At 42.7% G+C, this 127745-nt stretch overlaps 6 protein-coding genes and 1 long non-coding RNA gene across 11 annotated transcripts; 6 read left to right on the top strand and 1 right to left on the bottom strand.

Annotated features, from left to right (window-relative positions):
- The first annotated feature begins 3703 nt into the window (after positions 1 to 3703).
- Positions 3704 to 9067, top strand: LOC140646987 (carboxymethylenebutenolidase homolog). The gene is made up of 5 exons (XM_072851351.1): positions 3704 to 3909; positions 4548 to 4655; positions 6595 to 6737; positions 7145 to 7236; positions 8888 to 9067. Exons 1-5 carry the CDS (start codon positions 3704 to 3706, stop codon positions 9065 to 9067), a joined length of 729 nt encoding a protein of 242 aa, XP_072707452.1.
- Positions 9068 to 16831: 7764 nt separating this feature from the next.
- On the top strand, positions 16832 to 25657 carry LOC140646986 (carboxymethylenebutenolidase homolog). Its single transcript, XM_072851350.1, is given in 5 exon segments — positions 16832 to 17046; positions 19763 to 19870; positions 23545 to 23687; positions 24717 to 24808; positions 25478 to 25657. Coding segments are annotated over 5 exon segments (738 nt in total).
- A 5898-nt stretch (positions 25658 to 31555) lies between these two features.
- LOC140646985 (carboxymethylenebutenolidase homolog) lies at positions 31556 to 36385 on the top strand. The gene is made up of 5 exons (XM_072851349.1): positions 31556 to 31770; positions 32570 to 32677; positions 33484 to 33626; positions 35104 to 35195; positions 36206 to 36385. Exons 1-5 carry the CDS (start codon positions 31556 to 31558, stop codon positions 36383 to 36385), a joined length of 738 nt encoding a protein of 245 aa, XP_072707450.1.
- Positions 36386 to 56293: 19908 nt separating this feature from the next.
- LOC140647229 (serine/threonine-protein kinase SBK2-like) lies at positions 56294 to 65897 on the top strand. Its single transcript, XM_072851593.1, is given in 5 exon segments — positions 56294 to 56497; positions 56499 to 56592; positions 63876 to 64100; positions 64866 to 65068; positions 65328 to 65897. Coding segments are annotated over 5 exon segments (1296 nt in total).
- Positions 65898 to 87196: 21299 nt separating this feature from the next.
- CCT5 (chaperonin containing TCP1 subunit 5) lies at positions 87197 to 95927 on the bottom strand. The gene is made up of 11 exons (XM_072853079.1): positions 95751 to 95927; positions 94841 to 94901; positions 94581 to 94745; positions 93879 to 94077; positions 92906 to 93098; positions 91813 to 91962; positions 91365 to 91484; positions 90771 to 90956; positions 89041 to 89178; positions 88468 to 88648; positions 87197 to 87477 (listed from the first exon to the last, which is right to left on the bottom strand). The coding sequence occupies exons 1-11, from the start codon at positions 95853 to 95855 to the stop codon at positions 87350 to 87352; spliced, it is 1626 nt and encodes a 541-aa protein (XP_072709180.1). The 5' UTR covers positions 95856 to 95927; the 3' UTR covers positions 87197 to 87349.
- Positions 95928 to 96072: 145 nt separating this feature from the next.
- On the top strand, positions 96073 to 118103 carry ATPSCKMT (ATP synthase c subunit lysine N-methyltransferase). Of its 5 annotated transcripts, XR_012041009.1 has the most exons (6): positions 96073 to 96231; positions 96785 to 97068; positions 99340 to 99477; positions 100611 to 100661; positions 105497 to 105838; positions 117822 to 118103. XR_012041009.1 is itself a non-coding variant. In XM_072853083.1 (5 exons), the coding sequence occupies exons 2-5, from the start codon at positions 96790 to 96792 to the stop codon at positions 105692 to 105694; spliced, it is 666 nt and encodes a 221-aa protein (XP_072709184.1). In that variant the 5' UTR covers positions 96073 to 96195; positions 96785 to 96789; the 3' UTR covers positions 105695 to 106549. The 5 variants fall into 5 exon arrangements, 4 of the variants coding, with proteins under 4 accessions (XP_072709184.1, XP_072709181.1, XP_072709185.1 ...); XM_072853083.1 differs by lacking the exon at positions 117822 to 118103 and having other exon boundaries at positions 96073 to 96195; positions 105497 to 106549; XM_072853080.1 differs by lacking the exon at positions 117822 to 118103 and having other exon boundaries at positions 105497 to 106549.
- A 1579-nt stretch (positions 118104 to 119682) lies between these two features.
- LOC140647896 (uncharacterized) lies at positions 119683 to 126900 on the top strand. Its single transcript, XR_012041010.1, has 4 exons — positions 119683 to 119881; positions 120456 to 120671; positions 121912 to 124045; positions 126578 to 126900. It is a non-coding gene; the product is annotated as an uncharacterized lncRNA (long non-coding RNA).
- Positions 126901 to 127745: the final 845 nt, after the last annotated feature.

The raw sequence follows: 127745 nt of genomic DNA, 5'->3' as shown, positions 1-127745 counted from the left end.
CTCCTGTGCTAAGCCTCTCCTCCTCACCTCCCAATCCCAAAGTCTGCAGAAGAGTTTAAGAGCACCTGGAAACCGGATGGCCAGCAGTGGGAGCAAAACTGTCAGCAGAACTGGTTTTCTTCTTCTTGTGTTTAGAGAAATCTAGCTCGTATCTCTCTGAGCAGAAGCAGTGAGCTGGGCTAAAACAGGATCCTGTACTCCAGGTATGTGATGGCAAACTGGTCCTAAAGACTGAGTTGGCAGCAGAGAAAGGCTAGCTACTTTTAACTGTTTTGAAAGGGAGGAATCTGAAATTGCTAAGCAATTAGATATAGCTCTTTGAAAAGGCACAAAACATTTAGCAAAAAGCACTCCTTTAAAGAGAGTGGTTTATTTGTTATTCTGATTTTCAGTTATTTTGGTTTCAGTAAAAAAATGCACAAAGACAAGTATTAGGGAGCGGATAAGGTGAAAATAAAGGTGTCAACTTTGGGACAGACTGGATTTCATTGTGAGTGCTTGCTGCAAGCTGTGGCACAGCAATAGTTCTGAGGACACTGGTAGCCATTTGATGTCCATCAGTAGCAAGATCACATTAAAGGACCATAATAATTTATTTTGCCCTTATGGTAATGAATTCCCATTCTTTTCCTTGTTTGGTCCATTGGAGCACTTACCATTCAAATAAATTACTGCTGGAGTTTAAAATGTTATCACTGGACCCAGGAAAATGGCAGAGATGTCACATCTTGGCATCACTAGTCCAAGGTCCTGCCAAACAGCACAGCACTTTGAGATCATGTGCTCATACTCACTTTCTGAGAAGTGGGGATTATCCTTAGGACTATCTTTGCCCCTGTTTTACCTGATTGGTTTTTTTAAAGATTTTTAGTCCCACTTCCCAAGTAGGGATTTGGGTTTTCCTTTTGAAAACTAAGACTCAGCAGGATTTAACCATGTGATTTGTTGCTCCCTAAAAATGTAATAGTTTGGGTCTGTCCTACCACTCAAGGGAGCTCACCTTTGCCTTGTGGTAATAGTAAATAACTCTCCTCAGTTTTTATGTTACTTGCACGAAAGCTGGATGGTATCGAGACACCCAATGAAGAGCAGAACCACTGGTGAGAAGGAGAAGCTACAAGAAGGCCTTCTCTTAATAAGCAGGAGGATGACAGCGGACTCATGGATATCACTCTTTTTTCTCTGTTAGCAGCAGTTAGTTTTTTTCTCTGTTCCTGGCTTTGTGCCAGGCCCCGCATCTCCTCTGCGCTGGAGCTCAGCGATGAGGAGTGGGGTGTAAAGGCGAGATGCTGCCTGCTTGGAACCGTACCACAGGGAAAGCAGGAAAAGGAAAAGTGTAATGGATGAGATTGGTGTGAAGAGGGAATGAGGTGAGACAGGACAGGTAGGAAATATCCTGGCTTGTTGCTTCGCTACACCGTGTGGCGTGGAACAAATTGGGCGGGAGCAAATAAAGCTTCTGACTGAACAGGATTCCATCAAAGACTTCTAAGCGGTTCAGGTGTGGCTGACTATTTACTAATTTTCTCCGCAGCCTGGTGCCTGGAGGAGAGCCAGCTGGCTAGGCATCAATTAAGAGAGGCCAAAGAAATGATTTCTGGGAAGCAACCAACAGATAGCCAGTAGGCTGTTTCACAACTAGTGCAAAGCTTAATGCCTCCTAAACATTACTTCCTTGAAGGGAACACCATAGGTTGTGCCCTTCTGAAGAAAAGACCTTAGTGGGGGCTGACTGTGGCTGCCATCTCAGAAGCCAGTGGTGTTAGCTGTCTTTGGGAGTGCCTGTGAATTCTCCAGGCGGTCTCTTGCACTTCAACAAGCTCATTCATCTTAGGTTAAACAAAAGAGGTAGGAAGTACTTTTGCACAAACAGACATCTCTCAAGCACGTTCAGGCCTATTATGGGGGGCTTAAACTGGGAGATACTCTCCCATGCATGTTACAACTTCCACTTTCATACAATGCCAAAACAACGGAGGTTTTAGTCCTGAAGATCAGGCTACTTTATGCTTCCTAGCACCAGCCCTGACATTCAGATGTTGAGAAAGGTGGGAGAACAATTAACAAATGCAATCAGCTCTCAGTTGTCAGTGCAGGGGATTACTCATGATATGAGATCATCTACCTCATGGCTATTTCTGAAGCAGCTTGATTCTAGCAGTAAAGCCACATTTGCCTAGTTCCTGTACCTCTACACCACACTCTTATCAGCCAGGGGTTTCGGTTGTAATCAAGCATATTTGCTCAAACTCGGTGCTGGCCCTCCCAGATCTGGTGACAGCAGCCCCAGGGTTGGGACAGGATGAGGAAGAACAGTGTCTCTGCACTATGCATTGGGAAGGCTGATTATCTTGGGTATAAGGCAATCTAAATGTGTATAAAATTTGGATGCTGTTATTGAGACTGTGTTAGTCATGCAAGCTGGGTAGTGTTGTGTAAGGCATAAGCAAGCGGTGAGTCTCTGCGGCATTGACTCTCTGTTCTTCAGTCCGCCTGCACCATGGTTCCAAATGTGTCCATATTGCCTAGGCAAAATTTGCCATTACTCAATGAAACCTAGCTCTCCGCTGCTGTGGTTAATGGAGAGCTGAGGATGGTATACATTTTTACCAGAATTTGTCACACTTTCATGAAGACTAGATAGTTTTCTGAAGTACATGTTACAATGCAAACAGAAATAATAGGCTGATGTAGAAATGATGAAGCGGAGACAGTCATAATGTATATGCGGGTGTGTGTAATGCATTCCCAAGGACAGTTTCAAAGTCAGTACATGGCTAGGAAATGCTGTTATTAACACTGCCCCTGCAGACTTAATTGGATTCCTTGTATAGATGCATTATAACACTACTTTTAATTACAGGATCACATTCTACTTTTTGCACAGAGTCTGTTCCAAGCTCCTGACACAGAGAGTCAGAACAACTTTTGACTTTAATCTCTCTAGCACAGCTACTGGCTCATTGTCTGTAATTGCTGTTTTTGGAGAAGGGACAAAACCAAACACTCTCACATATTTTGAATGAGATTTGCATATCTGCTTCTTTTCTTGCAATCCCTTTCAAGGGCATATGGGCCCAAGGCATTGGAATCAAATTTACAAATCCGTACTGCAGTCCTTCATCAACTGCACCTGATACATTGGTTCCCAGAACAGCTGTGATGCTGCTATGGAAAGCACAGATTAGCTAGCAGGCGCCAGCACTGAGAGAAGCACTGAACACTGTACTTTTCTGTAGTAGTTGAGTGCTGTGGTCCTTGCCCATCACATAATTCAGAGAAAACAGCATGGGATTCCCCATGAAGACATGCATGATGGTCCCATGCCTGAGGGGAGAGTGACATCTGAAGCCGTAATGCTTCACGCCAGTGCTGACAGAGTGGCATGGGAGCAGAACAAATGTGACATGAAAGTCGGGACCTACATGTGCAGGTTGTTTGTAATTTTGTAACTTTGCTGTTGGTATTTCTCTTCATTCTCATCTTAATAACACATAATGGACTAAGAGCCATTCTGCACTGGAACATTGCTTTTGCTTTTTTCTACTTTCTCCTTTCAGACAAGGATGTCAATGTTATTTACAGAAGTTACTGAACTACTCTCTGCAGATCATATTTGCCTTTACTTGCCCTTAATAATTTGTGTTAACAAATTATTTTTACTTTCTTGCTCTCTTTTTTTTTTCTTTTTTTAGGTTTCCAAATGGCTGATCCTTTTCTATATGATACTGGAGAAAGATCTCAATATGGGTGCCTTGGACATGAAGTACAAATTGAGCACATCAAGGCATATGTTTGTAGACCATCTTTTTTCACAGACAAAGCTGTGATTGTGATTCATGATATATTTGGATGGTTTTTCCCAGACATTAGATACATAGTCGATTTGATTGCAGGTCATGGATACATGTAAGCAACTGTCTTTCCTCTCTTCCTCTTAAATGCACTGATAGATCACCAGGCCCAAAGCTAAGCATGGCATATGATGTTTCCCATACACATAGGTCAACCATACAATTTCAGTCTGAGTGAATAAAAACGCAAAGGGACAAAATGTTCCCATGAGGCCACCAAAGCTACTAAAATTGACCCATCAAAAATGGCTACCTGAGCACAAAGCCACAAGGAGAGTTATGAAGTGCCAAGTGTTTGTGCTTATGTGTCAGTGTGGGTGACTAAAAGATAAACGTTGGTATCTAAGTTGTATAAGCTTTTCAGAACCAAACCTTTTGAACAGTTGCTTTAGCTTTCACTAGCAAAGAGATATATATGTGTTTATATAGAATCAGGGGGGTTGCTTAATCCCTTTACTTTTTTATTAAGTATGTCTAAGGAAATAACGAGAGTTTATTTGTGGGTTTTTTTCCATAGAAAGACATATACTTTTAGCTCTGCTGATTGGCAGAACAGGACCAGTAGAATATGATTCAGATAGTAACCATGTAGATGTGTACTCTGGAGTAGAAAATACATTAGGAGACATTTAGACATCCAAAGATTCTCCCCACCTGGATGTGAAAGTTGACTTGATTCCATGTCTCACACAGAACCATCTGCCCAGACTTCTTCAAGGGGACAGACCCCTGGAAAACTACTGATCACTGGGCTGACTTTGCTGACTGGATGAAAGATCATGATCCTATGAAAGTAGACAAGTAAGATACATATTTGTACTTGAACTTTAAAGAGCATCCAGCAAACGAGGGGAATTTGTGTGAAGTGTTAAAAGTGGCTCCTCACAGCAGGGCAAGCTGGCTGCAGGCACACAATTGCTTATTCTGGGCAGTTCTGTGGTTCTGGGCACTGTCTTGGCTGGGATTCGGAAAGGATCATCTGCTCCGTCCATCACTCTGCTCATTGTCCCCATCTTGTTTTCCTGGGCCCTTTTCTAACTATGTTATACTGGCCACACAGGCTCATAGCCAGTGTTTCACAGGCTATGAAGTACCCAGCACTCACCCACAAGTGCTGATTCTGCCTCCAGTTCCTCAAGATAAGGAGGAAAACTCTTCCACAACTACTCATGTTATCTGCCAGTTGTCACTTGCCCATCTTGCTTTCTGCCTTGTACATAATGATAGGTGTAGATGATATTCTCCTGAGCAGCACTAGATCAAAATTTGCACGACTGCCCAAAACCTAAGATACATCTGATGAACTATACTGTTTTTCTCAATGTGAAACAGAGGGCCCACTATGTGTAGAGTCTAGCAGTGCCTGTAACGTTTCCCTGAATTATGGGAGGCATTACTGTTTCTTCAGCATCTATCACCACAGCCTAAAACTTAAGATGATAGTGAGGCAGTGTCATCCTATTACTCAGCTATCATCTTGTAAGCCACAAGCATTCTTCTGACCCTTTCAAGAGGTCGCAGCGGTCACAGCCTAACTTCAACATCTCTCAGCAAAGCTTTTGACCATACAGTTGCAGAAGCTGTGACTGAATTTTTTGAAAAGACAAATGACTAACACCTGTAAAAAATCCTACTCCAAAGACTGAGCAGGTATGTGGGCACTGTCTTAAACAATTAAGACCTCAAGGATATGCCTGTGCTGTCTTTTGAGGGTTCACTTGTAGCTGCCCTCAAGGTCAGATCCGTTGCTCTTTCAGAGCACAAGGAATCCAACATACTCGTGACTTACTTAGTACCCTTCCAAACAAACTGAATCTGAGAGAGCCCATCCATTCACAGTGCACTCCCTGGCTACAGGCCTAGGACACGATCTCCTCCTTGTCACTCTCATACTGTTTTTTTTGGTCAGCCTAACCAAATCTGTGATGACTATACTAATATACCTATTATTTGAAAATATAGTTATTAGTATATGCAGTCTGCATTTAAAATTAATTTAAAACTCTGTAGATAATGAAAAAGATGTTAGCAATTAAAAGTTAGTAATTAAAGTTAGCCATTAAAAAAATAAGTTAGCGATTAAGAAAGTCTAAGAAGTTAGCAATTAAAAAAAAATTACCTGCTCTGGTCTACATTAAAACCAATTTTCATATTTTTTGCACTGTACCTCATGAAACACCTGTTTGTTTTAAACATTATAGTTACTGACAAATTAATTTTGAGTAACTGCTACTTTAGTATAGTATTATTGCATGTGGGCTTGGTAGGATATTTTAATATTAACTCATGCAATAAGAATGACATACTCAGGATAAATCTTTATATAAATAGGTAGACTCTGTAGAGATAACACAGTGAAGCTTATCTGTTCCTACAATCCATAATGCAAGGTGTTGTTCTAATTGCAGATATGTCTTGTCTTTAGTTGTCCTGTCCTAGACAAAGTGATTCAATTAAAAATTTGCTTCTTTTGAAAACAAAGGAGCAGGTCACAATTCAGGTAAGTATTTTAGTACCTACACCTGTACTTCCCTAAACTAGGACCAGAGGTGTTAGCTCCCATTTAAGAATAGAAGCCACTGCTCTGGGCCAAAATGTGTTTTTTAAGTATTCTCTGTTTTAAATGATTGAGGGGTGCAGACACAGAAAAAGTCATGTATCTCTTTTAATTTACTTCTTAAATTGTCAAGTATTGATTCTGCAATACATTCCTTAGTTTACTTTTGTTTATATGTCTTAGGGAAGCTGATGTTGTCTTGAAGTATCTAAAGGAACAATGCGGTGCAAAGAAGATTGGTATCGTTGGGTTTTCCTGGGGTGGAATGGCAGTACATCACTTGATGCTGAAAAATCCTCAATTAACTGCTGGGGTGTCCCTCTATGGTAGTGTAGAACACATGAAAATTTACATGGGCTCACATGACTATGCATAGTTTGTAAGTCTAGTTATTGCTTTGTAACAATTTCTGTAAATACTCAAAGGTGAGTTGCAGATTTTAATTATAGTTATTTCAGCAATATGCTGTATTGGTATAAAAATTTAAGAATGCTGTAAAGCAGAAAAAAATTGCTTCCTTTTGCACAGTAATTTTCTAATCTTTTTTTCAGTACTTGGAGAGTGGGGAAATATATTTTCCAAATGTTTTTTTCTCCATCCAAATAGAAACTGTCCTGATCTAAAAAAATGTACATAATGAGTAAACCTAAATAGAAATTTTGTCTTTTAATTTGCCATTTATCTTGCAAGAACATTAACCTCACTAACAGACTGTTTCTCAAAAACATTATAGGAATAATTAGGGACTCTGAAGAAAGATACAATTTACTAAATCCCACGTTTTTCATTTTTGGTGAGAAAGACCACACTATTTCTTATGATCAGGTAAGCTGTTGTACTGGAAATGCTTTTTCTTTTCCCATAGTTCTTTTTATCCCCCACAGAAATCCTAGCTTGTTAGAAACCATTTTCAGATACAAAAAATTAGACAGGCTGGATTGTTCTGATATTTCAACTTCCCCCATATCTTGCTTAGGTTATTCAAAGCTTCTTTTTTGAGGTGAGAAATGCAGTAAAGACCAGTCATTGGTCTCTGAGTGCCTGGACAAGCAGTGAAACTGGGCAGGGAGACCCAACTGGTACGAGCCTAACGTCTCAAAAACTTGGGTACTACTGCTATGGCTGAGAGAACAGGTAATTAAACCATTGAGTTTGGACTTCGAATGGAAAAAAAAAATAATTCAGCCTAGTAACTGAACTTTCTGATGATGTGGACCAATGACTAATTGCTTTTGGTACAAGAAGACAAAATGAACTGTATTAGAAGACTGGGTAAATTTTAACTTAGATGATGACATCTTGTTGACTCTGTTTTGACTCCTGGCTGCCATCTATATTCTGATATATCCCCTACTGTAAGTGTATCTGAGAAGTTGGATAAATATATGGGTAGGAAACTGGTGCCCTCTTCTGTGCATAACGTCTTTCTCTTCAGTGATGAGGATAACGTACCGCCCCTAGCATAGTTTGTTGTGTAGGAGTAGGGTCTAACTGGGGAACTGGCAGTGTGCTCTGGGAATGCAGAAGCCCATCAGTATTTACTTCTAACTGTGTTATTCAGCATATTAATCTGTACCTCAAATATGTGTCTCCTCTGCACAGGAAAACAAATCCTTCACTCCCTGTCTTTCTCCCAGGGGCACAATTTTCATAAATGCATTTTTTCCATCATGTGTTACACATTGAAACCATACCTTTTTCTCCTGAAGCTTTCTCTCTGAGGTACCTGTGCAGATTGTGTAAGAAAAATTCCTGCGTTTAAAAAACAATAAATCCTCAAATACATTGTTTTGTGCACTGAGCAATAAAGGGCTCTGTGGAAAAAAAAATGTGAACGTGAAATAAATTACGGTACTGTCTCTAATCTGCACAATGGGTAGAATTAAGCTTGCAAGGGCAAAATAAGTGTTCATTCTCCTAGTTTCTGACTTTTTAATGGAAATGAGCACAAAAATGTGTCTACACATGTATACATGTACATAATCATATGATTAGTACTCTGTGTGTAAGCATGTGTGTAGTTATCATCAAAAGATTGTGCAGGAGCAGTGTCTTTTTGTTATACACTAAACTAAAAAACCCCCTGTGTTTTCTTAAACTCTGTTACTAAGCCTTTCAAAATATTTTGGACTGAGAGTCACTGAAGTTTAGAGAATACGTTCGCTCAAGATCAGAGCTTAAAATTAGGTTACAAGCCATATTAAGTCTCTGAATAGAAGTACACCTGTTCCTTTATGGCAATGAGATTTACCAAACCATCTCTGCAGTAACTGTTGAGGTTCTCAGACTCACCCATACTTTTAAAAAACACTTCAGTCTTACATTCCAAAGAGGGGTTTTCTCATCTGTTGAGCAACAGAACCTGCTTCAAGTGTGACAGTTGAGAAAAGACAAAGATGTAGCAATATGAGAAACAGCAAGTTTGACAAACTAAAAAAAAAGCCACAATATAATAGAAGAATGCTTTCTTTTACAGATCACCTTACTGGAGGAGAAGTTGAAACAGTATTGTAAAGTTGCATATAAAATTAAAGTTTATCCTGGACAAGTGCATGGGTTTGCACAGCTGAAGCCAGAAGATATGAAACCTGATGATAAACCTTATATTGAAGAAGCTAGAAAGGATATGATTGATTGGATCAAAATGTTTATTTGACAAAAGCATAAAGTAACACTGGGCTTCAAGATCAGTATTTGGTTTAATTAAATTTTAGAGAAGAAAACAGTCAAGGGAAAACTATCTGGTTTTGAAAATTGTCACGCACAAAAATAGGAACAATTTATAGTTCTTAATTGTTTTTTTACAAGATTTAAACAAGATTGTGAAATCAAAGGACTAAAGGATGATTAGGCATTAAAAGTTGATTGAATTTATCTTGCTTTGTACTTGTTTAATTATTCTGCATTATGACATCAATGGTAATGATATTGTTTATCCATGTGTCTATGCTAGTGAGCATGACTTCATCCTGACTTTACCTGAGTCGTTTCAGGATTTATTTTGGTTTGATGGTTGGTGGTCATTGGTGTTAACACAGAAATACCCTGGTTTTGCATACAGGCATTTTTTGTTATTAACCACAAAGCATTTGCCTCCAGTATATTGCTGTACTAAGCAGAATTTCCCATGCATGAAACAAACATTTGGCTGTGTTAAGGAGTTAGGAAGGAATGATGTTGTTAGGTGGCAACCTCCGGGTATTCCCTTGGCAATGTTAAGAAGGGTACTTCTAGTATCCCTTCATCAACATCAAGGAAAAATGTAACTAGTCCCTCCTGGCTGTGGAAGTAACCCAGGAAGGCATGAACACTGTGGAAACTGGGTTTATTGTCCTGGTCCAAACTGTGGTGATCAAGCACAGGGGTGACAAATGTACCCCCACTCAAGCCTGATTATATTGTTTGCTTTATGTTATATCCCTTGTTCCTCTCTCAAGTTCTTCCCCTTTATCACCCTTATCTCCCCACAAGTACACAACATATAAAGAACAATAAACATCCCTGTTCACTCTTACTGCACTGGCTCCAGTTTTGCTGACCTGCTGACCTTTTTTTTTTTTTTTAATTTCAATGCCTTGATAATGACTTGGCAACCTGTGTTTACTCCGAGACCCTCTAAGGGACCCATGCCCCTTTTTCTTTTCTACAACATCTGTCAGTTTCTCACCCTGTTGCCTTGTTAATGTAGCCATAAATCAAGGCTAGCTATCTGCATGGATATTACTTTCCCTTGGATATCAGGAATGTTTGGCAGTTTCACACATTGCTATCCTATCAGTGTAACTATATGATCATGGTATGCCGGCTGTCTGCATACCTCAACAGAGTATGTTAAACAATGCTGCTGTGAGGAGATAAGTTACCAAGTTAGAGGCATTGTACAAACTGCATGTTGCTCAGCTCTCTGGTCTACCAGTCAGTATCTGTGTGGCCAGTCAGCATGTGTGTCTTTGCCTTTTGAGCAGCCATATCGATGGAGGTACAGCTATAGACATGGTGATGGAGGATGTTCAATAGTTAGAGAGAACGAAACTTGAAATGGAAAGTATAAGCATTGTGTTATAGCCAAGAGAGATGTCCTGTTGTGAGTACATGGGTATCTCCAGTGGCTGACGTTCTTGCTGGGGTGCTGCGCATCCGCACAGCTGGCAACAGCGGCCCTGTGCTCTGCAACCAAGCATCCTGCTCCATGCACCAACCTGCTGAAATAAGGTTCCTCCGACACCGAGACAGAAGGATAAAAGAAAAATGTGTGGGGGTTTTTTTGTAAGTACCTCCCTGGACGTGCTTTGCGAGTCTAGACCAGGTTTCAGGGGGTCCTGGGGGGACCTCCAGAAGTACCACCAATCCCCACACACACCTTTTCCACCCGCAGGCCTCGCCTCTCCCCCAGGAGACCAGGGCAGCCTCCCCCAGCGCCCGCCCGCCCCGGCGCTCCCTGCCGGCAGCCATTACCTCACGAAGGGCCGGGAGTGAAGAGCCGGCCTCCTGGAGCCACCAGTAACTCACCCCGCCGGGACCTCTCCAGCCGCTCCGCCCGGGAGGGTCCGCCGTGTCCCGGGAGCGTGAGGCCGCTTTCCGCTCAGAGCAGGAGAGGCGCCTGCGGGCGGGCACGTGCTGCTGCCGGGAGCCCTCGTTGGCGCGGATCCCCGCGGCCGGCGCCGCCCGTTGCACGCTTGGCGCCGGGCGGGCGGCACGCCGCGGGCGCGACCGGTAACGGCTGCGCCCTCAGGGGTGGGGGAGCTGGCGGCGGCATCGCCCTGAGCTTCCTGCGGAGGGGCGCGGCTGGGGCTCCTCTTGACGAGAAAGGCGCTGGAAAGCGGGAGCAGGGCCTGCAGCTGCAGGCCGGGGAGCGAGGCGAGGCGAGGCGAGGCGAGGCCAGGCCGGGGACTCAGGGCGGCCGGGCTGGGGGGCTGAGGGGACCCCGGGCTGCTGCTGCCGCCGCCTTCGCCCACCGTGGGGCGCGGGGGCGGTGGAGGGGGCCCTGACAGGAGGGCGCAGGAGAAGGCGAGGAGGCAGCAGGCGTCAGGGGAAGCGCTGAGCTCTGAGGAGGGGAGAAAGTTTCATAACCAAGCTCCGGAGCAACCTGCCCTGAGAAGTGGTGGGATCTCCCTCTTTGGAGAGTTTGAAAACCCCTCATGGTGAAGCCTTGAGTGGCGTGGTCTGCTTAGAAGCTGTCCTGGTCCACGGCGGGAGATTGGACGAGGTGGCTTCCAGGGGTGCCTTCAACCCCAAACCTCCTCTGACCCCCAAAATCTCTGTGCCGACCTAGTGCTTTCTGCATTATAACCTGAGTCTATGCTAGCCCATGTCCCCAAATGGCTGTACCAGGTCACTAGTTGTATCTTGTGTGGCCAAACGTCCAGGTCCTGATCCTGCAGCATTCCCACATACCCCAAGGAGAGCTCCAGGCCCTTGGCACCACTCCTGTCCCTGTGTGCCTTCATGACCTCAGAAAAATCCTCCAAACATTGTGAGTTTGTGAAGGCAGCGCCATACGTAATGTCATTTTTGTAGGAGACAAGGGGCAAGCATGAAGAATCTTCTGCTAATCAGGAAAACATAAATTTGGGGGAGCTGGGAAGGCAGTGTTTGCTGTAGCTTGTCCTGAACTGAAAAATGCCAGTTCTGTTGGTGGTGTTAAAAACCTGTTTGAAGTGGGCTAGAAACATGCATTGCATGTGCAACAGCTTTCTCCTGTTTGTTTTCCTAAATACTACACAGCTTCTTAAAAATAAGCATTCAGTGGGGAGCCTCCTTAGATGAAGCTAACGAGCCGGGTGTTGTAGCTGTGAGATAGCACATGTGGGACGCAGCTGCAGGTTGTGTAAACAACTTTTAGAGAAGAGGTGTGAAAGCCTGCCTCTACTCTTCTCCAAATGTGCTCAGCCCTGGGTCATCAGGGGTGGCACAGGGTGTCTCCAGCCATGCTTGGGTATCCAGGCTCTACTGCCATTCACAGCACGTGGCCACAGGTGCCATGGCTTCTGGGGCCCCTGCTAAATTGTTCCCAGGCTTGGCTGGTTGACCTTGGTGGTGGCGGATGCCCTGACCTCATGCCGGTTCATTGCCCTCTGCCCTCATCCCTCCTCCTCCTCAGTGCCCGGGTAAGGGGTTTGCAGGCAGGGCATAAACTTTCCTCCAGGTCTTTAAAAGCCATATTGAGGCAGGATTCCTCACACCTGCGGAAAGGGGAGGATGGTTTGCCTCGGGAGAAAGAAAGGAGGTGTTTTCTGCGCATAATCCCTAGCTGCTCATCCCAGACATAACTCTAGTTTAGGTGAGATCTGATGCAGATCGCTATCATAGCTAGCTTTTCAGTACTGCATTAAAAGCACTGTGTTTAACAGCTTCACAGCCATCCTCACTCCAGGAAATGTCCACAAGATGGGGCCCCTCTCCTTGATTGTCATGAAGAAGGCTTTTAGGGGGTTTGGCTCTAATTAAAATAATCAACACTCTGAATGGTGCCTGTCAAATCTTGCGGTAATGGTGCACTACTGTTGGAGGAAACCTGGCTTCCTAGTAAGTGGGAAGCTGTAGCAAGCAAAGCTGCTGTGTGTTGGCTCTGCGTGCAGCAAGGCAGCGTAGCCTGCTGGATTATCATAAAAGGTGGAATGTCGCCTCCACCGTAAGACTTTGGAGTTATTCAGAGGGAGCCCTGGTTGTGATACAAGATTGTCACACCCTGCATTTTGTTTTGCACTACTCAACGTTTATTGGTTTATCTCCTGGCAGGAGATTGCCATGTGCATGTACAGATTGCCTTGGGATATCATTAAAACTTGATAAGCCAATGAGTTGGAAGAAGCATGATTTGAATTGTACCCTGAGGGTATTCTGTTTATGCTTGCTCGTCATGAGTAAGATCTTTTTCCTCATACAAACACATATATAGAGGTATACTGAGCTGCTTAAGGGAATTTTAACCATGACAAACAGTATTAGTTCCAAAATGCTGAGTTAATCTCCTTGCAGTTCTCTGTTATTTAAACTTGATTGGCTAAATCGTACAAAATCACATTAAAATGGCTCAGCAAACTAAAACTCAATTGAGAGGGGAGGCACCTTAAGCAACCCAAATATATATCACTGAAGAAGTGGCATTCAAAGAATAGCAACTAGTAAATCTGAACTTCTGCCATCCAAGCACCACCAGCGCTCATTAAAGGTAGGAGAAGCCTCTGTTACAGTATAGACTCTTGTGGAGACCATTTTTTTCCAGTTTTGTGTCTGGCACTATCATTTGAGGTTCAGAGCTCGCTGGATGAAAAGAGAGGGAGTTGCCACCTTGATGACATGCCATAGATGAAGCAGGAAAAGGGCTGATGAGGTGTTTCTGAGCAATGGGAAGAATGAATAGAGGGATGAAGGACAGGGCACAGAAGTGTTTCAAACTGGAGCTGTTTTGAGTCTTGTTACCTATTTCTGTGTTAATGCTGTAGCCCCAGGCTCACCACTGTGGGTGGGAGAAGAGCACAGATGCTGTTGTGCTATGGCCGCAATATTAGAAGTTCACAGATTGGACTCTGTGCATAGACTGGGTCTTAACCAAAATTGTTTTACTATTTGGTTTTATTTTATAGAGGGGGCTTATGTGATAGCCTAAATCTTGCAACTGGGAAGGGTAGATCAAGGCAATGGAAATGCCAGATCTGGGCTGTAAATATGTCATGTGTGGGCTTGATAAAATGTGACAAAGTGTCTAAAACTGTGAGACTGTAAAGTATAGCAAATAATTTTTTGAAAAAAAAGCAAGGCGTGCAGCATTTTAAAGCCCTGATGAAATTCACACTTCATAAAGCTTTTAAAGAAAAGTCAAAAGAGGTGGGAATGCAGCTGATTTCTTAGACCGAGATCAAACCTGAGCAGTTGATATGTTAAAAGTCTTCATGTGTCTCAGCCACAGACAAGTTTGAACTGCATTTCATTTGAAGTTTCACAAATGCAAAGAGCTGATCTAAACTGCAAATACAATCAGATTCCTAAACTAACAACCTTCTGCTCATTAAATTTGTGGTGATTGAATTACATATAGGCGAAAGTTAGAATTCAATTAATAAGCAACTTTTCAAATCCTGGGTTCCTGCAATTTTTATTTAAATGTATTTTAGCTGTACCAGATAAATTCTACAGGGTGCAGGGAGGAAAAAAATGTTTTGTTCATGATCTGCTCAACATCTATATTAATCCCTTCTGTGAACTATTCTTATGTACTGTTGAAAATCTGCATCCATGTCAGTTTAATTAGTATTTTTTACCAAGCATTTACTCTGTTCAAAGAAAGGTTATTCTGTGAATTTTGGCATGTTTGTAGGGATAGCCTCAGCCGTACAAGATGATTTACCCCTTGCTGTGAATAATCCGTAAACATTCTTCGAGTAATTACATTTTTAAAAAACTTATTGATGTAGCATGTTGTTTTTGTTTATTAAACCTTGGCAATACTGTTATTTCTGTTTAAACACAGCTTGTGTTTTAACATGTATTTTTAAACATATTTATTTTAAAATAAGTCTTACTTAAATAGAGATCAATTTTTGTCAACTTACTGCTCAGATGAACAGCTCATGAAGGAAAACAGTTGGCAAGCACGATGGTAGGAGAATTGTTCTAAGTCTGGTCAGTTATACAGGGTGTATTTGAAGTCTCGTGCCTTTGCTTTGCCTGAGATTTGGAAAAGGTACTTCTGCCTCATTGTAATGCTGGCAAAGCTGCAGTCAGCCTAACTGGCAAGTTAAACTCCAGCTGCATCTTTTGGAGATTATGTGGTGATTGATTGCAGAAGGTCAGGAGACAAGCTTTGTTCAAAAAAGGCACTGTTGAGAGATGTCCTTAAAGGGGGCCAGTTCTTGGTGCTGGGAACCTCTCCATGTATCACCCCAAAGCGCATTGCCCTGTGAAAACAGCATAACTGGTGTAAAGAGGCAGGATTTGGAGTATTTTTTGTTGTTCACTGTTTTCTTGTTTTGGTTTTGTCGTGGTATTACATTTGTCGTGGTATTAAAACCTGTCCTGGTTTTAATACCATTTACCATGTTACACATGTTTGTGGCAGAGATATTGAAGAGGGGAGGGAGTATTGGAAGTGTATTAAAGGTCTTATTTGACATCTGTTGAAATAGTTAGAAAATCTAGAGGGGGATAAATGGTTAAGGTATATTCCTAACAAAAAATGGTTAAGTATTGAAGAGTGCTTTTGATTTTTATTGCCAGCATGCTACATTTCACTTTAGTAAAGGGGACCAGCCAGACCAAGGAATATCTTTCTAGTACATGCATTTACACGGAAAGAGAGACTAGCTCTTTTTAATAAGCAAACAGTGTCATTTTGATCGGTTAAGAGTGGCGGCAGAGCTAGGTTAAACAGCTTCTCAAATTAGGGTAGAAAAAAGGCTCTGTGTATGACCACCTACTGCTTGGTGGAGAGGGAAGAGTAGGGGGCATCAAAAGTTAGTTGGGTTTAGAAAGATGCTACAGTGGCCTATCGCCGATTCAAAGGAACAGGAAATTGACTTTGAGGGATCATTCTGAGAAGACCTCTTAGGTCATCAGCTCTTTGGAAATCTTTCTTCACTTGAGGAGAAATGGAGTAGTTTCCAGTTTGTCCTTTAAAATGTATACCTCTAGAGAAGTTACGTATCTGTGATGTGTGAGGGTGTAAGCACAACACTGGTGTATGTCTCTGTATTCCTCTGACCACTCTCAGTTCAGATTACATAGTGTGTAACTCAGAGAAAACCCTCTGCTGATTTACCTTCTTTGAGTTGATTTATTAGAACTTTTGGAGATGCCAGTTAATGATGGGTTCCCTGGGAAAGGGCTGTACGCATCAGGGGATGCAAGGGACCAGCAAAGTGCATGTAGGCAGCAGCAGCAGCAGCCTTGGATTCCCCATGGAGGAAGGGAAAGAGGACATGCACAATGAAAACTTGAAGGGAAAAAGTAGTCAGAAAAGCAGCATGCTGACAGTGGGGTCTCACAGAAGTAACAGCAAGAGGTTACCAGGTGCCAGCCTGTGAGGAGGAGCTGTAAGACCACAAGAGGAATCGTTATAAAGCACAGTGTGTGGGACCATCACATGGAAATGTAGTTATCACATGCTGGATTGCTCCAGGCACAAAGCTGGGAATGGTGGACTGACATAAGCCCTTCTTGTGGCCTTACCGCATTCCTGGGTTATGCTGACTGACCTGGAATTCACGAATATTTATGGCAACCAGAGTGGGCTGGTGTCAAGAGCCTGTTTACAATAAACACCTGGAGCTTTCACTTCTAACCTTGCAGTATCAAGTGGGTATTACTAGGTGTCTGGAGGGGACTGCAGGGACTGCATGAAGATTATGACCCATAATCACAGTTGTTACTACGAATAAATTAGATTACTGTTTATCCTTTTTGCTTTCCTGCAAATTCCTAGATGGCTAATAAATCAAGGCCCTGCCCATGTGGTATCGGAGACAGGTTTGACTATGGAGGCCGTGGGCAGGACGTACAAGTTCAGCACATCAAGGCGTATGTTTGCAAACCACCTGCCAGCACAGACAAAGCTGTGATTGTGATTCATGATATATTTGGATGGCAACTCCCAAACACCAGATACATGGCTGATATGCTTGCGGCTAATGGATACATGTAAGAAATCTTTTCTTCTCCAAGAAATCCCACTCTTTATGATTTCTAGTCTTATGTTAGAACTGTTATTCCCATACATGAGAGTAAACTATTACCAGAGCAGTTTGAGTGATATACTTCCATAATACAAAAACACAAAGGAACATTGCTGTGCGATGTTTCAGAGTACAGCATGCTTCCTTCATACTTTGCTGTTTACAGAAGTGACTGCACACATAGAATGCGTAGAATATTGAAAACATGATGCAGTAAAAAGTGATGCTGATAATTTTCCCAGCAATGTGAGATGGCTTTAAAAAAGTGTGTTCTGAAACAGAAGTGTGTATTCTGTTTTTTCTAAAAACAGAATTTTTAAAAACAGTCTTTTTAAAATAAACAGTCATTCAAGCTAAATTATATGATGGGATTTTAAAGAATTATCAGAAGTATGAATGAATGTTGTATTTTGAATATGATATTGAATATGTGCATATGAATGATTCATATGCACATATGGGGTATTAAATACAATCCCCTTCCCCCCTGCAAATCTTTCACACTCATTTTAGGTGCCTTACAGCAGTTAAATTCCAAAATGCAGCAACATCTTGCAATAACTGGATATGCTGCAAGGTAACACATTTGCAGTATACTTTACAAACATTCATACAGGGTTGGGACTGGCCTGCAGTTCCAAACAGCAAACCTCCACCTAATTCTGTAGTGGTCTAGTTTTGAGAGATGCTGCCTTTAATGCTCTCAGCCTATGGAGCATGAAGGGAAGTCGGATGTCAGCAGACAGTTGCCACGTGGCTGAGATCTGTCTGTGGAGCTGAAAGAAGTGCTATGTCTCTGTGAGATAAAGATACTCCCTTTGTGAGGATTAGGGTTTTCTGATACATTGGAACAATGAATTGGTCTATAGTCTGCTCCTTGCTACTGTCTTTCCTGAGGCCTTGACATCCCCTATTCTGCTCCATGGTTGGAAGTATGTTTGTCTTGTGACCAAATGCAATCATTCTCAACATGAGACTGGATGTACACCTTTCACCTGTGCAGGATACTGGCAAATTGCTAGTATGATAGTGTGCTTTCTTATTACAGTAAGACCACTCAGTCAAAAGTACCCAGTGTCTGATGAATTGGTATTTCTCAACACTACCTTACTTCCTGTAATTTTTCCCTGTGATTCATGCCATGTCATACTTCTTTTTGTAATACCTTCTTTCCCTCCCCCTGTACTGCTAATACCGCAGTGGTCAAGGGAAGAAGGCTGGGATTTCCATTGCTCTAGGCAGGAGGAGAGCTGAAAATTTTCAGGCAGCAGCATCTGAACGAAGAGAGGCCATGTGTGTCTTCCCTGATTGCTTCAGGATGCCGCTGAACTGGTGCACCAATGTTTATTGAGAGGAAAATAGCTGGATTTTTTCCTAGTGCAGTATGGGATGAGGAGCTATGAGAGCTGTATTTCAGAGACCACATTAAGACTGATGGCTGGTAGTGTCTTATCAGGCTAGTTTGAGTAGGGAAGAACCTGTTTTTCTACGTGGCCTTGGGAAGGTTCACTTTCAAAGCAATACATAGCCTTTCTGACAGGTACTTATCCAAAGGCTGTGCAATTTTGCCCATACCTTTCCAAACACAAGTATGCTGTGGATGTCAGTTTTTTTCACAGAAATAATCAAATACAGTTAAAAAAGAAAAAAAGCTTGCAACATACTTTGGTCTGCTTTAGGCCAAACTGATCTAGTCATTTCACCATGATCATTGAGATATGTACTGTGTGTCTGAGGAGGGAGAGAGCCAAAGGCATTTAGTAAGTGAAAGATGATAGCAGTTTCCCAGGGATCCCATTGCTTCCCTGTAGGCTGGGCTTGGTGGAACACACAGCAGCATCTGGCAGTGACCTAGTGATGGCAGCTTCCAGAGTCCCTGATTGTTTTCTTCTGCATGAGGAGACTGCATTATCCACTAGTGATTGCACCATCACAACTCTGCTGCTGGTCACACAACACATTTCAGCCGAGGTCATCCTGAGCCAGGGTTTGGGTACCCCCGTGATGCAGGAACTCCTTAGTACTGAGAAGACTCTTACTGTAGTTCCCTTTTTCCAGTCAACAAATTATGTCTGCAGTAAAACACTCCTCCCTTTCTTCCCACATGTTTTCCCTTCACTTGTTCTTTGCTGACCTCAGTCCAGCAGGTGTTTATTTTTTTTTCCTAGCCCATAAGTAAGCCTCATGATGTGCTCTGTGGTAAATAACTATTTTATGTAATTGTCTTTGTTTAAATGGAACCCATTAATGATGGATTTATGTTAAATGGTATTATGTTGTATGCAAAATCTAAAATTGTTGTAATCAGGACCTAGTTTGATCACCTTTTACAAGGTAGTCTATTGTTTTACTGTGTATAGTTTCAAAGTATGTACTCAAAACAGGTAAATACTAGGGATAAAAATATTCATATTTTCCAGATTTGTATCACAAATTGTGTTATGCGGTTTAGTCAGTGAAAAAAGCCTATATAGATACCTAGAAATGTTTTCTAAAGCTCATAAGCATTTCTGTAGAATAGTTAACAGTGATATTTAAAAACATTACTTTCTCAGGAAAAAGAAATCAAAACAAAATTATGCCTGCATAGAAACTTTCCATGCTATGAAGGATCAAAAAAAATCTCAGTGTTTGATTAATTCATTCAATTTTGATTTTTTTGTGTGTGTCTGTGTGTGCAGAGCCATCTGTCCAGACTTTTTTGCAGGAAGAGAAGCTTGGAAGCCTTCTGATGACTGGTCCAAGTTTGATGATTGGCTGAAAACTTGAGATGCCAGGAAGATAAACAAGTAAGATGTCAGGGAGCTGGATATCACATTGCCTGCTGCTGTCAGATACTGCTTTTCTTTTACCCCCTTTTTTCCTTCTTTGAAATGGGATGCAGCTAATCTACCAGTGAAAGTGGCCTTTTTTAATGACTCCTTAGAAGTGGATGGAATCTGTGACCTTTTATTTTGCCTTGAACACAGTTCAAGGACAGCTCTCTCAGTAGTGGCTTAGTGAAGAGTTTTGTCATCTGATGTTGATATCATAGACTGCTAATTGCTTCCTCTGCCTCAAAAAGCATGGTTTAAAAATTACTGGTGACATGAGCAGTGAGAAAGCATAATTCTCATCTTGAGTCTCACTGAGTGTAACAGACTGATACTTTAAGATGTTGTATGGAAAGAAGAAAAGAGTTTTTGATTGCACCATTGTACTTGCCCAGCATGGTCTAACTGGCCCCAGGTAGCTGATGGCTGGATCATCTGTTGTCAGGGTGCAGTGAGGGCTGATGGCTCCCTGGGGGACAGGGTGTTGGGAAGTAAGAGGATTACTAGCTGGCCGTGCCAGGGCCCCATCCCACAGTACTCCAGAAAGATGGGCAGGGCAGGCACCAGGATGGCAGCCAAGGTCAGCTGAGGCAGGTCTGAGGTCAAGCTGGGAATGAGGAAGTTGGGGTCAGGGACAGGTCCAGAGACATTAACCAGTATCAGATACAGTCCAGTGTTCACCAGGCAGGTCTGTAGTGATGTGGCAGGACTGAGGCCAAGCTGGGAAGTCAGTCTGTGGGTCCATGATCTGGACAGGGCTCTGGATCAGCAGGGCCCATGGCGAGGCACAGGCATGGCTGTGAGAAGAGCGGGAGCTGTAGCTCGAGCAAGGCTGAGTGGCAGAGCCTCAGCTTAAAAGCAACTCCCATGGAGACGGGGGTTGTCAGCCCTTGGTGAGGCTGCCCCACAGCGCTGTCTGGGACCCTCTCCCCATGGTCACTAGAGGGAATGGAGCAGCCCTCACCTGCACTATCTCTAGGTTGACCCTGGGTCCTGCCAGCAAACCCCTGGGGGAGGGAGGAGTGGATGTGTTCAGGGACCTGAACACAGATTTGGCATGCAGTCTCTTCTTTTCACTGTGAAGAATTTTTAAGACTGAGTTTGCTGTCATTTGAACTCATGGTGTGTTGGCTGCCTTGAAAAAAAGTGCTAACTTTGGACAATGTGAGGCAAGAGTCCTCTGCTAGCACCTTCGTTATATTGCACAGCTACGTAGCAGTGGGATAATAGAGCTGTTTGCTGCTACAACCTTAGAGTCAAACTCTTGGCTTAGCAAAGACCAAGGGAAAGGTACAAGCCTGCACTTACATGCAGACTATAAGCTCTTGTAGTTAGTGGGATCAAGGACATCTTCATTAGCTCCTAAAGATGTTATCCTGGCACCACTGCTGAAGAAACTCTGTTGGTTCCAGTTCTGTCCAGCTGTTGGTGGAACTGCATCCCTTTTCCTGCATTTTAGGATAGTTGACTGATAGCTGAGTTGACTTAAGCAGTGTTGGCGTTTTCTTGATTGCTCAGATTTCCTGCATGCACATCAGCCCAGTTATATCAGAATGTCCCTTGGGTTCCTTAACTCATAATTTACTTCTAGTAATGGAGTCTGTAATACCTGTTTTAGATTTGTCTTGCAGATTTTGAAACAGACTTTACTGGCGTCTTCCTGAACTATAGCAGTGTTTGCAGCACCTCTTGTTTTGCTCTTTCCTGAGAGAATCTAACAGGTAGCTTAAGGGCTTCTTCTCTGCCTCAAAGACAGACCATGTGGTCCAAATTATCGTGTCTCCTCACAGCAGAAACACAAAACCTCTGGAGAGAAATAGGAGTGATTTCTTCAGCATGCTGATAACACCTTGGGATTCTTTTGTTATTTCATGTGTCCTAGGCAGAGTGATAGAAAACTCTGTGACTAGAAGGGACACTGACAGACAGTTTCCCAAATTTGACTCAAAACCAAACAAGATTAAACATTTGAAGGGGGAAGGAAGAATGACAGCTGGAACAGCTGAAGTAATAGGCAAATACCAACTGCTGCTCTTCATTGAAAGAGTTTTGCTACTGTTTGTAGACCAGGTATGTTCTTGGGCTGTTGAACTCAGGCTGCTACAAGATGCCAAGGTCCTTTGCCAAGCAAAGGTGTTTTCTTCTCTGTAACTTGGACTAGAATCTTCTGGCCTCTAAATTCTGATGTAGAGGTAGTGCCCTGCAGCCTTTTGGCTGTTTGTATGATAAATGACCCTCATGTCCTCGGTAAAGAAGTGTGCGTAGAGACCATTGAGAAACAGAAGCTAATGCTTCACACATGAAGCAGTCCTTGAGGAACAAAGCTCAGGCAGTGATCTGTGACCTGTCGTGCCTTCCATTTAGCTTTGAATTTAAGCTGTTAGTTAATTGTAACTTGTTAATGTTAGCAAGTAAAGTCTCCTGTTGTTTTAGTCCTGCCCCCAAGGAGATCATGTCTTCCCCTCCCATGTGCAACACTGCCCAAGCATTTATCAGTAAAGACCTGTCAGTAGCAGAGGTGCTCTGTTGCCGTAATAGCACAGAAGGAAGCTGTTGGCAAGACAATACTGAGAAGGGGTCAGACTAATTAGAGACCAAACTAATTAACTTCCTGGGAGAGCAAATATCTTTCTTGGAATGTTGGGAGTAGCTACGTTGAAGGTTGCTGGGCTTAGGTATTTGGTTAGAAGGTTATGGGAGACATAACTGAATCATTTCCAGAAGGCTCCTGTCTCAGAGGGGTCAGTTGTCGGGAAACCTTTCAGTTCGGAATCTGTCCCCTCTCTGCTGCAATGGGAAGGAAGGTTTGGGCTCTGCCTGGCATTTCTTACAGGCAATTCACACGTTTCAAGTGTCAGCTCCAGTGAAGAAAGAATTTTTTGGCACTTAATTTGCTTCTGTGTGTGTTTGTGTGTTGGCAAATGACGTGGTATTTGTAAGGCTGATGTATCGATGGTGTATATAGCTTGCGTGCTCCGGGGCAAGGAACTGGGGCTGAAAATAGTCTTGAAGTGATATAAAAGACTTAACTGCTACCTCTCTCCCACCAATACTTTCTCTTTACTGCCTCTGCATGGTGACACCTACTTCAGGGGTAAATGGGTGTTTTCAGAATACAGCATCTGGGAAAGGCGTATTTCAAGCTACACTGTAAATTCTGAAAACATCTACCATGTTTGTTACATTGACTTTCCTGCAGCAAATATCTCAGGTGTTAACTTACAGTTATTGTCAGCATTTTGACTGTCTGATGAATAGTATTCTCTAGAGAGATTTTTATTACTTTTTCTATCTACATTTACAAAGCAAAAATTCATCCAGCCTCTCAGAGAATTTTAAGCTTTTTAAACTCTTAGGTAGTGTTTAATCAATCATCTACTTTCCATCACTTTAGGTTTCCTTTGATGTATGTTATTCATGTTGCGTTTTTATTTAATTCCATTCAGTTCTTTTTTTTTCTCTTTCTGATGATTTCAGATTAGCAACCCCTAATATTTGTCTAAAATAATGATTTCTTTAAAGTATATGAAAGAAAATATAGTAGCAGCATGATATGGGGACACTTACATGCATCTCTACATTTTCTTTTCATATTTTCAAATACCGGGTTTACTATGGGTGCTTAATTTGCATTTGCTTATATGTTCCAGAGAAGCTGATGCAGTCCTAAAATATCTAAAGGAACAGTGTGGTGCAAAGAAATTAGGGGTCGTTAGTTTTTGCTGGGGTGGTATTGCTGTACATCACCTGATGATGACATACCCGGAATTGAAGGCTGGTCTATCTCTCTGTGGTAGGTAAATACAAGGATGTAACACAAGCAGGTACACATGCATATGTATATTGTGTAGCTGAAGTACTTGATCTAGCATTATTTCTTTAAATCAGGCCATCAGCTGATGAAGAGAGATATTTTGCACGGGGAATGGTTCAAAGCTGCGCCAGGGGAGATTTAAACCGGACATTAGGAAGCATTTCTTTATGGAGAGGGTGGTCAAACACTGGAACAGGCTTCCTAGAGAGGTGGTTGATGCCTCAAGCCTGTCAGTGTTTAAGAGGCATTTGGACAATGCCCTTAACAGCATGCTTTAACTTGGTCAGTCCTGAATTGGCCAGGCAGTTGGACTAGATGATCGTTGTAGGTCCCTTACAACTGAAATAGTCTATTCTATTTGATTCAATTCGATTCTATTTTCAGCAGAGTAGGAAGGATATTATGCAAAGAAGATGGTGGTGAGGATATTTGTTCCTAGTTTCAGAATGGGTCATAGCAGCCATGTCTTTATTTCAGGTCTGGACAGACAGACATGTTGTCCTTCAGTCACCTTCCCAATTTAGCTCCCTTTTCCTGTTTGCTACTGCTCTGCATGCTGCAGAGTTAGAACTTCACTTGGGAGCAGAGAGTGTTATTTTTGATCTAGCTGCTCTGCAAAGTTAGATTGTGGTTATTTTAACACCAGCTTTCCTTTTATGCTCTGCTCAAGAAGCTGCGATAGCTAAGCTGGCCTTTGCTAACGTTGTCAGAATGTAAATTTTGGTCTACTTACTAAAGCACTGACTTTCCCAGTCAGTTCAAAAGAACTCAAGCTTGTATGCACAGAAGGCATCTTTCAAGTCTTATTAATTCAGATATTCAGGCTGTATCTTAAGAAACTGGCTTAAATAGAGTTTACAGTAGCTTGAAAGTAAAGCTAATATTTATGGCTACATATTGTATGAGACATGAAGACTTTTCACTGCAGAAGCAGAGTGCTGTATTTGAATCTGGATTTCACCTTAAAAGTCAATTGAAGAGTTTTTTTGTTTCTTTAATGTTTTCTAGGACTAATCAAGGATTCTGATGATATATCCAATCTCCTGAACCCTACATTTTTCATTTTTGCTGAAAAAGATGACTTAATTCCCCTTCATAAAGTATGCTAATAACCTCCATCTTCTTTCATTTCTGCATGTTTATATATCCATCCTGAATTGGGAGTCAAGACTCAGCCTCATAATAGTGTTTGAAGGTCAAAAAATAAGCAGAAAAATGGAGCTAGACATAGAAGGGCTAATGTAACCTAGGCAAAGAATGAAAACTAGATATTTTTCTTCTCCCTAAGTCTCTTTCTTTTGTGAAAGTATGGCTAGTAACCCAGGTAACAAAGTTTTATCAAAATCCCATTGCTGTTTTGGAGTACTCTACTCTGGGAGCTATCTGTTGCTGTTTGACTTTGTTTTCTAGAACCCATAAACCGTGTAGGATATGCCAAATTGCATCCATAGGTGTCTGTTAGAAGCTTTTTGTTCAGTTGTAGTGTATTTAGCATTGTCATATATTTCACATGTAGGAAGTACTTTTGTTATATCCATATCTTTGCAGATTGTTGGACTTGCCTTAATATTCTAACAAATTTTCTAGACCCTTACTGCAAAGGTGCTTTTTCTTCATATAATTCTACTTTTTGTTTTGCCCATATGGAGTGTGGTTATTAGTGTCTAGCATGAATGATAAATTAGGGGGTTGAACTATGAATAAGCTGAGGACTGGCAGCATGGGATATGGCTATATTAATATAACTACTACTATGCTCTATATTACAGGTCACCCTGCTGGAGCAGAAGCTAAAGAAAAATTGTAAAGTTGATTTTGAAGTTAAAATTTATCCTGGACAAACTCATGGTTTTGTACATCGCAGAAGAGAAGATATCAATCCTCAAGATAAGCCTTATGTTGAGGAAGGAAGAAAGGATATGATCAACTGGCTGAATAAATACATTTAATAGAAGAGCAAGCAACTTAATTTGTAACACAATTATGTAATACACTGGAAATTTTCAATAACACATTTTAGAAAATTGGAGGGGAGAGTTTGTTGAAACAAATTAAAGAAAAAAGCAAATAGCATATTTTAGATGTTTTTTGTCAGTAGATTGTAATTGATACTTTCATATTATGTTCTTTTGAAGAAGCCTCAGATTTCACCTAGCAGTGTCATGTTTTAATATGCTGTGAAATACTCTCCAGTTCCTTCAGGTTCATCTTAATGCTTGAAATAAGTTAGACTAATGGTAAATTAACCTCTTTGTGTATTATGGCCACTATTCATCTAAGTTCTACATAAATCACAAGCCCCAAATTGAGGGGCACAAATACATTGTTTGGTGAAGCTCATTTTGAGAGACTAGGCTTTTTTGACTTGTACTCTGGTGGCAGATGTGTATTTAACAGGTGACGTAAATGGGCATATCTTGTTTCAAAATTTGTGGCTAAGGTTATTCAGATGGGCTACTACTTTCTCAGATTACCTTTGGTTCTGTGAAACTCTATAGATGATTTCCTGGTCAGTTTAGGAATTCAGAAGTACAATGCAATCTGCAGACAGAGCATTTTAATGTGTGGCTTACAAACCATGGTTGCTGCTTAAAGAAGAAATGTTACATGTTTTTGCATAATGTATCTTGTTACGTAATTTTTCCATCGATGATACGACAAAAATCTCTGTGTTGCATCAGCTCAAGATGGCATCTACCTCAGCACCCAGCCTCCATCAGTGGCCAGCAGTGGCTGCGTAGGGCATTTCCCCTCTCACGCCGCATCCTGGCAGCCAGCCGTTGAGGGGATTCCTGAGCTGGATGTTGCCACTGGAGCAGTGTGTCGAATGGCCACGGATGGACCTAGCCTCTGTGAATTTGCCAGTCCCTTTTTGAACCTGCTTGAAATGCTGACCTCTAGTGCACCCTGTGACAGTGACTTCCACAGTGTAGTTATGCCTCATGGGGAGAAAGGCTTGTGTTCGTTAGTTTGAAACCAGCTGCCTAGTTTCTTCACTAGGTGCTAGTACTTCTAAAGTTACAAGAAAAAAAAAGAAAAGAATGTATGTCCCTTTTTACCTTCTCAGTGCTACTGATAAAGACTGCTATGTGATTTAATGGGAAGAAAATGTAATTTGGGAAAGCCTTAATGTTACTAATGACAATCTCTCAAACTGATAAACTATCAGAGAAATATACATTGTGGTGTGTCATTTAAAAATACTCAACAGTGTGTATTAACCAACTCTCTCTCAATGGGATTTTAATTTCTTTTGCTTTTTCCCATCTGTGCTTTCCTCCTTTACATGCTGCTCATGGCCCTCCGTGTTTCCTGTGGGGAGGCCTTCAGAGAATTCTGGCCTGCGACTGCTGATTAACTGTTGCTTTTCATCTGATACCATCTGTATGTAATGTATTAATCCAGCTGTTACCTGGGTGATAGAGCTCTCATAACACATTTTTCCAGCAGAAGAAGGTAGAGGTCTGGAGGTTTATTGTACTTTAATTACCCCAGTGTAAAACCTGGATAACTCCACATTAATGGAGTTCCATTAGCATTAGAAGGTTAGCTAATGTGCAAGAGGACGATCAGGTCATATATTTAGAGAACAGCAGTCATTCATAAAGACTGAAATGGCATGTGTACTGTAACACTAACACCGTGACTAAGCAAAAAGAAAAAAAAGAGATGCAGCATTTGTTTGAAGTGAAAGGCTAGCTACAAGTTACTACAAGTACAGCCAAATCTTCATGATAAAACTCTACGTCACTGAGTAAGAGCTGAAAATGTGAGATCCAAGAGAGGTGTGTGTTTACAGTACAAAGTGCAATCAACTACACGTACAGAGATCATGAATGTGTTGAATTAAGTTTTGACTTCTAAGTAAAAAAATTGCATGTAAAAAACCAGCAAGGAACATTGAAACAACAGGAAATCAAATTAAAAGCCATTTAATTTCTAAAGTTTAACGTTAATATTAAGGTAAAGGGGAATAGTCTTAACATGTAAAGAAGAATTTCCGGAGCCACATTACTGTAACTAAGGGAGTGGAAATGTGGTTAAGCAATTCCAGTGAGGAGAAGGTTCTGCAAGCTTTGCTGTCATTTCTCTTTTCTAGGAATGATTTAAACTGCTAATTTTTCTCACATTTATTTTACTACTGTTCTTTGAAGTTGCTGTGGAGTATCTAAGCTCCCTGTGTGCTATAATTTGTTGTTTATAGTATACAAGTGGGAAAAGCAAAAAAAACAAACCAAAACAAAAGGGTTGGGTTTTGAACCTTATGACTTCACTCTGGAATTCTCTGGTAGGCTTTTTTTCATTCATTTGACTTTATTTTAGGAATTGTAAATAAATAGCATTGACAAAGTTATTTAGAATATGGGAAAACAGCTTATATATGAGGACTATATTGTAAGGCTGGTCGCTTTCCCAAGGCAAAAGTGTGGTAGACTAACATGCATTTAGTGCTACTTTTTAGACGTGCCTCTGAGGAAACAGTGAATTTTGAATTGCTAATATCCTTAGATAAAGCTCTTTAAAGAATAATCCTAATAATCCCATAAAAAGAAAATCGGGAGAATAGGAGGGATACAAGGATCAGGCAGTCACTTTAATTCAAAAGGAAAAAAACATGTATAAAATGTCCTGTAATAGGATAAAAATGTATCAGCATTTTAAACCCTTATTATAATGATATGTACAGCAATCTGCAAAACAGTTACCTTTTTACGCGTTATTTATTTTTACTCTGAAAGCAAAAATATTTTTCCTCTACTATATAAGCTTTGTCTTATATAGAGCTTTGAAACAATGTCTCTACTTCACTACCTCACCCCGCTGATGACTTTAGATAGGTCTTTTACCAATGGATGAATAGTCTAAGGAAATAATAATGCCAACGTACTGTTTAAAAGTGATACTACCCCAACCTTTAAAAACAAAGGAACACGCTTTTAAAAAAAAAAAAAGTTCTGTCTGAATGAATTGCTCAGCTAAGTCAACATGTTTCCTAAGCTGAAAAGACAAGACCTCCAATGCTTAATGCCATTTTGTGTAACTTAAAAAGAAGGTTTGGTACTCGGCTGTAGCAGTACTCCTCACAGTAGCACACCTTGTCTACACTAGCGATTATATTAACAGCTTTAAAAAGAGTGAACTGTCAGTTTCGTGACTGCGATACGCAAAGGTAAAGGCAATAACTTACGTAACTCTTATTTGAAGAAACCTGATCCTTGCACTCACCCCTTTCATTTTATCGGTTAGCACTTTCTTTTGGGATCACATTCGGTGGTAACCATCCACGCTGAGCTCTTGTGGCTTGCCTCTACTATCTCGCACACTTGCTGTGCTACAGGTATGTGTGGGGTTTTTGGGTTTTTTTTCAACTTTTACAGCTTTCCCTCCTGAGAAATGTAAAACAAGTGCATGCCGAGGTCTGACTCAGCATGTTTGGGGGACTTTCATTTTTTCTACGTGCTTTTTTTAAAGAGTGCATGCTCATTTAAATGCTACTAGGGGGCTCCTTTCTTCCCTAATTGTTTGAGATGATGGTTCAGAACCTTCTAGTTTCCCTCCTGAGGTGAGGATGACCTGTCAGGAGGAGGACTCAGGAGAGTCTGTTGAAACTGAAAGAGCCGCACAGCAATATCTTTATATTTTTCTGATTGTAGGTTCAAGTTTCTGAAAACTGAAGTTATTGTTTGGTCTTCAAATAAATGCTCAAGTGCTTGCAGGTGGAGATGGTGGAACACCAAGGCTGTGGGTTTACAGATCCTCCTAAAAGAATAGCTTTGATGGATGTAAGAGAGGGGGATTCATTTTTAAGGAATGTTTCAGTAGCATCTCAGAAGTGGAAAAAGATACTATTTGTGTGTAATGCATACTATGGCAAATGTAGAAACACCAAAATGTTTTGATTATGCTACAAAGCTTGAAAGTCTATATGGCTTATAAACCATACAAGCCAACACTACCCCTTGCAGGCTTGTGTCTGGAGCTCTTTTCCTCAGCTGCTGTATCTGAATCTGTAAATATTTCATGCTTTACATTTTGCTTTACATTTTATCAGATAATGTGAAATATTTGCAATTAAAGCCTTTAAGGATATACTGACTGGTAAGGGCATTACGTTTGTGTTTCTGGAGTTCTGAAATACATGTTTATTTAATATTCAGTTGCTGGTTTTGTTATATTTTAGTCTAATCAAAAGGAAATAGTTTGTGGATGGAAAATTAGTTATCAACTCTTTCCTATTACATATTTAAACTGTATTTTGTCTTATATGCTCATCTATTAATTCATTTTTTCCTGGTAGACTTATTTTAAATTAGAAGTCCTATATGTGAGACTACATGTGGAAAAAAACCACCTATGGGTGCGTGTGTCTTATTTTAAAAAAAAATGGAGGACTTGTATAAATGTGTGCCCAGAGTTAATACAGCTTTTAAATAAGATACAGCTTGTCTTGAATTGATCTGTGAAAATGAAATCTCCCAAGATCTGCAACCCTAGCCCTTCTAACACTGCTTGGGATATTCTCAACTTTAAGGTGCAAATCCAGAACATCTTGGTCCCTGGAAATCTGTGCAAATCTCCTGGCTGTAAGGTTGTTTGCTTGTTTGTTTTCCTAAAGCTGTCCTTTTAGTGCCAGAACTATGTAAGTCACACTCGGTCAGGGACTGTTCAGTAACCTGCTTTTTCCCATTTCTCTCTGTGAGTATATTTGGCATAGTCAAGTTGGAACATCCTTGTTTCTGTAGTAGCAAAATTTTCTTAGTACACATGATGTATCTGTATAGAGTTTAGGTAAATCTTTATCTAAATTCTCTCCACGTTCTTTAATAATTTGGAGATACTCTGTGCATATTCAAATGTGTTATGCAAGTCATTTTGCAGCAATATGAAGTCAGTTCGCCCAGCTGGTTAACCTAAGGTCAGCAGCATAAAATCATTAACTTGAGACCAAGGAGCTTCATAAATCTGTGTTGGATTCGGCTGGTATTTTTTGACCTTTGTGAATTACTTGTTTATTTTCATATAAGCAATAGTTTGTAAAAAATTAACCATGCCCTACTGTTACCTTGTTCATAAAACATTTGGCTCAACTTAAGGATTTTTTTCCTTATGTTTAGTTTTCTTTTTTCCTGTCTTAGGGTTTGAATGCATTCCTTATTTAATATTAGATAAATATTATTTTATACTCTGGCTTTCACTGGTATATTTTTATTGGCACCTTCCTTAAGTATCCCCCTTCAAAAGTCTGCAATATCTGATGCTCAAGCTGGTTTAGAAAAATAATTTCTTGACACTGAAAAGGTCATCTGTGGAATATTTTAAGTCTATGGAGGAAAATGTCACATTTAATCTAAGTGTAATTGTATCTTTCTACACAGTAGCTGTGTTTTCTTTTTTTTTTTCTTCAAAATGCTGCGTCCTGTATTAAGCCTTTACAGTCTATACTAAAGAAAGTTATGCATTCCTGACAAGGATATACACACGATGAAGAGTGAAAGAACTGGCTTCATTGCTATTTAAGTAATTTGTGATGGTTGCCTGGCTGGTTGGTCTTAACTTTATTTTTACTGTATTACTGTAAGGCACGGAAGCCCTAGTTATGTACCAGGCCCCCACTGAAGAGTTCATAGGATAAGTAACTCTAACAAGATTATTATTTATAAAAAACAACCCAATGGGCTTATTGACTAATGTTGCATTTTAGATCTAGCAGTAATCAGTATGTTCACAATACTACTGTAATGATTAAAAAAAATCAATAATCTATGATATCGCTGTATTTTGATCTTTTTCAGTATGGTACGCTGTGATATTCACAACTGAATATTTTTTGTTCTTTAGTATCACGCATGGCTAATGAATCGAGGCCCTGCCCATGTGATATCGGAGACAGGTTTGACTATGGAGGCCGTGGGCAGGACGTACAAGTTCAGCACATCAAGGCGTACGTTTGCAAACCACCTGCCAGCACAGACAAAGCTGTGATTGTGATTCATGATATATTTGGATGGCAACTCCCAAACACCAGATACATGGCTGATATGCTTGCGGCTAATGGATACATGTAAGAAATACTACTGTTTTCAAAGTGTCTTTTTCATAAGAAAGAAGTTTGTTGAACCAACTATTTCCTTTTTTTTATATAAACCATACAAACACAAATAATTTCATAGGCTTCGCTTACATGTTTCTCTTTTAAAGAGTTTCCTGTTTGGTAAAACAGTGTAAGAAGTCTAACATAGTTGAGTAGTCCTACTGTAACGAGATAGCAGGCAAGCACAGGAGAGGGGAAACAGAGAAAAATCTTATTCTGCATCTTTCATCCTCCATTAGCCCGAAGCAGCCTGCTTCCTCCCTCCCGATGTAGCATCTGTGCAACTTTGCTGTTAGAGTAAAAATTCCAGAGAAGCTGGAAGTCATTCCATGAAGGTAAAGTGTACCAGCCTGTGTCAAAGAAAGAAACAAGTTCTCAAATAGGTGAAAAGCATATTGGGTATCCTCTTTCCTGTATTACTGCGTTAGCGTTCCTTCTAGCCCAAATGTATGTACCATGTAAATTGTAGTTTGTTTGTTTGTTTGTTTTTTTAAATTCAGTAGGAAACCACTAAGGATTTTCAGTTGCAGTTAACAATTTTTTAAATTTATTAATGAATTTTAACAGGGCTGAATGTATCTGGAAGTTATACTAAGTCTCCTTATTAGACATAGAAAAATAATGAGGGTTGCTTGTGTTGTGCTTTGATGTAGATTAAATTCTATCTGTATTCGACAAAATGAATTTGTTGTATAGTACACATGGAGTTCCCTTTAATCCTTTCTCAATATTATTTCATGGGCATAAAATGTTTTCATTTTTCTTGCAGAGCCATCTGTCCAGATTTTTTTGTGGGACAGGAAGCTTGGAAAACTTCTAATGACTGGGCGTCTTTCGATGACTGGCTGAAAACCCGAAATGCTGGCAAAATAGACAAGTACAACCATTGTTCCTTGTCCAGCGAGTGGACACCCTTCTTTTGTAGGAATTTTTGCCTCAGTAAAGATGCAGGATTAGATCCTAAATTATTAATGGGTCAAATACAGCTGGATGTCCACAAACAGAAATTTCATGCAGCTCGTAGGTCAAGCTCATACTTATGTGAAGGGTGCTTTTTGGTGAAAAGTAGAACTTTGAACAAGAATAAAAGTGCCCACTGTTCACCTGTGCAGAGAGTAGAATTGAGATGAATGACTCAACAGAAAAGAACCAGCAAAGGCTAGAAAATGCAGCTCACTCCTTCCACTTCAGTTTGATTCAGTTCCTGCAGGCAGGCACAACTTCCATGGATTTCAGATAGGATGCAAATGTAGTCACCAAACACTATTTAAGTAGGGTACATGAGTCCTGCTCCCCATCAGATTGCAGCCAGTTCAAAGCACACTACTTTCCCATTCTTCTAGCTATATTTTTCCCATTTTTATCTGACACATAGCTTGATTGCATAATGTTACTGCTGATTTTGAAGCAACAATTTCAAATTTATACCTATACTGCCGCTCACTCACTCCCCCAAGAGGGACAGGGGAGAGAACAGGGGGAACGAAAGCAAGAAAACTCATGGGTTGAGATACAGACAGTTTGATAAGTGAAGGAAAGAGAAAAAACAGGAGTGATGCAAAGACAGTCACTCACCACCTCCCACAAGCAGGCTGATGCCTAGCCAGCCTTTGAGCAGGAGCCACCTTGGAGGCCAGGGGAATAGAGCTAAAGCCTTAATTCACTTTCATTTGCATGTCTCAGAGAAGTTGATGTCATCCTGAAGTATCTAAGTGAACAATGTGGCGCAAAGAAGATTGGTGTCATTGGGTTTTGCTGGGGTGGAGCAGCAGTACAACATCTGATGCTGAAAAATCCTCATTTAAAGACAGGGGTGTCCCTCTGCGGTAAGTCTGAAATACCTATCACATTCTGAGCAGACATGACCAGTACAGGAAATTATTCTGTGGGAGTATTACTGTAACAAAATTCAGTGCAACATTGTATGGAAGAAGGTGATTTTATTATACAAAATCTTGAAGCAATTTGATTTTGCACACTCACATTTTTGCACTTAATCATAACCAGCAAGATCTATATATTCAAGTAGCATGGCCAGGATTGCTTCTGTGCAACCTAGCGTATAAGGGACACCAAATGCCAAGGCCGCGCTATGGCTCAGGTTCCTCTTGGCTGGCGATGACAAAATGGTTTCTGGGCACATCTTTTATATCTTTTAGGAGCCAGCAGTTACTATGAGGTGGATCTTTGCCACAGTATCTTGCTTACCTCAGTCTGCGTAAGTCTTAGGACAGGTTGCTGCCCACTGCCTGGTTTTCATTGTTTGGAAAACCTGTTTGACACACGTCTGTATTCTATTCCCCTGTTGGGCTAAGAGGGAAAGACATGGCAGTAGTGATATGCTGCAACCTTTTTGCTGTCCTTCTGTTAGAGTGCAGGGCCTTTTGCCAATGAGTCGTCTGGGCTGGGGGCTGCACAGGCTGCAGACCTTCAGGTCATGACATGAACACCTTATTCCTCAATGTTACTCCTAGCAGTGAGTAACAAGGGACCTTGTTACTAATATGAACCATTCTTTAACTCTCTGTTTTAACCCTTGCACTCTCACACTTCCATTCTTAATGCATTTATGACACCTTTAGTATTTTTTTTATAAACCTCTGTACTGCTATATAACCCAGAGCAATTTATTTTCATTTGAGGTGAAAGGAAGTTGAAGGTATTTTTCCAGAAAGTTTATGGGGACTATTTTGCTGCACTGATTTGCTGATCAGTTGAATCAATTCAATAATGCTACTTGCCAATTTTTTACTTTTCTGTTGTAATAATTTCAATAATGAAAAGAGTGGCCAGGGTGGTAGCTAGTTAGTTTTACTGTTACTTAAATTCAAATATATTTGAATAGTCAAAATTACAATATCAATTTGTTATTAATTTATATCAGTATAAATAAATGTATGCTGAAATCCTAACCATGTATCTAGAATGATGAATATTTACAATTATCTTAAAAATGGCCATGCCAGGCTAGAGGCAAGCAGCTCTGAAGTGTCCATCTTTCACAGGACCCCATCTCTGACAGTGGTCAGAAACAGATGCCCAAAGAAAACCACAAGAATGGGGCAAATGTAACAATTCTTCCCTGACTTTTTCAGACAGAGCTGGTCTTTCTATCTTTAATGACATCCCAAATCACAGGAAGTTCTCACAACAAAAAGGACTTTTAAGCAAAGCGTGTTTAATTTGATTACAAGCTGGTCAACTCTGATCAGAATGTCTTTTATTTTGACTGTATAGCTTTGGTAGTGATTTAACCACTTTAAGTAGCATGACTCATTGTATATGCCTTTCCTTCTTCCTTAGGAGTCATCAGGTTCTTTGAGGACAGATCCAGTTTGCTTCATCCCACCTTCTTCATTTTTGCTGAAAAGGATGACTACATCCCATTGGAGCAGGTGAGTTTCCCGTCAGAGATATTTGTCTTTTTAGTGCTTTTCCTGCTTGTTTTGTAATTTGATATTTAATTAAGAGGAAGTAGAAAACTAATTTACACTTTTCTTCCTCTTTCACTAACTCTTACAGTAGTTCTACACAAATTTATGTTGTTTATTCCCAAATCAAAAAGTTTTACAGTGACACTAAAAAATGTTTTCTGTTTCTGTTGCAAAATATGGATGATTTATATATGAGAGTTCCTAGAAGGAAAAGGGCAAGAATCCAAAGGAAGACTTCTGTCAAGTTTAAGATAGGAGACCCTCTTTAATCATACTGATGGTGCATAAAATCAGCAGAAAGTTCCCACCTGTACCTGGGGAACCACTAGTTGCAGGAGAATTAAAAAATCCAGTGACTATCCTTTTCCTTCTCCCACTGTCCTGCAGAGCTTCTCCTTCTGGCTGTCAACAGCCTTCCTGGGGAGCATGGGTGGAGAATGACTGGACAAAGATGATTATCTACCAAGGGGATCAATGAGGACGACACACTTCATTGAGTGGTGTTGGCTTTAATTTTCCCGCCAAAAGTGTCAGTAGCTTTGAACTGCCGATTTTGTATCTGTGCCTCTCCTCCCTCAATTTCAAATTAATTTAAAATCTTGCCCCCTTTTTTTTTTTTTTTTGGTGAGGTCTATCAGCAGTAACTTATACAGTGATCTCTACATGCTAACCTTCTCATGACACTGAGCAACAGGTGTTTTTACCTTTACTGGTATTATTACAGTAACCCATATACTTTTTTTGTGGTTTTATACAGTCACATGCTGTTATTTTACTGGAGAAAAAAGCCTAGTTAAATAAAGAAAGTAACAGAAATGCATTTGGATATAAAATTAGTAGAAGAGAAAACGATGGCAAGGACACACTGTGTCTGTCTCCCAGAAAAGTAAAAAAACAGGACAATTTGAGGACTGTAAATACATAACATGTTAACTCCGTACTCAGCCAACATGGAACATTCTGTGTTACAGGTCACCCTACTGGAGCAGAAGCTTAAACAAAACTGTAAAGTTGATTATGAAGTTAAAATTTACCCTGGACAGACGCATGGGTTTGTACATCGCAGAAGAGAAGATATCAGTCCTCAAGATAAACCTTATATTGAGGAAGGAAGAAAGGATATGATCAACTGGCTGAATAAATATCTTTAGCATAAATAAATGCCCATAAAATACATCAATTGTTGTAGGAAATGAGAAAATAATACAGACCATATTGATTAAAATGTTCTTAAAACCATCAAAATATTTTGTAAAAGTCTTCTGCAATAACACTACTTATTTGCACTTATTTTGTAAGTAGATGCTTAGAAATGGCTTTTCAAATGCTGATAGCTATAGATGTAAAAAATATTTTTAAATTTGATCTTGTGTATCTTAAAATTATTAGACTCTCGTGGGATATTTTCTAGAATCTGAACGTTTCACTTTTTTATATTAATGTCAAGATGATAAAAAATCATTGAAACTCTGCCCACACTTGAGAAATGCTCTCCTAAAAGATGTGTTTAGAGTTGTTGAGCTGTGAGATTTTCAGCTCCGAGATTTTCAGCTTTAAGGCAAATATAGTTCTGGTTTGGAAGGCTGCGACACTTTCTTGGAAACAGAATATCCTGTTCAGAATTCATAAAAACAGAGCTAGAAAGAGGGAAGGGGGCGGACAATGGGAAGAAGTGTATGCAGACTGAAAGGGGGCTGCAAAAAGTGGGGAGCCATGACTGAAGTGAGGAGACTAGAGGAACATGCAGGACCAGAGAAGAAGGACCTGAACAAGTGGGAAGAGGGTAGGAAACAAAGAGACTGTCAAGTGCAGGAAAACTCAGAGGAGAAAGAACAACAAAGTAGGAATAGGAGATTACCATCAGACATACACAGAGCATAGGAAGAAAATACGAGTGAAGACTTCCAATCCCTCTTCTCCTTCCATTTCCAGACTTGTCTAGTAGGGGAAGAGCTCAGGAGGGCAGGAGTTTCTTGTTGGCTGCCACCTTGTTATTTCCTTTAGCATCGTATTATCTACTCCATGTCTATCAACTGACGTCTGGATAGTCTGTTTTCATATCTTTCAGGCATTACCGGTAGCCTAAAAGTGCTACCGGTGCCTTCCTTTCTTCCACGGAAAGGCTGGCCTCTGTATTTGTCCTGCTCCATTCCCCGGGGACGTGGCACGTCTGCCCGTGCAGTCAGAGACATCACGGCTCCTGGTTCACAGAGGTGCTTGAACTCCCCGAGGTGAATTTCAAACCTGCCCACGTCTAGTTACTCTGTTTTAATTTTTCTGCCCTCTCCGTGCACCTGTACTCCTGTTTCTGCTATAAAATTAATTTCATTCGCAATATGGTTAAAATTAACTTTTGTGAAGATTGAACCGAACGGCTCTGGACACTTCAGTCTTTACCAGACTTTCTGTATTAGTTCTCCTTCCTGCTAAGAGCCAGCACTTTCCTTTTGCCCTTCTCTCATTTTTGATGCATTTACAAATACTTTTATTACTCGTTCTGAGTCTCTTCATAGCAGTAAGCTACACTGCTGCCTTAGTCTGTCTGTGGGGTGTGTTGTTCCTTTACTCTTGTCCTCAGACGCGTGCCTGTGTTTCCCCCCTTTGTAAGCCTCCTTTTTGATTCTGAAAGACTTGCAGGCATCTGGATGCAGCTGCGATGGCCTCTTGCTGTGCTGTCTGCCCTTCCTCCACATCAGGATCGTCTGACCTTTGATAACGTCTCTTTCATGAAGCACCGGTGTCCTCCGCTCCTTTCTCCCGCACATTATCTTCACCAGAAGCCCCAGCACCAGCTGGGTTTCTGATGCTGCTCCTTCCTTTTTTTCAGGAAAGCGCATTGCATCATTTCACAATCAGGTCAATGCAAGTCCTCTGTCATCTCTCATGGTCTCAGGCAGTTGCCCTACCCCCTGCCCCTCATTCAGAGTTGAATCTAAACCAACCTGGATGACATTACCTCCTCACCTCCACAAATCCTTCCAGCATCACCAGGTTTCTCTCTATTGTGATTTAATTAGGTATCAGGATCGGTAAGGCGCAGCCCATCCCTAGCGACTACGGGAACATCACTGTATTTCTGCTCCTTTGGTCCCTCTCAGTGTAATTCACCGTAATCATGTGGTGAGGTCTTGCCTGCATCTGTGATGCTGAGGGAATAGATGCGGCTAAGATATTGTACTGAACACAGCCCAGTTTCCCCGCAGTGAAATATTTGTAAGCCCAGGCAGCCCCTTCAGCTTTCGCAGACTGTTATCCTTCAAGGGGCAGCCCCTCAGTTGTTTCCATTGCCCCACAATATTTTTGTTTTCGCAGTCGCCTCCGCCAGCCGTATTGGCAGCTCCCTCACGCAGTCACCTTCCCTCTGGCTGTCCCCAAGCCGCGGGCACGCGCCAGGCCAGCCCTAGGGGGTCTGTGATGGAGCTGCAGCCGCACGCGCGTCTTTGAACTCCAGAGTGCCTCTGCTTCAGAGTCTCCCACCAGGTGGGTCCCACTTCAGGTCCCACATGCCTCAGCAGTTCTTCAGCCATCCCTCCATCTTGAACCCCTTCTTCATGTCACTCCTTCCCCTTCCTCCTGCAATGCACTGTGCATCTCCCGTGAGAAAATAGTTCTCCCTGCACCACACATAGTTGATGGTAAAGAAACTCTCCTGTCTTTCAAAAAGATTTCATGCAGACCCCTGAGGTAAAAGTGCAAAAGCTTCCCCTGCTGCTTGGCTTATGCCCCCGGTCAGCGATTAGTGCTGTTCTCTGGTTTAGGCACTGCACATTGTGTTCCCGTCGTCTTGCCGTTCGATTTCAGGAATGATGAGCCTGTTCTTAGTGGGTCTAGCCAGCACAGGGAAAGCCTCTTCAGGTCTGCAGGGTGTTGTTGCCATGAGTCGTGCTGGTAAAAACAGTCCCTCCACATCGGAGGTGAGAAGCTCCATGATGCCCTCCCTGCTCCTGCCCTTGGGCTGGATCTGTGTGGCTTCCCGGTGACCTACAGACGGGAGGGAAGGGCTGGACAGTGACTTCTGTGCTTCCTGCCGGTCCTGACATGGTTCTGGACTCAGCGTATAGAGGAGAAATGGTTTCATGGGGGAGAATTGCAGACACCTCCATTCACTCGTGCAGGCACGTCTGATGCGTGTGCCTTTGCAGCTCTGGGGTAACGGGAGGATAACAACGCACAAACCTTCCTGGAAGAAAGCAACGTGGGTATGTGCTTCAGATAGATAGCCTGTAAAGTGTGAATTCAATTCCCAGCTATGGATTCATGCCCAATTTATCAGGGTTGCTATGAGAACAGACAGAGATGATGAAATTGAACTCCCTACAACCATTGTCTCACATGGATTTTAAATAAAAGAGCCTTGGTTTCTCGGAAGGTAGTATCTTGGCTGGCAAACTATTCCGGCTTGGTTTTTTATGTGAATGAACAGATGTCTCAGGGAATTGGACTAAGATTTGCCAAATTTCTCCTGAGACAGGGGAAGACTGTGAAACTGAGGAGTATTTTGTCAAAATTCATTGTCCTTGGAGAATTCAGAGTGCCTTGCTGTAGGACAGGTCTTGCATTTCATTATGTATTTGTTTTTGTAGACATATGGCATCTAAGATGGATTAAGTGTTAACATTTACTTTACTAAAAACCACACACACATGCATTCTCAAAACTTGCATTTGAGAATATCCTTTTCTAGAAAGCACTGACATATAGGTGTATAGGTTAGACATTACAAAGTCAGGTTTGTAATATTCGGTTCTACCGAACTTAGGAGCCTCGATAGAAGGTAAATTAACTGCAGAAAAAACACCAGGGTAAACATAGTAGACATGTGTAAGGCCTGATCAAGGGACCTCGTGCAGATGCTTTTGTTCCCCTGGGCACTGTGCTGTCTTGTCAGTTCCTTCCTAGTAGCTTTAGAGCCCTTTGATCAATTCCAAACAAATTTGACAAAACAATGAAGTCCTCGGTGCTATTTAATTTCTAGAAAATCTGGATGGCACAGAGGAGACAGACTCACTGCACTGAGCAAAATAGTGTGGTGTGGATTCATCGGTTGTTTGTATGATTTAGGCTGCTGGCTGGCCGGTCAGCACACAGAAAGCCTGAACTGCTCGCGTAGGGTTTGGCAGAGGATACAGGAGGGCAGTGGGAATGGGCTGAGGGTTCCCCTGGGGGGACGGGGAACTGCGACCCTGTTGGGGGCCATCACACGGTACACGGACGAAATGGAAGGGAGAACCTAGAAGAGCCCTAATCTCACCGTTTGTAGACTGAGCGGGATTTTGGTCACCGAGAAGTTGTTATACTGAGGAAGGCTCATGGCCTGCATGCGAGGAATCCTTGATGCCTGAGGGAAGAAAGTTGTATGGACTAAAGTGAAAGAGGTCTCTCGGAGGAAAACCTGAGGGACTGGAGATAGACAGGACAACACAACATGGTGGAGATCAGACTCCTGAAGAACAAGACCACATATCCTATCCTCTGCTAATAATCTCCTCTTCACAAGAAGATTGAGGTCCTTTATATCAAAGAAAATACTAAAACACAGCTTTAATATGAACCCCTGGATCCTTTGCCTTCTTGGAAGTTGAATTCCATGTCCTGATTTCTGTTCTCTGGCACAAGTATTTTGGAAGCATCTGATATGTTTAATCAGTTTAATATTGCACAGACTTCACTTTTAGTTCTTCATTTGCTTACTTCTTTTACACATTGAGTGGGAGCTCTTTTATGGGTTTTCAGTTTGATCTTTATGGCAACAAATTTTAATCAACTTGATGACTCTTTGACTCTGCTCCATTTTCCACATTCCTCTCTGTCAAGTTAGCATTTATTGAGTTTTTTTAATGCGGTGTCTAAAATGGCTAGTCAGTATTTCACCGTAATAATTTTTCTCAGCTTTTTTGACTCCTAAACTCCAAACAGGAATGAGCATTCAGTGTGCAGGCCGTAGTCAGCAAGGACAAAGAAAAGCACTCCCTCACCGCACACACACACACACGTACACAGCAGTGCCAATATTCCTATGAAATGATGTGCACTCAGTCAGTATAAAAAATATCTAATATCTTCTGGCCTGCAGGCAGGATGGCATCTATGCTTTATGCTAGATTATAAAAGACTGTGCATTTGCTTTAAAAATATGTCCCTCTGCACAGTGCCAGCTTGTACCAGTGTGAGGAGCAGTTCTCCTCCCTCAGCTGCACTGATGTTAGTCAGCTGCAACCTCTGGCTCCGAGGAACTCTGCTGCTAGGTCTTGGAGGGGTTTTTTGACTTTGCCTTCTTCAGAAGAGGCCCTAGGGAGGGAGCTGAATGATTGCTGTGCTGGATTAGTGAGGCTTCAGGGCTACAGGACTGACCAGAAGTTGAACTTGATGGAAATTGAGGAATTGATGGAAAACGTGGTAGAGGTGACTACACCTGTAGGTTCAGCTCCAGCCCATCTGAGGGCCTTGGTGTAACTCATTTTGGCCACATCCACAGGCATCCTAAGCTTGTTATTTAGGACTGTAGTTGCCTACCTAGCACAGGTTTTAATCAAACTGGACTTGGTTCCTTTATGGATAGTCCTCTATTAGGACTTCGTTCCTAATGACATTTCAATGTGTTTCACCGCAGACAGTGAGTGGTAGCTTAGCCTCTAGAAAGGTGTAGTGAGGGGACCATTTTTCAGGGAAGCAGGTTTGTCACAGGGACACACAACAATCCAGCTTCATTTAATTTAAGGTAAGAAAAAATAGAGGTAGACCCACAAAGAGTACTTTGTTGCAGAGCTCCCATGGGAAGAGTGATGGAATTTTGGTGCCTGCCTCCTCTTTATGCCTTCAGAAACCCTCCTCAGCACATTTTACTTATTTGCCTGTTTCTCATCTTTAGCACTGAAGTATATCAAAGTCCAGCAAATAACAGAATGCTTAATTTCAGAAATCGGGGAGTGAAATGGGCTAATAAAGCTCCAAAACAAAGTTCCCCTTTCAGACCGTGGAGCAGATGGTGGCACCTGTGGCAATACATTTCCTTCCCTTCCCGCCACTGCTATATTAAGAACTGGTGAGGAAATTTTGCATCTGGGCTGGTAGTTTGCCATGAACTTCAGCAAAGCTATGATAATGTTATTTGTTAAGGGGATTGGAAATTATTTCAATTGCACTATTAAACTGTTCTTTAGTTTTTCTTCCAGGTGCTGAGCTTTAAGGTCCTTTCTTTTTTTCCAGAATCCTTAGAAAATTAAGAAAGTTGCCAAGATACCTCAGATGTGTGGCTAACCACAAGTAAAAACCCCATGTCCTTCAGTAAAACAACAAGGTGAGGCAAAATATTATTACTTCCTCTGACTCCTTTGAGCAAAAAGCTGAAGGTAATTTTTAGGCAGTGGTGTTTGCAATGGGGAAGAGGTGCAGGGGAAAGGGGTGGTTTGCATGTTGTCATATATATTTGCAAACACTGTACTTTGTAGGGCTCTGTGATGTTGCTTTAGAGAGCAGTGAGCTGCTGTAACTCTCCCTGCCAGTGGGACCGTCACTGCGAGTAGCTGTGTGCAGCAGCTAGCAGCTCAGGGTAGATGAGGATTGCAAGGTAAGGTGATCCCGTCAGATGGTTTGAACAGAACGAGTGCTTGCCATTGTCCCAGGTTTTCCCTGTTTTGCTCACCTAGCTGGTTTAACTCCAACTTTGCTCAGATTTTTTTCTTTCTGAGAGACACAGATAGCCTGGGTCAAAATTAAAGGGGCAGGCTCACTCATGTCTCTTATCCACTACAAGGGAAATCAACTTCTGGCTCTATAGGGCAAGGTAAAGTAGAGCTCACCTCTTGCTCACGCGTATTCTTGATGTATACAGGATGTATATCACAGCTGTATTTTCAGATGTGATAACCAGAGAAATGTTCTTTCTTTACAGTGGAACATAATAAATAGTGGAAGAAAAATTAAATAAATAAAATGATGGAACCCTCTTTGATAATGCAACTATGAAATCACATCATTGAAATCACTCGAAGCCAGAAAAAACAAAAGTAACAATGCCCTGCAGCAGTGTTATTTCTTGCTGCTCATTTCTAGCCCACGCTCTGCTGATGTGGCTTTGCTGTGTAACACCAAGGCAGAGAGCAACACTGTTGTGTTTGGCTTTGTCAAGGCTGTTGCAAGCAGCCACGAAGTTGTTCCACACAGCCTGAGCCAGGCTAAAGCTGCGTAGCCTGTCAGCAGGGCTTTACTTCAACAGTCTTAGCAGGTTATGTCAGATCGAAATCAGCCAAAGGGCTTCCAAGTGGGACTGGGCTTGTACTACAGTGGCTGGCAACACGGCTAGAGTGCACATAATCCTGTCTTTTTTGCCTCTGCAAAATGCTGCTGAGGCCCAGCCCTAATTATCTGTCTGTATAACACCTCGCTCTTCCACTTTTCTCTCTTTTTGCAGACTAAGTATTGGCAAGCAGCTACCTATGGCAGGTGAGTACAGGTGGAGCAGCAGAGACGACAGAATAGGAAGAGATGGCACAGCTTTAGGGTCTTTCCAGCAGGGCAGGGAAGAAGGAGGCAGAAGGAGACTTTGATGAAACTGGAGCAGGCAAAGAGTGAAGGTGGGATGAAGAGGGAGCACACAGTTGGCTGTGAAAGGACAAGGTGTGGGAGACGGGCACTGAAGAGAGCAGAGAGTGGTGCTTGTTGCTGAAAATCAGAGTTGTGGGAAAAGTAGAGGGTTCAAGGACCTCAGAGAGAAGGAAAAGAGACACTGTGAACAAGAGGAAAAGACACCTGACGCTGGCCCTTGAAAGCCACCTTCACTAGTCCATGTACATCTTACCTGTGCAGATTTTTTTTGCTTGCCAAGGATCTGTTGAATGTCTTGTCTGTCCATGAGGACAGAGGGGTGAAAAAACAAATAGGCAAGTGAAAGGTGTAGGAGGCTGATGGTAAGGCAGGACAGGCAGAAGTGGAGTGTCAGGGTGGGAAAAGACACTGGCAGTGACGGTGCTTCCTGAAAGTCACAGGTATCTCGTGCCTCCCCTCCATCTCCCTGACTTAATGGGCCAAGAATCAGCTCTGGCTGAACACTAGAAAACGTTAGCAGAGGTACCTCGGCTGGAGAGGAGCAAAAAGCCAGCAGTACTCAGTGGTGGTAGAGCCCCTCTGTAGAGAGCTAAAGGGAGATCTCCTTCAAAGGAGAGGCAGTGGGTCAGCAGTGGAGAGGCAAGGCAGGGGACATTTCTATTTCCAGGTGCCCTAGAGATTTGAGGAGATAAACACTCCTCGCTGTCGCTAAGCCTTTCTCCATCACACTGCGAGCAATGGCACTGTAAGAGACAGGTGGCCTTGTGTTGCTTCATGGCTGTTGCTGGGTGATTTGTAGCTCTTATGCCAAAGTGCAAAGTTAAACTTCCAGGAACTGCTGAACCCAGGATAATGGCAGGAAGTAGACAGCAAAGTTGGTAGGATGATGGAAATTAATCCTCAGTAAGACAAAAGCAGCTTGGGGAAAAATAGGCATCTGGGATTTTTCTGGGACCTGCCCCCTTCCTTCCCTTGCTGAGCCCTCATTTCACTGCCTCCCCAAATGTACTTATTCTGCTGGGCTGATGCCAAGTGGTACATGCAAAGGGGGTTGAAGAGGAACATGTCAGGATGTTTCAGCAGAAAGACAAGGAGCTGGAAAGCCATTCAAAGGAGAAGGAAATAAAACAGGAATGAATAAAATGGAACAAGTTTTAAATATTAAATCCTTCTTCCCCCAGGCAAAGTGGGGAATGGTGGGTCTGAAGGAAGGAAAAGAGCTGGAAGAGAAAGGAAAAGAAAGATGTCTGCACTGTATCAAGCTATACCAGTAGGAGGGAGGCAGGGAGGGCTCACCAAAAACCCCTGCAGGCTGAAGGGGTGGAGAGGGGACCATCCCAAGTCTTGTCGTTTTCCAGCTGTCTAAAATTGCTGGTGTTTGCTATTCCCATGGTATCTTTGACAGCATCTGTCTGATGTACTAATGACGAGATGCTCTATTCACCACTCAAGAGAAGGATTAGGACTGAAATCTCCTTTCCAGCTCGTCACTCACCAAGGAATTAAAATCTTCTTTGAATGTGGAATTTACTGACCCCGTGGGAGAGCCCAAGACTAAGGAAACGATGCTTTAAACATGAGATCACTGAAAGAAAATAATGCATTAGCTGGAGAGCTTTCAGCTTTCCAAACTGTGGGTGAAAGCCACTGGGCAACATTACCCAGAGGCACCTAATTCATGCTCCAGCCAGATCATCACAAATGCCCTAGCCGTTTCCTCCTCTGAAGGAATAGCAGAGTATAGTGCAGGGACCCCAAGAGATGGATAGTTTTTAAAGAGCTTATATGGCTAATATGGAAGAGGCTTTGATCTGTGCCTTTCCTAATGGAGGAAAATATCTACTTAATGTCCTGGTTTTATCACTGACAGCTGGTCGTGTTCACAAGTCTGGGTCAGTGGCTGTGGAGAAAAGCAGTTTGAATTTCATCTGAGCAAAAGACTGATGCTGATAGTGACAACTTAAGTGAACTTATATAGATGTGCCCATATGGGAAGACCAGCTTTCTGCAGTGCAAGCCCATGATCTCTGCTAGCTCAGCTACGCTGCGAGGTTTTTCAGCAGAAGTGAGCTGGTACTGAACTAAACATGCACAATGGTATAAAGAGCAGCAACGTCACTTATCTCAGGAAACTAGATGGTTGGGCAATGATACACAGTCACTTTGGGTACTCTGGGTTCCTCCAGAAATTACTGGCATTTGTGTTTTTAGGAAGTCTGTGGACACCCCTCCCCCCCCAATTTTTAAAAAAATATCTTTGGAAGGGTCGAGGAAATAAAATCCTTTAAAAAATGAACTGTGGATTCAAGTTCTTACTGTTTTGTGTTGATTGTGGGTTTTTTGTTTGTTTGTTTGTTTGTGGGTTTTTTAAATTATTATTATTCTAGGTCTAGTTCCTGTTCATACTACACATAATTTTGTTGGAGTAATTCTGAACTTATCTCCTTTGGAATATAAGTGCAATTTGAGCCAAAATATGCTGCAAATTGAAGCACTTCTGTTGTAGTTGGTGGAGTTCCTAGGGACTGGAAGGTACAAAGGAACAAGATGTGACTCGGGGCCAAAAACTCTTTTTCTGTTCCCTGCTTTGCATGAGTTGGATAATACATTTTAGTTTAGCATCTTGGTATATCCACTCCTACTGGCCAAGCCTGCTCAGGAGTTTTCCAAACCTGTTCAGTACATCCTTTCACAGCTTTCTGTTTTCACTGCCATATGTCAGAAATAATAATATGTTACTGCTTCACATAACATCTCTGGTGTTGAAACCTGTAACTATGAGCACAGTTTTGGGGTCCAGCTAGGAACAACGAGAAGATGAATTTGAGAAGTGCTGAGCACTGTTTGCTGTCTTCACCTCTAGTGTGCACTGACTTGCTGGCAGCTTTGATGCTTAGGCTTGGGCTGTGCAACTCAAGGAGCCAAAACTACAGACTTCTTTGAAAAGGTAATCTTAGTATCTGAGTTTTCTGGTAAGGAAAAAACATTCCAGAAGAACCTTCTATTTCATGATAACACGAACACAACAACAACCTGAACGTTTCAGGATGCAATAGGAAGGACATGTTTATCCTGGACATATCCTTTCTGCCTGGTTCTGTGATTAGAAACTGAGAATCAGAAGAGAAAAGCCTTTCCACAAAGTGTGGTAATGTTTTACCATGTATGTGAAGTTGCTGAGAACTGGTGGAGCCACCAGTTATGACAGGATGTAAAGGGGAGGCAGATCAGGGCTTGTCTGGAGGATCAGTTCCTTTCATCTCTGGAGCAATCCCTGCTAACATCTCAGCACCAGCAGCGCTCTCTGACTCTCTGATGGGGGAGGATTCTGAACCTCCCACAAGTGAAGCCTCAGTTTTCATGTGGTCACAGAGGCTGATGAAATCTCCTCTCTGGAAGACTTAAACTGCATCTGAGCTCCTCTCGGGATGAAGCACAGCTAGCGTCCTATAACTTGTGTCAAGCCTGCAGATCATCCCTCAGCTGGCAGTTCCCTGGATGGGCAACGCAAACTAAAAAGTCTCCAGGTACCACAGCAGTAGACAGGTCCTACAGCTCCTACAGGGCAGGATAGCATGAAGGTAAACCCAAGCTAGCAGGGACCATGGGCTGCTTGAAGACAGCCAAAGATTGTCCTGCCTCCTTTTTCTGTGGAGACAGAAGAATTGCGGTAGGAGAGTTGTTGATGTTGAAATCCATACCCCCCACCCCACATGTCCATCCAATGTCTCACCAGGGTAAGGACGTTTTTCTGCCTGTTTTGATTCTGTCTGCATATTTGCATGTCTCTTCCCTATTCACTTTTGTCCCAGGTCCTCAGCCATCCATGTATCTAGGTATTTACTTAGTGTCATCTATACCAGAGATGAATCATTGGACCACAGTGACAAGGAAAGCTGATGCTCAGACCCTGGGAGGTCCCCAGTTGAGAAGGGCTTAGATTTAACAGATCACTTCTGTGGAACTGAATTTCGAAGCAGCTAAATTAATCTGTGCACTTAATGCACTTTTGCTTAGTTTAATCTCACCCCTAAGCGTCACTTGCGTCCAGTTTCCACATATATTTTTCCAGACCAGTCTTGATTTCTTGCCTCCGCCCCTCAATAGTATCACCTTGCAGATGCAGCAACAGCCACACCGGCAGCCATGCTTCTGGGAAAGAGACAAGAGAATTCAGCTTTTGAGAGGTAGGTTTGCCAAGACATCAGATTTCAGATATTTCTCCCAGGGAGTTTAGGAAGCTTTAAAGCTCCTTTCTTTTTTGTCTGTCTGGGAGAGAAGCCTTGGGATAAAGTTGCTTCTTCCACCTTCCAGCAGAGGAGTGCCTTGTTTGGTGGGGAGATTTCCACTCCTGATGCCATAGTTGCAGTAGATTGGTCAGAGGAGACAGCTTAGTTTGAAGTAAGACCAGACAGATACTTTAAATGTTAATAAGTCACTGGGACTGCATGACATATGCCTGAAAGTCCTGAAGGAATTAAAATGTGGAACTGCGAACTTCTGGCCAGGCTGTATAACCTGTCATTAATGTCTCTGTGCCAGAGCACTGGTGGATCACCAGTGCAACCCCCCCACTATAAAAAATGGCTGGTGAGTCTGGCTTCCATCCATGGTAAGAGAGTGGTGTCTGTATTAAAGACTAATGAGTATGTGAATAACAGTCTGCTGAGAAAGAGTCAGTGTGGCTTCTGTAAAGGGAAATCCTGCGTCATTGCTGTGCTGCATTCTGTGAGGGTCTCAATAAGCACATGGATAGAAGGGATCCAGGAGACATAATACATTTGGACTTCCAAAAAGCCATTGACAGGTGCTTCACCAGAAGTTACTAAAGCAACTAAGTTGCTACAGGGTTGGAGTAAAGGTCCTTTTATGGAATGAGAGCTGAGTAAAGGACAAGAGGCAAAGGGTAGGGCGCAGGGGACGGTGCAGGGCAGTGAGGATAGCCCAGGGAGTGCTCCTGGGACTAGTTTTATTCAGCATCTTCATGGGTGACCTGGAGAAGTGGCTGAACTGTGAAGTTTGAGGATGACACTGACTTTCCTTGGGTGGTCAAATACGGTTCTGATGGGAAGGAACTTCAGAAGGATCCCACAAAACTAAGTGGCTGGGCAGAAGAGTGTCAGATGAGCTTCAACATAGATACATGTAAGGTAATACATTTTGGGAAAATAATCTAGCACATTCCTACATGATGCTGAACTCAGAGCTCAGATCTGCAGTTGCAGATCAGGAAGGAGATCCTGGAGTTGTCATTTATTACCCTAGACGATGGGCTTATGCAGCAGCAGCCAAAATAAATGTTGGGCATCACTGGCAAGAGTATTTAGAGTTAGACAGAGGGTGCCATTTCAGCACTGTATAAAACCTCCATGCATCCTGATCTTGAGCAGCGGGGGCTGTTTGGTCTCAAGGAAGACATGGTGGAGTTCGAGCAGGCACAGGGAAGGGCAACTACAGCAATCAATGGGATGGAATAGTTGCTTTATGAGGAACTATGGAAAAGGCTGCAGCTCTTCAGTTTGGAGACAGGAAGGCTGAGAGGAGTTATGAGTGAGGTTTATAAAACCTTGGAGGTGGTGGGTAAGGTGAATGCAGATCTATCTTTCACCAAATTCTGCAACATGAAGCTGAGAGCTTCCCTCAGTTACCAAGGAATTGTTTTCTAAAAGGCTGGCTCGCTGCCCCCTCCTCTGATACTGTTCCACGGACGATGCACTCACAGGTGGCCCTTGAAGAGAAAGGACAAATAATCCAGCATGCTACTGCTTGGGGCTGGCATCCACGCCTTCTCTGGAAACCCTCTGTCCTCTGAGGTCTCTGTTCCACCCACAAGGCAAACTCCCTCCCATCTTACCTCGTCGACCCATCTGAAAGCTCTCACCCTAGCAGGGAGAGGCTGCAAAGGTGACAAGCTAGCCCAGGACAATCACTCACCAGCTATTTAAATAGCAGCTATGGGGCTCTTTTGGGAGAAGTGGGACAATGGAGCTTACTGCTTTGCTAGCTTCGCCCAAGGGATGCTGCAGCATACTCGTGCCACCACAGCATTTCATTGGTGGAATGAATGAGAGCAGCTGAACCAGGTCAGAATAAAACACTGTTTAATCTATATCCTGGCTGTGAGACTGTCCAGTGGCAAATTCCTTGTGGAAGATATAAGAGCAAGGTAAATCCCCCAAATATTCTCCTAGCCTCCAGCAGTCTGAGACAGATGTTGAATCACTGTATTTAACTGTGCTTTTCCTCTGCAGTGTCTTCAACCAGTTATTTCATGAAACCACATAAACATTTATTACACATGCTCTCCTGAGGCAAGGTGTCCATGGCTGAAGGTGTGCTGCATGAGGAAGCCTTGTGTTTGTTTTGGACCTGTTTTCTTGTTTCTTGTCTTTTGAAGAGCCAGTGAGCAGTAATTTATTTTCATCTTATTTATTACCCTCAAGGTTTTATTAAACCTATTTATTATAGGTGTTACAGCTTCTCTCCTCTGTCATCTTTTCTTTAGAGAAGAAGGCAGTGATGCAGGCAGCCAGGAGCCCATGTCACGGGATGTCTTTCAGAGAATATCCGACAAAACTTTTTTCCAGGAATGACCTTGGCTAAAGCAGCCCCGGGGTGGGTGCCGGGAAGCACAAACTGGACTTGAGGGGGGCCTCCTGGCACCATGATGCTGCAATGCCCCTGGCCAGTGCCAGAGACAAGCTGACTTGTGTGCCCCAAATGTGCACCCACGAGTGCTCCCAGCCCCCCAGCCACCCAGACCTGTCAGAAAGCAGGCGCTTGCTGCTGACACCCCATGGGGAGCATCTCCTTCCCTCCCAATTTTGTGGATGGCCCCCGAGAAGCCCATGCACAATGAGACACTGACACTGGGGACAATGTCCCAGCAGCAGTGGTCCCTGGTGGGTGGTTGGTGGAAGATGCTTTGCGGAGCGCTGGCCTGCTACCCCATGCAGATGAAGCTGTAGAAATGAGGTGAGGTAGCACAAGAGGGATCAGCCTTCCTCCGGGAGCGGGAGCATCCTTTGCCTTCCAGCCACTGCTAGAGGCAGACATGAAGCTGCTGAAAAGTTGAGAGGTAGGCAGGAGCCATCATTTTGCCTTGCCCCAAGGGCACTTGATGGCCCTGACCAGCCTCACTTGGGCCTCCATCTGCAACCTTTGCCCATGGGACCAGGAACCCCATTTCAGCTCAGCCCTGGGCTTTTAGTCCCTGCCTGAGCTGTATCGTGGTCTGTCTCCATCTCTTTCATGGCTGTTTCTGGCCACAGACGCTGTTTGTCTGGACCCTGACACATGGCGTGATTTCCTGGCTTGACCTCAGACCTGCCTGGCAATCACCGGACTGTGTCTGGCACTGGCTACCACCACTGGGACTGACCCTGACCTGCAGATCAACTTCTCAGCTGGGCCTTGGACCTGCTTTGTCACCATGAACTCACCTGATGATCTGGACTCTCAGCTGAATCCAACTCCCATCCCTGGTCCTGCCCTGCTCCCACATTGTGGGACACTGTGGAACAAGCCCTGGCTGGCGAGCCCTGCCCTGCCAGCCTTGTTATCTCCCTTGTCTCCTGGCTCCCTGTCGCTTAGGAGCAGCTGGCTCCTCTCTCTGCCTTGACAGAAGGAAGCTTTCCCAGCACAACATGTTGTCCCTGTCCCACCACCCAAGTCCCACTCTTACTCCACAAGTCCAGCCTTTTGTCCTGCAAAGCCCCACCACAACCCTTCCCTCTCCAGGATCCATTTCCAAGCCATCCAGAGCCCCAGCCAACTTGGCACCAACTGATGGCACCATCTCACCAGGCTGGGGTGGGTGCTGCAAGATGAGCTGCCACCCGGACAGTCCTTAGCTGTACCTGTGGCAACAAATAAGTCACTGAGCTTCAGGGAGAAGGCTGATGTGCATCCTGGATACTGGATATTGTATATTGTTTTAAGCCCTGGAGGACAGGCTGGGAGAGACCACAACAGAAAAGGTTAAAAATACAGCTATTGTGAGTCCCTGTCCCTGTGCTGGGGTGGAAGGACACCAACCCAGCATTGCTCCAAGGCATTGGAATCAGTGCTTATGGATACCAATGTATTAGCCCTGCCTCTTGCAACCACTCTGCACCCAACAGCAACGTGAAGGGAGGAGGCTGAAATGGGACTGGGCAGGGTGTTTTGAAGCAGATGTGGTGGTCAGCGGGTGACCAGAGGTCTCAGGTGTGAGGGGCTCTGCCGAAGCTGGGGAGCATTGTTGAGAAGCACCTCTGGGGAGCAGGGCCTGGGCTCAGCATGAGCATGTTGTGTTAGCTGGCAGGCAAGGTGGGGCATTGTACGGTGCTGTCAGGAAGGCGGCCAGCAGATTCCTCAGCGATGGGGTAGCGCTGAATGACCTCAGAGCACAAATGGTCTGTACAGCTGGTGGACTCCTCCGAGCACCCTGCCTGTGCCGAGGAGAGCTCAGGGCCCCAGCTCTCTGTCCAGGAGGCAGCCCCCACCCTGTAGCACCCTGCAGATTGGCTTGCTTGCCTGGAGGGGAGGAAAATGTTGTCAGCCCACAGAATTGTTAATAGAAGTAGGAAAGCAATGGGGAAAGTCAAAGAGCTATTCCCACTCCAGCATCAGGCACAAAGCTGTTTCTGAAAAGGGCTGAGCAGAATTGAGTGCTGGAAATGAAGGGATCACGACTGCTCTGAAAGGCTGCTTATGGTCAGTTTGAATATATATAGACAACCTGAGCATTGCCATAGACTACAACATTAAAAGAGCAGTGCCACTTTAGGTCCTGGTAAAGGAGCTTGATGTTCCTATTTCAGCAGCTTTCTCTCACATATGTCCCTGCTGATAAGCCTCCATACCAGTGCGGTGTCAAAGAGTGCTCTCTTGGGTCCAAACGGGCATCAAATCTTTCATCACCCTAGATGCTGTTGGCACCTTTGATAGTACAGAATGGAAACTAAAGAGCCATGTGGGGTTGGGTAACTCTGAAACAGGAGCACAGACCTCTCTACCCAACTCACCTTCTCTGGAAATCACCAGCATCATTAGCCAGGGATATTGCAGAGAAAGAGTTCACACTAAGGCCAACACTTGAGACACTGTGTGTCCTGCTCGTGGTGTGTTGTAGCAGCCAGGCCCCTCAGTGGCTCTTTGGGAACTTGCTGGAGCCTGGTGGATTTCTCTTTGAAGGGGCAGTGTTCCGGTTGCAACCATACATCTGGCATTGTCTGATTTTGAGCACTCGCTAATGGGAATTCAACCCTGATCCTTTAGGGTTGTGTACAATGTGTACTTGAAGAACTGCTGCTGTTCTCATGGGAGTGAAATGGGCTGTTGTGTGTGTGCCAAGGAAGAGGGATAAGGGAAGAGAAGGAAGGACTGCAGAGGTGTGGGAGAGTCCTTCTTGCCTAGGTCCCTTCACTGCAGCTGCTTTAGTCCAGCTGTTCCTCATGCAGTTGTCACTGCTATGACTTTGTGACACTGGCTGCCACGTCTGGCTCTTGGGCATGTTCCATTATTTTTTTGTGTGCTGCCTATTCTGAGCCAGGCATGCAAGGGACAGGATATTTATCATGCTAAACCCAACAATAATTCAGAGGAGGAAAAGGATGCGTTTTTGTCATTGTTTAGCCTCAGTCGGCAACCAAGTACCACACAGCCGCTCGCTCACCCTCCCCCCCGGTGGGATGGGGGAGAGAATCAGAAGAGTAAAAGTAAGAAAACTTGTGGGTTGAGATAAGAACAGTTTAAGAATTGAAATAAAATAAAGTAGTAATAATAATGATAAATTGTAATGAAAAAGAAAACAACAAGAGAGAGAGGAACAAAACCCAAGGAAGAAAAAAACAAGTGATGCAACCGCTCACCACCCACTGACCGACACCCAGCCCGTCCCCGAGCGGCGACCACTGTGCCCCGGCCAACTCCCCCCAGTTTATATACGGAGTATGATATCATATGGTATGGAATAGCCCTTTGGCCAGTTTGGGTCAGCTGTCCTGGCTGTGCCCCCTCCCAGCTTCTTGTGCGCCTGGCAGAGCATGGGAAGCTGAGAAGTCCTTGACCAGTGTATGCATTACTTAGCAACGACTAAAACATCAGTGTGTCATCAACATTAGTCTCATACTAAATCCAAAACACAGCACTATACCAGCTACAAGGAAGAAAATTAACTCTACCCCAGCCAAAACCAGCACAATAATTCAGGGGAGGAAAAGGATGCATTTTCATAAAGTGTTTGTTGTTAGATATCATAGGCCATCCCCAATGCTTGTGTGTGTCACAAAGCATAAACATGCACCTGAAAGGAGTCTTTGCAGTGGACAATATTAGGCAATCTGAACAGAAGTGCCATTAATACCCACTTGAAATTCTTCCCCTCTTCCACTTTTCTTCTTCTGTTCACCTCCAATGGTTGCCTACAGAGTTTGCCTGAAGGATATGTAGAGATCCACAACCGACCTTGACTTACTGCTTTTTGCAAGATTCTTTGTGGGTCTGCTTATGGCGCTGAAGGCAAATTGTTCTGCATGGCTAGAGACAGTGTATCCTCAAGTCCACAGCTTGGGACCAACTTTCCGAAAGACAAAGGCGGTCTTGGTTACATCATATTTTCAGCTCTGCCAGTGTTGACTTTGACCAATATCCCGGTTGCCAGCAGGACAAAATGTGTGCAGCATGGGTGAGATAGGTGTAAGTTTTAAATTACAGAGGTCCTGAAATGCACAAATGCTGACTTCATGAGTAGGACAGCAGGCCCTAAGACTTCCAACAGGTGCTCTGTGCCCAATCCTCAGGGAACAGAGAGCAGGGAATCTCATACACACAAGATATTTCTGACATTTGTGTCACATCTTGCCTGTGTTGTGGGAATGCATGTGTGTGTCACAGATGTACGTGACATTTTCCCTGTGTCGTGGGAATGCATGACAAGCCCTGCAGATGTAGTGTCAGATGAAGTGCAGGTAGGGGGCAAGCCTTCAGTCAAATTGCCACTTGTTGGTGCACTGCAGGCAAGGCTGTGAAAGAGGTCTCTCCTCTGAGCCAAACCACTCAGCAGGTCCCACTCTCAGTAGGAATGGAAAACATAAGAAATCTGTCTCTTAAAAAGTTAGCTGGAAAATCAGGAAGACCACTGTGTTTTGTTCCTAGATCTGGAAGCAGGTTTGAGTTAGTGCTTGGAATGGAGGAGAGAGGGACTGGGGAGTCAGGGCACCTGGGCTCCTTTCCCAGCATTGTCTTGTACCTGTGACTTCAAGCAAGACCCCAGAGACACTTCTCAGTTCAACTTCCAATTTGTGTCTCGAGTAGAGGCAACAGTTTCTCCCATTCTGTCCCCCAGAAGAGCAGATAATACAGGGGCCATGTTCCTGGGGAGCAGTGGTTACACTACACCATTTATCCCAGTGCTGAATCCTTGGATAGTGGATAGGTTTCTCTTCTACACTCGCACCGCCCCCCGCTGTAATGTTCCTGCCTGTAGGGACTTTGCACATTGAAGGCCCTTCGCAATCACTGGAGCATCCTTCAAGAATGAGTGTGAATGGGCAGCTTTGAATGGCACAACACCTTTAGGTCATCAGCACCACAACCTCACTCCCCACCTCTTATCCAGAAGAACAGGGACAGCTGGGAGCCTGACCGTGCTACTCCTCTTGCCCTCTGATTTGCACCATCTCTGAGTGGCAGCAGACTCTTTCTTTGCAGGTCTGTGATGGCAGTCCAGTGCATCTCACCTTATTGCCCCTACGTAGGGCAGAGCACTGAGTGACAAGCCCTTGGTGTAATTCCCCTCCCTTCAGAGAGCAGGCGAGAAGGTTCAACCCTGTGCTGGAGACCCAGAGTACTTATGGTTATGGGGGCTGCTCTGCTCTCCTTTGTTAGAGTGTCTTTCATCTCTGTCCTCTCAGTCTTCGTCACCGTACTGTGCCCTCAGAGGGAGCACAGAGGCTCATCAGGTGCTTAAGCCTTGCAGGTCCCCTCCATCTCCTTGTGAGCAAAGCCCTGTGCTTCAGAGCCAAGGTCTAGGACCTGCATGGTGTCAGTGTCCCCAGGGGTTGCTTTCCTCTCCACGCTCAAGTGGAAGAAAGAGGACGCTGGTGCAGGAATACAGTCTGGGTGGAGGTACTGAGAACAGGTGAAACACCTGCAAGTCATTGTAGTTACCGTTAATAATTTCACGTTCTCCATAATGCTCTGGTGTGTGTGAGGAGCCTGACCCACAGGGCCCTGTGAAGGGACCTTGAACAAGTTATGGTTTGTGCCTGGTCTCCGATGCTCACTGACCCAGGCAATTGTGACTGGCATGTCTTCATCCCCTTTGGTGGCCAAGAGCAAGCGCTGGCAGCCCACGGTCGTTCTGAGCCCTGCCGTCACGGCCGTGCTCTTACTTGGCACAGCCCCAGATCAAGGACCATGCTCCAGCCCCAGGGAGCTGCTTTGCTCCCTCAGCTGTAATGAGAGACCAAGCTGGAGGGAAGGGCTGAAAAGGGTGGGTCTGCCAAAGGGTCCCTGGGGCTTATGATGGTATGGCTAGAGCAGAAACAACAACTCCACCCCGATCCCTGCAACACCTCCCCTGCTATGGCAGATGGATGCCCCCTTCCTCCCCCCACTCCCCCTCTTTTCTTCCCTCCCAGAGGTCACCTTCAGCAGGCAGGCTGTGTGCCCCCAGGACCAGAGACATGGGGAAGAGGCGGAGCGTCACGCTTAGCCCCGTAACGCCTGGCAGCCCCCTCCGGCTGCTCGGCGCAGGCTGAACCCAGCCCAGAGGCTGCAGCAGGGGAAGCAAGGCAGTCCACGGCCGGCCGTCAGTGCTGCGCTGCTGGAGAAGGTGAGAGGCTTGGTACGGATGGGGAGGGAGGGTGGGAAGAGAAGTTACAGCTGTGGCAGGATGAAGGAGACTGAACAGGCACGTAAAAAGGCACCCACCTCTCACAAACTGGTTTTGGAGACTCCGGTGTAGCGTGCCCGCACAACGTGGAGTGCACCCATTTCCCACGTCTGATGATGGTGAGCTCGTTAGGTGGCTCTGCCCGAAAGGTTGCTTTGTGTCCGGTTGTATCCAGTGGGATGGTGCCCCGGTACCGGCTGGTTGGCTGGGAGGAAGGTGTGATGTGGCTTGGTCCCTGCGAGATTGCTGCTGATTTCTGTCCGAGGAGGCTGCTGCGCAGAGACTGTGGTATACTGCTTGCTGGGGAGAAGCTTACGGGGCTCTCTCTGGGGAGGCTGCTAGGTGTTTCTGCCCAAGAAGAGCAATACGCAGTTCTGCTAAGGGGACAGTCATGCCGTTCTCCGCAGTGAGATTAAGCACTAGCCTGCTGACCACTTTTAGAAAGAAGCTCATAAATCTATCAGCAATAAGGCCAGAAACATCCACTGCGATAATCTGTTCTGATCCCTTGCCTGTATTAAACGTGGTTTGCACTAGAGTGGACCTTTTAGGGAAAAAAAAAGCGCCATTCTTGAGTCAAAACTTCCAGAGATGCAATGATATTCTTCCATACTGTTTGATGAGACTTTTAGGGACAAATATCCTTCTTCACAAAATCTGCACCGCAACTGAGGTCTGAAATTACCTCATTTCAGCTTCAGCTATTGGCTTTATTATAATGCTTTTACTTAAGTGGGAGAGCCCTCTTTAGTGAAATTCTAGTACCCACAAAGGTACATACAGATGATAGAGTCACTTCTTCGCTATCTGTTTGATAAGCTAAAAAGACTGCTCCCCTGGAAGTTTCCCCTGTCATTGTCAGCCCTGTTGTCATTCTCACGGTTCTTCTCTGGTCCTTTTTCCGTCAAACTGTGGACACCAGCGCTAGCTTGCTGAACTGTGGTCTCACCGATACCATTAAAAAGATAGAAAACATCCAATAGCTAATTCTGTTGACCTATCAGCTGGCCTCCAGAAGAGTTCAGGAAATTTACCCTAGAGAAACCAGGCTTTCACATCAGTATATTTTCAATATTCTAAAAAAAACATCATAAAAAGTAGATAAAGAAGAATGCAAAGCAGAGCAAATGGAAGGAATGCATTTCTAATAAAAATACAAAATCCACTGGTGCACGATATTCTCAGTTCTAGTGCAGAAGTCATTAGCAGGTGGCCAGCTCTTCAGAAATACAGCTTTCCTAACTCAGCTGATTTTCAGAGATTAAATTTCAGACTGTCTCAGGGCATCTGTGTGTAGGAACCTCTGCAGAAACTAGAGTTCACTGTAAGAGGCACATCGTCTCAGAACAGATCTCTTCTTTTGTTATAATCTATCTTTGTCTATGTAAAGCTGAACAGCTATATCTGTTTTTATGTTTACAGTGAAACGTACTTGCTTCATTTAGCATCTGGAAAATGCTAGTTTGCCTCTCACTGCTGATGTTTCCTGTGTCTGATCCTTTTTGGGCATTCTCTTCAGCAGAGTGAATGCAAAAGTGGAATCTGCAACATCAGTAACCCTTGTACTGTTATTCTCTTAGACTTCTATCTGTATCATTTAGGTGTGCATCTATATCACTGTAGATTATTTCTAGTGCAATTCTGTATCATCGTACGTATTAAGGCCTGCAAAGGAAGTGAGGCTATACCAGATCTACATTTCTGGGTTTCCACAGTGCCCATCTGCAAAGCAGCATGAAGAACTTAGATTTGTCTGATTAATATGACATTTCATTTTTTTTTCTGTCACTCAATGCCAGACTAAACTCCTGACTTCTTTGGTCATTTGAAACACTTTTGTATGTGTGTATGTGCATGCACTAGTTTTATCAAGCAATGCATTGTCTACCCAAACCCATTTTGTGTCACTTGCAAACATTTTCTGGATGATTTCAGTGCTTTCTTCTAGATCATTGAGAAAGGTAAAAGTATTATAATAGAGTCAGGATTTAACAAAATTAATTGTGTAGGGTGAGGACACCAATAAAATACGGTAATTTCCACTCTACTGGGCTTTAAAAAAATCCATTTAAAATGTGTCTTACTGATTTTGACCAATGCCAGGATGGACTTGTACAGATAGCTTTCAGGGAACGATCAGTGAATGGGATGTTTCTGGCAGGTGCTGTACAAACCAATACCAGGCTAAGAACTGCTCCGAACTCCCACCAACGATTTAGAGGTTGATGGGAACCCCCCGGAGGTAGGGTCCTTACACAGCCCCTAGACAGAAATGAACGCAGTGGTTTGATAACAACAGAGACACCAAGTGATCTGAATTATTTGATACACTAAGTCCATTTGAGCAAAATGTGCTTTATTAAAGGTGATGTAAAAGCATTCAGGTAGAAACAAGGCAGGCAACACCCAGAAAGGGATGTGAAGAGGAAGTGGAGTTTTTCCTAAAAAAAGCTGAGTAATTTGGAAAAACTCTGGAGTCATAATGGATGTATAAGGTAGTGCAGCTTCTCAGTATGGCATTCCTGCAAAAAGATCTTGGGGCCACAGCCTGAGGCAGAGGGTAATTCTAGCTGAATGCGTCACAGGAAGCATTCCCCCAGGAGCAGTTGGTGTTTTAACATGGGGGGTAGAAAAAATGGTGAGGCTTCAGATAAGAGCCATAAAACAGATCTGAGAGCTGGACAAAAGGCCTTGGTTTGAGAATTGGACACAAGGTTGTTTGAAGGCATTTAACCAATAAGAAGGCTGAGAGGTGTCTTGATCAGAGAGCATGGAGATGTTTATTAAAAATTCAAACTGTGACTATAATTTCTGGAAGCATCCTACCTGTATTTAAACTAACTAATGTGGGCACTACAGAAGCACAGTGTGCCAGATGGTTTGTGAAGCCTAAGTAAAGCATTGGTTAAATACATAGCCTGAGTTTCAGGCTGTACCCTGCTAGTTTTACTCAATCTAAGTAGTTAAGATATGTTCTCATAGGCTGTGGTCGTACCTCTGACCACGGTGCATATAAACCCTGAAAGAATCAGGAGAAATATAACAGGCGCTAAAAACCTCTTTTCTCTAGCTGAGAAACTTCAGCAGCAGGTTAGGTGAATTCAGATCAGTGTATCATATAAATATGTAACAGCAAGAATGTTAACACTGGCTTTTATAGTTGACCAAAGTTTGTCTTTGGATCAAGCCTGCATGACTTTTTGTAAGAGGTGCTCCAAATATTGTTGGTTATTTGGTTTGGGTTAAAGCTCTGTAGAAGGTCAGACAAGAAAATGGACCCTGGCCATGGCCATACGCTCAAGGCCGTTTTTAATGGAGCATCTTTGATATGAGGAGAGGCTGAGAGAGCTGAAACTCTTCACCTTGCAAAAGAGAAGGCTCAGAGAGGATCTTATCGGTGTATATAAATACCTGATGAGAAGGAATGAAGAAAAGGGAGCCAGACTCTTCTCAGTGCTACTCATTGACAGGAAAAGAGGCAATGTGCACAAATTAAAACACAAGGAATTCCAGCTAAACACAAGAAAACACCTTTTTTTTTTTTTTTTTTTCCCCCGTGAGGGTGGTCAAACAGCATGATAGGCTGCCCAGAGATGTTGTGGAGTCTCCATCTGTGGAGATATTAAAAACCTGACTGGACGCCTTCCTAGATAGTGTACCTCAGCTGCCACTGCTTGAGCAGAAGAATTGGATTAGATGATCTCAAGGGGTCCGTTCCAGCCTAAACACCTCTGTGATTCTGTCATCATAGCACCGTCTCTGTTGTACAGAGATTACACTCTCTTTGGCTCTTGACATGTATGATGTGCTTTTCTGGACCAAATATATTAATCATTTTGGTTGAAGAACCAGAATAACATTACCTAGACTAAGACACTGTATGTCCATAGGCTAGCTCCTCCTCAGCTCCTCAGGAAGTTGGGAAGCATCTCCTGATGGTGGAAAGGATGCAGATTTCTTGCTGCTGTAATTAGAGACTTTTGGGGGGAATTTGGGTTTCTCACACAATGAAGCACAGGAAGGATAGTGGAGGAAAGAACAGTTTTGAAAAGGACCTGCCTGCTGCCTTCAATACAGCACAGCCAAATGGTGAGTGCATCCTGGTCAGGGCCCTGGTGGCCTCCTCCCCAGTGCTTGTCACTCTGCAAAGGGCAAATGGCACTCTAGAAGGTAACAGAGGTAGGTGCAGACCACCCAGGCACACTCTACTCAGTGGTGATCCAAATTTAGCCCTCACTTAGCTTCCTAGCTAATGGCAGTGGTATCTCAGAGGAAGACCTGACAACTTTGGCTATTTCCTGAAGTATGGACTATGTCCTGTAATCAATTTCCTCGAGGGCAGCAAGGGCCAAAGCCTGCAAACTGTTCTGGAGTGACTGCAGGTGGGGCTTCCTTCATATGGAGCCCTGATCAGACCCACAGGATTGTCACTGTCCCTCAAGACACTCTATCCATATCCTCTGTCTGATCTATTTTTCCAAGCTGGCTATTTCACTTGGATGCTCTACTCTGTACCCAGACAATCTCCCCTCCCATGCCAGTGGGGCCATGCATGGAAGTAAGGATCCTTGCCACCTATATTGCAGTTCACTTGAAATGTGGAGTGGAAGGACACAAGAGTTTTTTGAATTTTTTTTTTAATTGCAAAAGTTTATGGACCGAAATGTTTTGACTCCCAAAGCTGGAGTGAGAACCAAGAATATGCAGAGAAGCAGTATATTGATATAGGAGAAGCACTGTCTCACAGAGAGATCTTTTGATATTTTTTTCAAAAATATAAATCTAATGTGTTCTGCACAAGACAAGCAGCCATCTCTCCTGTTGTTCCACTCCCTATTTAGTGTGGCTTTAGCCTATCTGCTATCAAGGGGAGGTCTATGTCTTTCAAATGTCTATTACATTTTAAGTTTTTTCTCTATCTTCCTGGCTAGGACTCTTTAAAAGGATTTTTCAGCTATTTGTTTTAACACCTAAATGTGGCAACACCAGTTTGGAAATGTCAGTGGCAGAGTGGGTTCGTTTGCAGGTTCTGTGATGCCCTCGCTGTGTGGAATTTCACAAGCTGTGCTGGCTGGGCAGCAAACAGGAGGACATCAAAACAAAATCTCTAAAATACTTTCCAGACTGTCTTTCCCTGTGAGTTTCTCCCCAGCCTTCCATTAAACCCCTCCCATACATGCACTTGTTCATTGTTGAACTCCCTACGGACTGAACTAACTTTGCTGTTGGCTCTCACACCAAGCCAAAGCCTTTGCAGAAAAGTAGGGCCAGTTACTTGGTACTTCTGAATTGGATGAGATTTAGCAATGCAGTCTAGGAGAGAAGGGAAAGGAAAAGAAGGGGAACTCTCCCACAAGTAGTCTGAGTCTCCTGTACAAATCCAGCCTTTTTGTAGTTTTCCTAGGTTTAAATAATTCTGTTGCTAAATTACTGGATTCTTATGAATGACCAGATTTAGCAGCAGCAGGGGCTGGAAGTGGAAAGAACTGTAATAAGCTCTGGTCACAGATAGAGCAATGTAAAAACTAAGGGAAAAGGCTTCATTCTTTCTGCTCCCACTCACATTCCCAGGATGCCATCTTCCTTTTTAGCAATGTGAGGTCCTATTCCCACCCCCAAAAGGCGTCACGTGAGTCAGAATGTTTCATGGGAAGAGATCCTGAGTTTGTAGGTGCAGAGGTGAGCCACTGGGTTTACACTGGAGCTCTGTCTCACTGCACACTGTTTAAGACACATCCAAGAACGCTGTAACCCTCAGGCTCTTGGGTTGCATCCTAGGCTGCATTAGGCAAAGTGTTACCAGCAGGTCGAAGGAGGTGATCCTTCCTCTCTACTCAGCATTAGCGAGGCCACATCTGGAGTAGTGGGTCCAGTTCTGGGCTCCTCAGCAGAAGAGAGATGTGGACATACTGGAACAAATCCAGTCCATGAAGACGATTAAGATATTGGAGCATCTCTCATATGAGGGGAGGCTAAGAGAGCTGGGACTTGTTTAGCCTCAAGAGGAGAAAGCTCGAGGGGATCATCTTATCAATGTGTATAAATGCATGTAAAAAACCCACACAGCCAGAGTCTTCTTAGTGATACTGAGTGACAGGACAAAAGGCAGTGGGCCTGAAACACAGAATTTCTATTTAAGCATAAGAAAAAACTTTTTTACCATAAAGGTGATCAAACACTGGAACAAGTTGCCCAGAGCAGTTGTGGAATCTCCATCCTTGGAGATACTCAAAACCAGACTGGACACAGTCCTGAGCAACCTGCTCTAGTTAACCTTCCTCTGAGCAGGAGGTTGCACTAGGTGATCTCCAGAGGTACCTTCTGACCTCGACCATCCTGTGACTTTGGTTCTGTGACCTTCCTCCAAAGCCAGGAGGGGCTCCCAGGCCCGGGGTGCCTGTCTTCAGAGCACAGGGTGGTAGTCAGGGGGAGAGTGCTGCCACAGGTGCCTTAAAATGCTGCCTTGTAGCTGGCTGGGGGGGACTGAAAAAGCATTTCTCTGAAATGGGTCTGAAGCAGCTGGCTGTAGCTCAAAATGCCATTGAAGTCCGAGCTTCCTTCCTGCCTAAGTTTCTTGGCTGGACAGATGAGTGACTTTGGGTCAGAAATGTCAGCAGGCATGTGAGGTACTGAGCTCCCTTTGGCTTGGTTGGAGCACGCTGCCTCTGACTAGTAATCCCTTTTTTGTCATGGGCTAGCTGTGCCTCTGCCTGAGGGGCAAGTCTATCTCTGCTGCTACCTCACGGACTTTCTTCAATAAGCAGTAGGGGAGCGTTTCTGAGTAGAGAGACATGATCTTGCTGCAGTAGGCTAAGGAGAGCAAGAGGACTGGGTCACGCTTGATAATCTGAGACTCTTAATGTTTTGCTTGTTGCCTAACCCCTTGGAGACTAGAATAAGAGGAGGCCTGGAAGGCCAAGCTTTAGTACAGCTGACACAGAAAGGTGATGCAGGTCTTTGAAATGAGAGGCCCCAGGGACTACAATTGGAGAGAGTCAAGCGTCTGTCTGGAGGCCAGAAAGGATTAGAGGGCTGAAGGAGGTTCGCTTCAATACAGAGACCTTTTATATGATGAGGGGCTTTGCCCAGAGGAGTGCTGTATAAAAGCACAAGCTCAACCCTAGCACAGCTCACGCTCCAAGTGGCAGAAATATCCCCTGCCGTGGCATGTTTGCGTGGGATGTCCAATCTGGTTTTCTCTGTGCATGTTGTGATGTTCCTGACTCGGGCTGTGGTGTTTCTGCAGCGCTCAGCAATGGCCGAGAGCTCAGCTGCGGCTGTGGCAGCGGCAGGGACAGCGGCACCAACCGTGCTAGATGAGCTCCTGGAGATCACAGCTCAGAGCCTGGTGCGCACCGAGGTGGCCGAGCACTATGAGGTTATTCGGGAGCTGGGCAGGGGCAAGTATGGCCACGTCATGCTAGTGACCCACAGGCAGAGAGGTAAGGAACCGACTGCGCCCTGTGAGCTACTGTGCCTTGCCTCCTCTCCACTTGCCAGGGCGGTGGGTGGGCTGGTGGCTCCTTGGGGCCAGGCACCAGGCACGGTGGGGGGTCCCCAGGGAGACCAGCAGGACAGGGACCTCCCCAGCCAGGGACCATCCCATTGCACCCAGCCAGGCAGCAGGTGATGCCGGGGGCAGGCAGAACATCAGGCAAGGTTATAGTGATGAGGCAGGTCCAAGGCCAAGCTGGGAAGTCAGTCCACAAGTCAGGATCAATAGGGTTCATGGCTAGGCGCCGGCATGGATGTGATATAGCTGGAAACCAGCACTCCCACCCCACAGCTCAGGCAGGGAGTGAAGCCCCAAGCCTGAGCTTAGATGGTACCCTAAGGCCCATGGACAGAGGGTGTGAGTGGAGGCCCTAGGTGGGCTTGGCCAAGGCCATTAAAGCCTATGAGTGCCCACAGGGCCCTGACACTTCTCTTCCCCAGTAGTCCCAGCTCAGGCTGATGGACCCACATAGCCTGAATTTCCCTTGCTCTGCCCAGTGCTCCTGTGCCTGCACTGACTGGCTCAAAACTCACACCAGCAGCAGTGCCTGCTCCCAAATCTGGTGTCCACAGGATGTATCCACACAAAGCTTCGGGCCAGAGACCTCTCTGTGGCTGTGAGTGTCCGGACCCATGGCTGCTCAGTGTCCTCCCTGTCTGGCCTTGGCGTGAGTGACTTTCAAGGGAGTCTAACCCACTCTCCCCATCCTCAGGGACTCCTATGGCTCTCAAGCTGCTACCCAAAGCCAGTACCAAGCTGCACACCTTCCTCTATGAGTATTGCGTGGCACTCTCCCTTGCCACCCACCCTGCCATCATCGGCATGTTTGGAATTGCCATCGAGTCCAGCCAGTACTATGGCTTCCTCTATGAACCAGCACTGCACAAAGACCTCATCTCTATCATCAAACCCCGGGTGAGTGCTGCTACATGGCCATGGGGACTGGGACTGTGGTGTTTGGCCCCTGTGCAGGCTGACTGAGTCAGAGGGAGGGAGATAAAGGCAATGGGCTGTGGGTCTCTCTGGGGTCTACACGCTGAAGCAGCTTCAGGCTTGCAAGACCAGAAATGTAAAGGTCTTCCCCAGTGCAGAGCACGCAGGTGAGAGCCCAGCTGGCAGGGCTGCCGCGGTGCCCTGCGTGTGCCACTCCGCCTGTCTCTCTCCCTGTGTGCAGGACGGGATCCCCGAGCCAGCCGCTAAGCAGTGTGCCAAGCAGCTCGTGAGCGCGCTGGAGTTCATCCACAGCCGAGGGCTCGTGTACCGTGACGTCAAGCCTGAGAACGTGCTGCTTTTCGATCCTGAGTGTCGGCGCATCAAGCTGACTGACTTCGGGCTTACGCGGCCCAAGGGTACGAAGCTCAAGCTGGTGGCCGGGGTAATCCCCTACACCGCCCCCGAGCTGAGCAACACCACTGATGCCCAGGGAGTGCCCATCGACACCAGCTTGGACGCCTGGGCCTTCGGCGTGCTGCTTTTCTGCCTGCTGACTGGCTACTTCCCCTGGGAGCAGAGCCTGCCGGATGACCCTTTCTTTGAGGACTTCATGCTGTGGCAGGAGACGGGCCTGGAGGAGGACCTGCCCCGCCACTGGAAACGCCTGACGGCTGAGGCCGCCCTGATGCTGCGGAGCCTGCTGGCCCTAGATCCCGCCAAGCGCAGCCCCGTCAGTGGTGCGCTGCGCTACGTCGATTGCCCTTGGCGGCTAGAGGACGGGTGCAGCGAGCAGGCTGCGGTGAAGCCCTAGAGCCCACTCCCCGTGGAGGGAGGAAAGGCGGGTTGCACCCTGCAAGGGGCTTTGGGGTCTGGGGCACCACGGTGGCCCAGGTGTGAGAGGCCATGGTGACCCAGAGAGCAACTTCTCTGCTGCCACAGCACCAGGCTCCTTCCCCAGCTGATGGTCCTCACCCCATGGCTCAGTGCTGCCCAGTGCCACCTCCTTGTGCTTCCTTGAGGCTTGAAAACTTCTCCTTTCTCTTGGAAATGACTGTCCGCATGTGAAGCACCCACTTGCTTCCTGGCTACAGGGACTCCAGGTCATTTTCTAGGGGCTGCAGCACCTGCCTTGTTTTAAAATAGAGCAAAATATGTACTTTTGTGTTTCTGTATGTGGCTCTTTTTCCCTCCTAATAAAATGCCTATGGGCACCCGCTTGCTGTGGGAGAGCAGGGGCACGGCAGAGCCTGTGGCCATCTCAGGACAACCTGCGCAAGGCAGGAGCCACCCTTGGATGCTGCCTGGGCCTCCACCAGGACCCTTGAAGGGTGGTTTCAGGCTGGTGGGGTGGAGGTGCTGGGGAGCCCCCGGCATCTGGCTGCGGATGGTAGCTGGGGGCTGATGATGGCGTTGAGAAGGTGGTGGGAGCCATGGAGGTGGGGTGTTGGAGAAAGCCACAGGGAATCACATGTTGTAACCTGCCCACTGCCAGGCATTTCTTCCCATTTCCTTGTGTTCAGGACCAGGTGACAGATGGGCTTTTTTGCGTGGAGGGTTGTTAGCAGCAGGAGTCTCAGTGTCAGTTTGCACAAGTGTCCCCCTCTAGTTCCCGTCACTCAGGAAAATGGCCTTCTGCAAATGCTGACAGCCCTGCTGAAGCACAATTCACCCCTCTCCCTCCTTGAGTGGCTTAGGTGCAAGTGGAAAGGTGAGCTCACTGCCACGAATGTCCACATTTATGATTCAGTAGCACTGTGAGGGTGGTCGGCCTAGGCGTCACTGGGAAAGGCTAACAGAGGAGCTGTAACCACAGGCTGCATAAATTTATCCATACGAATAACCCCAGCAAAATTCCCTTAGTGATACCTCCCAGCAGTCCCACACCATTGCCTTGCTCTCACTCCTCATCCTCCTCCAGACTGACTGCTCCCTCCTCATAGAGCCAGCCCCTCTCTGCATGAGCCTCCACTACCACTTCTTCCCTGCTGCTATTATCCTGAATCCTTCAGTCCCAAGGAACCATTTCCAAGACTATCCAACACCAGCCCAAGCACACCTCCTCCCTTGTACTGCCTTCAAGTCCTAAGAGAATGTCCTTCATGCTGTTATAGATGCCTGGTTACCCCTCTAGAAGACCTTCCTTCTCCCATTTCCTATCACCACTTTAACCCTTCCCCAGCAACACACCTCTCCTAATCCCCCAATGTCCTTCTAGGTGCACATTTTAATCCTAGAAAGAGATAGCAAGGAGAGAATTAGGGGTTAGAAGCCCTTCTTACTGTGCTACCTCTTTCCAGTCCACAGGATTATGCTGCTGATAATCCCTTCCAGCTCTTAGCCTGATCCTATTGCTGGAAACATCCCCAGCTCAGTTTCCATTCCCAGTGGCTTCGTAACTTCTAAAAATGCACTGTTCCAGCACCATACTTTCTAGCATCCCAGCTTTTCTTTCACCTCAGATTCTTTCCTGCACGCACTCTTCTGTAGTTCCCCAACCTCCAGCTTTCTTTTTCCAGCCTCTTCTCACCCACTGGCATTTTACCATTATTTACCATCCCCACTAACATGCCCTTTCTACTACCCATCACCTTCGCTCATTCCTCTCTCAGCAACATCACTTCCATACTACTCTTTTGTACTTTTCCTGCTCCCTACGTCGCTTATCCCTTGCGTCTTCCTTCCAACTCCCCAACCTACCTTATCAACCAGCATCATGCTCACCCTGTTCAAGATACAGTTTTCTTCTGTCTGCTTCCATCTCTTAGAATCTTTCATTACCCAAAAACGTAATAAATGCTGCTCAACTCTGGCCTGCTGAGATTTGGCTTTAATTACTCTTTGATTAATGTAGGAATAGCAGAGGAGTGTTAAGGTACCAACACGGTTCCTGTATTTAAAGTGGAGAAGCCCTAAGACCAATGGATCTGTAGGCCAGGTAGCTGACAACTATCCAGTGAAAAATAATGGAAAATCTGATACAGATGCTTGCTAATAGAGATTTATAGAACAGGAACATGGCTTTTTGGAATGTGACACTCAGCATTCTATTTGATAATAAAGTTGTGTTTGCTAAAGTAAATTCATAGCATTATGGTACACAATTTTTGTGAGGCATGACCTATTGATATAAAGAAAATTACAGTATGCTGTATTGATTAAGAAGATGTACTATGCATCATCAATAAAGCATACATTAAGTGAATTGGGAACTTTCAAGGGACAGAAGAAATACTTGTCAGTTGGGAGTGCTCTTTGGTTATTTTGGTTGATTTCTGCAGGGATCAACAGTTGAATGAAAACTGGTCAACATTTCTATCCATTATTTGAAGGTAAATACAAAACCACTGCAGGTAAAACCCTGCAGATGACACAAACATGAATAGGGTGATAAACAGCAAGAGGAACAGGCCATTCAAAGAGATCCAGATAACTTGGTAAGTTGGATATATTAAAAAAAAATACATTTTCTTACAGGCAGGAGAAATGTATTCAGGTAGGAACATGTGGGAATAAAAGCCATCCTTACAGAAGGACCCCTGAAAAAACTTTGCAAGTCATAGAGGATACACAAGATTGTATGAGTTCTCATTGCGTTATTCTGTCAAAAAAGGCTAACGGACTCCTTGTGCAGCTAAAGAGGGGCAGACACTCAAGGTGGTCAAATCTCCAGCAAAAGCAGCTAACAAGATTCATACTGGCCTAAACAGGAGTGTGAGAAGTAGGAGTGAGTGATCAGTATCTGATGCCTCCCAGGGCAATTCTGGGGATGGCGCCACATTTACAGGCAAGCTGGAAAGCTGGAGACAGCTCAGAAAAGAACCATGGTGGGGCTGTGGTTTAAGGCTGTAAGAAAGTCTTCTTAAAGAAATTAATGAACTAAACTGTCTAAAACAGGAAGACTGAACGGTGATTTGCTTATAGTATAGAATACTGGGAAGAAAATACCTACTACGAATGACCTATTTTAATTTGAGAAAGGTCCAAGAGCAACCATGAGAGGCTGGAGCCAAACGCATTCAAGTAAGCCACAACATTGCAGTAGGGAGGGTTCTCGCCTACTGAAAGAAACCATCATACAAGGAGAGGCTGAGAGAACTGGGACTGTTCAGCCTGGAGAAGAGAAGGGTCAGGGTGGATCTTATACTTCTTTATACTTCCAGGCACAAGTATAAATTGGGAGAGGAGTGGTTGGGGAGCAGCCCTGCAGAAAGGGATCTGGGGGTGCTGGTTGACAGCAGGCTCAGTATGAGTCAGCAGTGTGCCCTGGCAGCCAGGAGGGCAAACCGCATCCTGGGGTGCATCAAACACAGCATAACCAGCCCATCAAAACAGATGATTATCCTGCTGTATACGGTGTTGGTGCGGCCTCATCTTGAGTACTGTGTTGAGCTGAGTACTTGCGTTCTGGTCCCCACAATTTAAGAAGGATGTGAAGGTCCTTGAATGCATCCAGAGGAGGGCAACAAAGCTGGTGGAAGGGCTGGAAGGAATGTCCTGTGAAGAGCGTCTAAGGACTTTGGGCTTGTCTACTTTGGAGAAAAGGAGGCTGAGGGGCAACCTCATTGCTCTCTACAGCTTCCCAAGGAGGGGAAGTGGAGAGGGAGGTGCTGAGCTCTTCTCCCTGGTATCCAGTGATAGGACGTGTGGGAACGGTTCAAAGCTGCATCATGGGAGGTTTAGACTGGACATTAGGAAGCATTTCTTTATGGAGAGGGAGGTCAAACACTGGAACAGGCTTCCTAGAGAGGTGGTCGATGCCCCAAGCCTGTCAGTGTTTAAGAGGCATTTGGACAATGCCCTTAACAACCTGCTTTAACTTGGTCAGTCCTGAATTGGTCAGGCAGGTGGACTAGATGATCGTTGTAGGTCCCTTCCAACTAAAATAGTCTATTCTGTTCTGTTCTATTCTATTCTATTCTATTCTATTCTATTCTATTCTATTCTATTCTATTCTATTCTATTCTATTCTATTCTCATCAATGTGTATAAATAATCAATGGGAGGGTATAAAAAAGATGCAGCCAGAGTCTTTGCAGTGGTACTGGGTGACAGGACAAGAGGCAATGTGCACAAATTGAAAGGCAGGAAATTCCATTTAAACATAAGAAAAATGGCTTTATGGCAATGGTGGCCTAACATTGGAACATTGGTTCTGGTGTCTCCGTCTTTGGAGATATTCAAAAGTTGATTGGACAAGGCCCTGGTCAACCTGCTCTAGCTGTCTCTGTTTTGAGCAGCAGGTTTGACTAGGCAATCTCCAGACATCTGTCCAGCATAAACCATGCTGTTATTCTGCAACATTTTTTATTTTGAGGACACTCTGTGTTGCAGCTGGAGATGTGTGGGGCTCCCAGTGTCTCTGCTTTGAAACTGCTCAGCATGGCAGGCAGTGGTCTCAGCAGAGCTGGGCACAAGATGCAAAACTGGCTTGATAAGAACGGATTAGCAAGATTTTAGGGTTTATTCCAAATTAAAGCAAACCTGAACTGGTGGAACACTGACATCTTTGGGGAAACAGATCAAACTGTCCAATTCCATCAGGACCAAGGCTGGTTTTTTTGCAGGTGCCAATCATGTCAATGAGGATCAGGGATTCGGTGCTGCCTGACAATGTGACAGAGGCTATTGGCAGTGAGCAGTGGCGATGACCAGGATTGTTTCTCTGTCTCCTTTATCACAGAGCCTTGAGACTTTGGCAGAAGGGGTTTCTACTGCCAGAAAGTTGTGTGATATGTAGCTAAGTGATGAAACCAGCACTGTGACTGCATCGTGGTTGTGATGGTGGTGCAGACAGGGTTATAATGAAGCAAGCACAGCAGCGAGCACAGCAGCAAAAGCCCTACCCTGAGCCAAGTCCCCAGCCTGGACTGCTTTTCTTAGTGGCTTAATCATAACTGCAGCTGGATTTCTTAAATCAATGAATAAACAGACCTGTTGAAGCCTATCCCCAGGGGTCTGAAAAAAGATCTGCTTGTCCCCATCACCCCCGCAGCAGCTGCTGGGAGAGGCTGAATGGAACGGAGCTGCGTGCAAACACGCTGGCCCTTCGCACGCGCAGCCGCTGGCTGCAGGAGGGCTGGCCAGGCGCCCGGCGCTGTAAAGGGCAACATTTCAGCTAATGTAGGCACAAGGTATGGGGTGGATCTGGTGTCATCCCCAAAGAGGCATCAGGTGGCTCCAAAGGGGAGGGAAAGACGCAGTACTTCACTCCTCTCTAGGATGGAACGAAGAGATAAATTGGGTAATTACAGAGCTTGCCACACTATGTGAGCTCTGGCTGCAGTGACTGCGGTCCAAGAAGTGTGAATCCCGGCCCTAGTGCCCTGCAGCACACTGCACACACAGGCTGGGAGCATGGATCCCATGGCTTTTGGCAGGATGTGTGGTCTATGTTCCTGGATCCCCTTGTGCACCTCACTACGGATTCTGCTCCCTCTTCTGCACCGCACACTCCACATGGCTCCTGAATAGTCATGCTCAGCAGCAGCCTGGGTACTGCGATGCAGACTGGAGCCTGCAGGGTGTAGGGAAGGCATGGGCCAGCACTTTGATATTGCAGGGGCAGGGTGATGGGTTGAGCCTGGATCCGTTAACTGGACAGATCCCTTGGTCATAGCACTCCTTCCAGTTAGGAAGCGTTGGTAGGAAGAAGTGGAAGTGGAAGCTGTTTGCTAGACAGAGATGTGAAAATGCAGGCAGATATGAAAGTGATTGCCCTAGGTTGTGATAATGGTCAAACAGTGCCACAGATGAGTCATCTCAGAATTAAAATGTTGATTGTGGAAGAGAGCACTTACTTACTTAGACAAATTATTTGGGCTAACCACAGGTCAGCAATGTCTCCAACATATAGACTCTGCTGTGATGCTGGCTGGACTCAGGACATAAAAAGGAGGGTAGGACCAGTTTGGATAGCGCGGTCAATGTCATCATCTCCTTCTACAGGAAGACTAATGAAAGTCACTCTGTTGGACTTCCTGATCCAGTGACCAAAAGCAGGGCAGAGGTCCAGCCTTCAGGACCTCTCCAGTTAGGCTTCTGGTGCCATTTCTAGAAGCCTGCAGCATATAATCTATCTTCCTTCTGCCTTGTCGACTCTGACACTATGTTACTTCCATCCCTTCCCACTTAAAGCCTGTTAAGTATCATTACTAGGACTGTGACTGAAGTTTCTTAGGAAGGGTAGTGAAGGAGTAATTCTCCATATTCCCCAGAGTTCCCTCATAGCCTTGCCTCCTGAACAAGACCGCATGCTGACCATCCTGTGTGACCCTTCCCACTCTGCACACAGATGTCAGGTCTTGAGGCTGCAGAGGGACTGAGCACCAGATCCCAGAAATTAGTGGGGGAAAGCATCTCATGCCAGGGAATAGAATAAAGCAGATGCAAGACTGCATAGTGCCTGTGCCTGCCTCCTCCCACACTGCTTGTTCTTGAGTTTTGACTTTCACTTCAAAGGCAAAGCAGGCCAGAGCTTTGATAAAAAGCACAAAAGATGACCCTGTTTTGAACAACTGTTCTTCTGAGCACAGGGATGGAAAGAGACAATAGCTGGGGGATAAAGATGGTGAGAATTTGTTACCTTTCATTCTGACTCACATAGGGGCATGTTGGCAACAACTGCAACCCAGCTGATGTCTTCTAGAGCTGCCTGTAGCTGAGAAGCCATGAGAAGTCATAAAGCCCTGTTGTCATGCCAAAGGACAAAGAGCTGCAGGACTGAAAGTGGCTGGATCAGAAGGCACCGGGTCCCTGACTGGGAAACGTGCAATGTCTCATGGAGTTTCAGCCGTTAGCCTTTTTTTCCTCTATCCTGCATCCCTGAGTGGAGATGCATGAACCAGAGGGAAATGCCTCAGAGAGATCAAAGGAACTGCCTCGGTGTTTTCCACATTCTGTAGCTTGGGTTGCACAGTACCTTGCTACCCTTACGATAATTTTAATTCTCCTGTGCTGTGTTGGGCTATCTGTGTCAGTGCTGACCACAAGAAGAGGACTGACAACTACTAAATCCCATAACGATTCTCCAGTATCCTAGACTTCCCTACTTACAACCCATCCAAGGTCTGACAGCCAGCCACGCCAGCCAATAGTCGGGGCTTGCCCATATACAGCCCTGCCTGTTGCTGTGGGTGTGTGGTTTTTTTTCCCCTGGGCTGACAGGCAGCTGGGCATGTTTATAAACCCTGTGCCTTGGCCCAGCTTTGTGCAAAAGAGGGAGGAAGGGGGATTTGGCCTGGCCCAGGGTGGTGACAGAAGGTGGTCACAGTTGTCACACGGACTAATTGCACTTCTAACCCTTCTTTGCTGTTTACAAGCTGCCCCCCACCAAGGACGCGTGTGTCTGGCTGGCTCCTGTGTCTCAGGGTGGAATCACACAAGGCTCCTGCTCCCACTCTGGACCCTGGTAGCCACCTTCTGTCTGCTAACTCTGACTGAGTGCAGCTTCCACCTAAGTTTTGCTGACAGATTTCTTAGGGGATAGTGAGAAAGACGATCTGTGACTGAACAGATTTCTTTAAGTAAGTGAGGTGCTTAGGAGAAAATTTATCTTAAGTGATAAAACAGTCTGGTTTTTAGTTTGTGTCTGACATCTAGCTATATAGAGCTGGCTTAAGGCAAAGCAGTCCTGTTACCATGATTAGAGGCTGCTGAGAAGTCTGCAAACAGGCAGCTCTGAGTCCCCTGTCCTTGTCCCCAGCACTGCTCTGCGCCTGGCTCAGCTGGTTATCTTCCCTTCCACTGGCTGAGCAGGAGATGGAAGCAGAGCAAGGACAGCGATGTGTGGACGTTGGCTGACATCCGCTGAATCTGCTCTCTCCAAAGCCAGGTAGGGAAAAAGCAATAGCTTTCACATCCCCTTGTTCTGCCATTAACAGTTGTTGCAGCTGACACTCTGCCTTGAGAAATTATTTTATCTTCCTCTTCAGGACAGTACATCTTGCGGAGATCGCCAAATGCAGCGCTAACTCATAATCATCTTCCCCAGGGTGCATCCTGGGCAGGCTTAATTCCTCACAATTCCTTCTGCAGAGCCTCTCTCTTCTTTACCTTGCACCCCTCTCCAAAGCTACTGGAAGCTTCTGGCTGCTCAGCCCTCTTGGTAGGAACCAAAACACATTTAACTGCTTGTACCTTTATGATATGCTAAGCCCTGTGTCACCTACAGGTCAGTTCCCCGAGGCACATGAGTGTGGATGTGGTTACATGCCCAAACTCCTGAAAGTGAGCAAGGTGAGCAGATGGTAAACCTCCAGACCTTTGGACTGGTCAATACAGATTGAGCACAGGAATTGCACTATACACCAGATTTATATGATGGATCTGACCACGGACAGACACAAGACTGTCCTAGCCCAGGACTCATAGCATTATTGCATACAGCCACATGTGTATCATGGAAGCATGGCAGTCATAGTTGTGCTGTGCTCAAGGGTATATATTATCCTAGCTGGATGGTGAGAGCTGCTCCATGTATATGAGGCTTTGGTAACATTACAGTGCTCATGCTGCTATGGACTAACGTCCCTCACACTGAAGAAAGGCACTTACGAGGGAGTTCTTTCCTCCTTCAGCTCCTGAGGAGCTGTCAGGGATCTTCCTTTTGTGGTGCTGTTTCTTTTCTTTCCCTTTCTTGCTCTTTGCTCCATCTTTCTCAGTCCTTCAGCCATGTTTCTGAATCACTTGCCCATCCACTATTTCACCTTCATGGGGGTCATCCTGCTGCAAAAGGAGTATCCCTTGGTACAAAACCCTGGAAGACTTTATGCTGTCAAGTGTACAACTCAATAGCTCCTTTCACCTGGCTAGGAGAGTGCTACTCTCTTTCACTCATGACTCATTTGAACCCGTTAATTTCCTTGCACCACTGATCTGGGGAGCTGTAGCAAGAAGAGGCATATACTTATGTTCTCAGGTTCCCCTCCCTCCACACCCATACTGCTCATAGAACTTCAGAGAAGACTGCAGCACCTTTATGCCACCAGAACTGTTTATCACTCAGCTAGAAACATAAGAAACCACTTGCACGAAGCGCTGCTGCTGGCTGGGTACTGCTGGTAGCAGGGTAGGAGTGGACTTCAGCAGGCAGGTTGGGCGGCTTCTATTCCCCGCGCTGGAGGAGGTTAAGCCAGAGGGAAGCTGGACCTCCTGGTGACTCTCTGCATGTCTTTGAAGGTAGCTATTGCCAATCTCTGTTTGAGTTGACTGTTGCTGGGCTGCCCCAGGAACTGCTGAAGTGGTTAGTCTCTTCATAATGGAAATCCGGATTAAGTGGGAACCATGATAGGCAGCGATTCTGCCCTGCCCCTGAGCAGCCTGCCACCCTCCCACTGGTTCCTGGCTGCACAAGGGCATGTCACGAATTGGATAGGGCTGGCAGAGACCTGGCTGTAACAGGATGCCCCTGTCCTTTCCTTTCCTTCTGTCACTGTGGAAGAGAGATGAGTTTATGGCACGTGGTATGTGAGGGCTGCCAGGTGGCACTGGCCAAAGGAATGATGGGACCTCAAGAGGGGAAGGTAACTGGCTACCCACCACCAAGAATCAGTTTGGTTCAATGGGTGGAAACCTCACTGATGAGAAATTTTGACACAGAGCAAAGTCCTGAGCTGTAACTCAGGTCACCCAGCAGGCAGGAGCTGGGAACAGTATTCAGTAATCCTGACTTCAGGTCTCCTTAACCAGCAGACATATCACTGCTCTCCCAGAGTTAGGAAAAGAATTGGAAGTCCTGATCCCGACTTCTCATTTGCCTTTCCACCCCTTCCCTTCTTAGTATTAGCTCCCACCCCTTGGACTTCAGTTTGGGACTGTATTCTTTGAAACAAAAGCTTTGGCTTCCTTCTACCTTGTCTTCAGTTTACAATTCACTGGACTCCTTGCTTTGCCCGCATTGCAGTCACCATTGCTTTCCTGTTGTGTGTGCCAACGCCCTACTGCCTCCAGAGGTCAGAACCAGTATTTCTTGTTTGCTCTCACTACTATGTGATTTCAGCCAACATACGAAGAATTTCAATAGAGCTTTCTGTGTTTCACCACCTCAGTCCAGCAGCAGACTGTAGCCTTCCTCAGAGCTCATTTGTAAGAGACCTGGCCTTAGTCTCTTCCCATAAAGGGCTGTAATGAGTCTCACAGCTCTGGAAGACAATTCCTTAGTCCCTAAGTAGGACTTACGTACAGTTTGATCAGTGCTATATCAGAACCCGCCTGGAAGTCTCTGGGATGGCCATATTCTCCATCCAGGATGTTAATCTAGACACTGAAGCATTATCAGTTGGTCTCGGCACAGCAGGAGCTGCTTGGCGGGATCTCCACACTTAATTGTGAAGGTAGCTAGGAGTTCAGTCAATTGCTTGGTCTCAAGTCGGTCCACTGCCTCAGATCAGTCCATTGCCTCATCTATGCAGCTAAATAGCCGAGGAGTTCCTGGACCACCAGAGGAATTAATGGTTTAAGTATGCTAGGCGTGGATAGAGACAGAGCCTTGCCACCCAGCTACACAACAGTTATAACTCTAGGACAAACCCGAGTTTCATACTTGCAACTTTAATTCCATATCTCTTGCCACAGACCAAATCACTGTAGAAAGAAGGATATGAAAGTTTAAGTTGGTCTCATTCAAATACATTAGCATTTTGCTGTAGCTGCAATCATTTTTGCTGGGCTGGTTGGCCGATAATTCATGAAGTCTAACAAAGATATCTATCTGCACAATTCCACAGAGTATTTCCACAGAAGCAAAATATTTGGGGCACTTCTGTTGCTGGAGTTGCATTCCTAATGGAAGAAAGGCACCAAAACCAATACCTCTCTGTTTAGTCAAAACAATTTCCTCTGAACAGCTCCACTAGTTCCTTTCTGGGTCACTTAATGATTCATTTCTCTTGTCTTGATTAAAATAGACCAGGCTATAGTCATGCAGTTTGGATCTTAGATCAGCAATGTTAAGTGCATACCTCACCACAATCCATATAGGCTCTAAATTCCTAATGGTGGGGAAAGCAGGGGCAATAATGCCTGTATAGACCCAGGTCCTGTTTCCTGTGTTCCTGGGTTTTGGCACAGCTACTTATTTTGCCAAGCTCTGATAGAGATTTTGTTGTTCTTCAGTGGCTCTTGGGATTGTTTTTGGCTTGCTAGCGGAGGATGGCTGGGTAGCATCCACGTGTTAGAATTATGCAGGGGAGAGTAGCAGGTCAGGACCAATTCTCAGGTTGGATTAGGTTGGATTTCACATCCCTGCTTCTAAACTTTCAGCTTGTTCTTAAGGTCTGAGGACAATGGCATGGGGAAATCGCTACTTCCCCATAGGTAATCCTAATCAGATGATGGTAAAGAAAAAGAAAGAGAAATGGGAAACCTTTGCTAGAGGTGAGGAACCTTTCCTTACCAAGAGCAAAACCAGACCATTTGCAAGGCAGGCTCGCTTTAGGATGGATAGTGTTCAGCTCCCTTTTCTGGCTCTTCCCTTTATTCCATGGTCTCATGGGATGCTGGCAAAAATTTCTATGCTCATTCACATAGCTGTTGCTTTGCAAATCTCCCTCATTAAGCCTTAGCTTCATTGTCTTTGTGATTCAAACCTGTATTTGCTTCAGTGATAAATCTGCTCACCAATTCATTGCCAGATCATTTTGTTGCAATTGGGAACCAAGGGCTACTACCTGTCAGCCTGCAGACAAGGGAAGAGCTTATGTAGACACCTATTGCTTAGATTAAAAGACTAAAACTCACCCTTCAGTATACCTTGTCAGGCAAGCACTAACACACCAGTCATGTCTGGGCAGTCACTAAAGAAGATAATTTCTTGCCTGCGTCCTGGGGCTGAAAAGCAGCATTTAAGAACAGAAAATCAGCCAATACATGTCTTGAGACAGATTTCTTGATCTCAGAGCTGAGGAATCAGTTGGATTTTCTTCACATCCCCACATTTTCTTTCCTTATAGTGCTGTTGAGTAGGCTAATGATTAGGGAATAGCTATGAATAGTTCCTGAGAAAGGGCTTTATAGCCTTCTTAAACCCACTTTTTCAGGCCTGCAGCTTCGCCATGAGATTCAGTTATGTTAGTAAGCAGAGAGGATAAATGTACACATTTTCTGTCAGTGAGTAAACTGTACACAAGATAAATTCAACATGCCTGGATCAGGGGCTAGTAAACTTTGGCAGCATGTAAACTGGGATACGTGTAAACGATTTCCTTCACACCCTTTCTGTATCCCTGCTCCACAACGGAGCACAGCCTGGGCGTGCACTGCTACTGGTCACTCAGGTCCTGCCTTCCACAGAAATCCTGGCACATAGACCAGAAGCCAAGAGGACCAGGTCTCTGATTTGGACAATCAGGACACCAGAGCCGCTGAATTACCTCCTGTGTGTGCTCGACAAGACCTCTGCTATCTCATCTGTGGCGCTACTTAAACCTTCATAGGAGCTAGCCCGTCTTCCTTTAATGACCTGGAGCAGCGCCTACAGCTCAGGCTTGGAGGTAAGGATTATAATCCCACACTGCGCTATCGCTGGTGTGCAAAGGTCCTGTCCCCACTCTGCCTCATCCACAGAGCAACTTCTTGAAGAAAAGTGGGATCTGTTTTTTGTGATACCGTAAAGGGACTGTTTCACTACAGGGATTCTCATTACCACGTCCCAGTCCCTTGGATGCTCACACTGCTGCGCTGCGATAGCTGAAGCTTCCAGTGCTGGGAGTGTGCCAAGGATTCAAACACCCATACCCACTAACCCCTGCCTCAGGAATCCAGATTTGCCTGGGACTTAGTAACATGACCTGTTTTCCACCAGCTCTAAACTGCTCCCTCCAGAACCGAGTTTCATCTTCTCCCATGCTTAGTTTCAGCCAAGAAATGAAATCACTGCTAAACATCCACTGAACTTTGTTGGCCCTGTTAGCTTCTGCACTTCTACTCAAAAGCAATACTCAGTGCTCAGTTTTGGAAAAGGCACATCTCTGCTTATGTTCTCTGCTCTTCCTAAACAAGCAGGAGCTGGAGGGTACATACTTTTTCTATTAGCAAAAGAGAAGAAATTGCTGCAAACTTTCTTTGTCAAGGAAGAGAAGACAAGGCTGTGCTGATCTGTCCATCTCCTGGGCACTTGCATGGTCCCAGCATGAAGGAGCAAGAGAGAGAGCCTGACCCAGATCCTGAGCAGTCAGAAATGGAGCTCCCATGGGATTTGTAGCAGTAGCTTTTCTTAGGAAGTGAGTCAACATAGCTGAAAAGCGAGGCAGTGCGAGAAGTATTAAGAAGATGTTGCAAACTTGTGCTGAAATTGCTCAGCAAAGGATCTTTCCTAAGTGGGTTTTCAGTCATTTCAGTCACTCCTGCTTCCCCAGCGCTCGCCACACATCACCTTCTGTCCCTCTGAGCTCATTCCCAGTCACTAGCACTCGCACTCACTTAACCTTAACTATTAGTGCTGCCCTTAAATCAAAAGCAGTGCTGGAAACTTGCCTTTCCCAGCCTTTGGCCTTCTTCCAATTACAAGAGACGTGTTAATGAGAAGACCTCATATCTAACCGTCTAGTCAAGGCACTTGCAAAATGCCAGCCAGCACAGTAGCTGGATGTGAAAAACAGAAAACCAGCTAATGTCAGCTCAGACCAAGACTCAAATTCAAACAGCAGCAGAGAGCAGGGAGAATTGATGACCACCTGGGGTGAGCACATCGAGAGATGGTTCAAGGGTCCTTGGAGAAGCGTTATGTTCACTGGAAAACCCAGCTGAGTGTGAGGACCATCAGTTGCTGCCAGTGGGTTACGGGGACACATACCTGGCAGCAGGCAGCAGAGGAGTCAGTGGTGTACGCGTGGGAGAAAGGTCAGGAGATTGCAGAGGGCTTTTCACTTGCGAGCTGGGTGATGGGAACGGTCAGTGAGTGATGAATATGAGCAGCTGGCAGAGAAGTTCACCATGAGACAGTCCAGCTAGAGAGCAGGAACTCAGCAATTTTAATGTTGGACAGGTTTTTAGTGATACTCTGAGAACTAGGTGCCATAAGGCACATAAATCAAAGCAGCTTCTTGAAACCGAGACAGTCTGAGGCCCTGATGCCCTGAGATCAGAGCAGCTGAGGTGACACTAGATAGTCCCCTGTGTATATGGGCTCTGTTTGTGCCAGGAGGGAAACCACTCCCTCCTGATCTGGAGTGAAAAAATACACGCCATTTTTGAGGAATCAACTTGGTTAGTTACGAGTTTTAGAGAAACAGATGTTTTTCTTTGCATGTGTAAAAAGGCACTATACTGTATCAGAAATCACAAAATCTTTCAATTCAAACCAGACTTTTAAATATTTGGATTATATGTATTTTTCTTTTAAAACCAAACCATTTCAAATTAAATCTGAATTCAAGAAAACCTTTTCAAGACTGTTCATTTAATATCCAACTAATAAAAAGATTTAGAGGGAAAGCAATGCTGCTTCAGTGGCATCTCTGTAAATTTTAATGAGTTAAAGCTTTTTTGCTTATTGAATGGGTACAATATTGACCCAAATATAACATAATTTTATGTGTTTTCTGCCAGAAATTAGGGTATGGGAAGAATGTACTCTTCCTGTAACTTTGGACTATGTCCCAGGAAAAGAGGTACATTTAAAGGCCTCTTTAAAAGTCTTAGGCAGCTACATAATTTTGACAATTGCCTTACGAGAATCAGAAACAATCTGCAAGCTCACCAGTGTTAGCCAGTTATTCCTTGTTCTTTAAATCAGCTAGTTTTATCCATTACACAAAGTTTGAAAAGCTTGCCTCAACGTAGTTGTACTTAGATAACAAGAATGCCTGTACCACATCAGACCAAAGGTCTAATATAATACAATATCCTGTCTTTTAAAAAAGTAAAGATAAGAACAGGGCAATTATATCGTGATAATTCCTCAAAGACACTTTCCAGCTTTCAGCAGATTTTGACTTAAGAGGAGCCTGCAGATAGATGGAAACTGTAAATTTATAGCTTGATAGCTTTTTTTGCCCCTGGATTTGAGAACCAAACTACACATTTGTCGTGGTTTAGCCCCAGTTGGCAACTAAGCCCCACACAGCTGCTCGCTCACTCCCCCCAGTGGGATGGGGGAGAGAATCGGAAGAGTAAAAGTGAGAACACTCGTGGGTTGAGATAAAAACAGTTTAACAGGGAAAGCAAAAGCCACGCACGCAAGCAAAGCAAAGCAAGGAATTCATTCACTGCTTCCCATGGGCAGGCAGGTGTTCAGCCATCCCCAGGAAAGCAGGGCTTCATCACGCGTAATGGTTACTTGGGAAGACAAACGCCATCACTCCGAATGTCCCCCCTTCCTTTTGCTTCCCCAGCTTTATATACTGAGCATGACGTCATGTGGTATGGAATATCCCTTTGGTCAGTTTGGATCAACTGTCCTGGCTGTGTCCCCTCCCAGCTTCTCCTGCACCTGGCAGAGCACGGGAAGCTGACAAGTCCTTGACCAGTGCAGCAACAACTAAAACATCAGTGTGTTATCAACACTGTTTTCAGCACAAATCCAAAACACAGCCCCACACCAGCCACTATAAAGAAAATTAACTCTATCTCAGCTGAAACCAGGACAACATTGGAATTCAGGGAAAGGAATATATGGTCCTTGGCAGCACAGGCAGTTGGTGCAGAGAAAGAAGAAAGAAATCTCCCTTGATTTTGATGGAGGCAGAGAAGAAGTGAAGCTCCAGCCAAGTAGAATGAGAATCCCTGAGATATGACCACAGTACAGATGGGTAACGAAGTCCAGCATCTTAGTTCATGCCTAGCATTTTGAAGTTCCTCGTTGCTGCTCTCTCTTTAGCCACTGCATTGGGATACTTTGAAGATGAAGCTGATGCAGTTGTGATTTTTTTCTGTTGGCAGAAAACACTGTATCCCATTATGGGCCCTACTGCAAACAGAAAAAGAGTTAGAATCCACACTGAGCACTTATAATTCTGTGTTACTCAGCTGCTTGACTTTTCTGAGAGGGAGAGAGGGCTTATGGTAGTACCCCATCCCACAGAGCTGATGCCTTCAGCAATCCTTGATAACATTACCCACACTGACATCTGTTTTCCTAATATTTTATTCTTCTTTCCCTGACTGAAGTCCCAAGTGCCCACCATTCACTGCAAGCAAGTGATCAGATTGTGCTGATTTCCTTGAGGTTCCCCAGCTTTCTTTTGCTCACTCCACCTTTCCTTGCACGGCCCTTCTTGCTCATGCACTGCAGGAGAGCTGTCTTCCCACTGCCCATCCCGAAGAGTAAGGACTCCTTCAATGGCCTTTTGAGGTGCTCCTTCCAGACAACTTCTGGCCACTGTTCTCCTCCAGAGCTCCTTGACATCACTGTACCCAAGAAAGAAAAGCAAAGCAGGTCCAGCCGCGGTGACCAGGGTCAGTGAAGAGTCAAGATCACCAGGCAAGTCCAACTTGACAAGCCAAGGCTAAGGACAAGCCAGGAAGGAAGTCAGACCAGTATCAGTATCAGCAAGGCACAGGCATAGCTGAAACATAGCTCAGGCAAGGAGGAAGGGCACGGGCCTGAGCTTAAATTCAGCTCTGGAGCAAAAGTGGGAGGGCTTCTCCCAGCTCTTTCTCACTGCCAGCGTTTTTCCCAGCAGTCTGATTCAAAGTGACAGAGGCGTGCCATGCCAGAGCTGGCCTTGAGCACAAGTAGCCAAACCCCTGCGGGGAGCAAGGGGAGCGCACTCAGGGCCCTGACAGCAGTGTCCCATGTTCAGTGAGCACCCAGACACCAGAGAGCGGGCAGAGACCCTTTTCTCTCAGTGCCCATGCTGCTGCTGTTCAGCACTGCGGGGCAGGAGCCTCACCATAACACAATTACTGGTCCCAAATAGCTCAGGGAAGAATCTCACGAGGATGCGGATTCTAGTGCATGTACACCAGGCAGGTATCACAGGGTCCACGTCTTACAGAGAACGTACTAAAGCTTTACCCCCCAGGCATTTCAGTTTAGCAAACTGTCTCTCTTTTATCACGGAGATGAGTTGTTCACAAAGCAAACACTGTCAGTCCATTTAATTGGCTCTTTAACATGGTGAGAAATGTTCCCTGGCAGAGAGTTCCTGGGAAACCCTCCAAGATGTGAAATGGAGAGGTACTTCTATGCAGGGAGGACAAACAAGGCTGATCTCCCAGACCCAAACCTCACAACTGAATCATCCCTCCTTGGATGATGGTAAGAGTCCGGGGGGTGTAATGGCCATCCCCACAGCCAATATAACAGTAATTTTTAACTGTGCAAGGGACGGTCATGCCATTCTGCCACAGAGAAGAGCAGCTCCCACGGTGCCGCCTTTTCTGTACAGCCTTAGCATAAAGACAGACAGCCCGGGCAGGTTCTGGAGCCAGTCAGCTTAGTTTAGGTAGGTCTGGGTCTAGGTATCTGAATATCCAGATGTCTTGATATTACAGAGAGAGCTAGCAGACCTGCATGTTAGCAAGACTGCTTCACTTGCTCCACTTAAGACCCTATCTGTGGTTGCCTGTAAGCTTGTCAGATCGCGTCATTCAGACAGCAACTGCTCACATTATGAGGCATCTTTCCCCATGCAGAACACAGTCAGAAATTATCAAACAGCAGGGTTTTTTTCCTAAGCAAAGGAAAAAATATGTTTGTATTAAAAAGTGTCAGTTTGTAGAGCAACAAGAATGTTGTTTCACAGCTCTGCTTAACCCTATTCCTGAAAAAAATCCACTCAGACCTGATTTCTCTGAATCACTGCGGCGCACCCAAAGCCAGAAGCCCAGCCCTGGGTGCACGGCACCCCGCAGCTGCTGCGGGCCGGGTGTGACCCGGAGGGACGGAGAGGAATCTGCCTGCTCTGCTCCTGCCAGCCTCGCCTCATCCGCCCGCAGAGATGAGCGCTGTGTCAGCGTGGAGGTGCGAGAGATCGGAGAAGGAAAGGAGCCCAGGCCCCGGAACGCAACAGCAGAGACTAAGAAACGAGGCTGGGAAAAGCCGGCTGGTAACAGGGGAACTAGAACTAGCGGGACAAAGAGGCAGGGCCAGGGTAAGGGTCCTAGGAAGATGTGAAAACTTGGATTTAAGAGGGTACAAGTAACTGAGCCCTTGAGGGGAATTCAGAAAGATTCAGGTCTTGCTGATCACATACGTGTGCCATGTCAGCGATGCTGGGAAAGACCTGCCGGGCTCCTTCAGCTCGCTGTTAAAAAATCTGGATGCCGTCTGCTTCGGCAGTGGGACGCGTGGGTTGCCCTCCAGTGGCGAACCTCGCATTTTCCCGAGGGTAATGAAGCAATACTTGGGGACCGTGGGGCCTGTGGCCCTCAGCCCCAAACACGCGCCTAGGCAAGGCTTTTATTTCCTGAGGGTTACAAACACACCATGACTAATGTGAATATCAGCGTTTGTCTCCCACAACCGTATCATTATTCAGATACGTTTGCTCTGTTTTACTTGACCAGAGGCAGACCACAGCACAAAATCACAATACTGGTATTCCCACTGTTCTGTCAAAGCACAAATTCCGTGACTCCTGTTGTGGAAGTGTACCAGTTTGAGCTGCGCTGGTTTCATTAATTTGGTTTAATACTTTCAGTTGTGTGTTGCATGCAGAAGTACAAGCTTCTAAAAAAAAGACTTGCTTTTCTTACAATTTTATCGAAGTTCCATCACCAAGCTTCAGACTTTCCATACTGAGATGTGGCTGAACGTTAAAAAATATTTATATACAGAGCACAAACTGTTTATTTCCATAAGTCAGATCAGCAAAACCACATGATTTCAGAGTTTTAAAAATAAATTGTCCCGTGTTCCTAGAGGCTTCTGAATTGGGCAGCAGCTTACAGTCAAAACCTGCCCTTGGAAGAAAAAAAAAAACCCAAACCAACACACCACCACCTACTTCTGGCCAGGTCTCAGCTCACACATCCTCAGAAACCACCAGCACGTCATGCTGAACTTCCATCCAACGTTAGTGACTGTAAGCTCCAAGTTGCTGTGAACCACCCCCATGTACCATCTGCTTTTCTTCCCTCCAGTTGCAGCGTTGCCCGCACAGAGCCCTCCCTCCTCTGCCTCCTCCACATCTCCTGCTCAGGACATCCAAAAGCAGAGCAGTGGAAGCGGTGTGCAGTACTGCCCGTTTCTTCTTGCCATTTCACATTTTGAAGGAGTCACGATTTCTAAGCCATGCCGAAAGAAAATGTAACGGAAGAAGAGTTGATAAGTGAAGCTTTGAAACAATTTGGTAATGGGATTTACTGATGCGGACAGGACAGGCGTACTGGCCCTAGCTGGGACGGAGTTAATTTTCTTCATATTGGCTACTGTGGTGCTGCGCTTCAGATTTGTGACCAAAACAATGCTGAAAACAAACTTATGTTTTAGCTCTTGCAGAACAGTGTTTGCACAGTGCGAAGGCCGCCTCTGCTGCTCGCTGTCCCCGCCCCCAACAAGTCAGCTGGGGTGCACAGAAGGTTGGGAGAGGACACAACCAGGCAGATGACCTGAACTAACCAAAGCGATAGCCCATGCCCTATAACACCATGCTCAGCAATAAAAGGCTGGGGGAAAGGAGGAGCGGGGATGTTCGGAGTGATGGCGTTTGTCTTCCCAAGTAGCTGTTAGGTGTGATGGAGCCCTGCTTTCCTGGGGATGGCTGAACACCTGCCTGCCTATGGGAAGTAGTGAATGAATTCCTTGCTTTGCTTTGCTTGCGTGCATGGCTTTTGCTTTCCCTATTAACCTGTCTTTATCTCAACCCTCGAGTTTTCTCACTTTTACTCTTCCAATTCTCTCCCCCCTCCCCCAGCAGGGGTGAGCGAGGGGCTGTGTGGGGCTTACCTACTGGCTGGGGTTAAACCACGAAGGGGACAGCAGCTGAAGGGAAAAACTATAAAATGTAACTTCCTTTCTATCACATATACAACCACTATCAGGTGGGAGGGGTATATTAGTACAATTAAATTACTCCCTTTTAAGTTCTAACTACACCCATTTTCTTTTTGTGTTGCTGAACAAAGTAAGAGATGGCTCTACGTGAGCTAATGTATTTATGGGATTTTAGAATCACAATTATAACCATGAATCAATTCAGAATGCCAGGCTTCAGCAGCAGTAAAACTGATTAACTGTTGCTGTCCACTGAACTGCATGTAAATGAAGCTAATTTGGGAAAAGGCACAAGAATAACAATGAAAATGAACAATGAAAATAAAGCTTTGCAGGATTCTTCCTCAAAGAGCTCTGGGAATACACTTTATTATAACCAGTCCTGGAACTCTCCCACCATAAAAGTCAAACTTGTTATTTCTGCCCTTCTTTCTCTATCACCACTCACCAAAGGACCTTGTTTGACTCAAGTGATGTATAATCACAGCAAGTAATTAGAACAAGACCTGCTAGCTAACAGTGGTCAGTAAAAATGAAAGCTTCCTCTGCACTACTATGCTCTGAAACTTAAAAAAAAACTATGCACATGAAACGTAACCCAAGTGATGTTGATATTTTCAATACTTCCCTATCTTTTGAAATCTGGAAAAGACTTGTACATGAGTTCTGGTCTACCACTTGTTTTTTGCTAATAATTTCACAAGCGAGGCACCTTACTAGTAAATTTTACTCCACCCTTCTAAGATCATACTTGGGACTTACAAAGTAAGTGCACTCAATTGTGGTAGTATAGACAAGTCTTGGAAAAAAACCCCACTTGGCTGAATGTGTATACCCCTGAAAAAACTCCTCCCTGCATATAAATCAGGAACACACTGAAAGGGTACCACAAGAGAAAAAATGGAAGCAACTGGAAGCATGAAATACAGGTCCTTTAAATCTTCAGATTGAAACTTCATACTTGATAAATTTAACATATGAGAATTACTGGAGCCTACAATAATTTTCTGCTTGCTTCACTGAAGAGTCACAGACCTCTTAAAATGAGAATCTGTGGGCTTTGCTCACAAACAGCTAATGGAGTTAGCTGCAGGAGCAATGGAAAAGGACCCATAGAATGTTACTACTGCATTAGCAGTGGTTCTCTCGCCTATACATTCAATAAGTGTTTTCTATGAATATTCACACCTGTCTAAGAAAAGATGCAACGATACTTCTGAAAGAAGTCTTGAAACTACCGGTGCTAAACTGTGTTTTATTTCCAACAATTAGCCATTACAGTATCTGAAACAAAAAGTGTCCAAAATAAATAGCTGAAGATGAAGCATCAGAATACTACCGTCTTCGCTACTGCTGTGGCCCCCTTAATGTTTCTTGCTTTTCAGCCTTCACTCTTCAGATTCTCCAGGCCTACGGATATCATCAATCTTCAGAATCATTCTAACAACCTGAGTCGCCAGAGAAATCTGCTGTTTCTTACCAATCAAGGTTTCTATAACATGCTGCTGCTTCATATCTGCCAAAAAGACACAGAAGAATTAGAGACCCTCCTCAAATCTAGATATAACATTTAACCTGAGATAGTCATTTCCATGTTATTTTAAAGAATGTTTTAAAATTACTACTCTTGGCCACCGTAGTTGACAAACAATTTGTACAAACTAGAGTTTTATGTCTGGGTTCTTACCAAAAGTCTTGGAACATTAAGATCCAAACTCTTCCCAACTAAGTGTTCCCCAGTTGTAGCTTTTCCCCTTTCTGCATTATTTTTTGAAGAGTACAGTTTCTGTATACAAATGTTAGAAGCATCCTAATGGCTGAGCAACCACTAAAGAAGTGAAAGTTCAAATGCTGTAAAGCAGAAACACCTAATCATTGTGTTATGAATTTACATAAACACAATGTCTTATTGTGGAATTTGGAACATTGTGTTCCCAAATTTACCGCCATCTTTTCTGAAAAAAGCAACAGAATAAAGAGTGTGAAAAGTGTCCAGATGAAAATAAGTTTTCATACATTGGTTTCTTAGTCTTCGCATGCTTGTTACAGGTCTATATATGCATCTGTACCGGTGTGAACAACACAACCTAAACACATTTCCAACCTTTTGTTTACTTCTTCACAAGCTGTTTCTCAAAACAACTGTAGGGCTGTAGTGTCAACTGGATCACTAAAACTGCAGTATTTAAAACACAGCCTGCTCTTGCCTCATAGCGAGCAGCTCTTATTCCTGTACCACAAGGTCAGCCAACATCTTCAACTAGTCTTGCCACCAAATAAAGGGTTTTCAGGCAATTATACATTTTCTACCTGGTAGACACGCATGTATCTCTCCACCTGCATTCCCATTTATTATGGCAAGGGGCAAGAGTTCATAACTGAAGTGACGCACAGGTTAAAAAAAAGGGGGGGGGGGGGGGGAGGGCTGAGAGGCAAAATCGTAAACATTATGATCTTCTGAGAAAGAAAAACCTGTTATGCTCCTCCTCCACGCTGCAGTTCTTACCATTTGTTCCTTTCTGCAAACAATCAATACCAAGGGCAGGATTATTTTCTTTCACTTGTCTAGCCCGCACTTCGGTCATGGTCTGTATTGGATTCATACCACTGTTCTCCGAAAGTGCCATGGGAATTGCCTCCAGGGCATCCGCAAAAGCTCTCATAGCATACTGTTCCAAAGATGGGCACTAGGGGAAAAGAAATTTAAATTCATACAGCTATCAACTCCAACATTAGCAAAAGCAGATTTTGACACTAGCTACAAAATATATACACGATATGCAGATTTTCTTGGGAATATGCATCTCAATAACTGAATGAACACGTTTGGATGACAACTACTTGCAAATTAAAACAATTTTAAACCGCTCTTATCATAAAAGGAAAAAGGTACTGGTAATGACTTTTTACAGAGGGGGAAGGAAAACTTTTAACACTGGTTATCAGCAAATGTCAGGAAGTTCTGTAATAGGCACTTTCTGGAAGCTCTTTGAAGTTTTTTTTTTTAATCTCTTAAGACAGACTTAATCCTTATTTTCCCTTCATAAATTAAAGAAAGTTGTAACTGTTCCTTTCTTACCTTATCTGCTGCTTCACTGACCGCCAAGGCACAAGAAATTTCAGCTGCACCACCACCATATACAATACGATTATCACGAACAAGATTCCGGATTACGCACAGTGCATCATGAAGAGATCGCTTTGCTTCTTCAATAATCTGGAATTATAAAATAGCATACATTTTACAATATACACAACTGAAGTCTATGAAGATACATTTCCTAATACAGAAATGGAAACTGCAAATAAACTGTAGGATCTTTTCATGGCTCTAATGCAGCTATACTGCTGCTATGCTATATATTTCAAAATAAAGTCTTAGACATCCAGTGGCAGAGAAGGAATAAAAAATACACACCTTTTCAATGTTATTTGTTAAATCTATAAATTGAAACGACAAAAACTTACACGATAAGATTTTCAATCTTGCATATTTCCAAGCATGCTGGTTTTGGCTGGGATAGATTTAATTTTCTTCGTAGTAGCCAGTATGGGGCTATGTTTTGGATTTGTGCTGGAAACAGTGTTGATAACACAGGGATGTTTTCGTTACTGCTGAGCAGTGCTCACACAGAGTCAAGGCCTCTTCTGCTCCTCACCCCACCCCACCAGCGAGTAGGCTGGGGGTGCACAAGAAGTTGGGAGGGGACACAGCTGAGACAGCTGACCCCAACTGACCAAAGGGATATCCCACACCATATGATGTCATGCTCAGCATATACAGCTGGGGGAAGAAGAGGGAAGGGGTGGTGGGAAATGTTCGGAGTGATGGCGTTTGTCTTCCCAAGTAATTGTTAACATGTGATGGAGCCCTGCTTTCCTGGGGATGGCTGAACACCTGCCTGCCTATGAGAACCAGTGAATGAATTCCTTGTTTTGCTTTGCTTGCGTGCGCAGCTTTTGCTTTCCCTAAACTGTCTTTATCTCAACCCACGAGTCTTCTCACTCTTACCCTTCCAATTCTCTCCCCCACCCCACCGGGCAGGGAGTGAGCAAATGGCTGTGTGGGGCTTAATTGCCGGCTGGGGTTAAACCACAACACCAAGACACAAAACACTTAAATTTAAATGCCAACGTTATTTTCAGACTGCAATTTGTGTCAACTCCGAACTTCAACAGATGTAGAAGGATTTAACAAGTTACGCTAACCTTTAAAGCAGTAATTTTGCTTTCTTAAAGAACTCTTCAGACTAGGGGTTATGTTCTTTTCTTCCTAAGGTTTTTCACTCAAAGTAGGACTTGACCTATGCTAAATATAATTTAACACTAACAGTACAACCAAGAACCAGGTTAAGTACATAAGCATTTAAAAAGGTCTCATTCTGGGGGAGGGTGGGGTTTAGTTGGTTTATTTTATTTTATTTTTTTAACTGGACTAAATCAGAAGTGACATACCTAGGTCTATAATAAAACCAAACCTTTCAAAAATGGTAGTATGTCTTTACTCATAAAAGTGACTCTCCCATGAGAAAAAAACAAATTAAAAGCATCTATAGGTAAAATTATTTCTATATTTAAGAACCATATGGTCTAATAGAAAACAAAGTTTTCATTAAAAAACAAAGGATGTGAATCTAACAAATTACGTCTAACTCATCATCACAACTGCCTACAACCCTCCCCGCCTTCTCTTTGTCTGTATTGCAAGGAAAATTTAGACAAAACCAGGAAGAGTTAATACACTTTTGAAAGAAACTACACATTTTGCAACTTACGTATCAATCCTTCATAATAAAGTAAGCATCTCACCATTTTATTTCCTCCTCTAATGAAAATGGTCACAGCTCTGGAATTCTGACACTGTTCAATGACAAGCATTCTGTCCTTCGTTGTTCCAAAGGAGATCTCTCGGACAATACCCGCAACACCCAGTTTCTCTGCTGTGAGTTCACAGAAGCGAGGAACAATGCGTCCTCCAGTTGCAATGGCGATTAACTGAAGTTAAACAACCATCAGTTATTTTGAGAAGACTTTTCCATTATGTTTTTCATAACATAAAACTAGTGGAAGAGAATCTGTCAAATGCCTACTCCAAAAGGTTATCTTCCCATCACTTTGAAGTATTTCAGGCAATGCCTTGTTTCTGCAAACAGCGAGACTAAAGCAGAAACACCCATAGCCACATAAAACTTTTAACAATATGCATACACTCCAATTATAAACCATAATCCCATTCATTGTAAGTTCTTCCCACAAACCCCCAATGATTTTTCTCCAATACCTACCCATCTGCATGATTACACAGTTCTACCCAGAAAGCCTGAACTTTTAATTGGTACAGCATATTACTTAACGAATGTTTGAGAACTGGTACAAAGCCCAGTTTTAGAAGATTTTACTTACTTCTATTTCAGGTCCACCAACCCAACGAACAGCAGGCAGCTCATTCTGGAGCAGCAAGTGATTTGCCTCATCATCAAAACCCCACTGGCAAATAGCAAGGTTTGCACCAGTGTCTTTTATCTGAAAGCAACAAACAACATCAATCTTCTGATCAGAACTAACACAGGAATGAAAAAACAATCTCTTCATGGCTTTAATTCTCCTAATTTTCTCAAAACACACATCTGAGAAAGAACCATCTGGCATACATACAGATCAAAGTAAATTTCAAACCAGAGTGGTATCTCTTTCTTACATAAACTTAACTTGTATTCATAGCCTTACAATCGCTTGTATGTTTCCTCCTATCAGGATTATTAGCTCATTTCCAGAAATAAATCAATGCACTATGCTGTTTTGTGTAAAGGTTATGAAAAATGTAGAAAACAGAAATAATCTTCAAGATTACCTGTTTCACCATCTCTTCGAACTTCTCCTTTTCATATTTCTGCAGTGCCTTGTAATCTTCCACAGATGTGACATCAAGCTTATGCTTGGTTTTAGGCTTAGGTGGTTCGAACGGACAAGTAAGGATTGCAATTTTAGCATCTTTAAGCTCCTGTACAATTAAAAAAAAAGTTGAGTTTTGACCTCAGTTACATCTCTTTCTTATGTTTGCAAAACATACAGAGGTATCTTTAAAAACACAGGGATGGGAGGAAACTTGAAGGTAATTTGACTTATTCTAAAGTGAAACTAACTATAGACCCAAGTAATTCCATCAGACGTCTCTATAACCCACTTAGAACAAATTCCACAGCATCAAGACGCTGTTTAAGCTCTTAACAATCTTTAAACTGAAAAAAGACATCACTGGTAATGCTTTTTAAAAAAAAAACAACAGAAAAAAACATCAATGAAACCATTATTTGCCCTATCCACCGTGACCACTGAGAATACTACATACTCATCTTCATAGCCACCTTTTATGTACTACATGACTGGTATTTTCCACCAGTCTTCCTTTTTATAGGATAAGCAGTGTCACCTACTAGAAAAGTATTTTAGAATAGTAGAAATTTTAAGTTGCCTCAATTTTCTTTAAGTACGCTGCACAAAGACTTGGAGACCTTACCTACACCAAATATAATAAAAGGACAGCTTCTGGGGTGTTCCAAAGCGGACAACATGGCAACTCATAAAGCTTAACAAACATTTCTTGATACTGAGTTGCATTAAGCATCTTCAGCATATTAGACACTATGGATGATTATTTCTGCTTTAACATAGAACTCTAAACCTGTCCCCACTTAGTTGTACAGTAATTCCCCTCCCCATCATTTCTCAGTTTGTCAAGGTTTTTTAAATTCTAACTTGGTCTCTTCCAACATGAAGAATTTAATGCTCCTCTCCCCTTTCTCTATTGATATATGGGTGAAAAAACAAGCCAAACCACAACGCTGTTTAAATACTTAAGAAATGCTAGGACAGCATTTGAAGTGGGCTAGACAATCTTATTTAAGCCATTACAGATGACACACACACACAGGGACATCACTTACTTTAGGCATCTGTGGATGACTGAAATCTTTATCCACAATCACTCCTTTAACCAACTGTGTATCTTCCAGTCTCCCTCCCACTTTGCCTTGTACTTTGATCAGCTCAAAATCAACATCTTTACGTTCCATATCTGCTACTTGCAGTACAGCATTTACAGCAATTTCTGCCATTTGCCTGTGACAACGGTTAACTCTAGGTTTAAAAAAAAAATACAATAAAGTTGCATTACATTTCCACAATATGGAAGAAAAAAGTGATTCTGTCAATCTCAAACAGAAAAAAAGCATCACTAGAGCTAACAACCTTTGTACACTCCATTAAAAGAGGGGGTCCTGCTTGTTTGTTCACAGGAATAAAAGATGCTACATAAGGCAGAAAACAGAACACGCAGTATGGTTTCTCTAAGTAGTCTTTGTGGACAGTCTCAAGATACAGATTTGAAACAAGTGAGAAGAATTAACTACTAAGAAACATTCAAGTCACAGAAACAACTGTTAAGACAGCTCTGCAAAGGAAGCCTTTGTCTGAAGCAATGTCTGAATTTATATACTACACACAGAACCTATAATAAAAAATGCACTTATGGAACTATCCTACAAAAATTTTTTTAGGAAAAAAAACCAATAAACCAAACCTTTGAAATATAACATATAATTATTTTTAAAAGGTTTGCATTACTCTTGGAATTTGCTATGATGCAGAAATCTGGAACTAACAGGTTAGAATGACATTGATTTTGCAGCTGTTTAACCTCATGGAATTGACCCTTTAGAGAAAAAGGATTCACAGTTTCTTCTCCTGAGACATGAGTCCATTGAGAAATTAGCCAAAATCAAACATAAAAGAGCCTTCAGCAGCCACTCCAATAACACAAACAATTTAATAACCTATCAAAACACCAGGACTTCTCCTTCCAACTCCAAGTGTTTTTAAGGGAAACTTAAATATTCTTCCAAAGTTTTTGTGACTTACACTTTAGAACCTAGCGTTGTCTTTGCTGTCTGGATCAGAGGTTCAATGTTCTGTGGATCAACTGGAAAGCTGTCACTGATTTTGTCTAGATGCTCAATAGCAACGCGGGCTGCCTGCTCATAACCGTCTGCTATTCTGATAGGGTGAATACCACGATCTAGTAATTGCTCAGCCTGTTCCAATAATGCTCCAGCCAGAACTATAAAACAAAATTTTAAAATAATGTTTACTTTTCCACAGACTGAAGTATCATTTTTAATACATTATGAAACGATTAAAAAGTATACTTCTGATTTTTTTCTGTAATATTTTAACAGTTTAAGGTTTCTTAAATGACAAAACAACCCCCTACTTGCTATGCTTAGAAAGAAAACTGCATTATGTTAGACCAAAAAGAAGCACAGGCACCAAGGCGGGACGGGTAGAAAATTATGTAAGAAAATTATGCAGAAAAATCTTGAAAGTACGAAGAGGACTCTCAACACTAATTTAAAATGTAACCATACTTAGAAAAGACACAAAAGTGTCTTTCTGATTAAAAGACTTCTAATACAAGAACTGACAAGAATACTAAAGCAGTAAATACTCTAAAAACGTGCTACAGAAAAGCTACTGTTACTTCACACAAAATTTATTAAAATAGCTGAAGAAGCTTGAGTTTAAAGCTGGAAAAGCTAAGTTAAATTTAAAATCTTTTCTCACCAACGACTCCAGTAGTTCCATCCCCAATCTCATCATCTTGAGATTTAGACAGCTCCACCATAAGTTTGGCTATCTGGTGATCCACATCCATCATATTCAGGATGGTAGCACCATCATTTGTCACAGTCACCTCACCATCTTTGTCCACCATCATTTTATCCAAGCCTAAAAAAAAATAATATTCAAAGCACAAAGGAAAATCTAGAAAATCCCAAAAAAGGATTACTGAGAAAGAACCATTAAAATTATTTCATTATTACCATTGGGCCCAAGGGATGTTCTCAGAGTACTTGCTACAGCCTTTGCTGCCATTATGTGAGACTATAAAACAAAGAAGAAATAAGTGAAATCACTATCATGCATCCCAAAATCATAATATTAAGCTAAGAAAAACACAAGGAAAAAAAGCTAAGGTAAATATTGTAATTTAACTGACAACAGCCAATTATGACAGGAAACAAAAAATCAATATATATGTGTAATATTTTTATGCCAGAAACATTTCCCGTGCCTTTTCTTGTACAGCTTGCACTGCTAAAGCATGCAAAAGCAGAGCAGCCAAAATGACAGCCCCGAGGTTTAAAGCAGGGAAGCAACAGAAGCAAGCAACGCTAAAAGGAGAAGCCAGTAAAATTTTGCTCCACTCTTCCATCAGTATTTAAATCACACGCATTCATACAAGGCTGCCTACTCGCTCAGCCACAGCCTTTCTTGGGAACACCGACCGAGCTTCAGACGGGGGTGGGGTGAGGGGGTCTAAGGGCGCGGGCTGCAGGGAACCTCCCTGCCCGCGGCAACCAGGAGCCAGCAGGAGGGGTGCGCCGCATCTACAGGGGAGACGACCCCAAAGCTACGCAATTCAGGAGCATACTCAGGCCATAGAGACCCCACAGACCCCATGCCGCCGGTGGCGGATTCCCAGCCCCGGGAGCGATGCCTTCTCTCTCCCTCCATCGCTCCCGCACCCGCGGGCCTAGTCCAGACTTCAGGCGCCCTGCGCCTGACACGAGGCAGAAGAGAAACGCAGGACCACCTCATCCCAACAGGCTTCATCCTCCCGCCGAGGCCTAACGGCGCCCGCTCCCTGCCCCTAACGGCAGCATGGCGGGACGCGGCCCGCCCAGCGAGGGCCCGCGGGCGGATCGGCGGCCCCGGCGGCCGCCCGCTCACCTTGAGCGCCTCGAGCCCCATGAGGCGCGTCTTGCGCTCCTGGTCCTTGAGGATGAGGAAGGGGCGCCCATACTCGTCAAACGCCAGAGTCCCCATGGCCGACATGGCTGCCGCTACTCCCACACACCGGGCAAGCACGAGCCGAACGCAGCCGCGCCCGCCGCGCCGTGACGCAGCACGCTCGCCCGCGCACGGCCCCGCGCCTGCGCAGCCGGCAGCCGCGCGACACATTTCGCGGGCGGGACCTATATGGCGCCTCCAGCGGACCTTTCTGGAAGCATCCGGCGCGGCGGGAGTTGCGCGGCGCTCGCGGCTCCGTCCCCCAGCTGGGGGGAGGAGGAGGAAGGGAAGGATACTCTATTAGGTAGAATACGGGCGCCAAGCGCGGCAGCAGCGGCCTGCACCGGGTGACGGGAACGAGCAGGGACAGACACACGGCGGAAGGGTGCGCGCCGCTCCTCTCCGAAGCGCCTTCAGAAAGGTTTCGGTCCCCCCCGCATTAGCGAAGTGGTATTGCCCTCCCTTATAAATACTGCCGGCGGAGGACAGCTGCCCGTAGCTTCTGAGGGAGCTCACAGACCGTGGTAGCGTGGCTGGGCAGGAGCGGGTGGCTGGCAGGTGGCCTTGCAGATGTGGGCGTTGTGCTCTGAAGAAAAGTTCCTCCTGGAGGGAAGAACTTTATAACGTATAACAGGGAATAACTGCTCAGGGACGTTTCCCCGAGCGCGGGCTCCCGGGCGGTCCGTGGCGGGGAGGTCTCTGCCTGCGCCGCTCTTCAGCTGTTCGGGGCGCTGCTGCCCGGCCGGGTGGGAAGAACTACGGGCCTAAATGGAAACTGCTTTCCTGCCTTGAAAAATTAATCAGCTTCTGAAAAGCGGAAATAGTAACATTTCCCTAGGGTCTAGGAATCAGCTAAAGGGATATAAGGTTTTTTTTTCCTGATGTTCTATCACTTTGATACAATACACTGCTTTGTCTTAAGTGAGCGCGTAATAAAGCTGTTGGAGAAAATACTCTTTAACGTCTGTCTCTAGGTGTGATGTCCAAGGTGCTAGCGAAAGAGAGCCGTGGAGCAGGCCCACAAGAGGACTGCGAGGGCAGCTCTAGAAGGAGAAGCTGGGGGCTGCTGGTCACCGCTGGTGTCGGTGGCACCTTGGTGGCACTGTATGCTGTGGTCACCCCCTTCGTGACCCCGGCTCTGAGGAAAGTGTGCCTGCCCTTCGTCCCTGCAACTTCCACTCAGATCCAGAATGTGCTGAAAATGTTAGAAAACAGAAGTGGCTCCCTAGTTGACATTGGTAGTGGGGATGGGCGTATTGTAAGTTATGGGCATGGCCTTCCTTTTATATCACCTCTCAAAAAGTGCCAAATGCTCTAGCCATGGCTGCTATTGTTTTCTCATATTTATGAATGTCTTGTCTTTGGCATCCAGTGTTTTTGCTTAAGTCATGAAAAGGCTCAAACGGGAGAAAGTTTACATTCAGTTTAGGTCAGTAGTCAATATTTTTTGCTCCGATCTCACCTGCAGCTTGACAAGGTAGCGTACAAATTGATAACCTCATCCTGTTGACTGGAGGGAATTGCACTGCATTCACGTGAAAAGGTGCAATCAAAGTATTAGTACTCTGATTGCCAAAGAGCTGTGATTCCACATGGGTTTGTAGCTGCAGCACGTGAGGCTGTGAGATTAAACAGCACTGTGCTTTTGAAGCTGCAGCTCTATGCTTGTTGTATAAAGGTGATGGAAGAATAAAAGAGAATGAGAAATGAGTGATGGATTATAAAAATAAAAATTCTGGTATTGTTAGAACTGTAGTCTTCACACCTTTGTGCAGTGCTGACTGCCCAGCTTCAAGATCAATGTGGTGAAACTAGAATAATTACCAACAGAGATGGTGAGAATCACCAAAGCCAAAGTGGTACTGTGCTTCCAGGACATTGTCTGAACCCCAATTTGTGAAATGTGGTGGTGAGGGTATAGTGGAGAATGGCGTGGGCTTTTTGTAGCTGTGATATTTTGTGTACTGTTTCATAACCATCTGCTTCAAGTCAGTTTTAGCAACAGGATGGCGCTAAGTGGGTTTTTGATGGAAACAAGTAAGTTCTTGAATGCTACCTTTGTCCATGTTTCATGTGAATGAGTCAACCATTTGTCCACACTGAAAAATTCAGTTTGGAAATGCAAATCTGTGAAGGTGGCCTAGAAGGAATTGTGCCCAAGTAGGAAACAGAAGAGCATGTAGGTACGAGAGAGCTGCAGTTTCTGATGCCGTCTCTGCTCAGCATTCTGGCTGTTGACCCTCATCTGAGCCATGTAATTTGACTAGGTACTGCATGTTTAATTCTGATTTTACATATATATATATATGTGTGTGTATATATATATATGCCTAAAAGGAGACTGAAGACTACTTGGAGAGCCAGGTGCCTAAAATTGAGAGCTTGGTGTTACCTTAATATATCTGTCCTGAAAAAAGGAGCTTCTGTTCAGATGCTTTTAAATATTTAGCACTTACTCAGGTGTAAATGGTGGATAAATATTACCATATTTTTATTTCCAAGCATGGTAAAAATGTCAGATTCTTTTAGTATATTTGCAAATGCTGTGTGCATGATGGACGATACATTATTTTAATAGTGTGAAACACACTGTCCAGGTAATGCTGTTCGAGAAGTTCTGTTAAGAAATGTGTACTACTTCCTGATTTCACCTTGCTTGTTCTGTAATTCACAGTTCATCAGGCTTTTCCTGATTAAAACTTGGCAGTAACCTTTTAAATTATGACTTAAACCTTAATTCTAGAAACTGGTGCATTTTTGTATTTTCCTTTTTTTTTTTTCTTTTTCTAAAAAATCAGTAGGTTTTGATCTTGTTTGAAGATGTTTGCGATACAGTTTAACAATTCCAAATCTCAGCATCTAATTTAGAGGAATGTCCTTGAAAATCTATTTGTTATCTGAATTACTTTTTGCCTTTTAAAATGATATATGAAGCTTAGCATTGGATGAAAGCTATACTGTGAGATTTATGTGTGGGGTTTTTTACAATTTTTTAACCTACATTTACATTTTTGACCTACATTTTTTTAAATGTAGGTCAACAGATTACTTTCATACTCTTTCTATTGGTAGGTCATTTTGGCTCTGATTCAGGGGTCTCTCAAGTGCCTACCCATCACTGCTTTTCAAATAAGTGCTCTAATTTTGAGCATTTCTGCTTGTGTATTTCATTGTTCTCTCCATGGTCAATTTTGGTACTCTTTAATTCCAAGGTAGTGTCATGAATATGTTAAATTAAACTTTTATGTAAATCACAGACATACTACAAGCTTACAGCTTTGCCCTGTGAATGTTTAAGTGGTTCATTTTGTTCGTCTGAATATATCTATTAATTTCAATGGACTAGTCATAATAGTAAAATGTAGTTTGAGTTTTTGTTCACTATACTACTGACCTGTTGGGGATTAAAACCTGGGTGACTTACAAAAGTGCATTCCTTTGATTTATATTATAAATAAAACTATGTGCTTCTGTTTAGATGAATATACTTTCTCTGTTTCTAAGTGAAGATTTATTTTCTTCCTTGTAGGTGATAGCAGCTGCAAAAAGGGGGTTCAAAGCTGTTGGTTATGAATTAAATCCGTGGCTAGTCTGGTACTCCAGATACCGTGCCTGGAGAGATGGGGTACATCAGAACACGAAATTCTATATTTCAGACTTATGGAAGGTAGGTGGTGAAGTATGTAAGAATGAATCTGGGAGGTTTGAGAGACTTCCATAATTTAGAAATACTTTATTGAAAGAACCAGAATGCTAACTGGCCACAAGGTGCTGTATTGGGCTTTGAGAAAAGTACTTGAGCCCATAGAAACTAGACTCACAGCACAATACACTGCTCTGCTGGTTTTGTGCTTCGGTGAAGTGCTGTCCTTTTTCAGTACAGGCTCCTCGAGCATACTATGTCATGCTTGTGGCTGATGAATGATGTGGGGTGCTGTAATGTCAGGCTTCACTGAGAGCTGATTCTGTGGAGTCAGTAACAAGACTCTTATTCACCTAATGTGCAAGATCACAATCATCTGACATTTCATTAGACATGTGCTCTTTTCTAGCTGTGCAATGCGTTACCCGGTTTTGAGTGGTGCTTTAACGTAACTTACATGTGACTGAGATTTTTTTTCACAATTTTCAGTCATTTGAGTCACAGTTGCTTCTTTAAGGAGGCGTGCTTTATTGGGTCATATTTATGTGGGCCTCCCCCTTGCTATTCCTGTCAGAGTTGTGGGGGGTTTTTTTGTTGTTGTTTGTTGGTTTTGTTTGTTTGTTTTTAAAGAATGGCATTTTGTAATGGGTAAAATGGATACCAGGAATTTTTGGGAAAAGTGTGAATGTACTGTTTTTATCTTTATTCAGAGAGGAGCATAGGAAAACTTCATGGCACTGACAGGAAGAACCCAGGCACTGGAATGCCTGGCAAGTTTTTATAGCTAGCTAACATTTAATGAAAGTGGGGGCAAACTTAAAACGTACATCATTTTAACATATACAGGAGTTGTGGAAAAACTTAGCCATGAGTAAAATCATGTAGGTATTTTCTAAATTAATACTTTCTGTGCTGCTAGAATTGGTGCCATATTCTTGGCCAGGCAGTAGAAGTTTTTTGCTGTTCAAAAATATAAAGTTGTCTTTATGTGGAAATTTGTGTGATGAAAAGTTGTTATGGGATCTCCTTTCTTATTTTTGGTCAAAATCCCTGTTGAAAGGAGTGCAGCTAGAGGGATTAGGGGAAAAGAATGGTGAGAAACATCTTCAAATATAAATGCTGTTTTCACTAAGGCTTGTTCTCAAATTTTATTTTAGGTTTCTTTTTCCCATTATGCAAATGTTGTTGTTTTTGGGGTACCTCAAATGGTAAGTTTACTATTTTTGCATTGTTTTATTATTTTAATGCCAAGGCATTCAGTGTTAGTACATTCATCTGCAAAATGAACCTACCTGCAGAATATCAAAGGTAGTTAGTACTAATATTTTGATATTTCATTGTTGCTTATTAATGTCGATGATAAAACCTGGTAAAACTTGTGACAGTGTGCAGGCTGGAGCTCTGAAAATATACATGTGTCTTTTTGAGAAGTATTTTCTGCCCATTAGTTCAGAACCAAAATGAAAACTGCTGTGCTCAGGTTGCTTGGGGGAAGGTGATAGATTGGTTCTTGAAAATTTCAGTTTTTCATACTGAAAAAATGAGGAGTTTGCAGGGAGAGGATGGAGTAGGAAATTGGCTACAGCTGATTTTTGGGAACCTTGTTAGAGGAGGGTATTGAACTTTGCTTATGTTCTTCTCCAAAAACTGGATCACCTCAAGTAGGCCAGCAGCTGGTATATTGAAGTAATCCCTTGCCCATATTAGACTGTGAGGCTTTAGCAATTATACTTGAAGTATTTGTCTCCCTTCCTAGAGTACAAGTCCACAAATTCTTTGCCTTTTAGGAAGGCTTTGTAGCCTATGTTCATTGTGTCCCTGGGCAAAATGCGTTCTTCAAAACTGGTGTAGAAATAGAGCTGCTTTAGTGATATATTCGATAAATTCAGTCAGACTTTACATTCACTTTGGCTTTTGGCTTGATCTAGTTTTCTTTTTCTCTTTTTACTAGAAAAGAGGGAAAAAATCTTAAATATTTAAATATTCTTGATGTTTTGATTTATTAGAATCTTCTATATAGGTTGAATGCATATGAGGGAGTGAAACAAAAATATCCTATAAATGCTTCTGTATTGCTTCTTCTGCTAAGGCAGATGTGGGATGAAATGAGTGAAGAGCTTTATGTGATGCTATACCGTACAACATACACTAATAATATTTCTGTAGCAGTAACAGGAAGATGCAACAAGAAGCATAATAAAGCTTCCTTATTCTCTGCTTTTTCTTTAACAGCATTGGAATTAAATACCTACTTCAGATTCAAATTGTAATTCGTGTTGGAAACTGAAGTGAAAATGCTTTCTTCCCCCCCACTTTTGTGCATGGCGTATTAGTAAGAACTATGATGTTACTTGTGCTACAGGTGTTGCCAGGTTTGGATGTTATGTGCTCTCTAGCTTGAGTTCCGGGAGGGGGCAGTATAAATATTTGAATTTGCAGTCAGAAATTCTGCACTTGCACTGAGGGGAAAAGTGCAGGTGAAGAAAGATATTTCAGTAAACTAGAAATAAACAAATGCCCTGGGAAAATGTGAGTAAACCTAGCAGAAATACTGGCTTAACTTTAAATGTAATAGTATAAAGTGGGATAAATTAGTAACAGCTGTGATAGAAAGTAGCTATAGGGCTCAGAATAACTTAAGGAAATTCAGTAAATACTAGGCTAAATTCTTCCAATAAAAATACTGTCATAAATGTAACGTATCCAAACATATGAACTACTGTGTTTCCTGAGCATTCGTTTGCTCATGATCCCCTTTAAATTTACTTCAGAAGTTGTGAATGCTTAGCCTCCTGAATGACTAAATTGATTTTCTAGAAACTTTAATGCATTTTCTCTTTTTTTTTTTACCGAGGGCAATAGATCTCTTTAGCTTTTTTAATAATACTGGTCTGATTTGATGCTGTCACACAGTGCTTTTATTTCATATCCAAGATTAGCTTACAGAACTTGGATTTATTGATCTTCAGGGAAGACTAAGACCTCTCTGTTCTTGCAAGCGTCTGGAGGAAGGTGTGTTTATCTATGAGTCACTGCAGAGAGGCTATTACTTGTTCAGGGTGGGATGACAGAATTCTTACCAGAAGTTTGCAGCTTCTGTGTATTTTAACTGATTATATCCTGTACAAAAGGTTTACTAGACTGTATGTCTGTGTAGACATACCAAAGAAACCCAACCCTGGCTTGATATAAAATACACTATGATTATAACATTATAAAGAGATTTAGCTTAAAAACTAGTTTGTTTGGTTTAAGGATACAATTCTTTTTGGCTGGACTATTAGTGAAGTTTTCTAATTTGAGCTAATATAGACATGAGATGTCACTAATTTTCATAATTACTCATTAAAAATTAGGCTATGTCTATATTTGTAATTTCTGTAACAACGTAGTCCTTCCTTTTCTGGTGTCTCAGCTCAGTTTGAGATACCAAAGTGGGTTTATTTTTCTAGTTTATTTAAGGTGCAGTAGCAAAAATGTTTAAAAGCATTTGCTGTATGGATGAAATTGGAGCATAGAATGCTTAAAAATATTCAGAGGTAACTCTTTGATATATTAGATCTATGACTATAATTTTCCTAAAATATTCCATTGTAAGCTTAAATGTAGCTATAATAGGATGTTACATCAAAGGCACACCCGGCATGTACGTGATAGTGGAAGCTATCTGCAGCCTTTGGAAATACATTTTCTTCAGTCAGTCTTGTTTTCTAATAATGTTGTGTTGTGTTTTTTTTCTTTTTTTGTGAATTTTTAAATATATTTTTAGTCCATGACTTCAAGTGAGCTGTATTTGTAAATAATTACTGTCCTTTTAACATCTAAATGTTATGTCATGATATCAAAGTAAATAGATTTTTACATGTGATAGAAGTAACCTGTAGAGCTTTCTGTTATAATTACTCCCTGAGATAGATGCGGTATGTAAGAATAAAAGGAATTCCAAATGGATGTGCACTGAGCTGCTTAAGCATAACATCAAACTTTTCCAAAGGACAAAAATGGCTAAATCTATCAAGTTTCATTTTTTTCAGAACATAATCGCTATCTGGGATGCGAAAGAAATGTCTTTGAAGTCTAGATGTGTTAATTCATTTCTCACTTAATCCATAGCAGAATTTGCAAAGTACTTATTGGAGGTAGAGTATCTGACTGGGCAGGGTGTTGCTCTGATCTGGAAGAGTAGTGATATTTCCCTTGACTTTCATATCTGTTCAATTTTTGCGAATGGAGGAAAGCTAGACTGTAGGTCTTCAACCAAGGAGAGTTGCATAGTGGTATTTGACACGGTCCTCCACAACATCCTTCTCTCTAAATTGAAGAGATATGGATTTGATGGGTGGACTATTTGGTGGATAAGGAATTGGCTGGATGGTCGCATCCAGAGGGTAGTGGTCAATGGCTCAATGTCCAGATAGAGATCAGTCATGAGGGGTGTCCCTCAGGAGTCCGTATTAGGACCAGTACTGTTTAGTATCTTCATCAGCGACATAGACAGCGGGATCTAGCGCACCCTCAGCAAATTTGAAGACGACACCAAGCTGAGTGGTGCAGTTGATGTGCCTGAGGGATGGGATACCATCCAGAGGGACCTGATCAAGCTCGAGAAGTGGGCCCGTGTGAACTTCATGAAGTTCAACAAGGCCAAGTGCAGGGCCCTGCACCCTAGTATCAATACAGGCTGGGGGATGAAGGGATTGAGAGCAGCCCTGTGGAGAAGGACTTGGGGGTACTGATGGATTAAAAACTGGACATGACCCGGCAATGGGTGCTCGCAGCCCAGAAAGCCAGCCGTATCCTGGGCTGTATCAAAAGAAGCGTGGCCAGCAGGTTGAGGGAGGTGATTCTGCCCCTCTACTCCACTCTGGTGAGACCCCACCTGGAGTACTGCGTCCCAGCTCTGGAGTCCTCAGCACAGGAAAGAGATGGACCTGTTGGAGCAGGTCCAGAGGAGGGCCACGAAAATGATCAGAGGGGTGGAACCCCTTTCCTGTGAGGGAAGGCTGAGAGAGTTGGGGTTGTTCAGGCTGGAGAAGAGAAGGCTTTGGGGACGCCTTCTTGCGCCCTTTCAATACTTAAAGGGGGCTTATAAGAAAGATGGGGACAAACTTTTTAGTAGGGCCTGTAGTGACAGGACAAGGGGCAATGGTTTTAAACTGAAAGAGGGTAGCTTTAGATTAGATACAAGGAAGAATTTTTTTTACAGCGAGGGTGGTGAGACACTGGAACAGGTTGCTCAGAGAAGTTGTGGATGCCCCATCCCTGGAAACATTCAAGGTCAGGTTGGATGGGGCTTTGAGCAACCTAATCAAAGCAACCTTAAAGATGTTCCTGCTCACTGCAGGGGGGGTTGGACTAGGTGATCTGTAAAGGTCCCTTCCAACCCAAACCATTCTGTGATTGTATATCCTGTTTCATAGAGTACTGCTGCAGGGACTTAAATGCATATGTTAACAGGCTGGAGCCATCGAAGCTCAGTTTCAGTAGTATTTAACATACCAATACTTTACCATACAGTGGCAGCAGAATGTTTGCTTTGGCTTGTTGGCTGTATGATGTTTTGAGTGTCCCAGGATCTGTCTTGGAGTTAGACTGGAAATTATGAGAGGCGTTAGCCTTTGAATATCACATAATAGTTCATGCGACTTGGGGTGTCATAAATAGCATAAATTCAGGGGGCTGAACTTTCATTCTCTACAGAGAAGAATCCCACTGAAGAGAATCATGAATTGGAACATGCAAAATCTTTTCTTAATTTGTGGATTTTTTTATCTAAGGGATTGCCTACATTTTTTGATTGAATTTTTAGAAGTTAGAGTTACGATTTTCTTGATCTCACCAATAAGGGTACAATAACCATTTTCTACTTTTAGATATTCTTTGTCAATGCATTGAAGCCAAAACATATGTCATGAATACTTTCCTAAATTTTTTTCCAAAAATTCCTCAAACCTTGGACTTCTCTTGAACACTTGAATTAGATTCTAAAGAGAATGCTTCTGGTTTTTACTGCTTCTGAAAGCTTTTTACTGTTGTTCAACAGATGCCACAGTTGGAGAAGAAGCTGGAAGAAGAACTTGAATATAATGCCAGAATCATTGCCTGTCGTTTTCCTTTCCCTTGCTGGATCCCAGATCATACTACTGGAGAGGGAATAGACACTGTGTGGGCCTATGATTTGAAACATTCTAGAGGATGTGAAACAAAAAGCTTGGAAATTACACCAGAGACAGAGTCCTAAACATCTAATTTGGTTTTGTACTGAAATTTTTGGCTTTGACTTCACCTGTTAAATATAAGATTCATGTGAATAGAGCCCCAGGATATGGAGATATATATTCACCAAAATAACTGAAGTACACTGGTTATCTGAAAGCACACAAAGGTTAGTGAAAGGTGTAGTTATATGGCTTAATGTAGTTAGTAAAAATTACGAGAAAGTTTTGTAGAAGCGGAAAACTTTAATATGGAAAATGGGATAAAACACAGTTCACTGCTGTTAAGAGGAGTATATGTGCAAGTTAAAATGCTCAAATTGGTGAACTTAATATGTGCATTCTTTCTGAGCCTACATAGCATTTGTTATTGGTGTTGGAAGTGGTGTGCAAGTGGCTTTTCAAATGAGCCGTGGTTCCCAAATGTCTTCATTATGTATGCCAAGTAGGCATAATACTGCATACATCAAACTGATGCAGACTGGGTATGATGGTGATACCAATGTTTTACACCTCAGCCTTGAATGTGTACTTTTAAAAGTTGAATATGACACAAACAAATACAAGTTGCTTATTCATTATCACAAGTGAAGCCCTTGATTATATTCATGTATTTTTATTTGACTTGTTATGTGAAGACAAAACTGCAGAAATGTGCTCTTACTGAACACTTACTGGTATAAGCCTTTGCAAATGACCATGATTTTTCCTAACTGCTCTGATTTAGGAAGGGTTTCAAAAGTCACCTATTTGGCAGTGAAGTGTCACCACTTCTGTGTGCTCCAACCTTGCATAAGGTATGGGTGAGAGTTGCTTACTTGAATGTGTCATGAAGACTGTCTCTGATTCCAGAGTTAGTTGGTCTGGCTGGCTTGGTTAAATCTGATTAGACCTCATTTAATTTATAGTAAGATGGGAAGGGAGGTTTTCAATGAGGCTTCTTTTCCCCTCTACTTTTCTATACCATCTGATGAGATCTCAGAAACTCATGGCATTGCTGCGTGGCTTTTCCTTGGAAGTGAAGTGCGTTCTCCCTGTCTTTTTGCTGATGCTGGTTTGCTGTGGGGTACTGTCACTGCCGTGACATTCTCCTTTTCTAACATGGTTACAGCACTTTTCTATTTTGTAACAGTCTGCTTGCTTGGTCTTTCTTTTGGTTCCCAGGTAAAATTTTACTGTTTTTACCCATTAACAATTAGTCAAAGTTCATAGTTAGCCTCCCCTGGCCCCAGTTAACGTATAGACTGTTTGTTAAGCAGTGACTACCTAAGTTTGTCAGACCCTTGCATATATGATGCCAATAGAATGAAGCTAAAACAGGCTAGGGAATTGTCACCTGACTTCTAGGCAGTCGTTACCACAACTAAAATTAGCTCAGGCCAAGAGAAGTGCTGAGGCTGCAATTTCAGGTAAATACAAAGCCTGTGATGTTTTATTAGGCATTGGGAAAGCCCGTTTGCTGGACTATAGTATCTGACTTGAAGAGAAGTTAGAAGTTAGAAGTTAATTGGGATATGTAGTCTACAGTTACACCTGTACCCAGGCTTTTTATTTTTGGTGGGAGGGGAGGAGGAAGGAGAATTTGAAATACAAATCTACACTGATTTGAAATGGAGCAGTAGAATGGTTTTGTCCTGATAATGTATACAAAGCAGGAGAAGAAAGGGGCAAATGTATCTGCTCTGGAGTCTGCAAAGGAGAGATGATTTCAACCTCACATGGCAAGGCACAGCTGTAAACATGGAGACTGTATGTATTGAAGAACACTGATTTCTGGTAAGCAGTCTTTTATAGCCTTTCACTGCAGTGTAACATAGTGCATTGTAAAACTACACTAAACTCTTTCTCCCACGATTTAAGTGTTATGATTATTACACAGTGACAGGACAGGGCTACAGTGGCTTAGCTAAAATGGTTTAATTTACATTAATATCCCAAGGCTGTAAAACTGGAACCTCAAACAAAGGAAATCTGAAAGTATTTCTATTGGAAAAATACCATACAAAGGTGAAATTAGGTAATTAAACCAAGTCCTTCCCTGAATGATTATAAAGGAGAAGAGGAGGCAAAAGATTTTGATCAAGTGAACTGTGACTCATCTGGAGTGCAGTGTTTTGACCCAAGTTTCTACTGCCTACTTTTACTGAGTTAGTTTGCAGGGAATTAAGTGGATATTTACTTTTTCTGCTGTGTTTGACTATATATTTGTCTATTGCATTATCATTTGCCTGTTAAAAGGTAAAACTGAATTTCTCAATTCTGCCTGTGGTAAAGGCTTCGGGGCATGTACTTCTTAGTTACCACCTATCACTCCAGAAATATTTGTTGAGGAGGGCGAGATACAATTAATGATGTGATGGCCTCAGCTTTAGGAGCACTAAGTGCTGTCCTCAAGGCAAGGAGAGATTTATGAATGCTTTTAAAGTAAAGCAGAGGGCTGTTTCTTGCTCTGGCCATTTACTTTTGGGGCCCTACACTGAGATCAGAGATAGACAGTGCTCTGAAGGTTCAGAATTCCTTGTTATATAAGGAAATGTGCTGTATTTCCTCTTTCCATGGCTGAAGTGTTAAATGGAAAGCAACTTGCTCTAATTTACACAGGGGTACTGGGAAAGCATTTTCTTGTCATGTTGTCCTCAATTTTTCCATCACTTGCTATGTTCATTTGATAGTTTACAAGATTAAATACTTAACTGTGACTTCGGTTATCACTGTATGGATTATTATGTTGATACACTTCCAATTGCTAGAGTAATGTATTATGATTTCGTTGATATGCTACTTCAGAGTACAAATTTGTTTTTTCTGAAAACCAGGAAAGCCTTAGAGAACTGGCTTAATCAAATTAAAGTGTAGGTCTGAAGCCAAAAGAAGGAAACCTTCAAGCTACATACGCTGTTCAATACCAAAGTAATTCAGATACACAGAAAAACCTATAGTTTATCTTTGTTTATGTCTTCTAGTAGAATCACTTGCCTTTTGGGGGTTACTTGTTTTATTCCTTCCTTGCCCTGCCAGATCTTAGCAAAAAGTTGATACATTGCTGAATGAGTAATGCTTTCCCCCTCTTCTCGCTTTCCCCCTCTTCTCGCTTTCCCCCTCTTCTCGCTTTCCCCCTCTTCTCTCTTTCCCCCTCTTCTCTCTTTCCCCCTCTTCTCTCTTTCCCCCTCTTCTCGCTTTCCCCCTCTTCTCGCTTTCCCCCTCTTCTCGCTTTCCCCCTCTTCTCTCTTTCCCCCTCTCTCTTCTTTTTTTTTTTTTTTCCCCATTGAGACATGTTATGTCCCCACAGGCTTTGTGATGCAAGATCAATTGTACCAATGCAGCACCTGAGTGCTACAATTCTAATTTTATAGTTTTCTATTTTGCGTAAATTGGCTTTCTAGGGAGAAGGAGAGAGGTATGGCTACAAGAGATATCTGATATGCAGCTTGCTCAGTATACTGCATAGTCACTACAGCTACACAGCAATGTCAACCAAGCTTGTCCAGATTTGTCTGTGAAACGTGCACATATTTTGTGATCTTTAGGCATTTCTGTATTACTGGGTGTGTTGAAGTTCTTGACTTATCCTCTGGTCCGATTATATGCTGCCATTTAATCTCATATTGCTCCATTTAATCTAATATTACTCCAAGGAAGTTAATCCTCTGTCTCTGAGCTGCTGTTTATTTCCGACGCATGAGTTGTAGCCAGGTAAGAAGGTATAGAAACAAGTTTAAAATAAAGTACCACATTTCACAAGCTAGTTGAATGAGTATGGTCTGTGCAAAAAAAGTTCCAAAGCCCAGGCTTTGGGAGAGTCTTTCACCTTTAATGAAGGACACAGCTCGGGAGGCAATTGAGGTCTCCTGAATTCTGCATAAATTTTTTAAGAATGACTTGAACTTTGCTTTTCTCATGGGTGTGTTCTTTAAAAATTTTTACCACTGTAATGCCATTCTAAGATGTACAGGGGAAGTAAGCAGAGGTAGCATTTTTTTAATCTCTTATATTTTGAGCTATGGGAGGAAAGGAGGAAGGGAATGTTATGGCCCAAGTATGGCAGTTTGAACTATTTCAAAAGCAGTTTCACAAACTTGCACATCAGCTGTGTGTATTTCTCATTGGATAGGAGCATCCATACTAAGAATGAGCTGTGATGGGCATTCACTCAGAAATGGGTTCATGTCTGATACCATTACACTTGAATGAACATTAATTATAGATAGATCACCTCATACTTTCTGTAGTTTCAAGGGTGTTTTTCTGTAAACTAGTGGCTTTTTTTTTCAGCAACTTTGCAGGAAGAGTAAATATGTTAAGGAACATCCTTTTTCTCTCTACCATTTTAACATGTATTTAGCTAACCTCCTTGATTTATTTAGCAGTCTGTATGCTGACATAGCATGACTTTTGTTTCCAGTAAATGAAAGAAAAACACATCCACCCATATGGTATTTAGACTGAAAAATAGCCTCAGTCTACAACAATTCTGACTATTTAGTAGTTTTAAGTACTTAATTTCACATTTTTATTATATTTCATCACTTGGCAAAGGAATACAGGCCTTTTATCCATTCAGTAGTTCTTTGGATTTGGGTTATTTGTTCAGGTGGGACTTTTGCTGATTTCTCTTTTCTTAGTATAATGTTGGGGTTTCTATTAGAGGCTTTGGTTGAAATGTCGGACTGATGTTTTTCCTGCGAATTGCTGTGTAGTCCTTGAATTACTGTAACACAATCCAGTGAACTGCAAGCATTGGTAAAAATTAAGTAAAACCTGCTTACCAGTAAATGCACAGGGATATTTTTCAGCTTACTGTATATGTTGTGGTTTTTAAAAATAAAGTAGGTTTTTGAAGACCCATATAAAGCTTGTGGCATAAAGTTTTGAGGTGAGCAGAGGTCTCTGCAAGGTCAGAAGCAGTAAATTAATGGTTTTCAACCTGAGGTTTGTGGGTACCTTCTGAGGAATCCACAAAAAGTAATTTAAAAAGCAGATCTACTATCAGTAGGTTTATATTTGCTACCCGTGGTTGCATCCTTCCATTGGAAAATTTTAATGTGTCTGAAATGATCATTTGAAAATCCCTGAACTAAAAATACGGGTTTACGTAAGACATTAGTTAAATGGAATTGAGTTTATCAAAGTGAGGGTTTTTTTTTTTCTTCTTTCTGTTTTTGCTTGCATGGACTGTTGAGCCTTGAACCTCTGCAGTATACAAATATATGAGCCTCTCTGTCTCTTCTGGTAAGCATGTGACTTCATATTTCGCTATGTGAGAGCAGCCACATGTTTTTGCACATTCCCATTGCATTCTAATAATTCTAGCTTTTTAGTTAATCTATGATAGATCTGGTTTAAGGGTCTAATTGCCTTTTTTTAGGAACTGCTTAAACATGAAATTTACATTTTCAAAACACCTGATCAGCTGCCACTGAAGCATGTCTAAAAAGCTGATGGACCCCGTGAAACTCCTTAATGCTGTAATGTCTGTAGCTGTCCGTGCCAGAACTCTGGTTCAGATGAGCAGAAATGTGCCTAGCTCTTGCATAAACTCTCTTGAGTCTTGATTTCTTGATTGAACATGGAAGTGTGAGGAGAGGACACAAAATGAATGATAGAAACTTGAGGGTCAGTGTAAGTTCTGGGAGAGAAAAATGTGAGTGGTGTGGGATATAGCCAGAACCTAAGGGGCCTTCTCTGTCACTATCACTCTAGCCCCTAAGGTTTGATGCTGTCTTTTTTTCCCCCCCTAAGATTATGTAGCTCTTCTTGAAAGTATACTTCTTTTTCTTTCTCATTGTTTTTTCAAGCTTTTCAGAGTGTACACAAATAAAAAGACTTTGTATGTCCAAATGTACCATTCTCTAAATTGTCTGCAGGGACCCTCATCATCTGTGTTCGTGTGTATTTTATTGTTTCTTCCTTTTTTTAGCACACACAGAAGCCAAATTTATACTCTGACTACCTTTATGCTCAATGCATAAATAAGCTTTGTGGGTGTGATCAATACCAATTAAGTTTTTCTCACACTGAAGCAATTCTAAAAAGATTTTGAGCAGGACCAGGACAAGTAATGGTTATGACGTGAAAATATGAATGTTACTTAGTGACAGGGATGGTAGGGTCTCCTGCCATTGAGGTACTTTTAATTTCAGTTGTCAGCCTCATGTGTCAAGCAAAGCCAGGGAATGAAAGACTAGTAGCAAAGCAGCACTGTTGTGTGGTATTTTAAAATAAATTTATTTTCTAACACTATCATCAGAGGCTGCCTTCTGGTTTCATTTAAATTGTTAAGTACTGTTATTCTTCTGATAAAGAGTATGTTGGTGGGAGAAGATGATTGGCTGAGCTAATACAACTAGTGAGCATCTTGAAGTGTTTATTCTATAGTACTTTCAGATAATTTCTTTAGCCTTTCCTCTCCTCGCCCCCGCCCCCCCCCAAAAAAAAAAAAAAAAACAACCCACAAACCTTTAGAGTGACAACATTACAGATTTAAAATGGAAACTGTTTATCACCCTTAGAAATTAAAGATTAGGAAACAGCTTCCAATATGGAAAAAGTTGCTGGCTTCAGCATCTGGGTCTTATTTACCAGAGCATGTTAAGTACAATACAGGTCAGATCCAGACTGACTTAATGAATGGTTTAAGTTTCTTAGAAGAAGTTAGCACTTCTTGTGACTCTCCTGGATGTGCAATCTGAATTAGGATGTTTGCTTATTCTAATAAAAATGCTGATCAAACAGCACTCTTCTCAGGGTTATTTGTCTACTGCATGAAAATTAGGTAGTCTGAGCGCTTTCCAGGAAACCTGGATGCTGGATCTTTCATGAGGCTTTGTCTATAGCTGTTTTCTTCATGTTTGTCTGTACTTTGGGTGATGTGAACATCAGATGATTGGAGTGGGGACTTTTGCCTGCGTGGGTGATTTTTATGTGTAATGACAAAGGACAAATTAGAGGTTGAAACATACCTTTAATCCCTTTCAGGATAACTAATCCAAGTCATCCTTTCTCTGGTATTGTTTTAGTCTGACTCTGGTAAAATTTTCATTTCAGACATAAAACTAGATGTTTCTTATGATTCATTTATCTTTCTGTTCTGTGGTATGCCTGAAGAATCTATGTTGGCAATACAAGTCTCTTTCCATTTCTGTGTAAAATACACAGTGGATGTTTTATTGGCCGCGAGTGCCTTTATTCCAGTGGTGAGACAGCGTTCCCTCCTGGTGTTGGATATGCAGGCCATTTACTGTCTGAGCTTCTACGTACCAGGGTTGTGAATGATGCAGCTTTCTTGTTGGGGTGCTCCGAACAGTGCTGAACCCAAGGGTACCGGAGCTCAAGCTCCACAGCAGATAACCCAATCAAAAGTATTGAGCTTCACTTTGCATTTATGGTTGTTAGCAGCCGCCTCCTCCCCGATCACTACCCCCCACACAAAATAAACAGCTCCACCCAAACCTCATCCGTCAGAATGTGTTCTTTGGTTTTCAGCTGCTGGTGCAAACGACCACATTTACTTTCCAATTTTGTCTTGGCCATGGGCCTAGTGAGGCCTTCCCAGCTTATGTTTCAGCATAAGCAGGCTCAATTTTAGCTTTAGCTATCTCAGTCAAGGGTCTGCCTAAGAAATCCTCATAGTCTCGGAGGGCACTGAAACAAGCAGGCTCTGGGTGCTGAAGACTTCCTGAAGCTTGCTGTCTTAGCATGATGGGACACAGCATCAACATTGTCGTCAGGCTTTTATAAAGACTGCTTTAGCGCTGCTGAATTTGATCTCTTCCCCCAATTTAGGAACTCTGCAAAGCAGAGGATAAATTAACTCCAATTTTCTCTCTGCCTAATAGTAGTAGAACATTTGTGTTTTGTTTTACAGTGCTGTTTGTTTCTGGTACAGCCTAATCATAAACTTCCTTCACTGGAGGGAAGACCTAACGCCAGAGTCCTTCCTCTCCAGCACAAACTTAAGAGCAAGGCTCTTTAACTGAGGAGCTTCCCCTCTGGAAAGTCTCTCAGCAGCACAAAGATCCTGTATCAGTAGAGATGGGAAGGCTTTCTCACAAATTCCTGTTGCTGATACAGATGCTATTTGTCAGGACCACTACTAGGAACATCTTGGTTTTCCACCAAGACTTGGTGTAATTATCTGTGGCTTAAGGTTAGTGCAAGGGGGTTGATACTGGGTCTGGTATGGAGGCTTTGGAGTAGCAGGACTCTCAGTCTGTTTGCCTTTTTGGGGAATGTCAAAAATAAAGTTTTGCTCCTTATAGTAGCATAATTTCTTGTATATGTCAGTAAAAATATCACAATATATTGATATAATGAAAATATAAGAATAATCTTGTGATAATAATACTCTGGTGATAGACTAAGCTGAATGTTACTGAATGGAGATTTCTAGGTTGGAGAAAGAGACACAAGTCTGTTCTCCTTTCAGTAAGCACGTGTAGTTTCTATTAACGTTGAGGGAACTTGTTTGCACATGTTTTTTAAAAAAAAAAAAAGTAGATGTAGAAGATGGCAGTTGGAATGCTAGTTACTAGTTTGCATTCAGCCCAGCAGTAAAAGGCAATGTTTATACAGCAGTATTCATTTTCAAATTGCTACTGAATAGTAAATCTAGCAACACTTTTGTAGGGTTGGCTGGTATTATCTTCACCCTTTACAGCTGCAAAAACTGTAGCAAAGAGGTAATTTGTTCAAGACCACAAAAGTAATTGGTGGCAATGCTGCAATTAAAATGATTAAGACTGCAACTGCATGTCTGTGTCTACAGCTGGAAGAATGTATTTTTTAAATGGCTACTCCTGAGGGTGGCAGTACCTGTGCGCTTTCACAACTGATGGGGCCAGAGATGTAAAGGTCAGATGCTCATATATGCCATTTAGTGCCTTCTTACCGCTTATGACTGTAAAACATAGCACCTACAGTGGTTGTGTCTCAGGTTCATATCTTGGTTTTGTTTTCTTCAGTCTTACATTTTTATTAGCTGTTACTACATTTGATGTCTCATGGCTGCTGCTTTTAACTGCATTTGGATCCTTCTGTCACTGTATGTGCTACTTCATAGTAAAACTTATTATTTCCATTGGAGTATACGACTTTGCGTCATGTACTACATCTTGGTCTATTTTTGTGTGAGAGTCAGTCTGGTTCTTCTCTGTTTTGATGATTTCCATTTTTTATGGCAGAGAAGTTCAAAACTTTGAACAACTTAAATCTGTTGTTAATGGGAGTATTAAATATAAATTGGCTGCAATCCAGCATAGGTATTGTGACTTTCGTATCTTATGTTTTTACTTGCCTTATAACTTTTTTATTTTTAAACCTTTGTGCATGGTCTGTGTCTTAATTCCCTGAGGACACCTCACTAAACATAAATGAAACTTGATTTTTATGAAGTCATCAGATTAATCTGTCATGGCCTATGTCAGTAAGCCTACATGTTCTAATTTCTCACTTTTATTTCTATATTTGTTCATGGGTACAAATGAGATTAACTGAGAGAACTATTTTCCTTAGGCCTTAATAACTTTATCCTTTATCAAAACAGCATGTAAAATTGAATGAAGAAGTTCTCTGTTGGTGTGACTCGTCAACAGCTCTTGCTGTTATAACTTGCTGTCCTGACAAGCCCAAATTCATTTTATCCTGACATAACTATCAGTTTTAAGTACAGGTACTGTCTTGAGCTTTTGGTTCAGAAGCTGTTTGATAGTGATCAGCTTAACCAGCTCAAAACCAGCAGTGATGCATGTTATATTCATCTGCTTGGAAAACAGGCTGCTGAAATCACGTGTGGAATCTTACTAGATTAGTTGCTTTGACTAATTTTTCTAAAATAAGAGGCAACAACTTGACATCATCTCTAAATATGAACAAACCCAAGACAAAATACTTTCCCTACCATATGCAGGAAAATGCATATTGAGCAATGTATGAACAAATACACTGCCTCCACCATAGCAATCAAATCGCTTATCTACCAGTTAAGTAAATATAGTCAAATTTTGTTAGTCAAGGAATAACGCAGTAAACAGCATTGCTGGTTTCTGTCTCTTATCACTGAATCATGAAAAGTGATTGCAAAATCAGACCAGTCTTGCCAAATAAAAAAGCAATTCAGAATGGGTATACAGAAAAGGCTGCTTGAGACAGTTTTCTACACAGCAACATGAATTATTTGTTTGGTTTTCTTTTTTTTTTTTTCCCCTCCCCCTAGTTGAAAGATTAGTGACAGTCCTTCCCCAGCCCCGAGACTGAAGGACTTTCCTCTGCATCGCCTTATGCAGAATACTGCTTTGCTTCAGTACTTTGATACATGTAATTCATACCACTAGAATTACATAAAATAGGAAAAGGTGCTAGGGAGAACAGTAGTTATTACCAATTAGGTAGTGTTATCCAGCCGTAGTAATGCTTGCATGTTCAGCCTGCACTACTTCTGTCATGCCACGTTGATGGTACAGCAAGAGCCATAAGATCAGGTAAAAATCAATACACTTTTTCAGCTAGGGCCAAGAAGGGAATGAATAGTGCAGAAAGGCCAACTGAATTGAAAAAGATTAAATCTGCTTCTGAGGAGCAAGAAGCCTATATGCTACTTGCTTTCAAAATGTTTATTGAAAAGTGATAGGAAATTTAAATTGTTTTCCTTATTATGGAGTTGTTACACTGTCTTATTATATCCATATGCATTAGGGAGTATCTGTTCCATAGACTGCTTTAGTATTAATGGATTATGCTGATAAAAACTATTTGTGAAAAAAAAACAAACCCCAACATTTGTCCTGCAGTTTGTATTAAAAAGACAAATGAGACCTGTTCATTAAGGGTGAAAAGAATGTAGGGAATTGGTAAAAACTCTGCCTATCTGTACTGTAGCTTTGCCATAAAGAAAGCTGAGTTTGGTTTGTGGTTTTGTTTTTTTTTTGTTTTGTTTTGTTTTTTTTCCTTGAGCAATTGCACAACAGAACTTTAATTTTCCAGGATCAAATATCTGTATTGCAAATGCCAATTTTCAACATGTTTAGCTAGATAATCTACTGGAATAGATTACAGTCCTTATCTTTTAAATTTGTTTACTGCACAGAGCACTCTGAATTTATACCATATGCTAGTCAGTCTCAATAAAAATGTATTTTATTCGATATTGTGGGCCAGGCATGTTATTGGTACATGGTACCAATAGGCACCAAAGATTTCAGAAACAGATTTCAGCTCTTATATTTCATAATACTGAAGGCACTACGATTTCAGAAACTATGGCATTAATGCATCTGTTCTTTAAAAGTAACTTGATACCATCTCATTTTAAAATCAAATGTTTCAGAATCTTGGCATGTTCCATGAATGATCTATTTATGATTGATTGATGTGTTATTATAGGGGAACTGTAAGTTGCAGGACCTGCAAAGACTCTAATCCTTGTTCCACTTCTTTCAAATTGTTTTTGCTGCTTTCACTAGCCTTCCAATTTCTGGGTCAAATTATGTTAGTTGATCTCCAGATAGAGGTCAGACTTTTACCTGTATATCAGCAGGGCCCTATATGCCACTTGCCTGCCCCGTCCCCCCCACCCCCCCTTTCCTTCCTAGGTGCTACATTTATGGAGTTCTAGCTAAATTAGTACAGTTTTTATTTCTACATTAGATACAATTTCTTAGTTTAGAAGATACCGATAGGAGAATTTAAGTCAGTGCCTTCACCAAATAGGTTAAAGTGTATTTTAAAGCAGCCTTATTCCTGGATAGAAAAGCCCCTTACGGCAAATCTTTTTCAAGGTACCAGGGTCAAAAAGTAGTAAAGTAGATGGTATTTTCTAGAGAACAAAGTTTATGAAGAACTGTCTTAACGCCTGACCAAAATGAATCTTTAAAATACACTCCAGGCTGCAGTTGCTAATTGCCTCAATTAAAGAAAGTGGGGGGGAAAAGCAGAGACTGAAAATAATCTGATTTTCATATCTGAATATCCTGAATATTACTAGACCAGATGTCCATCAAAAATACACAGGGAGGAAAGAAATGTTGAATATACAAGCTTTAGTGAGTGGTCTTCATGTTAATGCTGTGCTTTCTTAAACAGTTTTGCTCTCCTGAATATGAGGATCAGAGACCATCTGCAAAACAGACTGACGAGGTGGCGTTTGTCCCTTTGCCACAGGTCCGAGTTGTATCTGTGTGTTGGCAGAGCCACAGCTACAGCAGCTGAAAGCCCCAGATCAGCGCACGTCCAGCAAGCAAGGAGAACCTGGATGCTCACACAGGGGAGTTTTCACATGGGCTTCTACCTCTTTTGGAAGGATCAGGTTCTTTTAATCACTATCTCCTGGTAGTTTCTGAAACAAACTGGGTAAGTGCATGCCAGCAGGCCAAATCCAAACATGAGACCTAGTTACAAGGATTGAAATACTACTAGACATGAAGAGAAGGTATAGCCTTCTCTGAAGTGCATACTGCAGAGGTCGCTAGCAATGACACATTACGGTGAGAAGCTCAGAGCTTTTTTCTTGCTATTGGCAAGACACTAATAGTTGGTAGTGTTCTTGTGACTTACAAAGTAGAACTAACTTTCTATCTCCTAAAATAAATCTAGATGGAGGGAGTAAAGATATTAATTAGCCTTTCCTAGTGATAAATCCCTCTGAAGTGCAATTGGTCTGGACCTACTATACTTACATTTGCTGGCTTTTAGCTGATTGAACAGTTCCTTGTCCTTTGGCCTATGGAAAATGAAGCTGATCTCAACACCAAGGTTGCAGACAACTTCTGCAGGTGGGGATTTATATGATCATATGCAGTTATGCTGAACCCTACTGAGCTACGCTGGATTCCTCAAGTTACTCTGACAGAATTTGATGAAACTGTAACAAAAACTCTGGTTTTATTCTAGTCTCTATTCTATGTCTATTTTTTACATACATTTAGATCCTTTAGAAGCCTCATTTTGGCTATTCTGCTTATCTGGCTCCTGATGTAACTTCCACAGTCTCCTTTATTAGTATTCATTCAGTATGGATAATATAAAAATACAGGAAATAAATAACCTCTTTCAGTGGGTTGCAGCCCTCATTTTGTATGTGAACCTTAGTGGAGGTCACTTAGTAACATTTGAACCTGTTGGAAAGAAAATTGAAACAGTAATTGAGATGCGGACTTTTAAATCAATAGTAAACCTTGTATCTAGAAGACTATCTTTTTATTGATATTCAATTAAACAGCAGCAAAGCAGTCCTTAGCCTTTTTCACTTAGTCCTAGTGATCGGTATTGCATGTCACAATATTTCTCATGCAACATATGTTTTACACTATAATCCTTATGGAGTGTGTTCAGTTTGTTGTTTCTAAGCCTTTCTAGATGTAGATGAATCTCTCTTCCTAGGCAAATTGTTAATGATAAGGTAGCCAAATAATAATTTTCTTGTCGTATGCAATTCTGTCTCCTAAACTGGGGACTCAGGTATTGAAAGTAATTGAATACAAGGCAGATGTAACACTTCTATCACAGAATTCTCTAGCTAAATGTCCATACTTAAACTATTTTATCCACTATAACTTGTATTTCAGTAACAGTTGGAAGACTGAACTGTGACTGAAGCCTGTTGTACTCTTTAGTCTTTACCTATAACCGTATGTGAAGAGACTTCATTGGCATAATTAAGTTGGGTGCGACTGTTTGCCAACTGTAGTAAGCACAGAGGCCCTCCGCGTCCACTTCAGCGATTTTCAGTGAAAAGTCATGATTTGGTCAGTGAACTTCCTGGGCAGACAGAATATGCGTCATCTTTTATAACGTAGTAGGCTTCTAATCATATCTGCAAATGGTTGAAGGAAACTTCAGAGTTCTCATAACCAACTAGTGCTGGCAGGGGCAGGGACTCAGCAGTCACAGGAGTATCAGCTGTTTCCCATCCTGACCTGCATCTGGCTGGAAGTGGGGCTGTGGGCCTGACGGGTAGTTTTATTTTATCCATTCTGTAAGTAAGAGGTTTCTGCTTCTTCATGCTCACTGTTCTGGATTCTGGATGCGCTCCATGGGGGCTCCCATGTTCTGGTTGTCTGCTCCTCATGACCTAGTTCCTGGTGTTGTCTAATGTAGGTTCTGGTTCTCAGTCCTGATACCTGTTCGTTATCAGCCTGCATCTGCCTTGTCTGCTTCCTTCCTGGCCCTGGACTTTCATCTGTCCTGTGAGCTCCTTGCCAGACTGACCTCTGTCAACACAGGTTGGTTAATGAGGGCTTGGAAGTTTATTCTGTTTATTGAGACTTGGTGTTTCAGCGTTGTTTTTACAAGCCATCAGTTTCCCAGCTTTAACAAAAGCAAATGATAAGGCATAGTCCTGTGTTTGCTTTGAGTAAGATTTTAAGCTTTTCATTAGTTTGAGCCATTTGGGTGTTACTGTTCTCTCCGGGAGGGGGGAAGGGGGCGGGGAAGATGTAAGTTTTTCTTACATCTAAACCATGTTCTGCAAAAGATTTGAACTCCAAAACTCTGTTTTGTTTAACTGTTTCTTTGTGTGTGTTTGTCCATGTTTTCACACTTTTAGGTACATTTCCTACTGTTTTTGTCATAATAACCAGACAGGTTGAGGCTTTTGTGCTTGAAACCCTGACCATAATTTGACTGTTTAACGTTGTAAAATAAGTTGTCTGTTAATATATTTGACTCTGAAACCATTATTCCAATGCAATTATTACAACAAACCCTTGTTTGTACTATTATTTATTTTATATTTTAGATGAGATGCTATGTTTTTTCTGCTTTTGCAATAAACTGTTTTCTCTTTTTCCTATTCAGCGCATAGGCTTGGGATTTTCTGCCATTACTTTATATACTCAGAACTTGCTGCGTAGTAACATGAGCGGCTTCATGTTGGTGTTTTATCAGCTTAATAAAGATTAAGCAATGGAGATGCAAATGCTTACTGCAATGCTGCTCCTCCATACAAACAGTGATTGGACTTCCTGGCACCCTCATGGTCTTTGCTTCTGCAGCATTTGCTCCTTCTACCAGGTAAATCGAATGTTTGAGCTGGTACTTGTCTAACATGGGTTTCAACTATTTTTCTTGATTATTTATTTAATAATTAATTTGTTACCTTAATTATGAGAATGGTAGCAAGTCTGTGAAAGACAGAATTGTTCATGATATATGTTAAGTGCTTAACTTTTGCCTCTTCCTGTATATTCCTGTTTTGTTCATAGTCACTGTGTGGAGGCTAACACTGATGTGCTAGGACCTGATCCAGAAAAAATTATACAATGTGTTTTGTTTCCTGCAAATGTCCTTAATGATATTTATTGTCATTAAGACAATATGTGTCTGAAAATACTCTTACTTGTGAAGGATATTTTTAAAAGGTGAATTTAGGGTACAGGTATTTATGTTGCCCTTTGCTAAAGGTATGCAATAGGGAGAAATTATATTGATGCAATGAGTTCTAAATCTTTGATCACCAGGTATTATAAAGGCCATGAAAATGGCAGACCAAAAATGGTTTTATATAGCAAAATGAACAAAGTGTAGATATTCTGAGAATAGCGCAGAATACTTAACTTGCCTGCAAACAAAATGTTTTTGGATTTTAACTTTTTGAAGGAAAATGTTGAAGGAAAACATTCTGACTTCTGTTTGTGGGGTTTTTTTTGTTTTTTTTTTTTTTACTTAGTTAAAGCTATTCACTGAATTGTGACCTAATTCACAAATAGCTTTGACCCTGGAACTGTATTTTCTGTAAGTAAGTGAGCTTTGATAAATATTGCACAGGTGTCTATGCAACATCCCATACAAAGCTGTATATAGATAATTCTTCTCTGTCTGGGCTCTTTTAATTTCTAAAATATGTGGATGGCGCTGCTGGTTTTACAAAAGCTGAGAAGGAGAAATCATGTATTATATGGCTATTTTTGTCCAGGTAATATATTATTTGGGAGAGTACTATTTGATACAATGGGAATAATCATATCTCATTTATGTAAATGTCAGATCTTTTTTATTACATTGCATAATTTTCCAAATTTTTGGCCTAACCACTATTTGGATTTCTATTGGATATAACTGGATCTAACTGAATTGAAGTATTTTTCCTTGCTGAAATCAAATATAAAGAAGTGTTCTGTTTTTCAGTGGAAAATACTCCAGTTGCCCAGACTGTAATCCTTTCTCTGCCTGAGGGAATTTGAAGTCTGTGCCCCTGACTGCTAGGGCACAGAACACTCATTCTATATGAATAATTAAGCAACGTCTGCTGCAGGGCCTGCGAGTTGGGAGTCCCACATCTCAGTAACCAGTACTGAAGGACAGCCTTGGCATTAAGATCCTACCACCTTCTCTACCACCAGGTAGCAACTTCTCTACCACCAGAGGAAAAGATCAAGCAGCAACTCCTTTAAACTTCTCTTACCCCTCGTGTCCCCTATGTTCCCCATATTTTCAGCATATCAGTGCTGTCCATGCATTATGGTGGTGTGGAAGTGACATGGAAGCTTCTCTGTCCTAGGGAGGCTTTGCCCCAGCATTTCCCCACTGAGGAACTGCTGTCTACTCTGCTGTCTCCTTCACCCAAATGAAGAGTGAGGGGTGCAGGAAAAGGTCGCTGCCAGCATTGGCCATGGTTTTCCTTGCTTCACCCAGCCCCCAGGTTTTGATGATGCCTTTGGTGAAGAGGACAAACTTGTTTATTTTGTGTCTGTAAACACCTCAGGCAACACTAAGGCTTCTTTTTCTGTCATAATTTATTTCATTTGATTATTTGATGTCTTGATTTCCTGATCTTATGTTATGCGTAAACTAATTGATATAAAAACTTAAATATGGAGTATAATTAACAGCTTCTTAATATTGCAGTCCTTTATGATGTGTTTTATAGTCTCTTACAATGCATAAGTCAGCGAAGCACAGTTGTAGCACAGTGAAAACATGTACAGTACCATGTTAATATACTTATTGTAGTCTACTATATCTTAAATAGGTGGAATTTTTTCTTTCCCTTTTTGAAATACTTTATTTTTTTAATGTGCTTTGGGATGACAGAAACTAAAAACCTGACAAAGCTTTAACTACTGCAGTGTTGCAACTGAGAAACATTATAATTTGTGGTAATTAATGGAAAAGCTTTTTTTATTTATCTTCAAAATGATTTGAAATATTAACAAATTTCCAACCAGTCTTTTTTAAGACAAGAGAGTAATGTATTTTACTTGAGAATACTTAGTCAGTAGATGGAACTAGGGTGCCTGTTTTGTTATTTACACGAGTTTGCATCTTACATTCACGTGAAGAAGGTGAATAAGGTATTTCATATTTAATGTAATTTACTTGAAAACTTTCAACAGTCAGTCCTCAATTCTTTTCCACAAATGGAATTCAAAATCTGTGGTTGAATGATACTCAAAACTATGATGTTACTTGGTGAAGATGGACGTTATTTGGAAATTAATAAACCCAGATGCTAAAGAGAAGAAAGAATTTGAGATAAAATTGGAAAAGTGGCTGTGGAAAGTATGTTAAGATTTCAAGTTACAATTCTGGTAGCAACAAAATGACTTTGTAAAGCAAACAGAATTTCAGTGCACAGTAAATTGCTAGTCACATCAAGCTAAATGATAAGAAAAGAAGAATGGGATAATACCAAGAATGTTGTAATTTGAAAGTAAATCTTGCAGCTCAATTCCTGCATGCTGTAGTGCTTGCTCTTTGTTATGAAGGGTTCCTATATAAATCCGTTTGTAGCATATCTGATTTTGTGTCATTTGCTCATCCTGACAAAGACTTTCTCATTGAAGTGTTAGCACATCATGAAAAAGCAATGATGGTTTGTTTACAGAGTCATAATTTTCCTGTAATTGTTGATAAAAGTCTGTAGTTGGAAGGTTTTCAAGCAGTTACTGTTCTTGGATTGTTCTTCTTAAATGGGAAATCAGTAAGTGTGAAGGTGTTTCTAAAATCGGAAGTTTTCATGCAGTATATCACCTCATGTTTTAGTCTTATGGTAAATAGCTTTTTTGAAAAATGAGCTGTTTAGGAAACCTTTGCCTTAACAACAATGATTTGAGGTCATGCATGCATATACTCGCAAAAAGTCGATTTCAGGCATTCCCTAACTACTTGCCTGCTTAGCTACATTTTTAGTAGTTGATTTCTCATGAAAGAGTGAAACCATGTTGACATCAAACAAAATAATAATTTACCAACTGTGTTCAAATCTGTTGCGTAACAAAAAGTCTCTGTTTTGATGTTGGTACAGGGAAACAAAGGATTTTTATTGCTGAAGAGCAATTTCAGCAAGGTGATTTTGCTGGCTAGAGTTGTCATGTAAGCACAACAACTGGAAGAGAGTTGTTGATGTCCTTACTGCAGAAAAATCGATGGATGCATCTTCAGAAGAGGTGAAGTTTAAATATCAGCTTCCACGTTAGATTTCTTTGAATTTTGTCAAGATTAATTTTGTCAAGATAAATTCTGTACTTTTTCAAAAGGTATGTTCAGTCCTAAAAAAATGAATGGACAGTAATTGTACAAAATGAGTGAAAAATAAGAACTTTAAGGTTTTTTCCCTAACATGATGGAAGATTATCACGATATCTTCTAAATAATGCAAATCATACAGAAGCCGTTGTTTTCTTAATATGTTTGAGGATAAACTTTGATATAACCAGAAATTAAATTTTTTACTAGTATTTTGAAGACATGAGCTTAGCCAGTGAGAGATGTCATCTGTTTTCAGAAAACTGGATGTCAGAAGATAGCTGTATCTGCATTAATGTTCTATATTTTCATGCAATCATCAGAAAACTTGAAGCATGTTTAATCTTTGAATGGAAAAATGCATATAGGTAAATAAAGAGATAACTGCATGAGGTTATTGGAAAAGTGAATAGAGCTAATTATCTGAACTCGGTAATCTGCCAATAATGTATATGAATATTGAGTTTGTGTTCAGTTTATTTTAAAAGTTGAAGATACAAGATTATTTTATGTTACTTCAGGCAGGTGAATGCACTTCAAAAAAGTCATTAAAAGTATTCAGATTACTGAGATAGTGCTGTGTCTGGCAATTTGTAGTCTGGGAGAAGAGTAATGAGTTATTAATTTGAAAAAATATGATTACATAATTAAATTCAAGATACCTGAACAGTAAGTATGGATAAAAGTATACTGAAGTTCTTAAGTCGATTATTTCTTTTTAAAGGCTGAAATTTCAGCTATGGGAAGGGGAAATACTTAACTACTTGCATCTTTTTTTCTTTTTTTTTTTTTTCTTTTTTCCCCCCCAAAAAAAAAACTTGCCTTAGAAATAGTTCTATAAAAATCCCAGGTATTTCTTACGCATTCACAAATTTTTTTACTTGGAACTCTGTCAGGACAGTTGGCAGTTCTTTGGACATGGTAAACTCTAGAATTACTTGCAGAAAACTGTGGAGAGCACAAAGGGTTATGAAATGTCAGGCATCCTCTTCAGTAGTTGTAAGCATCAAAGGAGATTTTACAGTAGCTGTAAACCCTTCACGGTTCCTTCTGACTGCTGTAAAAAATCTGGATAGCGTATCCATTATGAATTACATTTATTAGCTGGTATTTCCTTGGCAACAGTTGGTTTCTAATGTGTTTGTGGTGTGAGTCCTGTCAGTCTCCTCTGTGGAAACCTCTTTGGTCATTTTTAAATCTGCTCAAAAGTTTCTGCTGCACTCTCTTTAATACCATTGCATTGCTAACAGATTGAACAGGCAGGGAGCGTGCAACCTGTGACACACAGATTGGAAGACAGGAGCACTTCAGGACACTGGGCTTAGGTGTAGCATTAAATGGTCTGTTGTTTATATTTAGACAAGCGTCTTCCGATGTTCACTTTGGTATATGTTAAATGTTGTACTTTGCTTAATCTCACATGCCACCTTGAGCTATATGCTTTGTCAAGGACTTAGAAAAGATGGAAATACCCCTCACCTTCCATTGAGAGCTATATTTGAACAGCTTTGAGGGGATGAGAGTAACCCAGCTCCCGCTGATATCAACTGAAACTGTGAAAACCAAAACTCAGGCTTAAATCTGACTTACTTTACAGATTTTAAATTCCCATTGGATCCAGGTTCAGGGTTAATTTGAATAGTCAAAGTGGAAGAACTGCCTTACCAGACAAACCTTCAAGCTCAATAAAAACATTGGTATCTGAAGAAAATTAGTTTGTGAAAGCAAAACCTGTTGCCTCAATTTAAGATTATTCCATGAAATGTACAGAAGATAAACTTTGATCTGTTACCAGCAAACTCTGATAATAGAAGTCTTTAAATAGTTAATGCATTTACAGTTTTTTTTAATTTCTTTGGGTTTTTTTGTTAAGATGGATTTTCTAACCACCATTTCACTGATGTTTTATTAAATTCCAGATAATAGGAATTCAACTGCAAAGTTTCTGCCCTTCCTTTCTCACATGTTTCTTCATTGTTTGATTTCTTGGTTTTCCTCCTTTACAGTTTGCCTTTTATTAAGGAGTCTCTAGCTCTGCCAGTCAGTAACTGAGTGTCTCGTGGCATTGCTGTGCATCTTGGGACAACGGGAGAGCTAAAACCAGGCCAGGCGTAGTCTGAGGGCAGTGTCCATTTGTCAGGTCTTGAAGTCACTGATAAGACTGTGAGCTATGTCCAGCAATGAATTTGAGTGAGACAGCACCAAAGATTAACAAATACTTTTATGTTTTATTGGTAGTTTCATGACTCTTTTGTGTATAGTCTTGTGTTAAGAAAAATGGTTCAGATTTTAAGAGGAGCTTTAGCTCAGCTAATGTTTTTTCTTCTCAAGATTGTCATGGGGACGGGAAAGGTTCTTGAAATACTTTGCACCTGAAAGTAGTGCTGTTGAAGTGTTAAGTTAGGTTTTCATTTTAAACGTAAAATGTTCTACTTGTGTTTTCTTTATTAAAGGTCTGCATAAAGATTTACTCGTGGTAGTTGGCATGAGACAAAGCAGATGCACTCAGCTCTTTGAACCACAGTTAACTGCTTAGGACTGGAGAATGACAGGATCTTGCTGGCATCATTGACTCCCTGAGCTTATCTCTTTCATGGTAATTAATACAACACTTTCCATTTAGTTTCCTGTCAGTGCAGTTTGACTGCCTGAGGCTTCATTTGCCTTGCTGCTCAGTGGTGAGAGCAGCTGCAGCCCAGCCCACAGCTTTCTTGCTGGACTTTTTCTAATCACTATGAGTTTATGGGACAGGAAAGGGATTGCAAAAACCTCAGTATTCCTGAGCTGGTGAGAAGAGGTAAATTTGTACTTGGGGAGAAAACTCATTTCCCTGATTTAGCTTCCTTATTTCCCATATTCTCGTTGTGCTTGCATCCAGCATTCAGATTTGAAAGAAAAGGGGCTTGTCCCTTTCTTTGTGCTTTGCCTTTCCTAGAACCCTTTTTAATCCTGCTGATTCTTTACAGTATATTTCCATGTCCCTGTAATTTCTGTTCTTACCTATTTCTGTGTTCTTTGCTTAGATTCTAAATCTTGGTCTTCCAAAATGCCTTGGTTTCTCCAAAACACATATATTTTAATCTAAAAATCTCTCTTGAATGTTTTCCAGTCTTCTGCTTTCTCTTACACCTACTATGTGTCTGTGGAGACCATTAAATTGTTCCCTCAGGTGTTTGTAGAGCTCATATTTCTTGGTCATCTTTGTTTGCCTCAAGGAAGATTATGAAATCAGTAGGAATTTGGCTCTTAAGTTCCTGTATATTTCAAAATCATGTCTGACACCCACTCTTGCAAGTCAAATCAGGAGCTGCCATTGTCTCTGACACCATGAGCTAGATTCTGAGAAGCATAACGTGTTGGCACTGCTGGTATAAACTATAACGTTAGGTGCAGAGAATGTGCTTTTATAATTTGAAAACTTCTAAATTTCATAAAAGGTTATGTTTGGTCTGAGATTCATCATATGTGGTTTCAGACTGGTGTCATGTTTCTTTTAAAGTTTTACAAAAATTCATTCATCTTTCTTTTCTCTAAGTAGTTGCATGAATATGGATATATGGGAAGAGCTAGACAAGACACGCCTGAAGTTTTTATGCTCAGGTAATTTAAAACCAGATTTGT

This window comes from Ciconia boyciana, chromosome 2 (genome assembly GCF_034638445.1).
Source record: "Ciconia boyciana chromosome 2, ASM3463844v1, whole genome shotgun sequence".
NCBI classification, from domain to species: domain Eukaryota; kingdom Metazoa; phylum Chordata; class Aves; order Ciconiiformes; family Ciconiidae; genus Ciconia; species Ciconia boyciana.
Note: the sequence above shows the minus strand (reverse complement) of the source record. Positions and strands in the feature narration are given on the sequence as shown.

Bases quoted from the DNA above. Each gene is read 5' to 3' on its own strand.
- LOC140646987 (XM_072851351.1), top strand. From the start codon at position 3,704: ATGGCTGATCCTTTTCTATATGATACTGGAGAAAGATCTCAATATGGG. The intron at 4,656-6,594 runs GTAAGATACATA...TATATGTCTTAG, and splicing joins GATCCTATGAAAGTAGACAA to GGAAGCTGATGTTGTCTTGA. The intron at 6,738-7,144 runs GTAGTGTAGAAC...AAAACATTATAG, and splicing joins TGCTGGGGTGTCCCTCTATG to GAATAATTAGGGACTCTGAA.
- CCT5 (XM_072853079.1), bottom strand. From the start codon at position 95,855: ATGTCGGCCATGGGGACTCTGGCGTTTGACGAGTATGGGCGCCCCTTC. The intron at 94,902-95,750 runs GTGAGCGGGCGG...TTTGTTTTATAG, and splicing joins TGGGGCTCGAGGCGCTCAAG to TCTCACATAATGGCAGCAAA. The intron at 87,478-88,467 runs GTAAGAACTGCA...TCTTTTTGGCAG, and splicing joins TTTGCAGAAAGGAACAAATG to ATATGAAGCAGCAGCATGTT.
- LOC140646985 (XM_072851349.1), top strand. From the start codon at position 31,556: ATGGCTAATGAATCGAGGCCCTGCCCATGTGATATCGGAGACAGGTTT. The intron at 32,678-33,483 runs GTACAACCATTG...TGCATGTCTCAG, and splicing joins AATGCTGGCAAAATAGACAA to AGAAGTTGATGTCATCCTGA. The intron at 35,196-36,205 runs GTGAGTTTCCCG...TCTGTGTTACAG, and splicing joins ACTACATCCCATTGGAGCAG to GTCACCCTACTGGAGCAGAA.
- ATPSCKMT (XM_072853083.1), top strand. From the start codon at position 96,790: ATGTCCAAGGTGCTAGCGAAAGAGAGCCGTGGAGCAGGCCCACAAGAG. The intron at 99,478-100,610 runs GTAGGTGGTGAA...ATTTTATTTTAG, and splicing joins ATATTTCAGACTTATGGAAG to GTTTCTTTTTCCCATTATGC. The intron at 100,662-105,496 runs GTAAGTTTACTA...GTTGTTCAACAG, and splicing joins TTTTTGGGGTACCTCAAATG to ATGCCACAGTTGGAGAAGAA.